The sequence below is a fragment of the Gallinula chloropus genome (genome assembly GCF_964237585.1).
Source record: "Gallinula chloropus genome assembly, chromosome: 1".
Classification (NCBI taxonomy): Eukaryota; Metazoa; Chordata; class Aves; order Gruiformes; family Rallidae; genus Gallinula; species Gallinula chloropus.
The window spans coordinates 125488996-125633174 of NC_140085.1; the positions used below are offsets into that span (position 1 = coordinate 125488996).

The 144179-nt window shown below is 41.1% G+C and overlaps 3 protein-coding genes across 6 annotated transcripts; 2 read left to right on the plus strand and 1 right to left on the minus strand.

Annotated features, from left to right (window-relative positions):
- The first annotated feature begins 3255 nt into the window (after positions 1-3255).
- Positions 3256-20478, plus strand: TAB3 (TGF-beta activated kinase 1 (MAP3K7) binding protein 3). Of its 2 annotated transcripts, XM_084276703.1 has the most exons (6): positions 3256-4689; positions 7964-8124; positions 12868-12961; positions 13491-13574; positions 15841-15957; positions 19779-20478. In XM_084276703.1, the coding sequence occupies exons 1-6, from the start codon at positions 3300-3302 to the stop codon at positions 19796-19798; spliced, it is 1866 nt and encodes a 621-aa protein (XP_084132829.1). In that variant the 5' UTR covers positions 3256-3299; the 3' UTR covers positions 19799-20478. The 2 variants fall into 2 exon arrangements, with proteins under 2 accessions (XP_084132829.1, XP_084132828.1); XM_084276702.1 differs by lacking the exon at positions 19779-20478 and having other exon boundaries at positions 15841-17357.
- Positions 20479-36038: 15560 nt separating this feature from the next.
- On the minus strand, positions 36039-69933 carry GK (glycerol kinase; the record flags this gene model as incomplete). Of its 3 annotated transcripts, XM_084269941.1 has the most annotated exons (20): positions 36039-36968; positions 37739-37809; positions 41296-41376; positions 42347-42490; positions 44212-44332; positions 47609-47693; positions 49245-49341; positions 51150-51228; positions 53146-53226; positions 53878-53920; positions 55424-55491; positions 56112-56147; positions 58234-58300; positions 58874-58983; positions 59527-59664; positions 60332-60411; positions 61253-61330; positions 61872-61978; positions 62633-62706; positions 69856-69933. In XM_084269941.1, the coding sequence occupies 19 exons, from the start codon at positions 69931-69933 to the stop codon at positions 37766-37768; spliced, it is 1611 nt and encodes a 536-aa protein (XP_084126067.1). The 3 variants fall into 3 exon arrangements, with proteins under 3 accessions (XP_084126067.1, XP_084126065.1, XP_084126066.1); XM_084269939.1 differs by lacking the exons at positions 36039-36968; positions 37739-37809 and adding an exon at positions 39726-39817; XM_084269940.1 differs by lacking the exons at positions 36039-36968; positions 37739-37809 and adding an exon at positions 39726-39817 and having other exon boundaries at positions 58222-58300.
- Positions 69934-100471: 30538 nt separating this feature from the next.
- Positions 100472-101350, plus strand: TASL (TLR adaptor interacting with endolysosomal SLC15A4; the record flags this gene model as incomplete). Its single annotated transcript, XM_084279638.1, has 1 exon — positions 100472-101350. One exon carries the CDS (start codon positions 100472-100474, stop codon positions 101348-101350), a length of 879 nt encoding a protein of 292 aa, XP_084135764.1.
- Between the last annotated feature and the right edge of the window lie 42829 nt (positions 101351-144179).

Below are 144179 nucleotides of genomic sequence, written 5' to 3' on the forward strand. Positions count from 1 at the left end.
GTGTATTGATGGTGGATCTCTAGTCTGCTCAGCCGTATTACATTTGATTTAAGGAGTGATGCAAAGGCTTTTACTCATACAAATTCTTAAAATTATTATCTTCTGTTTCAGATTTTCAGGGACTATTGTTATTCAGCAGGATTTTAATGGCGATTTATTCTGGTAGGGTACTGCTCCATTACTGCACTTCACCCCCTGCCTCCTGGGAAAAGGAGAGCTGTCTAGAAACAGGGCTTAGATTGCTGTCGGGTTTTCTTTGACACTTCTGCTGGTGGTCTGCCTTTCAGAATGTGATATTTGTCATTTATGAAAAACAAGTTTTATGAAAGATTCCCTGCTGTATAGGAAGCTTCAGCTGGCTCTTGTAGGCAGTGGTAACTTGTTTTCCCTTTAAAAGAAAAGGGATCTGCATCATTACTGCAGTGGACAGAACTGCATTGTGATTATACAGTGTAAATTACTGTAGCGTTTCTTAAATCACAACAGGATAATTTGCATATCTTACTGTTCTTTAAACTTGTTTCGTTTATCTTGAGAGACTGTAATGTGACAGATACTGGATACGAGAATGTATTAGATATGACAGAGAGCAACCCTTCCTGTAAGCATGTGTGCTATTTAATGAATGCTAATGTCAGTTGACAGCTGTCCACATACAAAGTGCCCAGATAGTGCAATCAACTTCTGATTTTGTTGCTGTGGTGGTTGTTAGGTGTCTTTAAGAAAGAAAGGAAGGAGTATTTAGAAAGAGGTGAACGAAAGAAAGGCATGCTTATTAAATATTCTAAATAACAAAAAAAAACCCAAACACCACCCACCAAAGCTTTTATTTTCCCAAATGCTGACATTTTTTATTTCTTTGAAGATGTATGTGCTGTTTTCTTTCCTATGAAAGTTAAGAGTCTGAAGAAAGGTACAGGAAGCTGTTGGAGTTCATTAGTGTGTTGAGCTTTGCATCTGTTTGTGCCGATCTGTTGTACTGCTCTAGGCTGCTGCTAGAAGCTGATCTAACAAGTGAAAGCTGACTGGAATAACTGTGCTGTCTGCCACCCACAAGGGCAGAGGTTGAGATAAGCATGATTTAAACTTAGAGCTTTGAATATCTAATATGTTACTTGAATGCCAACTCTGCTGGTATCTGACTTTCATTTCCGTTTTTGAGCGCAGCGCTACATTCTCTGCAGTTAAGTGTTCAACTGAGTCGTAATGCTGGAAAGGCTTTTGAAGCTTAGCAGTAACAGACGTGTTACAGGGGCTGTGTCATGCTCCACCTTCACACGGAGCCTTTGTGAATCTTTGCTTAGATTTCAGCTACATTTTGATTACTGCTGTGATCATGAGCCACAAGTGAGAAAGGCATTTGTTGACTCAGACTGTATTTGCCTTCTCGTAGTCCTTGGGTATTGAAGTTCAGATTGAATCTTTTGCTTGCTGTTGAAAGCAAGAATCCTGAAGTGGATGGAATTTTAGGGGCTTTTGTCACTAATCATGTTAGTGTGAATGTAATAGGTAAAAAAAAAAAAAAAAATCTTAAATGGGTGCTTATCATAATCCTAAAAAAGGACTCTTTAAATTCAGGTTCAGACTAAACATTAGAAAAAAATTTTTTACTGAAAGACTCGTCAGGGCCTGGAACAGGCTGCCCAGAGATGGGGTTGAGTCACCATCCCTGCATGTGTTTTAAAAAAGGGTAGATGAGGTACTTAGGTTTAGCCTAGCATGGGAATGGTTGGAATTGATCTTAAAGGTCTTTTCCAACCCTGTGATTCTGTGAATTCTCTTTAACTCTTGTTGTGTTTCACAAAGATGGGTTTTCACCATAGTGGATTTTTAGTGATGTAAAGAGGAAAGAGTTTAAGCTCTATTACTAGAGGAGTATTTTTGGATAATCCTGCTACTTAGTTTTCTGGCAGATGTGGATTCTTTGCAATAGCTTCAGACATTTCTACAAACTTTTCAGAATTTCACTGGAGTAAATATGTAGCAGTTAATTTTATGCAGACCTGATAAAGTTATGCCTACATGGTCCTGCACAGGAACTGTGCACAGACCTGAACTAGCACATTCCAGTGAAATGGCAGATAGACGTATCTGTGATATGCTGTTCAATATCAGAATGTGAGACTTGAGGATTCCCACTCCTGTGTTTAACCCATCATCTCTCTTGATGTCTAGAAATATAATACAGTCATTGTTTTACACATGCAGCCGGGGAAGGAGGAAAAGTTGTTGTTTAGGGCCACGAAGATGATCAGAGGGCTGGAGCACCTCCCCTACGAAGATAGGCTGAAGGAGCTGGGTTTGTTCAGCCTGGAGAAGAGAAGGCTGTGAGGGGACCTCATTGCAGCCTTCCAGTACCTGAAGGGAGCTTATAAATGGAAGGGGAATCAACTTTTTAAAGGGGTAGACAATGGCAGGACAAGGGGGAATGGGCTAAAGCTAAAGGTTTAGAAGGTTTAGATTAGATATTAGGGGGAAGTTCTTTACAGAGAGAGTGGTGAGGTGCTGGAACAGGCTGCCCAGAGAGGTGGTGGATGCCCCGTCCCTGGGGGTGTTCAAGGCCAGGTTGGATGGGGCCCTGGGCAGCCTTGTGTAGATCCAGGCCTGGAGATTGGTAGCCCTGCCTGTGTCAGGGAGGTTGGAGCTCTATGATCCTTGGGGTCCCTTCCAACCCATGCCATTCTATGATTCTATTATTATGATTTAAAAGATGGATTATTGTGTTTTCTTACAGAAAATGCCAGAAGCCTCAGAAGACCATAATCATTGGAAGGCTTGTTGACTTCCATTGTTTGGTAATCTGCAACATCATCAATCTGGCATGGCGCAGGGCAGCCAACAACTCGACATGCAGGTACTCCACGATCTCCGACAACGTTTCCCTGAGATACCTGAAGGGGTGGTATCTCAGTGCATGCTTCAGGTATGGTAACCAGTTTTTAAGAGTCTGTGTATTTTATTTTTGTAGTGTGAAAAGTCTTTTTAGTAGTATCTGTGAGACATAGTTTTTTCATACTTATGTGTTATTTTGAAATGGTATAAGACTCCACTACTTGCCTACTATGACCTAGTAGGTACCACCTTTATTTCACAATTCACGTCTGTGAAATGTTATCCCTAGTTGAGTTCAAGCTAAGCTTGATTGCAGCCTCAGTTGAATGCTTGCTGAACACTGAGCAGTGAGTGGCTTCTTCTTTTGCTGTTTGACAATAATAGCTGTCCATTCTTACTCCTAGAACAACAACAACCTGGATGCCTGTTGTCGAGCCCTCGCACAGGAGAGCAACAAATACTTATATATGGAGTACCATAGCCCTGATGACACCAGAATGAATAGAAATAGCCTTTTGCACATTAATCTGGGTATTCATCCTCATACCAGCTATCATGCAGGGGATGGAGCTCAACTTAATGGTGGTCGTACACTGGTACACAGTTCAAGCGATGGACATATTGATCCACAACGCACAGCAGGTAAACAGCTGATATGCTTAGTCCAAGAACCACATTCTGCTCCCGCTGTTGTGGCAGCTTCTCCTAGTTACAATCCGTTTTTCATGAATGACCAGAATAGAAATGCAGCTACTCCTCCTCCACAGCCACCTCCACAGCCATCTTCCATACAACCAGGAATGAACACGTCTGCTATGCAAGGCCCTCCTCCCACGTATATGCACATACCTCGGTACAGTACAAATCCCATTACTGTTACAGTATCACAAAACCTCCCCTCTGGACAGAGTGTACCCAGAGCTCTACAAATTCTTCCACAGATTCCAAGCAATCTTTATGGGACTCCTGGCTCTATTTATATAAGACAAACATCTCAAAGTTCTTCAGGACGACAGACTCCTCAGAATACACAGTGGCATTCATCGCCACAGGGCCCAGTTCCACATTACACTCCCCGTCCTCTACCTGTCTATCCTCATCAACAGAACTACCAACCTTCTCAGTATTCTCCTAAACAACCCCAGATCCCTCAGACAGCTTTTCGATCACCACCCGCATCCCAGTGTCCCTCCCCCTTTGGCTCTCCTCAGCACCAGGTTCAGCCTCCTCAGTTGGGTCATCAGAGTTCACACGTTTTCATGCCTCCGAGTCCTTCAACTGTTCCACCCCATCCATATCAACAAGCATCCCAGACTTTCCAAAAACAAGGCGGTCACTCTGTATCGTATCTTCCTCCTTTTGCTGGACCTAGTTTATCCAAAGGTTCCATGAATAAAATAGAAATTACAGTTGAGCCACCGCAAAGGCCTGGGACTGCAATGAACAGAAGTCCGTCACCAATAAGTAATCAACCATCTCAACGAAACCAGCACCAGCTGTATGCAGCCACTACTCCTCCTTCAAGCTCTCCATCAAGAGGTATGTCGGGTCAGCCCAAACCTCCATTTAGTGTTAATCCAGTATATATTACCTACACTCAACCAACTGGACCTACAGGTGCACCAACACAGTCTCCTCGGGTAATGGTATCTCAGCCAAACCCAACCATTTTTAAAATCACAGTAGGTCGAGCACCGACTGAGAATCTTTTAAATTTAGTGGACCAAGAAGAGCGTTCTGCAGCACCGGAACCTATTCAGCCTATTTCTGTAATCCCAGGATCTGGAGGAGAAAAAGGAAGCCATAAGTTTCAGAGAAGTTCTAGTTCTGGATCAGATGACTATGCTTACACTCAAGGTAAATGTTTCACCCTGCAAACTGTCATATTGTGAAATGCATTTTCAGCTTGATTTTGCTTCTTAGTATTGTGGGAGTTCTTGAACCTGTGCAGAGAAGAATAGAAATTGCACTAAAAATCACTAATGAGAGAGTTTGTTCTCATGTTCAAAAAAAATTTGCCAAATTCCAGTCTAACACATAAAGAATTTCTGAGGTTCTTAAAGTTGCTATGCTTTTGATGTTAAGAGAATTTCCTAAAAGAAAACACTGCAGCTAACGAGAGTCGGTGGTTTGTTCATACACTGTGCGTCCCGATTGCAAATTCTGCATTGGAGAACTGTGCCATAAAGTTACATGTGAACCTCACTGGGGTTTATATTTGTTCTGTACTCAGGTGCTTTATAAAACCTGCAGCACTAACTTCTGCAGCGAGTTTTAATCCAACTTAATAGGTTTAGATTGAGGAGTATTAAGTGAAAGAGGGGAGAGGGGGATTGCAGCTGAAATCACTTTGGGTGTCAATGCAAGTCATATTTTTGTGTTGAATGGTATTAAAAGTAACTGTTTTGAAGAACTGGTTCAGAAGTTTACTACTTCCACTGAGAATTTTCATAGAGGAGGAAGAGTTTGGCAGACAGTTTTAGGAAGTGTGTTCTGTTGCATAGGGATAGAACGTAATTAATTCTTCATTTATACATGTAAGACTAAATTACTTAGTATACATTTATAAATGTAAGACTAAATTACTTAGTCTTACATGTATAACTGTAAACTAAATGAATAATGAAATCTAACCTTTAGCTGAATAAATAAATAAATTTATGAAAAATAAATGAATGATGAAATGTAACCTTTAGCTGAAAACTGCTTTCCTCAGAGTAACCTGCTTTGTGGATTTGAACCATTGAAATTTGAGCCAATAATCGGTCTGTAAACATTCAAACCAATCATTTGGGCTGATGACAGAATGATAATCAGCAGTGATTATTTAAAGAATCTGCTTTGTTTCGGGGTTGTGTTTGGAAAAGAGTCTGTTCCTCCACTGCTTCTTCTGGCCTTCCTTTTGCTTTAGAGAGCTGTGCTGTAGCTCTTGATTTCTTATTTCACTTTAGGTCTTGTGAGTCATTCAAACTCACCAACAGGAGAGCGGTTTGGTGCCTGGTAGCCCCAGCTAGAAATGCTGTTTAAGGGGAACAAACATTAGTAGGTCTGTAACTCTCTGGCCATACACTTTGGTAGTGTTCCAATTGTGGTTTCATTAAAGATTAGTAGTTATATGAGAAAACTTTTAAGTGGCTTTGCATAACAAAAAAACCACCATTCTGAAATGTAGAAATCTGGTTTTGCCTTTTTATCTTTGACTACATTTGTTCATCTGGAGAACAAACCCAGTAAAACAAGTTAGTATATGCTCTTGGGTTTACTGGCAATAACCTGCCACAGCTGGGACATCATTATAGCCTCTGGTATTTCTGCACTCTGAACTCTTGATAGAACTAAATTGTAGAAGAATAAACATAATATTGCTTAATACCACAAAGGAGTCCTAGAGAATAGTATGTTTAACAGCTTAATATAGGGAACCAAGCTTATTTAATTTTCTTTTTTAATAGGAACCAATGTGAATAGTGTTACCAAAACTGAATTCCAGTCGCTCTGCTTCCACTGTTTCTTTGTGGTGTCAGTCATGGTTGATGAGTTGTATGAGAGTATAATGTGGAGCTGGGTAATACAGCCATGTCAGGTGTTAAATTGGAGGAGTCACACAGAGTTTGACATTAATAGTGGAAAATCACACAGCCTGGTATTTGTACTTTTTAAATTTAGTGATCTCTTAAACTCTACTTGGATGACATGCTACCTCAAATGTAGAGAACAGCTCTGTTCAGTAATACCGATGCCTATACTATGAAAACATATGATTTTATTCTTGGATAAGATTTTCAGTGTTTATTCTTTGGCTTTGAACTGGTGGATCCATGCAAAATCCGAAGTATAGTGATGCTTTTTTTCACAGACTACTGACGTCTGATAAAAAAGACTCTCATTTTTATGTTCCTGACTGTTGGGGTTTTTTATCCTCCCCCAGTAAGCTGTGTCATATTGTTGCTTATTCTTCTAACTTTTTTTTTTTTTTTAGCTAGTATGCAAATACTCTCAAGAGATTACGTGGCTTTTCTTTGCCAGTGTTGGATGGGGGTGAAGAAAAGGGCAGGTGCTGGCTGGTGCTTTGTATGAAACAGCATTTGGCAGATTCTGTGTCATCATACATTTGAACAGTTTGCTGGAACGTTGCTGTATGAGCAGCACGAGGGACTGAATGCCCACAGCAAATCTCTCATGTTTTTCTCCAGCCTAGTCGACTCTGATCAGGTAAAAAGACCCAGATCAGGAAGTGCCTGGCATCACACTAGTGAACTTGGCTAGTTTCGCATCACGATGGAATACTGAGAAGTGCTCTTCCTGCAGAAACTGGGTATTATTTTCCAGCTTGTCAAAATTCATTCGCAGGCTGCTCTGGGAGTCCAACATCAGCTTGTGAGGGAGAGTCACAAATTTCAGTACCATGGCAAAATATAAGGGAATGATTAACAGCAGAGAGAGGTTAGAGGACAACAGATCAGCTCTGTTGCAGAATTAAAGATGCTGAAGCACATGAGCTACTCCTGCTTCTTATTTTTTGGATTCTCTAGTCTGTTAATATTAAGTTCTGTAGTTTTGCCTTTGGGCACTGGGGAACTTACTGAGAATTACAGCACACTATGACAGGCTAAGACTACTTGTCTTTTTCACAGCATAATCCATGGGTGAAAAAACCAATTCAGGACTGACATGTGGCTAATGTTTTAAGGCTAGTTTATCAGCTGCTATTGAGCAGCAGATAGGAAGTGTGTGTTACCTTCTGACCTCACCTCTGGTGTTTATCTCTTTTGTCGGTACAGTATTATATAATATACCCAGGGTGCGGTTTCATCCTGAGAAGCTGTCTCCTTGTACAGGTGCCTTGGGATTTGGTCTTTCTCGTCTCAAAAACACAAAAAACGAAGCTTTGACCAAAATGGTAATACCAACTTCAAGTTACTGTCTAAAATGTGTTTTTTATTCTGGAAGAACTTTGTTCTGAATTGTGGTTCATTTGGCATGAAAGCATCTTCACACTGGTACTCGGCTGCATGTTTACGATCACCTCTGTTTTCCAGCGAGGTCACTCATGACTCTTACGCGTAAGTTAAGAATTGAGTTTCCCAGGTTCTTCTCTGTCAGTAACTGTTTCTTCCATGTAAAACATTAGCCTTGCTGTTACATCAGCGAGCAAGGATGGAGAGATTAGCAAAGGAGCTCAAGCTTGAGAAAGAAGAACTCGAACGCCTGAAAGCCGAAGTCAATGGTATGGAGCATGACTTGATGCAGAGGCGGCTTCGGAGAGTTAGCTGTACAACTGCAACTCCAACAGTAAGCAATTTGTTAGTATTTTAATTCAAGATACAATATTTTTGGTTTGTTCTATGTTTTCATGTACTAAAATAAAATAATAATTTGGGAGTTTAAAATTTTCAGCCTTTGGAGATGGTTTTTTGTAAGTTTTTGGCTTGTAAGACAGTTCTTATAAATTAAGAAACAGGTATGTGTCCAGATTTCTAAGTGTTCACAACGAAATTTCTGAAACTTGTACACTTGTGCTTCTCGGGACCATGAAACTGAACAGATAGTTACTTTCCTAACCTATAAAAGTGTGTGTCCAAGTCTGACTAAAGACCCTGAGCCAGATACAGCTTGGTGTTCATGCAACAAGGTTTTACATACTGAAGTGTTTTGTTGATTGAGTAGCTGCATCTCCTGGATAATCTGTTTCCCATTTGATATGCGCAGGGTGTGCCAAATAACTTTTCAGTGGTGGTGTTGGTTCAAATAGCTGGCACCTCCCTCTCCTCTCTTCCTTGTTGATTCTTCCTATCTGTGTGACTTCCACCTGCAAGTGACTCTAGCCCAAATATCTGTATGGCTCTTAGAGAGAGAATTCACACTTCCTTTAGTTGTTAGCCAAGTCAGTTCAGACTTACTGTACTGCCGTAAGTGATGCACAGAGGTGTGGTCTGGAAGCATAGCAGGGGCTGTTAGCTGCTTAACTACTGTGGCCTCTGTATGTCTTGCCTGTCTCAGGGCAGCATTTGGCAGGTATGTTCCTGGGAGGAATACAGAGGCACTGTGTGAGTGTGCAGGGATGAGGTTAGGAAAGCCAAACCCCAACTGGAGTGGAACCTGACATGTGAAGTCAAAGACAGAAAGAAGGGCTTCTATTAGTACATAGGTGACAAAGAGAGGGATAGTGAAAATGTGGGCCCATTGCTGGGTTGAGACTGGGTTACATGGGACATTGAAAAGGGTGAGATACTGAATGCTGCCTTTGCCTCAGTCTGTACAGGCCTGCAGGAATCTCGAGCAAGCAAGGCTGGTGAAAGAGGATCAACTCAGGGAATACTTAAGTAAAGTGGACATACATGAGCTCATGGTATGCTGAGGGAGCTGGCAGGTATCATTGCAAGGCAACTCTACGTAATCTTTAATCGATGATGGTGTTTAGGAGAATTGTCCAAAGACTAGAAGAGAGCAAGTGTCAATCCTTCCTTCAAGGAGGAGGACCCTGGGAACTACAGGCTGCTCAGCCTCACCTTGATCCCAGAAAAGTAATGGAGTAGCTAATTCTGGAGACCATTTTGGGACACATGAAGGACAAGAAAAGTGATCAGCAGTAGTCAGCATGGATTCATTAAGGGGAAGTCAGGTTCAACCAATTTGATAATTTTTTAGAATTACAAGATTAGCCTGATAGATGAAGGAACAGAAGTGGTTATTGTCTACAGTGGTGGCTTGACCCTGGCTGGAGGCCAGATGCCCACCGAAGCCACTCTATCACTCCCCTTTTTAGCCGGACCAGGGGAGAAAATACCTATTGAGAGGCTCAGGAGTCAAGATAAGGACAGGGAGAGATCATCCCACAATCAACGTCACGGGCAAAACAGACTCAGCACAGAATAAAGGAAACAAAAGTCTCTAATTGATGATACTACCCTGCACACCCAGTGACATCAGAGTTGGGTAATGAGAAGTGTGGCCAGATCTTAAAGCACCTCCCCCTACCCCTCCCTTCTTAGCAGACTGCACTTTAGTCATGATTTTGCTCCCTTCTTACCCTGCATTGTGGCACAGGGAGGGGCAGGGAATGGGGGAATGGGGCTTTTGGTCAGTTCCTCATAAGTTTTTTTCCTTCTCAGCTTGGGGGGCATTCCTCACCCTCTTCCCCTGCTCCAGCATGGGGTCCCACCCACTGGAGACAGTCCCCCAGCAAACCTGCTCTGGTTTGGGTTGGTCTCTCCACGTGCAGCAGGTTTCACTGCCAGGAACTTGCTCCAACATGGGCTTCCCACAGGGTCACAGCGTCCTTCAGGTGTCTCCACCCTGCTCTGCATGGGGTCCTCCACTGACTGCAGATGGGATCTCTGCTCGTCATTATCACCTGTGGGCTGCAGGGGGACAGCCTGCTTCACCATGATCTTCTCCATGGGCTGCAGGGGAATCTCTCTGGCACCTGGAGCACCTCATCTCCCCCACTCCCCTCTTTCTTCACTGACCTTGGTGCCTGCAGAGTTTCTTAGATCTTCTCCCTTCTCTGGTGGTAGATAGCAGCTGCTTCCTTTTTTTTTCCCTCTTAAATGTGATTCCCAGAGGCACTGTGACCATTGCTGATGGGCTCAGCCTTGGTCAGCAGTAGGTCTGGCCTTGAGCTGGTTGGTGTTTGCTCTGTTGGGCCCAGGGGAAGCTTCTAGCAGCTTCTTGCAGAAGCCACCCCTGCATTCCCGCCCCATCCACCGGAACCCAGACATGCAAAAACTACATCTACCTAGACTTCAGTAAGGCTTTGAACATTATGTCCTGTAACTGTAAGATCTTCACAGAGAAGCTGATGACATGTGGGCTGGATGAGCAGCTAGTGAGGTAGATTGAGAACTGGCTGAACAACCAAGCCAAGAGAATGGTAATTAGTGGCACAAGGTCTGTTTGGAGGCCATTAAATAGTGGTGTACCACAGGGGTCAATGCTGGATCTGAAACCATTTAACATCTTCCTTAACGTTCTGGGTGACCTGGCAGAGTGTACCCTCAGCAAGTTTGCTGATGGCAGAAAACTGGGAGAGTTGGGCTGTCATTCAGAGGGATCTCAACAAGCTGGAAAAGTGGTCTGGCAGGAACCTTGTGCCATTCAGCAAGGGGATGTGCTAAGTACTTGCACTGAGGAACAGCCCCAGGCACCAGTATAAGCTGGAGATCAAACAGCTGGGAAGCGATTTTGCAGAAAAGGCCTTGTGGTTCTGGTGGAGACCAAGCTGAGTATGAGCCAGTAATGTGGCATGGAATGCTAACGGGTTGCAGTCAGAGTGTTGCCAGCAAGGACTGAGTTGTTACCCTTGATTCAGCACTGGTGAAGCCACACTTGGAGTATGGTCTCCAAGAGTGGGCTCCCCAGTTATGAAAAACAGAGTTGAACTGGAGAATCCAGTGAAGGGCACTTAACTGGACTACCACAAAGGTAATTAGGGGATTGGAGCATCTCTCTTATCAGGACAGGGAGAGAGAGCTGGGAACTTGAGCCTGGAGAAAGCTCAAGGGGGAATCTTAATGTATGTGAATACCTGAAGGGGAGGGTGCAATGAGGTGGAACAAGGCTCTTTCCACTGGTGCCCCATAACATGACTGAGCACTGGCACAGGTAGTGGAGTTTTCATCTTTGGAAATAATCACAGAATCACAAGGTTGGAAAAGACCTTTGAGATCGGGTCCAACCATACCTGTCCTCTACTAAACCATATCCCAGAGCACCTCATCTACCCGTCTTTTAAACACGTCCAGGGTTGGTGGCTCAACCCCCTCCCTGGGCAGCCTGTTCCAGTGCCCCACAACCCTTTTGGTGAAGAACTTTCTCCTAATGTCTAATCTGAACCTTCCCTGGTGCAGCTTGAGGCCATTCCCCCTGTGCCTATTGCCTGTCGCTTGGGCAAAGAGACCATCGCCCACCTCTCTACAACCTCCTTTCAGGTAGTTGTAGGTGGTGATAAGGTCTCCCCTCAGCCTCCTCTTCTCCAGGCTAAACATCCCCAGCTCCCTCAGCTGTTCCTCATAGGATTTGATCTCCAGCCCCTTCACCAGCCTGGTCGCCCTTCTCTGGACACGGTCCAGGACCTCAATGCCCTTCTTGTAGTGAGGGGCCCAAACCTGAGCACAGGCCTCAAGGTGTGGCCTCACCAATGCCTAGTACAGGGGCACAATCACTTCCCTGGACCTGATGGCCACACTGTTTCTGATACAAGCCAAGATGCTGCTAGCCTTCTTGGCCACCTGGGCACACTGCTGGCTCATACTCATAATCAAAAGCCATCTGTCTGGCCAGAGGGGTTGAACCAGATGACCTCCAGAGATCCTTTCCAAACTCAGCCATTCTGTGATGCTTTTGACTCTAATGCTAGAATGTGTCCTAGGATAGGGTAGTTATTCCTACATACATGTTAATAATCACTGCTGTTAGCATTGAGTACACTTTGTATTCCTGGGGCTACTTAATGCAAGGCAAATATATGGACTTAACTAACTGGTTATTCTGTTAAGAATAATTACTGTCTTGCAGCATTGAGCAGTTTAAATATACTGGTCTGGAAGGCTTGGCATGTTGGAGCTCCGTGAGGTGGTGCAAGAAAATAAACTTCTGACCGTGTTCAGTTATAATCAAGTAATAATTAATGTGAACTGCAGCTCATATTCTGATTCCCAATCCTCTTGATGTAAACTCATGTAGCAAGTCATCAATTTATACAGAATTTTGTAAGGTGTGTGTTTTTTATAAACCTGAGCTCAGCTATCTTTTCTTACTAATGCATTTTAATATTAAGCAACTTCTTTTTTGTTGGTGTGATTTGTTTTCCTCCTCAAAATGCCAATACAGGAATGTTCTTTATGGAATAAATTAGGTAAGGGGGAAAGGACAGACAATGAAATATTGTCCGTTTTTTTCAGTACCTTTTAGTAAAGGCACTGAAAACATAAAACTCAGCTTTTAATGAAGTTGTTAATGAATAGGAATGCTTTTTCTGTGCCAGAGAAGATACTGACTTTCCCACAAATACTGTTTTGGGTTGTTTCTTTCTAGCCTGAGGAAATGACCAGATTGAGAAGTCTCAACAGACAACTCCAGATAAATGTTGACTGTACACTGAAAGAAGTTGATCTCCTTCAATCTAGAGGTAAAGAATTGATAGTTTTTTTAAAAATTTAATATAAATGTTGATGGGAGTGTTGCAGAGGGCACCAATTTGGGCCAGGGGTGTTGAGGACTCTGTAGAGGGGTCTAGACAGGCTGGACTGATGGGATGTGGCCAACTGTATGAGCTTCAGGTCCAAGTGCCTCATCCTGCACTTGGTTCACAACAAAGCTGCGTGGCAGAAAAAGATCAAGGGGTGTTGGTCAATAGCTGCCTGAATATGAACCAGCATCAAATATTGTGTTCAGTTTTGGGCCCCTCACTAGAAGAAAGACATTGAGGTGCTGAGGTGTATCCGGAGAAGAGCAACAAAGCTGGTGAAGGGCCGAGAGCACAAGTCTTATCAGGAGCGGCTGGGGGAACTGTTGGTGTTTGGCCTGGAGAAGAGGAGGCCAAGGAGAAACTTCTATCACTCCTTACAAGTCTCTAGGTTGGGATGTGAAGTTCACATCACTGGCATAGGCATGTAAATAACCTTGGAGTTTTCTTTCTTTCTTTTCTCTTCTGACAGGGAACTTTGATCCGAAAGCCACGTGTAACTTCTATGATAACATAGAGCCTGGTCCAGTTGTGCCACCAAAGCCATATAAAAAGGGTAGGTCAACAAACAAGCGTCAAGTTGTCTATAATATGCATTGAGAAAAGCTTGGGGTTTGTTTTTTGTTTTGTGGATTTTTTTTTTCTTATTTAAAACCCCCTGTGATAGCAAGAAGCAATTCTAATTATTACAGCTTTTCACTATATACAAACTAAACCAGAACATTTTTATTTAGGTGTGGTAATCCTGGCTACAGCTTGTTGTAATCCAGCAGGTTGTTGCAAACGGATGTTGCATTAATATGTTGGTTCAAATGCTGTTGTTCACTATTGGAAAAAGAGTTGACAGTATCCAGATTGTGGCATGTTGACTCGAGCTTCCGACTGTGTGGGGTTTGTTTGGCTTTTATAGTTCTAGGTTAAAAGCTCTATGTCAGGTTTGTTCAGCTGTCATCTAATATGTTAATTAGGATTTTATAGTTTAGTTGGGATCTTTCATGCAAGTTGAACTGGTCTCAGCAGCTTTTTAAAATTTGCATTTATATTTTTAATTATGTTTTAACTTGATGGGTCAGACTTCACCTATACATGTAGTGTCAATTCCACAGTAGCCCCGAAGTTTTAGCACAGCAAAGAGCTTCTGACACTTTAAGGACCAGGACAGAACATGTTTCTTCACATCAGTCTAAAGAGATAACAGCGTTGCACTTGTAAAAATTCATTACTGATTTCTGAGGTGCTAATGGTACCCCATCTGGGACTGATACCCCGCTGAGCGACGCGGTGACTCTCGGTTCTTGCCCCGTGGAGATTGAGTCAGTAGATCCCGGGGCGACTCTGCTCACCCTCGGTAGACACCCAGTGGCCGCGTAGCTCAGTTGCTCTCTGAACTCCACTGTGGATAGTGGTGATTTGGGAGCATAATCCTACCTTTTGTCTCGGGTGCTTTTTCCTTTTCTTCCTGAAATCTGTTAAAAGAACGGCTTCAAGTGTTAGTGGGAGTTTTTAAGCTGTTTGTACCTTTCTGCTGCAATAGCCAGACTAGGATCCTGTGTGCTCTGAGACAGAGAGAACAGTGATCTTTTCTCTGGAAATGCTGTGTGTGTTTCCTCTTACTGTAACTAGCAGGCACTAAAGCTCTTAGTGGAAAAGTCACTCTTCTGAATTAGTAATTGTCTAGTCTGCTTGAAAATCTGAATTTTGAAAATAAGTTCTAGTTTGCTGGTAAGCACTTAAAGCTTTTTGCAGTTGAATTTTACATTCATAACCCAAGAAATTTCCCCTCCCTCTTTTAAAAAAAAGCGCTTTACCTTTCCATAAAATAAAATATTTAGTGTGTGGCAACTTAAAAGGAAGTTGAAGTCCCATAGCTGCTGTTAGTGATTCAAACAAAACTCCAAACCACCCAATACTGGGATATGTTCCCTGTGTGCTGTTTGCAGTGACTTTGTCAGCAGCCATCTGATAGATTTCTTACAGATGACAGCAGCGGGTGCGCTTTGAATTGCAAATTGCAGTCATTTATTTTTTTACAACTGAAATTCTCTTTAATTAAAATTATTCTACAGATGTTTGTTTAGCAGATGGTTACCTTAATCTTACCTTCTAGGTATGTGTTGTAATGTTCTTTCAAGTGCTAACGGCATTTGTCATGTTTAGTAGATAACCTGAGGTCTTGAAGTGGTGGTAGGAGACATCAGAAAACCGAGCCTTTCTGTGGGTTAATACTTAATGTATGATTTGCACACATACTGATTTTATGAATGAAAACAGACTGAAGTGCTGCTTTGCACACACACATCTCTGCTGCAAAGCCGTAACAGTCATCTTGTTTCGAAACAGGTCTACCACTTATACTCTTATTTTCTTCAGCCTGGGTAAATGTTAGAAAAAGATGCAGAATATATGTGACCTGCCAGACTGTTAGGAGGAACTAAGTTGGAAGTAGTCTTTCCCTTCAGGTAAAGGAGGGTTATGGGAATTTAGAACTCAGTGAGACTGCTGCGTATGAGCAGCACATTTTAAGCTGTTAAACCTTTAGCAGTAGCGGTGACCTAACAGCGGTGACCGCTCCTTTTCTTTCAATGCAGTGTGGTTATGTGACTCTTCATAGCAAGGAAATGCTTCAAATACTCAGCTTTCACAAGATGAATTAGAAGGGCTTTAGCAAAGGACCTCTGATGTTACCGAAGTGGAAAGGTTTCCGTGTTCATTTTAAGAATGCTTAATGAGGTGACAAACCAGTAGCATGGTCTTGTCTATGATCCTTCTCTTCTGAAATGAGAAAAACTGTTTCCCTTTGGCTTTTTTTTTTTTTTTTTTAGAGCATCAAACCAGCTCCAAACAGACTCCACGGACTCAGCCACGAGATGAAGACTTTGAGGGGGCTCCATGGAATTGCGATAGCTGCACCTTCCTAAACCACCCAGCACTAAACCGCTGTGAGCAGTGTGAGATGCCGCGATACACCTGAAAATCAGGAGAGGGCTGCACCGGGTTGAAAACAGGCTCTCAAGCCAACAGCTGTGGGAGGAGGAAACATGGGGAACCTTTCAGTCCATCTGCCCGGCCTTTGCCAATCAACAATCTTCATATTGCAAGGGGTGGGAGTAATGTGTTAAGATGTTTCTGCTTGTGCTACACTAAAAATAAAGAAAGGGTGAAGCTCTTTCTCATCCCATTGCAGTGAGCAAAGCAGAAAAAGAAACCTGAAAATGTAAAAGGATTAATTTTGGGAAGAATGTATACCGGAAAGCAAATAACTACTGGTGTTTAGTCCTGTGGTTATAGATACTGCTTAGTGGCTCTAAAAAAAAACCAACCTTTTTTTTTTAAAAAAAAAAAAAAAAAGAAAAATTCAAATCATAGGACTCTTAGTAATGGTGTGAAATGTTACACTTAACCAGAAAATCTGAAGAGCCAGAGCTGACTTAACCTGGCCACAGCTAGCTGGAAAACAAAGGCTCCCTGTGCTTCTAGATTGTAAGCTACTGAAAAAGAAGACAGGTAAATGCAACGATAAATTTTGCAATGTATAAAAAAAAAAATCCAAGGAGAAGGGTATTTGTTATTGCTGCTTTTTTTCAGGGTAACTTATGTCTACAAAAAATTGCTGTTTGAAATAGTAGCCTAAGGTGACTAAATGAGATACCGTATGAGTGTTACAGAGAGTTTAATCAGAGGAATTTTTTACAATCCCTTTTGCTTGTACAGTGCTCACCTGGCTGTGTCAACACCGGTAATAAACTGAGAATGAATTCTACCATACTACAGATGAAAATACTGCTGCATGCTGTCATTAGGCCGTCGTGTTTCAAAGCTGAAAGTATGCTTTTATATACAACAGTCTTCTAAGCCTGTGCTCCGCAGCAGCACAGTGACATATGCCAAACGCAGACTACTCCAGATTCCGTTTGGCAAGCCTTGAGCTCAGCCATGGTTGTGTACGGGAAGAGTTTGTACCCAGTTCCTTAGGCCTTTTCAGCTTCCAATTTGTGAAGAATTCATGATGTTTACAGCACAGAAGGTACTTTGTGCCCCAGTTCAAAGTTAGCTGAAAAACAATAAATCGATTAGCTCTTCAGTAAAGGTTTATTTGCACATTGTTGATAAACCAGCCTGCATAAAAGAGCAGATGCCAGATCCAGAGAAATGACACACTGCATTCTTTTTGTTTTGGTCATGAAATATTTGCTGTAGGGTGAAGAACACAAGACTCGCAACTGAAAAATCATCCTGGTACTTTTATGCATAAATGATATACTGTATTATAAAGGTGATGTTCAATTTGTTTGGATGCTTCAGGTTGCTGTAATAAAGCACTCGATACTTGTGAAATCGACCTTGGGTTTGGGCAGCTGAATGATTGTTACACAACCGGGCGACTGAACCGGACGTTGTTGCGTGCTGGTCAGAAGCCGGCACGGTGTGCGCTGGGGTTCTGGCGGCGTAACTCGGTCAGGCAGCCCAGCACACCAGCAGAGTTACAGTAGCCAACTCCCCAGCTGTGAGGCAGAACGTGCTAGCTAAACCTGACCAGGAGAGGTTTAAGCTGCCTCGTGTTCAGTTGTTGCTGGCTCATGGCAGCCACGTCCGCAGGGTCGGTTACCGCAGTTCCCTTGCCGTGTGCCAGCGTGTCGGGCTGTGGCAGAACAATCGTGTGTGCGAATCCCAATTGAAAATCAAGCAGCCTTTGTTAAGGGGTGGGAGGAGGAAAGCTCATCTCGCCTGCGTTTCTCAATCTGGTGTCTTCTCTCTCTGCAGTTTATTAAGAGAACAGTAAAAAGCAAGCTGTGATCTCAGACGAGGAACCAATATTTTTATCTGGCATTTTTTTTCAATATGTTCTTGCACTAATTAAATCTTCAGCATAATTTGAAATAAGCTAAGTGATCTCCAGCAATCAGTGTGCACCGCTGATGAGCAAGACAAAGTCAAAGGCATCAGAACTTGACCCTTCCCATATGGAAAGGGGTCAAAAAACTGCTGTCACGTGAAGTTAGAAGGCACATATTAATTTTTTTTTCATGCAAGTGGACAGCCTGACAAAATGGAGATAACTAGAAAGCAGATAAGCAGCAGCACTATACCTGGGGTCAGCAGTGCCATTGCTGTTATCAGCTGTATAATGAATTCCTCAAAACAACACCGGTAACTTCATGGCTTTTCTATCGTGATGCCTTTGCCTTTGTACTATTTCAATTTTCTGGTCATTTGGACTTCTGCTGAGGTTCTAGAAGCATTTGTTTTTGCTGGAATTGCAAAATGATAGCAACTGAAGTGACAGCAAATGAGAGTAGGTGTGTCGCACATCAGTACAGTTGTGCCGTTCCCAGGCAGAATACACACCGCTTTGGAAGGGGCGGGGGGGGAAATGCATGCAGTCCAGTGGATCCCTGAACTGTCATAAACATAATTGGAGCCTTGCTATAATCCTAGTCGTAGCTTCACCAGAGGAAGAGAAGGAAGGCTGCACTGTGACAGCAAGATACTTTTAGGAAAACTGAATGTGTGCCATTAAATTGCAAACGGATTCCTTCGTACCGCTAATTTTGCTCCAGTTTTTCAATTGCTCTCATTTGTTGCTTGTACAAAAAAAAAACCCACCCCACCCAACAAACCCACCCTCCTGTCGTATTCTTTTACTTGTAAATGCCCGTACTCAAACATTAATAGTAAAGACTTTACATGGTGCTTGAATATTTTTAGTTTGTTAGAATGTAAACTGTATTTCGAATATTGGAAGATCCATTTTCTCCTTCCGAAAGCAGGTGACGCTGTTCACACCCCAACTGAATTGTAGATTATGCCAAAAAGATTGGTTTATGTAATATTTATTGAATGCACATAAAACCCTTATGTCAGCTTGGCATACAAAATGCACTGTATTGTATAAAACTTCTGTGTCTGTCTGTGTGCGTGTGCGAGTGGTGGGATGCTGACGCCATCGTGTTGAGTTTAATGCACTACTTGTGTTCTCTTTTTTTTTCCTTAATGACTGAGCTTTCCCTCAGCCACGCTACTGGAGTGGTAGAGTTCGTGGCTGACTTGGACATTCAGATATTCAGAAGTTATTTCACTGTTCACTGAAATTTTATAAAGCTTATTTTGTATTTACTGTGCTATTAAGATGAATTCCCTTTAATTATAGGATACTGCTGTAGTTCTTAAAGAAATTATTTAGAGCGGGGCTTGTGGAAACCGAATCAGAACATAGTAAACCTAAAGCAATCCTGAACTTTGGATCTAATTTTAATTTGTTGTAATTATTGGTCTTGTTTGGGTGAAGAGGAAAGGGGTGGGGAGCCAAGCAAAAGGAAGTACTTTGTAAAATGTAGTCTTAGATCAGATTGAATTGTGTATCTGTGCGTCTGTGGTGTGTGTGTGTGTTTCCCTTGAAAAATGGGAGGTGTGGTGCAAAGGTGTAATAATTCTTAAAAGAGCTGGTCTCAGTACTTTCTGATTATGATATGCTACTAAATCACATTTAAAAAAAAAAAACCACAAAAAACCCAACCTTTTCCTTCAGTTACTTTATCTATCCTAGCTATACATCTCTCATTTCAATTTCTAAATACTTTTAATATTGATTGTAAAAAAAAAAAAAAAAACCCAACCCTTGAAACTGAAATAAAAATACTTGAGTTCAAACAGGGACAAAACAAAACCAATAGAGAATGTTTTTAAGAAGAATGTGAGAACATTAAATGCGTTAAAAACAAGCTTGTCATCAGGATGATGATTCTTTTGGTTTAAAATTCAGTGGTGTACCCTAGAATGTGAAAATGATGATCCTGAGGAGAAGGGGACAGCTGGACAGAAACAATTCGTCAGCTTGTTTGGTACCACAGAATTTACGCGCTCTGCACCGCGGCGACTCAGTCCCGTAGAGAAAGACGACGCGTGCAGGTATCACATCTCATAGTCAGTACTGTCTCTGTGTGCTGCTGCGTTTGTTTCCTTTCAGAATGTCAACATTACCTATTGCTGAATTTCCCCAGGTCTCTCCAGTTTGGGGCTGTCATTGCTGTCTGTGTCCAGAAATATTAACGCGGATATTTTTTCTTGGTTTCGGATAATCAGAAGCCAATGGAGTTAATGCAATATTATAATCCTGGATTTTCAGTACCTTTGAAACCCATCTAAAAAGAAAAGAAACAGAAACAACTGTGCTCTTGAAACTTATTTATTTATGGTGGCACCAGTGTATCTAATTCATATTTCCTGCTGTGTGAAACCCTGTTAAATTTTTTCATTAAAGAAAAAGAAGACCCGATCTTGTTTAATCCTGTATATATGGTGTCTACATTCTAGATTTGTGTATGCTGTGAATGAACTTACTACTAAGAGATGAAATTGTATAAAAGCATTCAGAGGCTATGCATGCATGGTACCTCCAGAAAGTGCATACTCCGAGTTGCAGATTCCTGCAAAAATAAATTAATAAAACTAAGCAAACGTCACACCCTGCATTTGTCCTTCTATGTGGTAGGGAACACTTGAAAAACAGCCTTGTGCTCTCGTGATCTGGTTGCCACTGGTATTCCCTTGAGCCCGTAGCTGTAGCAAGCTTGTTCCAGGGATGTTGGGGTCCTGTTCTCAGTGGTGAACGCGATTCTCTTGGGCGGTTGTGAACCTTGAGCTGGGCTCTGAGCCCTGTTCCTGCAGGTGTGGGCAGCTTCTGGGGGCAGGAGTCCCATTCAGGTGATGGATGATCCATGCAGCTCCAGGTGTAGAAATGGGCTGCTGGGTGTTCTGAGTGCGACGCTGAGCTCGTCACTGTTACCTGCGAGCGGGAAGGCGTTGGGAGTGGGGTGGTTTTATCTACTGTAGTGGATGGTGGCTTGTTTGTAGCCTCGGTTGTGGGGGCACCTGCTTCTCCTCCGTAGTGGCGGGTGGATTGCAGAAGTCCATCTTCTGCTCTAACCCCTTGCAGAGGGGCACGGCTCTGGGAGAGGGTGGAGAGCATTAGGTACATACGTCAGTATGCACGCAATTTCTTAACCTGGCCTCTCCGTTATATCAGCTCCCGGTACCTAAGGCTTGACAGCTCTACAGCTGCGCTACAGCTACATTCTGTTCACGTGGAGCTTCAGTGGTTACACACGTTCTGGTGTGACAAGCCTGCTGCAACCCTGGGTTTGGGCTGTCAGCAGAGGTATAAGTGTTCAGCTTTGCCTTCTGTTTGGTAAATGGCATTTACACAGATTTCCGGGTAGGCTGGTGTTTCAATCGACCACTCGATTCTAAACATCCCCACTCGATGGCTAAACATCCCCAGCTCCCTCAGCTGCTCCTCATACGATTTGCCCTCCAGCCCCTTCACCAGCCTGGTTGCCCTTCTCTGGACACGCTCCAGGACCTCAATGTCCTTCTTATGGTGAGGAGCCCAGAACTGGACACAGCACTCAAGATGTGGCCTCGCCAATGCCGAGTACCAGGGCACAATCAAATAGTTCAATACAGGTTAACCCCCTCCCCACAAGATTAAAGGAGCGCCCTTAGTTACAACAAAATAGGAAAAAGACCCAAACCATGTTGCACCAAGATAAAAGAAAATAAAGCACTCCCCACAGGCAGGTACAAAGCATTAGCTGGTCCTTAACAGCTCTTGTGAAATTGAAGTAGGTAAACACAAAGTGTTAAGAATGCAGAAGAACAATGTAAAATATGTTTGCCTTCAGTCCATTCAAACCCAATTATCCTTCAGGTTGGATACACATCAAGTCAGACAAAAATGATGGTGAGATTGCTTGGACTGAGGCCCTATGACTCAGGCTTGACACAAGTGCTATTTTATTACAGTTGGGTGCATGAGTTTCTGTTCACAAAAAATAAATTAATTGAAACCATTAGTTTACATATCAAAGCTGGAATGCCATTTTTCATACTGAAAAATAGCCTCTTGCACAAACCCAATTTGACTGAAGACTCAGTCTGAGTGAGGTACAAAGAGAATGTCTCAAACCTCAGATACAAAAGAGCTCCCTTCCTCTGAGACTTCTGCCAAAATCCAGTTTGTCACAGGCATGCCCTCTTATGTTACTGCCTCGAACTGGAGCAACTGGGAAAATAAACAGCAATCTCTTTTCATCTGTTTATGAAGCTATGAGGTCTAGATTGTGACCTCATAATGAAAATGGGCCTTAAATATTAGAGCCAATGTTTTCCCTACAGCCATGTAAAGAGAATACAGTTACAGAATCACAGACTGGTTTGGGTTGGGAGGGACCTCAAAAGCCATCTAGTCCCAACCCCCTGCCATGGGCAGGGACACCCTCAACTACCCCAGGTTGCCCAAAGCTCCATCCAGCCTGGCTTCGGACACTGCCAGGGAGGGGGCAGCCACAGCTTCTCTGGGCAGCCAGTGCCAGGGCCTCACCACCCTCACAGGGAAGAATCTCTTTCTTACATCCAATCTAAACCTGCCCTCCTTCAGCTTAAGCCCTCTGCCCCTTGTCCTGTCTCTGCGCTCCCTGACAAAGTCCCTCTCCAGCTTTCCTGCAGGGCACTGCAAGGGAATCACAGAACCACAAGGTTGGGAAAGATCTTTGAGATCACCAAGTCCAACCTGGACTTGGACTCTGTGATTCTGTGACTGTGTGAGCCCTCACACGGTATTCACAGCCTCAGGTGTGCCGCCTGGCAGCTGGAACTCTTCTTCCTTACACACTGCTAGTAGTTTTCCAAAATAAATAAACAGTCGCTGCGACCTATACAAAGCTTGTGAGGGTGGCAAATGTCCTTAACTTTCCAAGGTTCTACTACCTAATTCAGCAATGACCTGCCTTTCAGAGGGTAAATGTAACACAAAACAAGTACTGAGTTACAGAAAGGTCGGTGCCTTTCCTCTTACTGATCAAACTATTTTCTGAATGTAAGGCAAGGAAACATTTCTTGCTTTTTCAAACTCTCTTTTTCCCTGAAAAGCTCTTACTCCAGTTTTGCTTCCCTGTCCTCACACTTGGTGATTTCCCTTCGCTTTTCAGGCCCCCTGGAATTCAAAGGTGTGAGCTGTGAGGGACGCACCAAGATTTCCCTACTTTGTCTTGTTCTCTGTATTTCCCTGGGTCTCCTGAAAGGATGATTGTTTAAAGGGATATTGGGCTGGGTCTGCACGCCTGTCATTCTCGCTCATCAAGGAACCCAGACCTCCTGCTCCTGTGCACATCGTTCCAAATGTGTTTCTTGTTCTGGAAACACACACAGCTACCTCTTTTTCCTTTAAGATTGAAATATGGTTAAACACCTTTTCTGAGTGGAGACATTTCTCGGGATGAGAACTATGACATCCAGCACTTTGTCCTGGGGATTTTTTTTTACTAATTTTAATTAAAAAAAAATATTAATTTTTATATTTCCTACTGTTTTTATTTGGGTTTTTTTTACTTTTTATTTTAAGATATATTTTTTTTAACATTTCTTGGTGGGAACTGAAATCCCTGCCTATCTGTTGTAGTTTTGTGTGGCTGGGTTTTCTTTCCTTTATTCTGTGCTGAGTCTGTTTTGCCCATGACACTGATTATGAGATGATCTCTCCCTGTCCTTGTCTCAACTCCTAAACCTCTCAATATATATTTTCTCCCCTGTCCAGCTGAAAAGGGGAGTGATAGAGCAGCTTTGGTGGGCATCTGGCCTCCAGCTAGGGCTAAACCACCACACCATCCTTCAAGTTAGAGCTAAGAGATGGGAAAAGCACAAGAAGAAATAGAGGAAAAGATCTCCCCATGCAGGTTAACGTAAGGACAAGTCTCCCTTGATGTGAGCAGTGTGCAGCACTTGTCTGAAGCTTGTGCTCGGGGAGGGCAGCGTGGACCACCCACTCACCACTCCCTTGAGAGATCTGCATTAGGCAGAAAGGGTGACCAGAGCAAGTGACTGACTGCTGCTGCTTCTTCATTTCATAGTCATCACCCTACAACCAGCAGCCCTCCAACACTCATAAAGGAAACAGTGAAAGAGGACGTGCAGATGCTGGTGACAACCCCACAACCCGCTCTCCTCAGCCTAGCAAAGGCCCTGAGATGACTCTGCAAAGGTTGCCGTGGTGGGAAGAGCTGCCAGAGTCAGGGGAAGCCAGAGGCTCCCCAGGAATGCCCTGCACTGGGCAAGGCAGGCAGCAACTCTTATGCCAGCAGCCACAGCACAGTGATTTCTGGCAACAGCTTCCCTTGAGCTCCTAAAAACCCCATTGGACACTCAAGTCATTTTATTCCCAGTAATTGCACTTAATTGCCCATTGCTTAATTACGGGAAGGATAAAAAACAGGTCCTTGGGCACTGCCAAACTGCTCCTTCTACTGGAGAAAACAAAGTGCAAGCATCCTGCCTTCTCTCCATCCCAGTTCAGTCTTGGTAAGTGCTGAGGTATAAACCACCTCCTCAGTCACAGTCACTGTCCAGCCACTGTGCCCACACCCACAAAACTTCTTCGCTCGCTCTGAAGAAGTTTAAGTGTTTGAAAACGTCATTAATGTGCAAACAGGACCTGATCAGTCCCCACAGACTTTTAGGGACCCAATCAACAGCTCTCAATACGGTATTTATCCCAGATGAACTCCCTAAAAATCACTTGGCTGGTTTTAAAAGGCTAATCATGGCTCGGAATAGAAACGCTCTCATCAAAAACTGTTTCTAAGCAGTACTTAGGTTCTGGGTTTTCAACTGCTTGTGGTGTATTTTACACAAGCATCGCTCATTGGCCTCACTGGGAACAACAGAAACAGAATGAAGGGTATTTTGAAATGAAAATGATCACGCAAGGAGACAAAGACTGACTCAAAACTTAAGCTGGAGCTGTTGAGTCACCACAGCTGATATGTAATGGATCTGCGATACAGTATAAATAATACAGGTCCCACCCTGCAGTCTGGAAAGCACAATAATTACGAGGATTTCACATATTCATCCACCCACTCAAATTTTCATTTTAGAGGAGTGTGTGAACTTCTTACATTCTAATAATAAACCCCTGTATTCACACACTCCCCCCCCCACCAGAAAACAATATCAGGCTATAATTAAGAGAATAATGCATTAAAAAGAAGAAAATACCATTTAAATTTAAAATAGGGAGTCTAGAAAATTAAAATCAGCTATTTGACATCCTGCGACTGTACGAAGCGCTGCAGTCTAAGTTCCTCTCTTAAGAAAGGGAGGTAATGGAAAAATGATAAACATTAAGTAAAATATTCCTGATGTGCCCCTACTACTCTGCACAGAGAAAAAAAAATAATAAAAGGTACACAGAAATAAAGGGAAGAGAAGAGAATGTTCTAGCAGACCCAACAGCCCTTCTGTCTAAGAGCTGCCTTCCAAAGCCCAGGTAGAGGGCAGAAACATGCTGCCAAGTCCAATGATTCAAACACTGCATGATGTGAAAAATATCATTACTTTTGTCTTCTTCTTCAGCCTGAGAGAGAAAAGATTGAAAAGGTGAATGTTAGAAGTTTTAATATATGTGTGTGGATATATATATCCACACATACATTATGTATATCCACACACATATTTTACATATGTACACACACACACACATACACACACACCCCTATATATATATATACACATAAAACCATTCATGCAAGTAATAATTTTAATCCAGAACTCTTGTGAAAAATGATCCTTAGGGAGGGAGAAAGTGGAAAAGCGAAGAGCTGGTGGCCAGAATACCATCTGCAGTCCCCAGGAGGAAGGCAATAGGTTGCCCAGGCCCCTCGGGGGGGTATATGCCTGCCTCTGTTTGGTACACACAGAGTCCCTGGGGCAGCAACAGGACACCATGAGTTTCCTCCCCAGTTAAAAGCCCAGCAGCAACAGAGAGGCAGGTGGCAATGAAAAGCATCCTCATCCTCACACCCCTGCTGGGGTGAGTAATTCCCTGATGAAGAGCTTTCTTTACCTTCTGGCCCAGAGTCATGGGTGGGCCATCAAATCCCGTTTTGGATATAGCTGTAAATAACTCAATGCTGGATCTCATTTCTCAGCCACCTGGGAGTGTGACCATGGGTCTTCCTAACGCACGGATAGAGAGCAGCGGAATGCCCTGCTGGTGCGTGGATGTGCACTGGGAAGGCCTCTGCGTGGGGTGAAGGGGCAGAACAGCAAAGCTCGTTGTTGCTGCAGGGCTGGATGTGGTACCCAGATTACGCCAGGTCCTGATTGCTCAAGGGAATGAATGCAGCAGGCTGGGAATCCTTCCCTTGGGGTTCTGTGACCTCAGCAATGGTGCTCAGACTTCAGCTGGAGCTATTCCTGGAAACTCTGCTCTCCACAGACTGGACTACCTCAAAGAAACCCCTTTTGGGCCTGACAGTGTCTCTTTCCTGGGGAGAGCAGCAAACAGCAGCTATTGGAAAAGGCAGAGACCCTCTCCCCCCCTCTCCAGTTTCTCAGAAACCAGTGGGGTTTCTTCATGTGCGAAAGCCAACACAGAAACAGTGAGAAGAAAGGTGACAGCATCTGCAAAACATTTCTCTCTGGCCTCACCAGGGCAGAGTAGAGGGGGAGGAGTACTGCTGCCAGGAGACTTCCAGACACACCCACAAGCCTGACAAGATGAACTCCAGAAGGCTTACTGGTTTTGATGGGGTAAGAGCTGGGCTTAAAGTTATGTACAACTGTGGACATGCCAAACAGGATAATTACATCCGTAATTAACTAAGGCTAAGAGACCCTGCCCTTTTTCATCTCTGCTGGGATATATGATGTGGTATTTTTAAAGGAATAGTGAGTCACTGAGTGTTTACCACACTGCAGTGGCCTGGCACAGGTATTAAGAAATGACTAGTTGGATTTAAGGCTTATTTTTAGTCACTAAACACACTGGGGGGACCCACAAAAAACCCACTCCAACCAGCTGAGTTAAGAAAAGAAAAATAAAGATGATGGCTGAATGGGGTCCAGACTGACAGAAAACCAGTGACCTTGGTCAATGTTTGCATACTTACTGACAAAGAGGGTTCAAAACTTCGTTGCCCAGTTAGAAAGAGGCCTTGAGCATCCAAATTTATTGAGAGGTGTCCCTGCCCATGGCAGGGGAGTTGGAATTTTATGATCTTGAAGGTCCCTTCCAACCCTAACCATTCTATGATTCTGTAAAACTCCTTTGGTATCTACAAGACAAGTGGCTACAGAAGGACAAAGGGTAAACTCAGGGGAGATTGTAATGCCTGAAGAGATGGCCCAGGTTTAACTAGTGACAAGAATCCACCTGTGTATGAGGTGCACCAAGGGTCAGCATTTCCCTGCTGCTCATGCATGGCTTGGTTGGTGAATAAACAAAGGGCTTCTGTAGTGAATACCTTCAGTTATAAGTGAATGCAGCTTTCCTGAGAAATGAATGTGGTCTACATGTGTGGTTTTAAAAAATTATAAACAGATGGTGCTTTTCAGCAAAGGCAAAATGCAATTAAGAAAGCTCCTTTGTTCAGAAAATAGAATTTATGCTTTAAACTTCTAATCAATCAAAAGCTTCAGATTCACAGCAGAACTCAGCATGATCACACAGAAGGGGTTTTTCATATTTCAGTTGCTTATAAACGGCCTAATGATTTATAATTTTGTCTCAAGTCTCTTGTGGCATTAACTTAATGCTAACTTAGGTGGCACTAGCAGATGATGGAAAGGTCAAAGCAGCAAAACAAATGTGTGTTTGTTGAAAGCGAAGATCATAAATTACCTAATAAAGATCTGTACGAATGGCTTTTGAGTACAAGAGCTGCCTTGATTAAACACGAAGAGTCCCATGCATTGGGCCAGCTGCTGAAATAGGAATTTAATTTTTCACAGTTAGGACAATATTTCCTCAACATCTGCTCTGGTAGAAAAATTAAAGTGGTGACAAATGTGATTTTATGTTCTTTGGAGAATTTCCACCCTATGGGATGCTCGCAAAGATCAGTCTAAGGAATAAAAGGGACCGGAGGAAATCAATTGATCTTACCTATGCACTTACCCAAACGAAGTGATGCTGTCACTTGAAGGCTTTTTATAAACTCTTACTGTTAATTCCTTTCTATATCTTTTAAAAGTTTGTCTTGACTGAAGAAAGATTACTTTGGAATAGATTGTATTTACTCTGCTTTGTTTAAATGAGAAACATTACGTGACTCGGCCTGGAAAACGAGCTATTAAAATCGCTCTGATAACAGCCTGGGCTAGCTGAAGACCAAGGTGCCCAGGCTGTGTCTGCAAAAGCATTTCTTAATGCAGAGAAATAAGCTGGCACTAAAGCAGCTTTGTTGCAGTAATGCAGAGATTTCAGACCAGCCCCCACCTCCGGCACCAACCAAGGCAGTAAAGGCACAGCGTTGCCACTGTGCCCGATGTACGTGGGTGCTAAGACGTCAACCAAAGTGTCCTGATAGGCATGGGTCACACAGCTCTGCTGGCAAAGGCTCACAGGGTGGGCCTGACTTCAGCACTGAAGCTGGGATGGAGAGGGGGAAATGGAATTTATACAAAGATACATTCTCTGCTCTTATGAGACCTCCTCACCTGGAGTACTGCATCCAGCTCTGAGGCCCCCAACATAAGCAGGACATGGAGCTACTGGAGCTAGTCCAGAGGAGGTCATGAAGAGGATCAGAGGCCTGGAGCAACTCTCCTGTGAAGACAGGGTGGGAGAGTTGGGCATGTTCAGCCTGCAGAAGAGAAGGCTCCAGGGAGACCTTATAGCAGCCTTCCAATGCCTGAAGGGGGGCTACAGGAAAGCTGGGGAGGGACTGTTTATCAGGTGGTGTGCTGATAGGGCAACAGGTAATGCGTTTAAACTAGAAGAGGGCAGATTTAGATTGTATAGTAGGAAGAAATTCTTCCCCGTGAAGGCAGTGGGACCCTGGCACTGGCTGCCCAGAGAAGCTGTGGCTGCCCCTTCCCCGGGGCTGTCCAAGGCCAGGTTGGATGTGGCTTTAGGTCTGGTGGCAGGTGTCTCTGCCTATGACTGGGGGTGGGACTAGATGGACTTTGAGGTCTCTCCCATACCAGACCAGTCTGGAGTTCTATACAGGGCATCAAATACTTTTTTAACTTTTTTCTCTCGAATGCTGTTTCCCAGCAGCAGTGCTCTGTTCTTGTCATGCTGTAAACCAGCTCCATAAAACCCCTTAGAGGTACTGCTCTGAATCTCAGAAACACTCAGTGTGTGGACTTAAGTGTAACTTAACTCATTTAGCTCATTCTTCTGCATAGTGTTTCTTTTGGACTGTCTACATGGCCACCATCCAGATGGCCCTCTATAAGGGTGGGGAAGGAGTATATGTTCTGAAGAACGTATCTTTAAAGTATGATGCTGTCTGGCATCTATATGTATGATCACATGTGCCCTGAGACGGTCAGACACTACCTTACTACTCAAGCAGATGGAGAAACCCAGCTTACCGTTCCTGTTTGGAAACGGGCATGCTTTTACTGACAAGGAGTCCAGACTCAAAAGTGATGCTGCAGATAACCAAACCCAAAATAATAAACCAACAACTGCTAGCAGAGGTACCTTGGAGATGCCTGTGCAGAGGTTGTAGTTCAGAGTAATTTCAAGTGCCGGAATAAGAAGAACCCCTGCCCTGTGCACTGCAAAACCTCTAACTTAGAAAGAACTTAGAAAGAAACGAAACCCAGACTTATGCCACTTATATCCATTTTCTTCACTATGGAACATTGGTTCCTTTCTCAGTCTGGGCAGTGTCTGAGATTAAATATCCACAGAGAGAAAGAAATTGCCTAATTACACCTTAATGGCTACTTTGTGCATATGGATTATTAGGTCCCCATGTAACCTCCATTCTGCAACCTCATGGCTTTTGGGTGAAAATCCATGACATTAACAGTCTTAAGTGAATTTCTGTAACCAGGCATCGCCACATCTCTGGTTTGGTTTGGTTTTCTTACATTCTGTGATGAAAGAGCTCGCCATCTTTCCTCACGCGTGTTCAGCGCTACGCACCTACTGCAAGCGGGTTTGGCAATGCTGATCTGCGGCGTGTAAACGAACCGCTCGTGTGCTGATGTTATCTCTGTTTCTATTGTAAGGCAGCACAGCTGTGACTCATGTTTTTGCATAAATATTTAAATTACCATTTCAACATTTTCATTTTGAGAATACTGTGCCAAGTGCTGCTGTGGCAGTTTCAACAGATGCTACTTTGAACAGCAAGTGGGAATAACTGATTTTTTAATTTTTTTCTTTTTTTAAATGAAGCTACAACAAAATCTTCCAACAATTTCAGATCTTCAAGGATATTCTGTAAACCTGTATCATCCTACTGTTACTACCTTCAGCCATCCCGTTGCTTGCTATACCGATCTATGCATTAGACTGGCTTCTGATCCGCTAAAATCCTGGTATGTTTTTCCTATCTTTGCTTACCTCACCCACCAAATAATAAAGCCAAACCTGAGTTTTCCCACATACAACATGCCTCATTTGCACATCAAGTGGGATTTGGTATTTCACATACTCATGCATAAAGATGTAACCTATTTCAAGTTCAGCAAATAAAATCTTTCAGCACTATTACAACATGTGCAATTTAATTAATTAATTACATGAACGTGCATTTCACTTAACCTTACCTAACGTTTGGTAGTCTGACAAACCTTGCAATGTTGTTGCTTGTTGGTGTAACAGCGGCAGTCAAAAAGGCCGGTAACAGTTGGAGAAATGATCGCATGATCTGAAATCTGCTGCTGGGTACGACAGCCCTTGGCAACTCTTCACTTGCAGGTTCATCAGTGAGCTCAAATTTAAACCCAGGTAAGGAAAAATCTATTTACTTTAAGGCTTTTGCATTAGAGGGTCACAAAGTAGAGGCATCATGTTGCACACGAAGTGGTTTGCGTCTTGTTGTAAACTAACAATGGTTCAAGTAAGAATAGCTGGTGTTGGGAATACAGACCTATTTCCTGTGGGGCAGTGTGTTCAAGAGACTTAACAATACCTGTCTTGAAGTTTAACTGAGACACAAGAATCATTATGTAGAGAACAATATTAAAGTTGCCATTTCATATTTTTCTTCATCATGAAGACAGTGTTCTTCCATGGTCCAAATAGGTCACCACCCCCCCCCCCCCTTCTCCCCTTCTTCCTTAGTAAAAATTGAACAAAAAAGTTGGAGAATACCAGATGTCTCCAGTATGTGTAGCTCTAGAAGCTCTTCTTGTAAAAGCAGTTTCTTTTGCCAAAGAGTCAGCTATTTGGAACTGAACAACTGAAGAATCAATTCTCCCTGAAAAGTCAAGGTTGAGAAGCAGCAGTGGCACATTCATTTCCAGACAGTGCTGTCCATAGAAGACTTGGAGTTAGATTCTAGTTATAAACAGAGATGGAAAGCATTTACAGAGCTTTTTCAAGTAGCCTTCCTTCAAATGGGGCCGTACTCAGCTTTGTTACTTGTGGAAGAAAGTGGTGTTGACGCCGAAACTTCATGTGAGGGGGGGGCACTGTTTGTGTTACACAACATCCTGTTGTTTGACATGGAGCAGTAATACAGAAGGGATTTCTGTGCTCATAAAAGCCAGTGGGAACAGGTAATTCATCTTGAGTTTCTCTGTCAAACAGTAAGCTCTAAGGCAGGTATTCAGTAATCTGTTCACCTGCGAGACAACAGGGAGATACCCAAATCTCCTGAAGCTGTTTATGAAGTAGGATAGGAAATGTGGGTGCCATTGAGCACACTGACTAAGCCACCCTGTTGTCAAAACAAACAGAAGGCAACTGCAACTTCTTTAGAGCTGGGAGGGAAAATGCTCGCTCTAGACAGCGACAGCTGATCTCCAAAGCCATCCCATCTGCAAGCTCTTTTTCTAGTTGTGCAAGACCCAAGAAGTGCATGGGGCAATCAGGAAGCTGGAGCTGCTGAAGTCTATGAGGCGATCAGGAAGCTGGAGCTGCTGGATCTTCGCTTCTCGGAGAGTGCCAGCCCCACGGAACTGAGAAGTGATGATCCATCCAACTGAAGCAGATATGCGTTCAAGGACTGTCAGAGAAGGAGCCCTCAGATCAGCAGCCCACAGGTTAAATGAAAAAACACCACAAGCAAAAAGAAAAGGCTCCCAAACGGATTTCTTCCCATTGCAAACATTTAAGGAACCCACATTTTTAGGCTTTGCTAACTACAACTTAACTGTGTTCTCTATGGAAGCATGTTATCCCCTGCTCGCCTTTTGGGCTGCTTTGAAGTACCTGGTGGCACAATCCCCTACACAAGTTGGAGTATTGGACTGGGGCAATTAGGAATCTGAGAAACAGTCATTCTGCTTAAACTCTGACTAGGAACTGCTTAAAAGACTTTCCCTCAGAACGAAACCGAGCAAGATAGCAAGCCCACACATTAGGGCTGACTCTTCCAAAACAAATCTGTACCTAGGTAGCACTGTAATCATGCCAGTTTAATAATGCTGAAACACAACAGTGTGAGAAAGCTGATTCATACCTAGTGAGCTGGTTTTGCCCAAATAAACCAGCATTTCCGTGTCCCTGGCCATTATTAGCTGGCTCAAGCCTTCTGCCTGTGCTGGAGACAAGCTGTGGCTGACCTCATCACAGACTCGCCGACTGGCTGAGGCAGGACTGCACCTCTGGAGATCATCAGGGCCAACCTCCTGCTCAGAGCAGGGTCAGCAAGAGCAGGACCACATCCTGTCTGGAGTATCTCAAAGGATGGAAACTCCACAACCTCTCTGAGCAACGTGCTCCCTCAGGATACTTTTTTTTTTTTTTCTTTTGCTTGAATGGGATTTCCTGTGTTGCAGTTTGTGCCCATCACCTCTCATCCTGTCACTGGGCTCCACTGAGCAGGGTCTGGCTCCAGTGCCTTTACTGCCTGCATCAGGTGTTGATACCTGAGCTTCCTCCAAGCTGCGCACTCCCAGATGCCTCAGCTTCTCCCATATGACAGGTGCTCCAATGCTCTAACCACCTTTGTGGCCAACCACAGGAGTCACTCTGGCATGTCTGTGTCTCATACTGGCCCTCACAGAGCTGGACCCAGCACCCCAGGTGTGCCACCAGCCTGCTGGTGATGTTCTGCCTGATGCAGCCCAGGGTGCTGGTGGCCTTTTCTTGCAATTGCTGCCTCATGTTCAACTTGGTGTCCACCAGGATCCCCAGGACCTTTTCTGCAAAGCTGCTTCCCGGGGAGTTGGCTGCCTGCATGCCCCAGTGCCCAGGATTGTTCCTCCCAAGGGCAGGACGTGGCACTTCTCCTTACTGAACTTCACGGGATTCCTGCCAGCCCATCTCTCCAGCCTGCGGAGGGCCCCCTGGATGGCACAGGATTCCTGAGCTTTAAAGGGCAGCTGCTACTCACGTGCCTGCCCTTCTCTCTAGGACTGATGAGTACTACTTCCATAAATGCTAGTCAAATATAATAATTAAAAAACCCCTCGAAACATAGTGGGCTTGTGTAACAGCTCGTAATGTAGCATTCCAGTAGCTCCAAATCTAGGGTTTTTCAGAAGGAAAGAAAGATTTTTGGCTTGGATGCTGATACAGATGTTAAGAAGCTTGTTGGTATTGAGCTCCAATGAAAAACTAGATACTGTATTACCTTTCTTTATGCATATACATGTTTGGTACTAATTACATTAATAAAGTTCTCATCTAATAATATTCCAGCTGGATGAAACATGAAATTTGAGTATGCTCCTGTGAAGCACGAAGACGGGCAGGCTGTTAATTTTGCTGTGTGACTCTGGAGTCTCACACACGAGCGGAGGGAGAAGTCTGGTGTGATGTGTTGCCTAAGGTTTCTGCACGGCATAGTTAAATGCCTTCTCTGTGGTTTGTTTCAGGGGGGTGGGTGTGTGTGTGGTATGTGTGTGTGTGTGTGTGGTGGGGGGGTGGTGGGTGTGTGTGTGTGTTGTGTTCCTGACTCACATGACTGATTTTGCTATAGGGCACTACAGACTTTCTGAAGACTGTGGATGAAGAAGGCTCTGTCTCTGTAAAATTAGGCAGTGCTAGAGGTGCAGAATAGAACTGACACCAAGACAGAGTAAACAGGAGTCTGGCAGGCGTGCTGCACACATGCACCCTCCCCCAGGCTTCCTTCTCAAAACAAGACAAGCACCTTACACTCCTGGCTATGTTTTCTGTTTCATGAACAGAAAACCTTCCCTCACCTCAGAATGACTTTGTAATCTGTAGCAGTTACCAGCCCCTGGTGTAAGATCAAATGTTGGGCCTGTTGGCCCCACCAGGCAGAGCCGTTCGGGATCTCTGGATCAAGCCTGTTTTACGACCGAGTCCCTCTTTGTCCTTCTACTTGTGTTCTGCTTTTTCCTCGCCACGGAGGGGCTTGAGGACATGCAATTTCCCAGTATGTCACTGAAGAGCAGAATGCAGCGCTCCAAGTGTTTGGTCTGTACACCTGAGGAAGTTGAAGTGTAGACCTGTGATACTCAAAGAGGGTGCTCTGTTGTTACCTAAAGAGGGTGGATCCATGCATGCTAATGCCTCCTGTAAAGCACGCTACTGCAAACGGGTTGGAAAGGTAACGTGTGAGAACAAACTGACAGCTTACATCCATTTATTTACAGCATTTTAATACCAAGTTAATGCATTTCTCAAGTAAGAATTTATAAATCTGGCAATTTATAGAAAAAAATAAATCACAGCTTCACAAAAAAGCTAACTTTCAACAGTTTGCCCCCTCCCCCCCCAACACGCAGTTTACAATATTTCAGCTATGTTGGTAGAAAGTTAACAGTGCTGTGAAATTCTTAAAAAATACTTGCACCAACAATTGAAAATAAAATAATGATTTTTACTCTGTGAAAAAGTAATAGGGCTTGTGTTTCCCAATAAAAGACAAATCAGAAAAGCAGCAAAAAAAACGCCCCCTCCTACCTATTAACATGTTACCCTTCTGCCCCGCCACACGCAGCACTGGCAAAGGCAACACTCCCACATTAATCGTTCCCGGGTTCGGTGCTTCAGTGGCTTTGGCAAGAAGTGATACTCAGAAGTGCAGAGTCTGAGGTGCATGCTGCCCTTGCCCTGTGTGCTCCAAAGGCTGCTGGTACTCCCGTTTCTCGGGGTGAGGTGGGATCAGCGATGGTTCCCAGTAAAGGTAAGGGGTATAGAGACTTTCCTGTGGGTTCACTGTTTCTTCACCACTCTGATATGAAGTGGAAAGCCCAGCAATTTTAGTTGTGAAACCTCACATCTGAGTATCTCTAAGAGATTGGGGATTTGAAGGATGTTGTGTTGTCCCCTGCGCACAAGAATCTCCACTGTTGAATTTTTACATGCAACCACAGGACAAAAAATATTCCTCCTCTAACCTCTAACTTACAAGTCACATTTTCAAAGGTCATTGCACTTGAAAACAAAAAGGCAATTAATATGCATTGGATATTAAATATATTGTACAGACCTGAACTTCTGTGCAATCCGCTGCTTCAGACGCACGCACATTTAACATCTTTTTAGAAACTAAGCCTCTACTCCTAGTTTAACAGAGACAAACCAACTTTGTTAAAGACTATTTAAAGACAAAAATCTTTAAGAAGCAGCACACACAAAACCACTCCCTTTAACTCCTAGTGCATTTAAACACATCCTTGAAATTCTCCGTGTTGCTCCCACATTTAACCTGTTCTCTGCCAATGAAAGGACACTAGGTGAGAACACGTGTTCTCTGGCCTAACCAGCAAGGCCGGCGCTCCTCACGCTGTGGGTACCGAGGGGGAAGCTGAAGGTAAGGGTATTGCATCGCCCCTTTACCTGTGGAGGACAAAAAGTCTCAAAGTGGACGCAACTCAGTCGTCATGCATGTTGCCTGTGAATGCCAATGGCCCGTTTCAGGGGCCAAGTGCTTACCCTTCCATGCCAGGGTTTTGGATTGTCCCAGCACACTTTGCGACAACTTCCTGTTCAAACTACGGACATGGAAACCGAAAGGCAGGTTTTTTGGTCCCTGAGATACACTAAATGAGATAAAAACCTAAAACACTAATATTTAATTTGGAGTGGACCCTCTTGAAGGAAGACTAAGTTAAGCTTCAACTTTCAAAGATTTAACAAGTAATCGCTAAAATATCCTTAAGCAGGATGACAGAATATGTGCAGTATTGGTCAAGAAAAGTGCATTGTACAGAGCAGTTTAAGTTACTGCCTGCTGAGGGCCAAGAAGCTGTCCTGTCAAGAGCACACTGTATCAAATTTGCCTTTCCAAGCTAACACAAAAGCACAGGAACATGAAACATGGCCCTAACCAAAACCTCTACTCGCTCCTATCTCCTTAAAGGTACCGCCGCGGGACTTAGTGTCGTACATACTTGTGACAGGCAAACTGACTGCGTACACCAGGAGCCAAACTGAACTGTTTAACTCTGTGACTGACCGTTTCAGTACTACTCTGTTGATGACATCAGCAACCTCTTCGTTGCCAAACCGGTGGCGATGTGTGCTACTGAGAATACATTAAAGGGTTTGTACCATTGAAGGTGTTTCAGACCAGTGGCCACTGCAACAGAACATCTTTGGCAACCACAGACATACCATAGGTAATTCACAGCAGCTGGAAGAATCCTTAAGATGCTTGCAAACTTCTACAGCGCATCATTAACTCTCTGCAGTGTGTTGTGTAAAGTACCTCAGCCCCGAAAAGGAAGGCTAACCATCTGGCAGCACCTCAGAAGTTGCAGGGGTTTGTTTTACAAAGCTAGGGCTTGTGAAATTTTAAAGGATGGTGTGAGACAGCTCATGAAAAGGCCTCCAGTGCAGTTGGGGTTGATAGGGAAGGGAGGAAGTGTAATGAAGGGCCAAAGACTTAGGTTTCAGTGTACCACTGGGAGGTTACTCAGGGACAGGCAACAGTTGCATTCATGAATGGATTTAGTCACACGAGCAGTATAATCACATTGGTGGTGGAATATCTTCAGACAACGAAAAAAATGAAACAGGAAAAATCAGCTTCATCCAGAGAGTCCACTAAGTAGTCTCATTTCCCTTAAAAGACAAAGAAGGTGTATTAGTAACATAGAATTTACTCTAAAACATTAATAACACTCTATAACACAGCTGAGCTGTAAAAGGAGTTTGGTATAACTATTTTTTGTTTTCAATAAATGCAATTCTAAATTAGATGTATCTTGTGACACCAGATAAGCCAGCACGTAAGTGTGTGGGGTGTGCATACAGCAGTGGACAAGAGATGGGTAAATTTTTAACAAGTAGAAGGAAGGTACTCAAAGCTTTTTTATTTTTTTTCCTGAATACAAGCTCAGCTTTTGAAAGTTTAGGAAATAGTGTTGCAACTAACTTGCAGAACTGCAAGACACCTTATTCTGAGAGAATAAAGTCAAAGAACTTTATACCCCAGATGTCATGTATGCTGCATATAGTGAGTCCTCACTTATACCCCCCTTGAGAGGTGCCAATTTAAGAATGCAAAGGCATTTATTTAAATTTGGGTCTAATAAATGATGGTATCACTTTCAGTTAATTCTCACCCCACAAAAAAGATCATAAAATAAGGTACAAATAATTGACCTGATTTTGATGTGGTATGACATACTGTATTGTTCTTTATACCCAGTCATCAGGTGCCACATGAAAAGGCGGTTAGTTTAGCAGCTCGGTAAATGGGGTTTTGCCACGTTAGTGGTTCCCTGTTCTGCCACAGCAGATTTTCCCTTCGCATTTCAGGAGCTGTAAAATCACAGCCCTGCCCTACAGAGACCCGTTCAACAACAGCACTGTTGCCATGCAAGACTTACTGCTGTTTCAGCACATGAAGGATGAACTCAATCCTCGGTAGATTCAATCCTCAAACCTACTCTACTGATGACTGCGTTGGAGTTCCAGGGTTTCATTAAAAGATAAAATGTAAGAAATTAATTGATGGACTTCCTGTACTGAATTTAGAGGAAAGTCTGGTCAGCTAGTTCTGGCTTTTAAAAGCAAAAGGTTATTTGCCTGAGTAAATGTTTAAGGGGGAAGCAGCTCTGCTCCATTCAGCAGCACAAGTTCTATACATACCGTGTTCTACCTACCCTTACACGCAGGTGAACAAAACTACAACCTGTACATAATTTTTAAAAAGAGTTAAGAGCTAGAAGTAACTTCTCCTGTCCCAAAGCTTACCAGTATGTATATCAAATATACTGGTATATAAAGTAACTACATTGGCATATACAGTAACTGTATCTACAGTAAGAGTATCTCTACCAATAGTTATTGTTATCAGAAAACAAGGGCAAAAATAGGTTCTGAAGGGCAGAGTGAGTTGAGATGAACGTTTGCCACTTGCAGGTCAGAAAGGCACTGACAGCTTTGGGAAGGGAGAAAAAAACCCCATGTTTTAATGATTTCCAGCAGTACAAGTTTAGATATGTATATGCAGGTTACTGATTAGTTGATTTTAAAAGGCAATTAACCCAGAATTTAAGTTGCTTGTTATTTATCTTCATATTATTTCAGGTATCCTCCATGTGGTGAAGAACCTGACCTGGAATTAATATTCAAGTTGCTTAGTTCAGCTTGTTAAAAATTTACCCATTTATTCACAGCTGGTTTTATTTTATTCTTCATAATCAAGACTGTTCTCATTCACAGATACATTCCAGAGTTAGTGAATCAATGTAAATCCATTTGTTCAATTAGATTTTTGCCTAGCATTTGTTTGCTTGATTTTAGTTCTCCTACAGACTCAGACAGTCTCTTCCATGCAAGGAAAATTACAATTGAATGGTTAATTCAGGTTGAATGAGTAGAAACAAAATACAAACACATCATCACAGAAGCATGCAGGAGTCCTCAACTGTCTGTTCAGTTAACACCCCCTGCCCATCCCACCAAAAGCAAAACAAAGGAGACTAAACCACCACCCCAAAAAAGCTTACTAAGCAGCAACAATGGCTATACTGTAAATGTGGGGGGTTCTGAATGAAATTATGAAACACAACAACAAAACCCAAGTGGCATCAGCAAATGAACTTATTTTTCTAACGGTAACAGTATCTTAATGAAATGCCTTACTTCAGGCGTAAGTAACTAACACCATCATCCATACTAAGAACTTTCTTTTTAAGTAAAACATACATTAATAGGTTGAAGATGCATCTTCATTGCATATGCACACAGTCCCTTTCCCCAGTATTGCAGTTAGGCCTTTTAGGGTCTCTTCTCTTACACAAAGGGAATTCACTTATCCATCAAGAGCAAAGAACAAAAAGAATATTCTATAGATTTAGTAGATGAAGATTTCTAACCACACAATAGTTTCAAGGGGACCAGAAAAAATGACAGGGGTGCATGAAGCCTTTCAGGGACAGAAGAAAAGTTTTCACTTTGTTTAAACAAGATCCTCAACATAATTTTAAATGTTATGAGAAGAAATACAGGATAAAGGATGGAACCTTATTCTAACTGCGATGCACACTGCAGTGAAGGCAATGCCAAACTCTGCCAGGCTGCTCCAACCTATTTCCCTTTTATGAACAGAGTACAGTCTCCATAGCAGGTCAAAGGGAGGGGAGAGTTCAAGGTTTCATGTGCACCTAGTAACTATGAATTTCATGGCACATGAGGATGGGTTCGAGATGGCGTCCACCTGGTTCCCTTAGGCACCACATATCTAACACTTGTGTGCATGAACAACAAAAAGCATCAGTCATTTTTGCTAAAAATAAACAGATGGAATAAAGAAACCCAACACTTAAACTGGTGCAGACAGCTTTTAAAGTGATCTAGTTCAAATAATAACTAACCTGAGACGTACTTTGCTCCGATTAACATTATCATGCTACTCATAATAAAAAACCCCAAAGGCAGACTACAGAAGATACTAGTGTCACCTGATGTCATCCAGGGGAGGGTGTTTCCAGTCAAGCAAATCAAAAGAGAAATATATATAAATTGCAATATATGTGTTAAAAATCATATGAACAGCAAAAAGTAACAAATGTAGTGACATTTGCAGAAAAACTCAAAAAGATTATGCATAACCCCCACAATAATTCCAAACAGACTCTCAATCTAAGAGTTCAAATCCAAATTCCACTGTTAGCACTACTACCTAGGTTCAGCCCATTTCTAGTATTCTTCAATCTTAAATACTCCCAGCAGCAGAAGACAAAGTTTCAAAGCAAGAACAAAGGAAAACAACATTTCCACTCCCAGGGTTAAACCAGATAATCTCCCTTTTTACATGCGCTGAAGAACAAGATGTGGTTTTATTTCTGCAAGGCAGAATTTTCCATCCTTCAACAGGAAGATATATCATACAGATCAAGCACTTGGAATTTTAGGATACATAATAGGGAGCTTAGATGTAAGGCAACTAAGTCATAATGGGCAATACTGAAGTGATTCTTGTTAATCGTGGTAAGTTACCTATTTCCCTTCCAAATGTTCTTGACAGATGTGTGTGTATAACCATGGTGTTAAATAAAATGCTGAAGACAACATACTGGATGGTAAAAGGAAAATTTTTTGCTTTAGTTTTCAAGAAACTAAATTGAAGTAAGAGATTTCTTGTAGCTTGAGGGCTGCAACTGTGGCTTGTGGGGGCAGTTTACATTTTAATACTTTTCATTCTAATAGTTTTTCCAATAAAAGGGAAATGAAATTAAGATAAGGCCCATAAATGATGTGTTGTAGGATGATTTGGGACTAAAAACCTATCCTGAAATAGTGCTGAAATATAAATTCAAATTATAGAGCATAGAAGACTGCAGGTTTTATTTAACTCAAACCTGACAGATGAAAACGCCCGCTCCTTTGAAAGAAATATTTTGTTCAGTCCCTCAAAAGTGAATGTATATTCTCTGTGAACAACAGGCCTATGAAATTCTTCACTTTATGGCAGCTTCACAGATTTTGATGTGGCTATCACTCTCACCTTCCTATACAGCAAATAATAAAGCCAAGATATAACAAGAAAAATCCCAGGATGAAACTTTCCTCCTTTGCAACATGAGGTTATAGTATAAGAAGGTTTATGAAGTCCCTGCATTGCCTTACACTTATGCTGTATCTCTTCTTCCAGGTAAGATTTTTTTTCTTTGTAAGCCATTCTGCAAAAACTGCAGTTAGGTTTGATTTAATGTCCCTTGTTTTTAGAGCCCTAAAAGATATTGCTCATGAATTCCTTTCAAGAGGAAGGCCTATCATGTTTTCCTGCTTTGTTTCCACAGTGATTTTAAGTAATAATTTTAAAATCATCAGCATAATCTGGATATGGTATGAAGAGAAATAGTCACTGAACTCAAGATTAACTACCTAGGCTAACTGGCTACCAAATAAACTCGACCTGCATTAATTTCTGGTTTACCATTTGAAGGAGCTTCAGCTGTCTCCCAGCCCATAGATTTCATTACAGCTTTCTTCCATCTGGCATAGCGATATTCACTTTCTGAAAGGGAGAAATGGGGGAACAGAAAAGCCTCTCAATGCATATGAATACAACCACCAGCACTTAAGCAGCAAAGACTACAATATTAGCTTTCCACTCTTTTGCACAGTGTAGTTTATCTACACAAAGCAAGGGTTATCAAATGCTGTTTTGAATTTTAAAAAAAGAAAAACAACCCCTAATCCCAGTGTTATACACAGGAAGGAGAAAGAAACCTTACAACCAATTTTCTGCATGTTCACCAAGAAGATTTACAAGTAGGAAAGAAAGGAAGCAACTGTTACTCATGCAGAAGCTCTTCAGTGTTGGAAATACTGTCTTGAAGGAGGGGTTACAGCCGTAATCATAATCAAAACAGTAGGATAAAATTCTGTACCAGAAATTAATAATTGAACCCTCCCCCCAATTTGGATTTGTATTACACATGGGTTAATTACGTCATGTACATGCTTTCCAACTCTAGAAGCACTTAAGAACTTATGAAAAACATAGCTAAATCCCAATGATTAATTTAGGCTTTTTAAAGCAAAAAAAAAGTTCTCCAAGAAAGTCAGTCCATTCTACATCTGTGAAAACTCACCAGTGCACAGCAGCTTTGGGAAACATCTTTGTCAGTAAAACTCTTTCAAGATTTCTTTGATTTTATTTGCTATAAATCAAAAGCTACTTTCTGCAGTGCCCAGTGCCAAGCTTCTTTCAAAAAGAATAAAGAAAAAAAACCCTAAACTCCACCACATTTCCCTGTGGAGTTACTGCCATTTTAACCATTTTCCAATCTTACTCTAAGTCAATAAATGGACAAAACAGCAAGTGAAACCAAATACTACGATGATGATCTCCAACATTTGTGAGGGTACTCACATATAACTGGTTTCATATCAGTACGTTAGAGTGCAAGAAAGAATAAACCCATCCGTTGGACATAAGATATTAGGTTGGCAATGTCATAGATAATATGAAAGGGCTTTACCCTCTGGGTTGATCTGTGGTTCAAATCGTTCACATGTCACTGCTGTCAAATCTCCAGGATTCAGACTCCAAATTCCAACACCTTCTGCAGCTCCTGCTGCCATAGCAGCCCCTAGAGCTGTTGTTTCAGGCATTGATGGCTTTACTGAAATAAATGAGAGGCCATGTTGATTTCTAACGAAAGTCACCTTGATGACATCAGAACTAAAGGTTTACATATATATCTGGAATGATAAATATTTTCTACAACTGCTGTATGTTTCCTTTAAGTTTACTGACTGCAAATCCCACTTTATTGCCATTCACATGGTTATGAGGCTAACCACCTATGAGTCATCCAAGCCTTTGAAATATCTCAGATCACTACTTCCTTCAAGCCTGAGTCATGCAATTACCCATTTTCATAACACTTACAAGGCTACTGACCTCAACCATCAGTTTCCTTAGAATACTTCTGTTAATAATATACTATTTCTTTTTGTCTTCTCCCTCCCCAAAGCTGTGATCACTTGCTAAGTTATCAGTCTTGTTTGCATGCTCTGGACATTGTGCTATTAAAAGCATTTTTATTTAGGAAAGGCATCTTGGAAGAGGCCATACACCTGTCCTTACTACCTTGTTTGCCTTCCACAGAGCCTATAGAAGACCATCTCACCGCCAAGATGTCAATGGTAAAGCTGTTCCCTCTAGAGCTGCCTGCCTCAGTGCTTCAGGCAAAGGATCCTTTAAAATCTGATTTTATTGATCATATCTTTTCATCTGCTAACTATGCATCTGCGCTGATAGGATGCGCTTTGTGTATTATGTGTTATTAATTATGTATATATTATGCATTCTGTAATATCTCTGGAGTTAAAACCTTTCCACTGAAGTGTCTCACTTTGATGCATAACAGACAACACAATGTTTTTCTCAATGATTTACTAGAAGCTGCATATTAGGCAAAATTATTACATTTATGCAGCAAATTATCAGTCTTCACTATAGATGAAGATGTATAATATCCTGATGTTACTCAGTGAGATAGTGCATCCTTAAGAATGCTAATGTATAGCTCACTATAGTCAGCAACTTTGGATCTGCTACAGGTGTTAAAACATGTCTTCCAAAAGAAGAACCCTTTTCACTGATGCTGAAATGCTCCTGATTTCAAGTGAGGTCCTTAAAGAGCTTTACTTTATTGAAACACATCCTTCAAAAGCTAAAAACCCTTTTTATCATTCTAGGAGGCTTCTGTGAAAGAAGCATTACATGATCATTTCTAAAATGGCTGCACTGCTGTTGGATCAGGAAAACAGTAATGTAAACTTCCATTTGCCTCAGAGAGGAGCAACCTCATTTGGGTTTGTATTTCCTAGCTGCACACAAAGAAAACTTGCTGCAAGATACCCCCTTTGTTGGTAACATCTATTCCCTTCCCCGTTGCTACTGTGGGGGAAACAGAACGGGCAGTTGTGCTTCGTGGGTTGTCTCTTACATGGCAAATGAAATCAAAGGTTTGTGCAGGCAAAGCAAACAGAAAAAGGGGTATTTGCTGAAACACAAATCTCAGTACCAAAAAGTTGCAAGAAAGCATTAATTTCACTGATTTAAAAATTGATAGATGCTTAGAAATTGATATGATGAATATCAGTGTTGCACCATCATGGTGCTGTAATATTTCAACACAAAAAGTCAGTGATTCTCTGAAAGTAAATCTCAAAACTGGATGCAAGACTTAAAAACTTTCTCTAACAAAACCCCAACATTCTCAAGGAGTAGCAAAAGATCAGCAACAACAACACAAGCCATCCAATTTGCCCTCAGCCATTACAAACCAACGTTGTTTTCACCTTTAAAAACAGGAGTTGTAATTTCATCTCTTACCTACTGGAATACAGAGAATGTCTGCTTGGAGTTGCATGAGGACTTTGTTATTGGTCATTCCTCCGTCTACTTGTAACTGATTTAGTGGTATCCCACAGTCCTTGTTTATGGCATCTAAAATCTTAAGTCAGAGTAATATATGTTAATTGCAGAGAAATCACGGTACCCTCTGAGGTATTTCAGCATTTGCTGAATTCCCCTCCCTTACCTATCAAGAGAGCAAAACAGGGGCAATGACAATACAGTTTTGTTTAATATACAGTAAATGCATTCAATTTATTACAGAAATCCCATCATCCCAGGTGATGTTTCTCCTTTGAAGCTCTATATATAGCCTATCTGTTGCCTATACAGTCTGAGAGGAAGAATCTTGAGAGAAGCTGATGACATTTATCAAAGCTAACAAAAGAATAAGTAGAGTCCTTCAGCTGATTACAGTTTCTCTAGATGCTTTCTCTAAAAGGTTTGAACTGGCAATCTGGAAGACACTTCAGTAGGAACTGATGAATGTTGAACCACTTTGAAAGAGCAGACACTTGATGTATTTTCATGTAGTTGTTGAAAATTGAGAATTTTACAGAAGACAGATTGCAAAAATAACATAATAGTGTAATTTTTTTGTAAAATTGTATTGCTTCTTTTGGGCACAGTGGATAGCTGAAAATAAATGAAAAGTGTTTAAATGTTTGTAAGGGATAATTAACTGCTACCTATCAACATGTTTTTTAGAAGGTTTCCTAAAAATACAAGATTTAGCTCAAACCTGAGCTACTGGTAACACCATGGCATTACCCTACAAGCACCTAGTAAAAGCAGAATAGTGGGGTTTCTCAGATTTTGTAAAAGCACTCAATTAAATGTCTCATTTCCAGTTTTTAAGATTAGTGCATAAATTTTGTTGACAAAACTAGCCATTAGGTAGTGCAAAATGATTTTCTGTTTGTAATTTTCCAGTTTATTTGAATAAAAAAGAGGTGTGCTTTTCTCAGCTTTAAATGACCAAGACTGCCAAAAAAGACCAAAGCTACAACACATTCTGTGTGGTCTGTAGTTCACCAAGTACCCAGTTATGCAATCCTTACTGGAAAAAGCCAACACACTTTTAAAAAAGAAGAAAAAAATTGTAGGTTTGTAAGGTAGTAAAAACTATATGGACATGAATTGTCCAGAAAATTCTACTTACTCCCAGAAAGTAAGTCAGCAAGGTTTATCACCAGAGAAATCTTTAAAGGAACTAAAAGAACAGACACAGGGTAGATAATGGTTAAAAATTAGGAAGTTAAGGGCCAGATTTCATGCTGACAGCATCTGTCCATGGGCCTGGACTGTTCAATATATTACAAATAACCTGGAAGAGGGTTCACCAGCACAGCAGCAAATTTTGCTGGCAGCAGCACGAAGCTATAACTGCTCTCCACTGTTTGTTTCCTTCACATGTATTATTTTACGTTTGTCTGTGGTGATTTCACCTGTCTTTTGTACTGTTCAGAACTTCAGTAGCGCCTCTTCTTCTCAGCCTTACATACACATACTATTTCCTCCAACAGTGGCTTTCTTTACCACTGTGCAAGACCATGTTGGATCATACTGTGCACTCAGCAGAGATTAAAAAAACAAAAAGAATGCTAGAAATCAAGAAAGGATGAAAGAATAAAGCAAATCATGGTCATGCTGCTGTTATCTCCATTGTACTGAGGCAGGATGGAGAGCAAGGTATCCAAGTACTTAAGTGTTGCCTAATGACAGCATTGTACAGCACTTCGACCTGAAGAAATGCTTATTTTTCCATAATGCCTGCTGGAAGTAAAAATGTAACAGGGGTCACCTTTCTGCACAAGGAAGGATCTGTTTGGATACCAAGGAACAGAGACTAGAAGGATTGGATAGCAAAATAAAACAAGGAAAAAACTCCAATGAACATATAATTTGAGGATTTTTCTGAAGGATATGAAAGACTTACATTTCAACTAGAACTAAAGCAAAAGAACTTTCTTTCTGACAGGACAGAACTAACGATGTATCACTGAAAAATGTAGATATATTTTATCTGTGTCACTAGGACTTAATCTGTTAATTTAAGAGTGCACAGAGACCTGATCAGGCACTCCTGCCATAGTGATAAAAGCACACTGACTAAAGCATGAAGAACTATTAGATCCTTCAAAGCAAGAGCCCTACTCCCCTTCCTCCTACTCCCAGCCATATGCCCTGTCCCTTTTTCTGACATTTACTACACTCCTTTGTGAGGCAGCTGAGGTCATTAATCCAGCAGAAAAAAAAAAAAAAAAAAAAAAAAAAAAAAAAAAAAAAAAAAAAGCCCAGCAAAAAGAGGGATAATTTTCTGCTGGAAAGTTCATTGAGCTGTCACGTGAAAGGGAATGGGTGGGAGGAGGGACAAGGAAAGAGAAGAGCAGACAACAAACTGGACTATCATATCAGTTCGGTTTCCTCTAACTTTATCCTGACGTGTACTACCAGAATTACAGATACATGCTACTTTCAAGCTCCCTCATGACTTTCTGGGAACTTATGAGGCTGTTAGCACAGCTTCAAAAGCAGATGTCTGGGTGAAATTTCAGTCTGTCTTTTCCAAATGAGTACTTTTTTCCTCTATGTCATTACAGCTGCTTTCCTCCTCTCACACAGTTTTAGCTGGGTGTTCTATTAAAACTCAGTACATTAAAATAACAGCATTTTAAATACATGCAATCAAATAAAAATTTGACTGTCACCCTTTGGGGTCTGGGGATTTAACCTTCTACTGTATTTGTATGGAACATGGGGAGTGTAAATTGATTCTAGATGGTGACATAAAGATTCTAACACTGAGAACATACTGATATCATATTTGATTTTATTGGAGGATTCATTTCTTCTGTGAGAATTCATGTTTGCTGTCGCAGAATGACAGCTAAGGCAATACAAACTGTAATGGGCAGGAAGTGAACCCAGACTTCCCTTGATATGTCTGCTGCTGTCTTGCTTTACCTTGTTTTTATTTGGAAGCAACATAAGCTGTCTCTGTCAGAGCAGACAATATAAAATAGGGTCCGCTACACTAATGCAACTTTTTAGTGATGGCATTGTCATTGTCATTTTACTGTTTCTATGTTCTGCCTCTCAAAATACTTGCAGAATGCATTTGCCTTATTTTAAGTGCTGATAAGAAGGAGCTTTGCCACCCCAAAAGAATGTACCGCCCAACCACATCATTGTAACTGAGCACACAGGAGCAATTTTTCAACATTAGCACCACGTAAATAGAGGAATAGCATCCAAGTACAATACAAAGTGTATGATTAATCTTCATTAAATCATTTCAGCCCTCCTCCTGAAGAGCTAAGGTCCCTGTTACCACAGCAATTTACAATGACTTCAGAACCCGATTTGCCTTTACCTCTCGTGTTTGGAAGCAGACCGCTTCTAGTGCAGCAAAGGCGATGTGGTTTTTATTTGTAAACTGAGTAAGGCCACAGATAATGCTGTTGAAGAGCACACAAAAAAACAGAGTTAAAACATACTTCTTTACCAGATATGCACTGTTAATTCACATTTAGGTCTTCTAATTCAAAGCTCCACTGTATGCGGACTGCTTTTTAATATTAGAAAGCTTGTTTCTCTCTAAACTCTCCCATCCTTGTTTTCCTGACAAACATGCTTTCAGTGTCCCATCAATACCATTACCAGAAATTAGAATTTTATTGGCAATCTGCATGCAAATGCATATTCACCTATACATACACAAACACATACATGAATTCTAGTCTTCCTTTAAGGAAAGGAAATTACAATCAAGGCTACATTTTCTTTAAAAAAATAATATCATCTATGAATAAAATCTTAATAAATACTCTAGGGCTTTCAGTTATTAAGGAAAAGCACTTCTGCACCTTCAAAGAGATTTTTGGATATGGAAATCATGCTACATCTAACTGAACTGAATTCTGTCAATGTACTCTGAACTGCAGAGCAAACAATCATTTTATTCTATGAGGAACAGCAGCATACTACAGAGAAATGCTGCTGTATTTGGTTATGGATGCATGCAAATTCAAAGATATTAAAGGACATTCATTTAGTTCATTCCAAAGAACAGCTTTTAACAGTTAAAAAGTTAAGCACTATGATCTATAAAATATAAGCACCTAACTAAGATTATTTTTTTCTTCTTTTTACATACAAAAATATCTAAATTCTAAACATGTAACTTCTCAAAGCCTTGGGAATTAGGCATTAAGATTCTTTTTCTCACTCTAGGAAAGCTATTTTATATTTAAATTTTATATGCTTCTGTGACTCCCAAGGCATGTTGTGATTCCAGCAACTACAGGCAAGCACACAATAGCAGAAAAGCCAAATAGGCTTTTATTGTTTGAACTAGTAGTTCTGACTAGTACCAGTAGTTAAGTCATAACAAGTAGGAAAGGGACTGGAAGGAGAGGAAAAAAAAGTGTTCGGAAAGCAAGCTGGACTTAAGGGGAAAAAGAATGAGGACAAGTGAGGAGGAATTAAGTAGCTGGTATCATATGAGAAATGCAGCAAACATGGGAAACTGTGCTCAAAAAAAAACGCCTAATCAGCACTAAATTCTTCACTTTCTACCTTTATTGCTTGACAGCTTGCAGATAGGCAGATCTCCTTCTCAGTGAAATGAAAATCCTTTCTGAACCAGCAATGTGTGAAGAAAAAAAGCTGGCCCTATTATTGGCAAGAATGATGGAACTATCTTGTACTTAGCCTCTGGCACAACCCAGACCAAATGCTTTCCCTGTCTCCTGCACCCCTTTGTTTTGAAGTAGGTAGAGAGAGGAAAGTGGGCAGCTGAGCTAGCTAATCCTGCCTTTTCTCCCGTTAGTAATCGCTGTTTTGAACAGATTAAATACAAAAAAGAAACAGTCATTCTTGAAGATACCATGGGGAATGATATACCCAGACACATCAAAGGAACGAAAAGAACAATTTCACATACCTGGAAGAACAAGGGATAATATTTATAAAATCATTAAATCTCTATTTATTAGTCAGATCCTTACCCCCTTGCACTGGGCTCCCAGTATGGTGCATACAGTCCTGAAAATGCTGGCACAAAGTAGCAGCCATAAGAAGTCCCCACTTCCGCAGCCAGTTTTTCTAATGCACAAACACAAACAGTCTCCTCTTAGCTTTTCACAACTCTACCAGCACTTGAACATGACAATTAAATGCATTATTATTCGAATAGGGAAAAATAGTCAGAATATGTTAGGCAGCTACAAAAATAATCAAGCCACTCAGGATTAGAAAACGCAACAAACTGATGCTCTGCTCCTCATTAACTAGTTGTCCATTTGCAACAATATGAATGGGAGATGGGCACAAGGAGCTGGAGGAAAGGGAAAATGGAAAATAAAACTGAAAACCAAAATCATGCACGCAATATTCTGACCTAAATTCTGTGAGGTTTTCAAAAGGCAAATAATACAACCCTCAAAGCAGTCCAAAAGGTCATGATTTACTTGAATTTGAGTCAAGGCAAGTGAGTGAAACTGGATCAAGACCAAAGGGAGTTAAGAACTACATTCCCATTAATTTCAAATGGATTTAGAGTTCTAAATTCTCAGCTTACGTATATAATCACAAGGCCAGCTGCAAGGAATTAAGTTTCTTAATATCTGAGTAATACCTTTGGATATCTGAATTCCCCAATATTAAAATATTTGCAATTTTATTAAAGCATCTAGAACTGCAAAGGAAGTAATGCTAATGTGCAGCTCCTTCCTATAGCAAGAAAGAAATTTTTTCTGATTTTGTAAATTTCTTGTGTTTGCATTCTTTAGAGAAGTACAGCAGTAAAGAAGTAGGAAAACTTACTCAAAAAGCCTTTTTTAAGTGGCTCTTTCATATAGACTCTACTTAAAAAAGGAGTGAAGGACATGTTCAGACAAACAGATGATGGAAGTCCCACATGACCTTAACAACACTGGCGAGATTAAAGCTCCTGAAACTCAAACCTTACAAATGTGTAGTCAGACTTGTGAAGCCAGGAGTTACTGCAGTGTTGTGAGAGCTGGCTAATTCACGTGATCAGTGAAGCTTTCTTACAGAAAAACAGGCTGACACTTTAAGTTTTTTACTTATTTTTTCAACTTTTACATAAAATTTTAATTCTAAGTTTTTCCACCGTTGAATAAAATACCAAATTATTAACAAATTCCTTTTAAATCCTAAATCTCATTAAACCAGTCACTTTCAAACTATTGCACTTGCATGCTTCTGACATTCTCTTCTGTTTTGAAGTTAGATATAGTCCCAGTTTCTATAACGTCCCACACCAGCTTTAGTTCAGCTCAAGCAGAAAACATCAGCTACCCCAATGTTAAGGGATTACTTCTTGTCTGTCTCTATTGTTCTTAGCCAAAAGAGATTACCATTCCCCACAATTCCTTTATGAGGTGGCTTTGCAAACTGAGGTCCCAAACTCAATGGATATGAAGCCTTCTACATAAATTGTTGCATTTATAGGGCCTCAGGGTCTGATGTTGATGATGAGAATGAATATGGAATTTTAGGATCAAATATGTTCTGGCTTCTGTAATAGAAACTTAAAATATTCTTGGCTCAGGAAAATTCAATATTGTACAAAAGCAGGAAATAGACTGTAAGTATAACATATTCTGGAATAGCAGCTTGCTATGGAAACTACTAAAAAGTACAGATTGCAATAGAATAAAGCTGACAAAGGGTTTAAAAGCCTCTACTGATATGCTGTATTAAATACATATATCAATAAAAAGGGATTGTATGGATGCAAATTGAATTGTTCAAACACTGCAAAATGCATGCATCTTCCAGGTTTTCTTTACTTGAATATTCTGAGCTTTCATTCAACATTAAAGGCATCAAGACTTTGGAAAAAGTGACTTAACAAACCTGAACAGCTACAAACTGTGAATACTCACCAACTTCCTGTGAAGTCTTAACAATACCTAGATTGTCCCTCAACCAACGAACAACAGCACCGGCGATTGCAACAGATCCCTGAAGGAAACAAAATCACTACAGCATTAGGAGACAACAACTCATAGCTTTGTCTTCCCTTTTAGAAGGCTGAAGAGCAGGGGTAGCTGCAACCTCCCATTGCAGGTTTACAATCTTAATGTACTCCCAAGAATGCTCACAACCAAAGCACAAGTTTCTGTGCAGCTGGATACTGCTGTGTCAAAATGGTAGCCAGTTACACAGGCTGTAGGTAGAAAAGGGGCATATTGCACAATTTTTTTTTTTTGCATGGGTGGGGGGTTTCCATGACATTTTGTAAGCAGTCTTCTTGTCTGTCTAATTTAGATCTTCTCCTGCATATAAAGGGATGTGTTCCAGTAGCCTCATCCTTCTTTTGCTGATAACTTAAGCATTTTATGCTTTGACTTAATAAAACAAGATTGACTAGGTCTAGTTAATCTACATACAGACAGACAGAAAATTCACGTGTTTGCATTTGCCAGCAAAATTGCTCTGCTACCTCAGCAAATGGCCCTGAATGGCTCCATCATATCATAGATAAATGACACAGCTCCCTTCTCACTCCAAAGTCCAAAGGGACTTGTCTACAAGCCGGTCTTAAGTCTATTAGACTAATCTTCAAGTAAAATGGGAGCAGCATTGTATTTTCATTCAAAGCCACTGCTAGAAGGAGCAGGGGTGTTCTCTAACCAGCTAGCTATTACAGTAACAAGATACAAGTCTGATTAAAAGAAAAGGATGAATTCATGTTTTTTGCCTCTCTGGAAAGTGTCTTAACCAGTAGACTGTAGATGATTCTAGCATGGGCATAGGAGAAAGGACAATGTATCTTCCGTTGAAGACACTTCTTCAGACAATATCATTAAAAGACTTGGAGATAAGGAAAAAGCAAAGTACACATGCACAAGTTTCAGCATGCAGAAATACAAATCACTCTCAGGAAAGTTCCAGTTATTGCTTTAAGAACATGGGTAAAAAATAAAAGACACCTCTTACACACCTGCACAACATGAACACCCCAAAGTTTGCCAGAACATGGCAAATGCTAGATCCACTTTTCTTAGAGAAGGAAAAGGCAATGAACACAACCTCCCACATCCCAGTATAGTAGTGTAAGCCACAAGCTATTCCCCCAGTGAAGAAAATCCTATGTGTTGTCTTTGCCTGTTCACATGGAAAACACAGGCTCTCTACAAAAGCTCAACAGCAGCAGAGAATTCAGTATGCCTGTTTTGAGAGTAACTAGTAGATCGAGCCCACTAAGCAACATAGATGGAAGAATCATCATTCTGTTTTTTCCTGATGAAGCTTTGGTGCCAAATAGGTGTTCAGCTGATCTGTGCTTCACAGAAGCACAGCTTTAGAACAATGAATCCTGAAGTTAAATTAAAAATCCAACTTTCTATGGAATTTGGATGCCCTCAGAATTCTGTGGAACATGGAGGTAGTAAATTCTGGAAGTAGGCACCTTAGTAGGCAAAAAAAAAAAAAAGCTCAATTGTTAGAGGATTCTTGTCCCAGAAGTTTGATTGAAGTTAGAGGTAAAATCCATTAGAATTAAATGAAAACCAAACACATAAATTTATGACTTTTATTATGAGATGATAACTGAAATGCAAGTTCTTTTTTCACCTCTTTTTTTTGAACCAAATTTTAGAATTTTTTTTCTTATTTATTTATAACATTCATGAAATATTTGAAAGACTGTGGAACAGAAAAAATGTTTTATCCATCATGCCCTGAAAATATAACTGATGCAATGTAGAAGTAGTTTTATTAGATTATGTGATTTAGATTGGAGATAATAATAACCAAAACCACACATAAGCCTTGAGGCACACAAGCTATAACACAATTTTGATTTCCATGCAACTGAAGATAACGTAAGGATACTACAAAACAAGAACTGTAAAAGGAAGAAATCACTGGACTTACCTCTAGTGCGTAACAAACAGGTTTGTCTCTGCCCAGTTTATAAGCTATTGTGGTTAGAAGACCATGCTCAGAAAACACAGACTAAATGGGGAAAGGGAAAAGAAAAGGTAAAGCATGAACAGAGGCAGAAAATATTTAAATACAAATATTCAATTTGTAAGAAACAAGAGACAAAAACTTCACTGGAAAATAAAATATGGAAAGTTGAAACAAAGTAAATTATCAGTCACCCTAAATAAACACCCTCAGATTGCTGGTGTTAATTCTCATTTCCACAATCTGCCTCAGATTTTTCCAGTCTCCTTAGAGCAAAAAATTGAGGTCTTTGAATGAGAAGGAAGCCAAAGCAATTATAGTTATTATTAATTTAATAATAACTATAAAGAAACAATGGGAGAAAATGAGGGGCAGAAATAAAATAGACAAGGAAAAAGCATGTGGTTAGGTAACACAACATGCAGTACTTATGGGTGAGGTCAAGAAACATAAACAAGGAAAGAGAAAGAAACTTGCTATGAAATGTTCTTTTTGGAAACCTAAGGAGCTACAGAATGAAGACTTAGTGAAAGACCTTGAACAAATTATTACTTTCTATTCTTTCAGATTTCAGTATGCACTTTCCTTACCTCTGGCAATATAGTTGTTATTAGTAAGTTTAAGAAAGGTTGTACTCAAGAACTTAAAAAAAGATTGTTAAAGAAAAAAAAAGAACAACTGAAAAATGCAACTGACCTTCTGACCTGTATTGCACAGCAAAAAACATCCTGTTCCATACCTAGCAAGAAAGCAAAGTTAAAACCAAGATGTTTAAAGGATAACCTGTTACTGCAGCTCATGAGTCCATGACCACTTTTTGCCCCTTGAAGGCTGCCATTAACTAATGATAAAACCATGCTCAAAAGTTAATTTAAATGCAGCCTGCAATTGAAAACAACCTTAGTCCTACATCTCTCTCTGGCTATTGCTTGCAAAATACTTGATCAAGGACTGAAAACCAAGTGAATTCCATTTTGGTGGCAGTGTTTACCTACTTCAATTTAAGCTGATTATGAAAGCTACTTTATAAAATCAATATTTCACAATATTAAATTCAAGCTTTTTAAGGGGAAAATTTAGGAACCTTTGTTCCTATCACAAAGAGGGTTTTCTATAAACGTATTAGGTTCAAAAATTTCTAAAAATGGCATGTTTCTCATTTGAAGACCACATCACAAGTATGTGTGCATATGCACACATAAAAGGACAAAGTTTAATAAAAGGAGCACAAAATCCACTCTATTTAAGAAACTATGAGTTCCCTACCTTTTTAATATCCTGAAAATCAATATCTTAAAACAGCATTGACATAGTCTTTGGTTATATTTAGAGAGAAAAAGGGTAAAGCAGTAACATAAATAGATTAAAAAATCGCACTTCTGGTTTAGCTGTTTGGTTTTTTTCAAAATCTCTTTGGGTTATAAAAGTATTCCTTATAAGCACACTTTGTGACAATATTACTTAGAACAATGTTGGTTTTGCTAAAATAGAAGGCCACTATCCATTCAATTTGTGTACAAGCATAAAAGATAAAGTGAAGGTTAATTACCAACAAGAATAGATTTATATGTAATTAAATCCATGAAAGAGCCATACTGTGTATATACCTACATGCTCAGTTAAGCACATGGCTGTAAATGGAACGGCAAGTCGTTTAAGCAGAGAGCTTTTCCTCATATGAATGTTTGATTACAGCAGTTGCCCGATTTAACTGATCAGCTATTTTAAACAAGGGACGCTGAGACTAAGAAATAGAAAAAAACACCCCACAAATGTAAAATTCTACACACTGACCTGGACACAGGAGCAAAACAAAGCAGTGCGACTGAGAAGAACCCTTCCCATGTAGCAGTGTTGTGGGAGGTTTTGTCATTCAAGTCAATGCGGTCTAACTCACACAGCCTGTATTTGTTTGACTTTAGGTCACAATTTTAATGATACTGAAACTGTTTTAACCTGTGTTTTCCAGAGTTTAAAAATAAAAACCCTCCTGTCACACAGAGATATTTCCTCACAGTGACTCTGTTTCAAAACATACCTCACAAACCATGTATTTTTAATATCTTTGCTATTTTATATAAAAGTCAGGACATTGTTTACTTTGTAGGTCAACACAGTTAAAAGGTAGAGCTGTAGTTATGCGGTAACTAGAAAAGCACTTGGCAATCAGCTTGAAAGAGAACGTAAGAGTAAATTCAAAACAGAACACTGTGTTTATCTTAAAACTTTCACAATAACTTACGTATTTTTTGCCTGCCCATCTTGAAAACACATTTGCCCAACAAGAGCAGCAGACTGGTCACCCAAGCACTGAAAAGAGATATTTTTATTATAACCTTTTAGCAAATGTCTGCCCATGAATCATATACATTAAAAAAGGAATGTGAGCTGTAACATTTAACTATAATTCAAATCTCTTAGGAGCCTGCAGGTTACCAAAAGTGAGAAAAAAATCTAGAGATACAACCTGTGCTTTTTACCATTTTTCTTTTACAAAAACTGCAAATGAAAGATGTTCTACTTAGGGTGAACAATTCAAAGAAACCAAAATTAAAATTTACTATCTTTATCTGCATGTTTTATTGGGAAAAGCTGAGAATCTGCTCAGCATTTCTGGAGTATGTATATACTGAACTCTTTCTACATATAAAGCAGATTGCTTCCATATTGTAATGTTACTCCTAAGTTTGAAACAGCACTACATACATGCATTAAAGCTGTGAGCTGTATTTGCACAGCTAGATCATAACTTAATAATGAAGAATCCAGTCAAATAATAATTCAACTTCAAAAGTTTACTCTGGGTTTAACATGAAGTAAATATCCATCAATGTAATTTGTATCAGGATTCACCCATCTTAAAGCCAGTAAAGATAGGTTCATGCAGTACCAGGTTCTCATGCCAGAATCTGCGTTGAAGTAGGACTTACCCCGGAAATTGGTACACCTGTCAAAGCGCCAGATTTCTGATATGCAAAAAGAGGGAGAGAAAAAGTTCCAGATTAGTTTTCCATGGCAACAATTTAAGGCAATGAAAAAGAAGCTAAACTTGTATGCTGAAAGAAGACAAAACAGAGTCACAGAAGCAACATGCTTCAGTTCAGGTGTACATTAAACTAGAAGTTAGCTCATGACTAATACACTATTAAAGAGAGAGCAGGAAATGTACAGGTATACTTTACGTCACCTCAACAGTTCTTAACATAAATTTTGTTGAAATTGTAGTGTACAGAAAGTCAGGTTCCATGTAACCCTGTGCAGTCAGTGTCCAGTGTAAACCATGAAAGTGCAAAAGTGGTAAAGTGACTGGAACCAAACGTGACTGTGATGACACACAAAGCGTATACAGAGGCCTCATGTTAAGATACAGCATTTTATGTCTCATAGAGAATTTCTTTCAAACACCACCACACGGTTGTTCAGTTGCACCCTTCCAACACGTATCATAAGAAATTCGCACCCTGACAATGTTTACTTATTTCTTTAAATTTCTTTATGCAATTGTGAAAATGCATTTTCAGTGAAGCCATGCAAGTGCATTTCCAATCTGAATTTTTTTCTGTCATTTTCATTTGAATTAACTGGATTTAAGGTGAATGAGTTTATAAATTCACTAAAAAAATCTCAGCATGATTCTGAGGTTTCACTTTAATAGAATGAAAATTTGTAAACAGAATGTCTCACTTTCCTCATGATTTCATAAGATGAGACAGCCAACATTTATTAGCACTACAAAAAGAAATATTCAACAGCTTGCAAATTAAGGCACATACATGAAGGTTACATTTTACAAACAACTTTGGCACAAACTCTAATTGTAATATCTCAAATTTGAAAATACCTGCCAAATTTATTGGCCTAGAAGGTATGTTTTTACTAATCCTGAAACCAATGGAAATGCACGGCATCTGAAGAGAATGGATAAGCCTAATGGAAGCCTCTACTCACCAGGCTAGGACAGATTTTCTACAGTCAGCAAAGGGAAGAAAAAGAAACAAAATGGAAGGAAAGAGGAAGAGAAACAAAAGTTCAAATTTCAAGTGACCAGCTATTCTGTTTCAGTTGCCAAGTAGCATCTTTTTCCCTTCATCTCACTCACTTAATACAACTCACTATCATCTGGCCAGTGAACAATGGCTTCTAATGGAATCACCATTAGCAGAGTTGCATAAATACTTACGGTTCAGGCAAGCTAGAGTTATATTTTAAATAAAAGTCTCAGAACTTGTCTTAGTAACAAAATATCCATATGTTCTTAGCATAGGGCAAACTGGGAGTAAAAGGAATGCAAAATCACAACATCCAGTTTATCCAATTCTGAGGCTTTTATGAATAAGTTAGATGCCACTGTATCAGAAGAGTTGGTGCTATATCAAAGTAAACTGGAAACCTCAGCCCTATGATAACAACTAATGATGTATTTCTACGTAATATTCACAGATGTGTTGGAAGCAGTGTGATTAAAAAGACATCACAATGTTCCAAAATATTTTCTTTTACTGAGTGCTACATAAGTATACAGAGCAAGGGGAGTTTATTTTTCAAAAAGAAGGCAATCTAAGGTGTCAGTTGTGATTTTTCACTGCACAGAAATTGATTGATCAGTTATGTGGAAATAAGACATTACACATCTTGTCCAGTCTTCTTAGATCATGCAGACTTCCATAGCCACTTTCATCTATTCAACTGTACATGAACAAAAATATTGTGCTCCACCAATAGCATTCTCATTCTTTTACTCATTATACATTTCATTTTGATGGGTAGTTTCTAAATGAATACGTAATTGTAATAAAAAAAAAAAAATCAAGTTTTTAACCTTATCAAAAACCTTTCCCGTCTTGTTTTGTCTCTTTGACACTTTAAAGAGAAAACAGATATTCAATCTCATGTAATATTACACAACAGTAGCTAATGACGTATTAATCATAAATCAAACAATATTGACATAGAAAAAGCCATTAGTCCTTATCTATAAAAATTCTGTCAGATCGTTATTGATACAGTTATATTTTTACAAAATTAACTTCACATATACACAAGAAAACATACCATCAGGCCGTAAATCTCAGAGGAGCTTCGTACTTTTGGAAGTATTTCCATAGGAATATCAAAGAACCTGAACATAATACAGAATATTTTTTATATATGGTCAGTTTTAAATCAGGACATATTTTGCAAATGCAAATACTTAAATACTTTTTAAATATATGTAAAACAGTATATGTTCAGGTATTTTGAAGACATATCCAACTCTGTCATATAGGAAGCCATTCCTTTTCCAACAATATCTTTGTAAGATTGTTGTTAATAATTTATATTTAAAATACAGACACAATCACTGTAACTGCCTTACAAATTTGATTAAGGAATAGAGAAACTATTAAATGTAACTGTTTCCAGGAACCAGCCTTCCATCTACAGTAAAAAAATCAAGGCTGTGCTACTTTTAATTAATCCACAGAGTTGTAATTTGGACATCCAGAGAACAATGAATCCTAATTATTAATGTTAACAGTAAATCATAAAATCACAGAATCATAGAATATCCTGAGTTGGAAGGGGCCCATAAGGATCAACAGTAATTGCTAATCTTAGTCTAGACAAGAAATTCTTACTATTAAATGAGTTTCTTTAACCACTACATATAGAATCTATTGAAATAACATTATACAAAAAAACCCCAGCCTACTGGCAGAGCTCAGGATCCCATTCCAAGGAATGAATGTTGAACAACATTGTTCTACTGGCATTGGTTACATCCGTACAGTGAACACCTCCATTCTTTCCACCTGTCAAGCACTGAACAACAACAACAAAAAAAAATCAATAGTATTTGCAAAAAAAGCCACCCCAAAAACCAAAAACACCACCAAAAAAGGGGTTTACTTCATCAAATCCCCCCAGATTATTTTTACATTCACAAAGCTTTCAGCTGAGGACTGGGAACTCTGATACTTCTGCAACAACTAATGAAGCAGACCTGATATAGTGGAACAAAGGCATGAGAGAGTGTACAGTGGTACCTCATGGATTCTCATATTGTAGAAGTAGCTAATTAACCTTTCCAAAGTCCATAATTTTTTCAAAAGCATAAGCAAAATTCTATAGCAACCTAAACACGGTAAACCACACATAAGTGTCTAAAAAAAATATTATAATAATAGTGATATAAGATCAGTAAAAGTTCATCTTGTAAGGAACTTTAATGAAATTTCTTTAGTGGCTTGTATTGACATCACTGTGGAAGCAGTGTGCACTGGGTATCACAGTACTTTGCACAGAAATTTGCATGATATGGAAATGAATTTGAAAAACAGCAATAATAAACACACAAATACCTACCCATATAAGCCAGGAATCAATAGTCCCAAACATAGCTCTTCCATCATCAACTGCCTGCTTAATCTCTTCCACATTATCCAAAAGCCATCGAAGTTTCACTGCACTAAAATAGGTGCTAAGTGGAAGACCAGTCCTAAACTGTAAAATAAAATCAATTGAAAAAAATAATTTAAAGATCATGCAAGTATTTTTTCCATGAATAGTGTAGTAATGTATAATAAATGGTGATAGTAAGTGAAAAATACAAAGACATATAACTCAAGAGAAATTACACAAGCTCGTTATTTAAGTGAATACCAAGCATCAAGACACAAGTCTGAAACTATCAAACCCAAATGACCAGTGCATTAATGGATAAAGATCAAAGCTGATCTAAATGTAGTTCAAAGACCATTTACGTGGAAATAGTTGTTTGCACAAGTCCTGTCTTATCTCCAGATGACTAAACAATATTTTGTTATTTTTGTAATGGCAACAAAAATGAGCAGCATGACACCAGAAAGATTGAATTTGTATTCCACCAGAACTTAAAAATCGTGGGTTTTCTACTTGCTCTTAATTTTTTTGGTGTGGTGTTTACTGATCGTTGGATAGGTGGCACATGATTAAGTCTCACTAATGATTACTCATTTAACTTCTCTAGTGAGATATATAAGGAGTGTAAATCAGTTACTTTGAAAAACATTTTTGAAGCTGTAACTGACGTACTTTATTTTGGGGAATTTTAAATGCACATCTCCAGGACATTATATACTGTAGCAGTATCAGTTCAGCCACTATTTAAAAACTCTGAAATATCTCTTACCTTAAAAAATGCTTTGTTTTTTCCTGGAATTCTTTTAAGAAGCCGCTCAACTGTTGATTGGGTTCTCAGGTCAAGCCACACTAAAATCACAAAATTAACTGATCAACTAGTCTAATACATGAAAAGTGACATGTACAAGCTTATTCTACAAAACTAGGGCTTTTCACAATAAATTCTTGTCTTTACTTTTAGCTTTTCATGCAGTTGAAACAATATGGTATTGCTGTTGTATTTTTAAAGCACTGTTAATTAAAAATGGTTAGATAAACTCATTTGATTTAGAAGAACAAATAATTTGAGATTTTCCACACAATAGCATATATATATATTTTCCTCTATGACTAATACTACTTTGTTTACAGCAGACAACTGTCATTAAACTAGGAAGTTAAAACAAATAATAGGTTGATTATTTACTAACACTATGAAAACTTTGAACTGAAGTGCTGTCTCAGTTATCAGGGTACAGCTGGGCTTGGGATAAAGCTATAAACAACATGTATCTGAATACAGAAGGGTCCTGGGTTTTTTTCAGTGATACTATTGGAAACTAAATCTGGCATTTGACATGGCCTAAGAGATCAAATTAGACAATTACCATTTCTCAGCTGACATAATCTGAAAAGCCAAGATAAATTAAAAATAAAGCTGAAAAATCAGTAAGTATTCATTAAACCTACATTTTTCTTTTAAAAATAAATCAAAAATATCTTGAAAATATAGTAAGATCAGTTATAGAGAAGCTTCATTATATGTAAGGGATGTACAAAACCCCTGAGGACCACTGTTTTTGTTAAAAGCCCATAACACAATCTATTAACATTTTAGTATTAAATGAGATTTGCACAGAAAACTGGGAAAGCATTTTTCTACAACACACTCATTTTAGGATATTACATATTCAGAAACCATAGTGATTACCAATAGCGTTATAAAGAGGTTCTCCAGTTGTCTTGTCCCAAACCACTGTTGTTTCTCTCTGATTGCTGACTCCAATGGCTTCAGGACAAAATAGAAAGAAGTATCCTTTTCAGAAGGTTTGTTTTCCCCTTTTGGGGGGTAAGGGAGGGAAGTGAGAGGTGAAGAGGAGGGAGGAACAGGTAAGGAGAAGAGGAAAGTAAATGGGAAATAAAAAGCTTCCAATTTTTTCATGTCACAATCTAGAAATACTATTTCTTAAACTCATTATTCAACTTCTGCTGCTTAACCTATGTGCACTTTTGTTTGTTTGTTTTTTGGCCACACACTGAGGCAACAACACTGACAGGGAAACTAGCTATTCCCAATAAGTCCTAATTTAAATGTCTCTCTGATTTTGCAAGATTAGGTTAAGTCTACTTTGTGGATTCTGAATTGCTAATATACTCAAAGGACCTATTTTCTCATTATTCTTCCCAGAATGCTTTCAATTCCATTTTAAAATTTTCTTTGAGGTCCAGAAATGCTGAGACCTTTCTACTGACTTAAAAACTAGACAATCTGACTTGCTCAACCATGAGGTATATTAAAGCCCTCAGTTACCCGTAAGTACCAGGAATACCTTTTATGTTAGTGATGTCTATGTTCAGTTGTTGCAGTTTCTCACAGGTCCTTTCCACACATTCATGGACAGACTTTAGTATTTCCTTTGGATCTTGTTCCACCCATCTTTAACAAATAGTAAACATCAGTTAATAAAAAGACAAAAAAAAAAAAATCATTTAAGGAAAAGAAGAAATTCTAGTCTGAAAAACCAGCTGAGCATTTTGACACAATCATAAATACAAAGTATGTTTTACATATCTAGAAAAAACATAATGATTTTCAAACCCTTTTTAAACAGTAAGATGTATTTTCACAACAAAACCGAAAAATTTTTGTTTTGCTTTATTCTATACAGAAGGCTTTGGCAGCAAATGATAGGTCAGTTGAGAACAAACAAACCAGAAAAACATCTCATACAATAAACTAAGCAATTTCTATGGACTAAACTGGAGTCAATGATTAAATTGCAAAAATTTACTAGCTTTACCACTGTAAATCTCATTTAAACTTCAGTTTTAAGCTTTAAAGTTTAAACTTGTAATATGTTAATGAATGGTCAGAGTAAAGCAGTATTTTTAGTTTATGTAACTCCAGAACACATACCAGACACCAGCTATAACGGGTTTCTTGACATTTTTCCTACCACACAGTGTTTTATAGTGGTTTTATACTATGTTCTTAATAACTATTAATCAACCTCAGTTTTGATCATTCATAGACAAGAATACATAAGCTTTACCAAAATGTACACAAAAAGGGCCCACAGAAAATTCATACCCTTCTTTAGGGAATTTCTGCTGTATCTCAACTTGATGGTGACTCAAGAGCTCTGCTGTTTTTGCATTAAAAACCTGCAAATAAATTACACAACAGAATTTTCTATCAACACAGACGTTTAAACAACAGTAAGTTAACATTTATTCTTTTGAACAAATACAGTGCTGGGATAATTGATATTCATTTTCTATCATCAACCCAAATATCTATATAACTTTGATTCAGATATATGAATTTTTATAATAAATTAACTGCTTTTTAATGTTGATGGACTGGGAAAGAACCGCATTTTTTGTTGTGGAAGTTGCAGAAATTAAACTAATGATGCATTTTAGAACATACCTCCCAGTAAAATACCCACTGTTAATCACAATAACTTTTCTTTAGTTCCTGCTCTAATACTCTAATGCCTGTCTTATGCCTTTTCTTTGGTTAGCTCACCTTTAGGAATAGTGATTTTAAGAGACAATCGACCAAACCATGAAGAAAGAAAAAGCACCTAAGCAGAACCCAGTTTGTTTGAAAACAAACCACTAATACAGAGCTCATAAACAGTCTGACAAGAAAAGAACATCACTGCAGTAACATAACACATTCAAAAATAGAAGAATGCAGAAAAGTGACTTAGATTTGTATATACTGCTATAGAAACCAACAGAGTAGAGAATCCTGAGGACTGTACTAATGGCTATTCACAAGTTAGAGGCTCTGCCTTGCAGCTAGAATACACAACGATCTTCATTAACCATCAGTGGCCGGTTTCCAAAAGTAATCTGCTGTGGCCAAGCTAAGAGAACACCCAGTAAAACACCCAACTTAATTGGACAATAAGTAAACCAGCGTAACTGACTGGGCAGTGATGAAGTTGCTGTTAAAATCGCTCTTTCTCACTAGCACCATGCAGAATCTTCAGGGACTGGGAAAAAAAGTAGAACCTAACAGCACTCTGGTGACTGCAGAATGTGCCCGTAGGTCACCATTCTATCTTTTTATGGCAAGCAGAGGAGTGTCAGATTTAGGAACCACTCTTGTGCTAATGGTAAAAAGTTTAGTTGTATCCGTCCACCCTAGGATATAACTAAATCTTTTATAGAATTCCTTGGTAATACTCTCTTCTCATTCCACAAATGTTAAGAATTTCTCTTAAAGCTTTTAATCCATAAACTCTTGATTTCTGTACAGTTTACTCTGAAACTATTAGAATAGTTTCATCTGACAAAGAGCAGATGAAGTTCTGATTCCCCCAGTTTCTTTGAAACCTGAAAGTGTATCTTTTGGGTGAAACTTTGAAGTTTAGAAACATTCTAGTCACATATCACAGAGTAATTCATGCTGAAAGGGACCTTGAAAGATCTCTAGTAAGACCTCCTGTTCAAAGCAGGATCAGCTATGAGATTAGACCAGGTTGCTCAAGGACTTTTTCTAGGAAAGTCTTGAAAACCTCCAAGTATGGGAACAGCCCAACCTCTCAGGAAAATACTAAAAGCTAATTTTCCCCCTCCACTGCCCAGAAAAGAAACCTTAAAAGGGTACATGTTCATCCCTTTTCTGTTATCAGTTGGAAAGATTACATTAAAAAAGCACTGATGTATTTTTTTACCATATTTATTTATCTGTGTTTCATATACCAGCTTAGTCTCTTAACATGTAGCTATCCTAACAAAAGGGAGAAGATTGTCAATACCACATGTTTGGAAGGAACTAATATAACGGGATGTGGCTCTTAAAATGCTATACAACATAATTAATTGGAGAGATTAAGTTTTGCATGTCTACAGAAATGGTTTTTTGCTTAACACAGCATAAAAAGCATAGTAACATTCCTAAGTTTTTATGATAAAGATAGATGACTTTTTATGGAACCTGTCTGTATCTGACCTACTAACAACGTTAAATACCATTTAGTAATCATTCAGCATTCAGTATTCCTTGAAACAGCAGGCAGTGCATCAAGATTCTTACTGTTAGTAGGAAATAAATACAGATTAAATGAGACAAGGTCATTCATTGAACCTGGAGTGTGTGACCTGCAGATAATAAAGGGTGAAGCTTGAACACAGCAAGGCTTTTTGCCTCCTTCTAAGCAAGCTGTGCTAATGGTAATAAATTCCCAACAGAAGCAAGAACACTACAAACGCACAGATTTTTTTTCATGCCCACAGAGAAGAACCAGGCAAACACACTCTCCTAATCAACCACAAACAAAACCACAAGCTTATAACATCCTCAACAAAAGCAGCAGACACTCCCTGTACCTCAGGGCAAGGGATTAAAAAGTTTCACTGAGAACAATACCATGTTCTACAGTGATAAATGGAATTCTGAACACAAAAGGATGCCAAACATAAATGAGTCATTAAATTTAAACTACAAAATGATAAACAAAGCAGAGAATAAATGGAACAAATGGGACATTCCCTCTTTACACCATCCCCCCCCAAAAAAAATTGCAAAAAGATACCCCCAAAATGGTCCTTGCTTCTCTCTGACAGTGGTGTAACAGAGGTTACAATAAGTATGAGTAATTCAGATAAAGTCAATACATTCCTGTTGAAACAGGTTTGAAGTGCACTTCTGTCACTGCTTTCCTTCCTTTCATATTCATTAAGAACTGGTTCCAAATTATGATACTGATCTCTTACTTTTTGTAGGGGAGGCGAGGGTGGAGGTGGGGGGTGGGAGGGAATCAAAGTCAGTGCAAGGGCTGATCACCTAATTCAAGTGCTTTATAGGGTCTCTAATATAATACAAGACATCACACGAAAGGATGCAGTCGCATGGAATTGCATTGAGCCTTTATCAACTGAGTGAAAAAGAGTTCAGATCCATCGGCTGTAACAATTTTCAAAGAATGAAAAGAAATATGAGGCTAACAGAAACATGAGGCTCATGGAGGTGATGCAAGAAGATTTTTACAGGTAACACTGCCTGCTGTTAAAACTACCCTGCATCTTTGTGAGTTTCTGTTAAGCCCGAAGGAACATCTACGGATTTACAGACAGAGCTCAGAGCTGGGCTCAGAAGCTGCACTGAAATCAACCCCACGGGGGAAGAAGGGCAGACTAGTATTTCCACCTGTAGCATTTAACTATGATTGACAGGCAGGCAGACTTTGTGAAGAAGCATGGTTTAACAAAGCTGCTAGGAATGATGTCTGATGGTAAGATTGTGACCAGATGACCAGACCTCCTTCCCTGCAACGAGGAGGTGCTTATGACTGTGGGAAGAAAAAAACTACCGTGTATTTTAAGTGACAAAAGCTAAAATTCAAGGAAAAATCAAAGTATTTGCAATATTTTAACCCTTCTTGTTAACTATACAATCAAGTTTTGCTTTTTCCCAAAATGTCATGTTACTTCAGTAGAAGGGTGAAATGGATTCCCCACTGAAGGGTATACTCAATGGCTACTAAGTTTTTCTTTATCTAAAGCCAGCTTTTGTTTTTGTTTACTGAAGGAATGGTTACAATGTGATATAGCTTTATTGGGATATTTATTATGAAAGTGAAGGAAGAAAGAAATATCCCACTGAGATGGAAAACAAAATTGCGGCTGACTGACAAACCTAGAACCTCAAGTAATGTGTATGTGCTTCATTGTACATGTACTTCACCAAATATTTTGATTCTTGCTGTTCCTGGATTAAATGGCAGAAAGACTTCACCCAGCAATAACCTTTCAAGAGATGTGGCAGTGGTTCAGCTGGCCATCAGCTCCTGATCCCAAGACTTTTAGCAAAAGAAGGTACAATGGATTTTTATGCTGATTCTTGAATAACATAAAATGAAACACAAGAGATGTGAGTATTTGATGAAACCATTTGTCAAAACATCTCAACCAGAATTTAGTCATCTGGGTACACTTGTTTAGTCTACTCAATTTATTTTCCTGCTTAGTATCTTTCAAGAACATGAGTCTGAAGCAATTGCAGTGGTACTCGAAGCACTGTGCTCTCCTTGGTAACTCTGAATCTGTCATCCAGGTCCAACCCAACTTAACAGATCTCAAAAATAAAGTCAGCTTACTTTGCAAAAGCAAGTAGCTTAGCAAAGACCCAAATCAAGGTCCCCAGAGGGTAAACCTACAGCATAAGGTAAAACTGTATGTGTATTGAGTGTGAGAGACAAGAATAAATAAGGAGTCACAGTAACAGAAATGCACTGAAGTTCTGATGCTCCTTTATCATCTGTGCTTATACAACCTCATTCTCATAAGCAGGAGAATCTCTCAAAACCTGTGCCTGTACACAAAGTAATTAATTCTGTAAGGAATCTCTGAAAGTTGTCCAGTCCAGCCTGCTGCAATGTAAGATTAAATTTAAAGTTAAACCAGGTTGATTAGGGCCTTTTCTTGCCAGCTGTTAAACATCTGCAAGGATGTACATTCCACAGGCTTTCTGGGCCCCTGATCCATAGCCCCTCATAATGAAACATTTCTTCCTTACATCTATTTGACTTTTCCCTTGTCACAATTTGTGCTCATTGCCTGTTACTTCTTCTGTGCACACCTGAGCAAAGGCTGGTTCTGTCTTTCCTACCGACTGGTTAGGTAGCTGAGGGCACTTCCCTGTGATGAACGAATCCCTGATCTCCCAACCTCTCCTTGCACACCTCCTGCTGCAGCACAGCGATCATGTTAGTGACCTTCTGCTGAACAAAATACAGTGCTTCAAACTCTCTCCTCCTCTGAGGGGACCAAAACCAGACACAGTGTTTTCTGCTGCTTCCTGAGTGCCACAAATGGCAATAATTGCTTCCTTTGATCCACAGACTGCACTTTTCTTAATGTGATTAATCTTCACCATCACAAGGACACACTGCTCACTTACATTCAATTTTCTGTTCAGCAGGAATCTGGGTCATTTTTCCCTGAGCTGTTTCGTAGCCTTCTGTCCTAAGTGCTAAACATTACTGAACTTCATGAACTTCTGCTAGGCTCCTTCTCCAACTGGAATTCCAGTCAGCCCCTCCCCCTAGTCTGTGGTCATTTGCAAAATTGAGAGGGCATTCCAACCCACCCTCCAGGCTGTTGATGACAAATAGTATGAGATATCAGCCCTCCCTACTGACTGCTGTGGAACACCACTTGTAAATTGGCCACCTGTAATTGTAAATTTAGACTCTGAACTGTTGGCACTACCCTTTGACCAGCCAGTTTTTCACCCAGATATCTTTGACCTGCTCAAAATTGCATGTCTTCTTAAAACACTAGGCAACGGCTGCACTGTACTACTGAATAGACATGTACAAAGTAGCCATGAATTTGATTTTGACTGGTGACTTGGTGGAGGTGGAAACTTTGGCTTAAAATATTTCAAAGCAAAGTCTCCCTTCTAACTGTGGCAATCTCTTTCCAGCACAGAATTATCCAGATACATATGCTGTTATCTGAATGACTGTTGTGACTTGGACACTTTGCACACTTTGACCTCTTCTTCTCCCATATCCTGCATTATGATTTAATTCAGTGATGATATATCTTTTTTACTGAAATTCACATAACTTTATTATTATAATAGCTTGATGACACTGCCAAGTTTAAGTCAATGCTGTATTTTGAAGCAAATTAACAGAAACTGAGATGGATAGAATAAGAATTTAAAATTGACTAACACAATACACTTTTTTTAAAAAAATGAAGGTAAAAATTATGGCCTCTTATTTATTTGTGTGAGCACCTGAATCCTCAAACACAGGAAACATAACTCATGTAGACAGAAAAAAACCCTCACTGATGAATGCATCTAGTGTAAAAAATTCCTTGTTAGAAGAACTTGCAAAAATACTTGTAAAATAGAGCTTACAGTATCTCTTTTAGTTCTACTAGGGTTATCCTTTCGGGCTAAAAAAAATTAACATGGCATATAAGTACACCAGATATTTATCTTCAGATGTTACAGGGAACTTTTCCAAATTCTTTTTCAAAAAGGACTCCTGACTGACACTCAAGATAGCCTGCTGGTGTCATTTGTCAGTTTGGAGTTTCTCTCCACCCCCAGATCTGTGTTTTGTCATTTGACAATCCCATGAAGGTCATGATATTGAGTAATAATGGTAACACAGGTCAAGAAGATATTCTAGTGTCCTGCTTCATGAAAGAAAATTCCACATGAGAGAAGCCCCAACAAGGACAAGCCAAAACATTCATCATCCCAGTTCAAAAATGTGCATATCTGACAACATTTTGTATCTAGTCATTATCTCTATTCTACTTCCACAGCAGAAATTATCACTGGGATTAGAGGCAAATTACTGACTAGGTGACAGGACATTTGTAGAGATTTTGAAACTGGAAGTTTATATAGTAAATTTAATATTTAACAACATTAATTACTGCCTATTGCATAATATGAAAATAACTAGATCCTTAAAGGTGCATATACATATATATATATAAAATAATCCTCCCAACCTTAAACAAACTATTTTCCTCCAGAGTTTCAACTGGCTCATCTTTCACAAGGTGTACCAGCTCAGTCACCTGAATACCTACAGTGCCCAGGATGCACTGACACGAGGGTGGCAGCATCTGGAATTGCAGCCGTCACTCCAACAGGCCCAAGCAGATTTCAGAGGGGGACACAGCAGTCACTGCATCGTCTGAACAGCACCGAGTCACAGACACTGAGCTCATTCAATCTATCCCTCCAGCGACCGAGCACCTTGTCCATTTAATTTCATTCAGGACAAGATACCCGACAGCTTTACAACACACGCAACTCGACGCTGCGGGATTTCGCGGCCCCTCTCAGGCAGCAGCCAGACTCCCCGGCCTCCGGGTCTCTTTGGGCCCGGGCGGGCGCTGCCGGTATCAGATCCCGGCCCGTTTCCCCTCATTCTCCGCGGGACGGCGAACGCTTGCCCGCTCCCCAGCGCGACGGGAAGGCGACGGCAGACTGACCCCCGCGGTTCGCCGCCGGTCAGCGGCTCCGTCACGCCCGTGTCCACCGGCGCCCGCTTCTCCCCGCGGCGCGGCAGCCCCGGCTTGCCATGGGGCTGAAAGGATGCCGGCCCAGGGCAGGACACGGGAGCCGAGGCAGCGCCGAGCCGGCCCGGCGCGGCCCGCTCCCCCTGCCCTTCCCCAAGGGCACAGGAGGGGCCGGAGGCACCTCGCGAGGATGCGGGAGGGGGAAGGAGCGGGAAGCAGCGGCTCCCTCAGGCCGTGGGGGCTGCCGCCCGCCCTCCTCCGCGCCCGGGGCCGCCCCGAGCCCCGCGATGTGCTCACCAGGAAGCGAGTGGAGCTGGTACCCTGATCGATGGAGCCCACCAGTGGCCCCAGCACCATCCGGTCGGACGCGGCCATGAGCCCCACTCAGCCGCCCGCTGGGTCCCCTCAGCCTACCCTCCACCGGCGGGTAACTCCCGTAACGACGCTGCCGCGGCGGCTCGCGGCCAGCGGCGCGTGGCGGCCGGGGTGAAACCGGCGGGAGGGCGGGGCGGGGGGCGCTGCCGCGCGTATTGTCAGGCGGCAGCCAACCAGCGCTCGGGGCGCGGCGGGGGCGGAGTGGCGGGGGCGGGGCCGGGAGGCGGGGGCCGCGTCACGTGACGGGCGGCGCGCGGCCGTATCAGTCGTGTGTCCCCGTCCCCCGTCGCCCTCGCTCCCCCCCTCTCCCCCCCGCCTCCTTCCCCGCCAACCGTCCCCTGAGAGCCGTTGGCGTGAGGGGAGGCGCGGGAAATCTGAGGCGTTTCCTGAGGGAAGTCCGTTTCGTCTGGCGGGGGTCTTCGGAGGGCAGAGCCTGCTGAACGGGGTCCCGGCAGCCCCAGTCGGGGGTCATTTGTGCCTCGCGGCGGCGTCCCCCCCCCGGGCGCAGCCTGCTCCGCTTGCGAGCTCGGAGCGCGGAAAGAAGCTCCTCCCGGGCCCGGAGGCGGGAGCCAGCCGCGGAGGTTGAGCGCTCGGGAGGTGCCAAGCCGGGATGTCCGCTGGAAACGTTCCTGTTCGGAGCCAGAATTGCCGAGGAAGTGTTGAAAACTGAGCCACCCTAGCCACGGCATCGGCTGGAAAACCGTTTGCAGCCCCAAAGGGGCGTGTTCCAGTCTTTCAAAGCTTTACCCTGCGCCTAGCAAAAATGGTCATTAACTTAAAGAAACCCCGCACAAACATCTTGATCCTCCTTTGTTGTTGTATGTTGGTAACTAGTGCTTCAAGAAAAACTGCTGGTGTTGCAAGACCCGTGGCAGAATTGCAAAAGCGAGCAGTGCTGACTAAAGCACATGAGATGTTACCTTGTGCCACACGGTGCCAGCAAGTCAGCCCCCACAGACACCATTAAATTCGTCTTTGTTGTAACTCCCCGTTAGTGGTAGCTGTCTGAACTCATGGCGTTTTGCCGGCACCGCTGCCTGATAAGCAAAATCTGATTGCCTCCTCTCGGTAGTCTCTTGCGTGACATCTTACCCAACGCTTCTGACATGCCATTTTTTTATTTGCTAGCACTTCAGCTAGCTTCTGGGGGCCTTGGACGGGATGTGACAAGCGCTATCTGCTAATGTGTAATGGATAGCAAGGGATTCAGTTGCAGCCCATAATTACAAAATCTGAAATGAGACAAGTACAGTTTAGTAATAAGATCCATTTTTTCAAGAGTGAGAGCAATGAAACACTGGAACTGCTTACCAAGTGTTACGAAGGATTCTCTATTATTCTAAAACTTTGTAGCAAAGACTGGTATTTTTTCTTAGAACTTAAGCTGTAGTTCGGAGATCAGTTTGCTCAGGGATGTGCTGCAACCTATAGAGAATGATCCATGGCTGGTCATGCTAGAATGCCTGTAATGATTCCTCCCAATTTTGCAGGAGACCCCCATCCTCTACTTCAGTTGTCACAGTATACGGTGCAGGCAGCTTCTACTCTAAAGACACAGGGAACAACCGCAGCTGACTTTAAAATCTTATGCAAGACTACAGCATCTCCATGTAGATTAGCGAGTCAAGGACTTAATCTCATGGGATCTTAGTTAGGTCAGAATTCATTAGTATAATTGCTAGGAAAAGTGTGGGGTTTGTGTTATCTTTTTTTCTTTCTAAAACTACCGTATGGTGTTTTGAACGTATTTTAACTCAAGGTAAGGCATGACTATTTTCAGCGAAGGCTGAGCTATCTCAGGATCCACAAAGGGAGGAAGCAGTATCATGACCGATATTTATGAAGAACATGAAATAGTACTGCACTTACGTAAAATTTATTGAGATCACCAAGTTACAGAAATTTTCCAGGAGGTGCAGATCTACCATTTTCTTGGATATTCTTTGGCAGTGCCTGCTCTTTAGACCAGGAAAGAGGAGGGCTGGCAGAGACAACCTATGCCATTTCTTTAGACTGCAACAGACACGCAAGCAAGAGAGACAGAAGGAGGAAGAATTTTGTCAGAAACTAGAAAATAGTCTCAGGGAAAATAGCTTGTTCTTCCTAGCTTGTTCAACAGTGTGCTCTTTGTTCTTTTCCATTTCTATTCAGACCTTGAAGACAACATTTTTTTTTCCCTGTGGCATTTATTATATAATACCTGAGTGTTACTGTTTGCAGAGTTATTAGTACAGGTAGTGGGTGCCATCCCAAGGAGTCTGCCTGCAGGGGAAGGAAGGGTGTCCATACCTTTACAGTAAGATGGCGTGAGGCTGTGCTCTGCCAAGAGAGAGCTTTAAATGACTTCTATCTTCCTTTGAAGGAAGGAACATGGATACCTGTGTGAACTAATTTCTTCTGCTTCTGGCTCAGATCTCACTGAGGCAAGTCTAAATGGTGCAGCTTAAGTTGTTAGCTATTCTGTACCCCTACTGAAGAATGTATAAAATGGGGGGGGGGGGGGAAGGAGAAAAGGGGGGACGGAGGGAGTCAAGCTCATATCTAGCAAGTGCTAGTTGAGAGCCTAGTATATATATTATTTGTGACACAGGGAGAGATTTTAGAAGTTACTATATACTTCCTATAACAATTTCAAGCCTGGCAGAAGTCATGGAAGCTCCCATTGATTTTGGAGAACTTTAATTTGGTTCCCCAAAATAATACGTTAGGAAGATGGCAATGTTTTCATTGCGGATTCCTGCCAACGGTGCTCTTTATCCACATGAAAGTTATTGACCTCTTGTTCTGCAGACTGAACTGGAATGGAAGTTTTCTCAACCTCTGAATATAGCCCCCTGGCTTTTGGGATATTTTAAGGTAGTGAACACATTTGAAACACATTCATTAAGCACATGAATATTTACAACACATTTTTCAGAGACAACATTATGGTTCCTAAAGAACCATTTTCAGTATTAAACTAACCCAGTTGTTTGCTTTTGGTTTGTGGTTTCTGGTTTTGGTTTTGTTCCCCCATCTCAGCAAAATGGAGGGATGTTGGTGATTAAATTCTGCTCTTTCTGGCTGATTCTTTTTTATTGACCTCAAGTTAAGGACAAAATGTGACTGTGTCAGGCTACTCCAAGCATGTGATACTGTGTGAGTTAAAGAGTGGATGCCAGTGGCCCACATGTCTTTCCCTTCTGTCTCTTAGTGACAGAGGGGGCTTGGCTATTGGATCCTGCTTTTCCTTACTGACATTTGGCCTTTGTGCTCGCCCAGGAAGAGTCAAAGGCAAATATTTTGACCTAGCCTGGAACAGGTGTAAGCACAAAGTGTGCGGTGTGCCAGGATAGGGAGTCACGCTGTCACATACACCCTTTTGCCTACTGGGAAGATGAGTGGTATGTGTGAGAGCGCGTATGGGGGCACATGTGGATAAATTCAGACTCCCTCGCTGGCTCAGGGGGCAGACACAAACAGATCATGACCTTGGCTGGCAATGCCCGTTCATTTGTCTAGATTGTCTGCAGCACCTGTACGCAGGGAACCTCTTCACAGATCCCAAGGAAGGAGATTAGAACCCACAATTCTGTGTTCTCTCTTCTTGGTTTGTTTTGGAAGGTGTCCACGTGCAGTACTCTGTCACCATTTGGCAAGAACAGTTTTATTGTGAAGCCACGACTGCTGTGATGCAATGAATGTCTTGCAGGATGTGCTTTACTTCTGACCTGATATTAGACAATAGTTTTCCCTGAATGACATTTTATATTTAGAATCACTCTCACACTGTTCAAGCCCTGAGCAACCGTTGCAGTCTTTCTGGTGGACAAAATTAGAACAGATTAAAGAAATTCATATTGTAAAGGCAACTAATACCAAGTATTTTGAAAAGCAGCCATTCTGCCAGTAAATGTTTGCATGCATAGTATTACTCAAACAAAAATGAGGAAATCGGAAAAAATAATCCCCATTAATTTCACATAGATTAAAGTAAGCATTCCTGGGAATTAAAATAAGTAATTCTGAGAAATACAAATATTTGTTAGTGGTATAGTGGATGTTCCATGCTTCAGAAACCTTAACTCTGAGATACTTGGGCCTCTAGCTTCCACACAAAAATATGGCACCTTACTGCAAAATTTACTCCAGGAGGAAAATGTACACGGCACTGAAGGGACGCATTAAAACAGAGACACTCCTCTACTGGTTTTGTAGCAGCTGCAGTTTGTTAGCTTTTTGTTCTCTTTTTTTTTAAAAAAACGTATGTTTATCAAGTTATTTAATCTAGTTTATGCTCCACAAACAGATGATGGGACCAATTCTCACAGGCTCATTCTGTCACGTACTTTTGACATCACGTTAGCAGCGGAAAGGCATCTGCTCCTCATACAGGGCATCTTTTCACATGTACCTTTCTTTGCATGGGATATTTCCAAAATTAAGTGAAAATTGCTATGTGTGATAGTAGGGTTAGAAAAAAGGCGAATTGCTCTAAATACTGATGTCTGACACTTTTGTCTCTAGTCCTGGCTCAGGATTGAAAATTGGGTGATACACGCTCCAGGCTCTGGTTTCCGTATGTGGTGAAGATACTAAACCAGAGAAAAAGCTGTGGAACTGTATGGGAGTCCTGAGGTTATCACTAGACTGGATAAATAGATGCTCTTAATCCTGCATGAAACTGAGCTCTTACATCACACTGAAGAGCTAAAGCAAAGCAGAAGAAAAATGTTTCAAGTGAGAGGTGCCATATATCCAGAGAGTGTACAGAGGGATAGTGTTTATTAGACCATACTATCAAATTCATTTTATAGAAATATATTTAATTATATTAAGGAAAATCCATATTTAGTATCCTTAAGAAAATATCTCCCAATGTTTAATTTTTCTATTTCAGTGTGGTTATTACATGCTGTGTGAGTTGCTGTGTGACATCCTCAGAAAGGGCACCAAGAATTTAGTGCCAATTATTATGTAGTGGTCTAGTCATTTTCCCCAGGTAATTAGATGTCCCGAGGATCTGTACATTCCTTTGTCTGTGAACTTCAAAAGCTTTTGAAGTGTTATCTCTACCGAACCTCTTGTGGAAGTCTAATGCTCCCAGCCATTTTTTTACAGATATGGAGAAAGGCTCGGGGCTGCAGTATTATTACTGGCCAGTGGTCATGGAGCAGGCCCTTAGCAGAGCAGAGGTAAAGGACAGCTTTCCCTCAGGTCCAAAGGCACTGCATTCCTCAGCCACTGCATTTCTCAGGAATCACTAACCGCATTCTTGTCGACCTCAAATAGAACAGGACCGAATTATCTAATAATAACCAGCAGAGGCAGGATTCTACCCAGTAAGCAGAGCTAGACACACATAGGTCTTAATGGACCATGTTTTTACTACTACCAACCAGACCCCGGCTGTGCACAGTTTCTTCTTGTTGTGCAATGGGTCTGGTTTTTGTTGGATCCCTTCTTGAGTTGTCTGAGCTCATTAATATGGCAGAAAACATACCCAGACAAAATAAAATCGGGTTGTTTTCTGCCAAGAAGCTGAATTGACTCACTCACTGTAATGAGTGCCAGAGTTGGTGCAAAGCAGAACTTTCCACAGCTAGGAGCATGGGAAAGGTTAAGAATAAGTAGGAGATGATGAGGAGGAGACTAAGAGCAGCATGAAATACTCAGCAACTGCAACCTCTTAAGATTGCCTCAGCTGCTCATAGACCTTCAGCCTCCATATCATCAAAGCAAATGTTAGCTATCAGTTGGGAAAGTCTGGAGATATTAATGGCTAGGCTATTGTCATGAAGACTGAACTACAGTATCTGTTTCTGAGAATAATGCAGCGCTGTTTCCAATTTTATGTCACAAAATCAGGGTATCCCATAAAACTTGATGGGAGAGCTCAGCCATACAGAGGTCTTCCAGAGATTCTTCGTGCTCTGGTTATATCCTAAGGCAAAATTAAGTTAGTTACCAGTAGCTGGAATTCCTGGGGACTGGTAGGTAATGTACTAAGAGCATCTGAGAGAGCTGTGTTTGCTCAGCCATAAGAAGAGAAGGCCTAGATGGTATCCTACTCCTGCTTATGGCTTCCTAGGGAGAGGCTATAGAGGGGGTGGATCCAGTCTCTTCTCAGGGGTGCATGGTGACAGGATGAGAGGGAAGAGACACCAGTTGGAACACATGCAATTCTGTTTGGATGTAAAGAATACCTAGAAATGCACAATATTTTTTTAAAACTTCCCCCCTTCCACGACCAGAATTGTGGAACAGTGGCCCAGATGCCCAGAGAGGCTGTAAAATCTCCATCCTTCAGGATACTCAAAATTCCACTGGATGACGCCGGACCCCAACCTGCTCTAACTGTGCCTGCTTTGAACAGGAGGTAGGACCAGTTGGCCTCCAGCAGTTCCTTGCAGCACACGTTTCTGTGGTTCTGTGACTTTTCTTTTGAGAGTAAGTGCAACAAGCGCTCAGTACTGAGTACCTGGAGTCGTGCTCCAGCTCTATTCCTGTTAAGTCCACAAGAAGTCTGTCTGTAGACACCAGCGACATGCTATCAGTTCTTCTCCCTTTGTAACCTAAACAGAGACAAGTTAGAATATGAAATACAGGCAGAAGAGAGCACGATGCTAGTGTACTTGTGGGTTACAGTTCTCAAGAAACTTAAAGTTGCAGCTAAACAACCTCTTTCCTTTTCTTTGGAAGTATTGCATGCCAGTTTCCATTTGACACATCTCCAAGCAGAATCTGAAACAATAAAACCCCTTCAAGCAAACAATGGTCTTAGGACTTCTGCCACTACCATCATTCCAAATGATCTAGCTGTTGTGTGGTGCTTCACAGTCCATTGTGGTTTAATAAAGAACCTTTAGGGGGCCATCCTATAGCTTTCGAAGATGGAGACAGTCCCAAGATGATTCATGGATGCCACCTTTGCCTTGAACACCCAAATGAAAAATCATAGAATCATAGAATCACAGAATATCCTGACCCACGGGGATCATCAAGTCCCACCTCTGGCTCCACACAAGACTCCTGGCTCTGTGGGGCTGTGTGTTAGCATGAATGCAATGGGAGATAATCTGCAAGTTTTGAGATACAAAAAGGCAGAGCCCTGTGGAAATACAAGGAGTACGGTGGTTCTTCTATTTTAGAGACTGTGCAACTAGGAAAACATACAATTTCAGTTAATCTGACAGTAAATTTGGCAGCATCTTACTCAGGAGAATGGTACATGTGCAAAGGGATCCCCCATCAGAAAAATGGGCTTGTTAAGATGATCTTCTGTATGTACTAAAATGTCACCTACATTGCAAGTAGAACTGCTTATAACTGCAGTGGTTCTGCCATACCCAGGTCATCAGGGACTCAGAAGTAATGAAAATCCCAACCTCAGATTTCACAGGGTCGCAGATTTTCTTCAGAAGAGCTGTGTGGGATGGACCTTTGCTCCAGATTTTAACTGTTGCATCTGTTTTTTGACACCTAAGGAATGGGTAGAAATTGCTACTAGATTAATAGTTAAACATGTATGTAGCATACACAAAGTAAAATTAAGACCTAGGAGCAAAACTTCATACGATAAGTAGATAACCGAGACTTAAGAGCTTAAGAACTTTCTCCTGTTTTTATGTCTCTAATCTCTTTATGTATTTTTGAGTTTTCTAGCAATTTCCCTGAAAGAAATCAGAGGGTAGGTGTTTAAACTACTGTAATGCCAGCAAGGACTTGATATTTATAGTCCACTACTTCTGCAGAAGACCATTAATTAGGTAAGAAGAGTCCAGCAGAACCTGATTTATAGGTAAAGACATCCTGGAGAGACCGGGTGTTGGATGTTGTCCTGTAAACCTTGTTCAGTGTTTCTGACTCCTGCAACACTACCACAACATTTGGGAATACCTTCCACAAGAGATTATGAAAATACCCTGAATTTATGTTGTGAATCCAAGGATTCTGTATGTAGGGTAAGAAATCCTTTCTGACTGGTATTGGGGATAAATGGGCCATTTTCCTCAAAAAGAAAAGTATGGAAGTGCAGGAAAAGATTGTTTTTTGCAGAATCCAGGTCTGATCAGCAGCACTATCAGGGCAGAAGAGGCAAAACATCTGGACTAATGGAGCTTGGTCTGAGATGTAAAATTTCAAGTGTGTCAAGAGTAGTGTGGCCAGGAGGAGTAGGGAAGAGATGGTCCCCCTGAACTTAGCACTGGTGAGGCCACACCTCAAGTACTGTGTTCAGTTTTGTGCCCCTCCCTGCAGGAAGGACATCGAGGTGCTGGAGGGTGTCCAGAGAAGAGCAACAAAGCTGGTAAAGGGTCTGGAGCACAAGTTTTATGAGGAGCAGCTGAGGGAACCAGGGTTGCTCAGCCTAGAGAAAAGGAGGCCAAGGGGAGACCTTAAGGATCTCTACAACTGCCTGAAAGGAGGTTGTAGCCAGGTGGATATTGGTCTCTTCTCGCCAGTAACAAGCGACAGGACATGAGGAAATGGCCTCAAGTTGTGCCAGGGATTATATTGGATGTTAGGAAACACTTCTTCAGAGAAAGGGCTGTCATTGGACCAAGCTGTCCAGGGAAGTGGTTGAGTCACCATGCCTAGAAGTGTTTAAAAGACATGTAGACATTTTGCTTAGGGACTGGGTTTAGTGCTGGACTTGGCAGTGTTAGATTTGTGGTTGCACTCAGTGATCATAAAGGTCTTTTCTAACCTACACAATTCTATGGTTCTAAGTGTGATTCTAAAAGATTCCTGGAGACTAAGTCCTGCAGAAAACCTAGAAAGTTTTCTTCTTAGTAAACATTTCTTTTTCTTTCTTTTTCTTTCAGCAATACTGCCTGATGTGGCATGAGATGTAAACAGCTCTGGGGACTGAATGAAGCCAAGAACTGGGATCTTCTTTCTCTTTTTATGTCTCCTTATTGACAAAGGGCTTTGAGGACTAGCCTAGGGCTCCAAAATTGGCAACTTGATATTGGAAACCAAAGTTCCTTCAAATTCTTTAGTCAACATTCAAGAGTTGGGAGAAGTTGTGGGAGATGTCAAGTGAGGAGGTCTCAGTTCAGCTGATGCTTCCAGGGACCAGAGTATAAAAGGACTGCTCCGGAGTAATGGACACTATTTCATGCCAAGTTCTGACATTGATGTGATGTCATGCATCAGCAGGAGATATTCCTGAAGCTTGTGCTCTCTATTTTAGAGTGTTATAGATTCAAAGAAATAGAAACAGACACACATAAGGCAGAAGTTTCTTCCTGAGTCAGAAAACCCATTTGCTGTGCGAGCTGGCAAATAGATCTCACTGTGGCCACCAAAATGAACACCAACTTTTTCAAACTTCATAAAAGATGCCTTGCTGCATTTGAATTGGGAATTGGTTGGATTTGAAATAAATTTGGAAGATACTGCATATATTTCTTTACAGGACTGCCAAAGCTGAACCCTTCTAGGGGAAAGAAACAACAACCCAGCTCTAGAAAGAAGAGGAACTCTCAGATGGAAACAACTAAAATAAAGTACAAGAAAAAAGACAGGGGGAAAGCCAATTAAGCTATCAATGAAGCCATCAGTGAACCTGCCCAAGAGAAAAATGCTCTTCAGCAGTGCAGAATAACTGAGGTTGTGAGGTAAAAAACCATGAGAATGTTGAAACATACCTAGTAGATATCATTAGGGCAAACAAGCCCAGTCGCCCAAAGAGAAAGTGGGCATGTGGACTGATCTTCAAAGACTGAATCTTACAAGTTGAGGATGCTTTCTGAGCATCTGCTGGGAGTACGTATCCTAACTGTTACTCAGGGCAGCTAATCTAAAGAGCGGGCTTTCCTGGTGCAATGATGGAAGAGCACCACACACAAAGAGAAGAAAAGCAGTGACTGGTTCAGATACTCTTGCTCCTCTCCTGGAACGTGAGGATGAACAGAACTGCTTGTGGCACAGTCCTGGCTCAGCACAGGAACCAGCCTGCTGCAGCCCAAGAAGCCTGAGGTAGTGCTAGTGTTAATGCTCGCTTCTGTCAGAGCCAGCTGGGTTTCAACCAAGCCTGAAGGGCAGGATGCTAGACCAGGGGAAAACATGAGGAGTGTCTTCCCATGGAGTGACCATAAAGTGACACTTAGGTGGTGTTGCAGGCAACCAGGGCGGTCAGATTTGTGTACTGAATTCTGAAGCACGGGTGCTTGTGCAACAGAAGGTGCTTGTTAAAGTCTCACATATGCAATGTAAAGATAACTCCACATATGGCATCAGTTATGGCTCCATCAGTAGGTTTGTGTGCAGTTCTGTACGTGGCCAAATTATGTGAATCTTATACACTGGCTGGATGGTTTTCCAACAGCAGGTTCCTCTTTGTCTTTAATATATCTCAAACCATACTTTCCTGCTCGTGTTCCCTAAGGTAAATTCCTGATAAGAGCAGCTCACTGCAGTCATATTATTCCCTTATATTCCAGGGCCTTTGACATTGAAGTCTACCCAGCAGAGGTCTGTTAACAGAATGTATTTATACATTCATATTGCAGCTACTTGTTATTAAGATCTGTCTAATTCCAGTAAGGCTCCTGGTCAGAACAGCTCACTCACAGGCATTTGGTTCTCTCCAAGCTTACAACACTCTTCTTTCTGCAGAAGCAGAAGCTCCTTAGGGGCAGAGTTGAGAGCTAGGGTGGAAACTGTTCCAGCTGCCTTCGTCGTGAGTCATCCCCGTGATGAGTACATTAACTTCCAGAGGCTGAGTTGATTCTTCTGTGCGATTTAATAACATTCCAATGACTACAAAAGACTGAGTTGCCTGTGTACACTTCTTGTTCAGACTATGCGGACAAAAGATAATAGGCACATAGATAAAACTGTAATGCTAGACATTCAGATGATGAGTATCAGTGCAGCAGTGGTAAAAAGCATCTACTTATTGCAGAAGTAGAAAAATTACCTTTCTAATGACATTATAAGGTTCCTATTATTCTGAGATAAATTCATAGCTATCTGTTCATTCTGTATGAGATTATATTTTTGGTATGATAGTACAAAGAAATGTAATTGCTAACTTTAGCCTCTTTTATACATTAATTTCTACCATATCGTTTGAGGCAGGGAGTCAGCCTGAGGCAAAGCACTGCTCAGTTTGATTTCACATGCTGTAGATGTGGTTTATTCTTTCTGTTCTATGCAGAAATAGTTATCTGGCTAATGACCAAGAGAGTGCACAGGGAGTGCACCGCAGCTTAATGTTTCAAAATTACTTTAAGAAAATTCTTGCTCCCCCTGCAGTCGAAAGAAGCTTTTGCAGTGAATTTAAGAAGGAAAGGTGACGTGCGTTTCTCCTGTGGATGCCCTAAAATATGCTTGATGATTGTGTGTGTGTTTGCTTTGCTTTGCTTTGGCACTGCTTACTTAAGAAAGAAACTAGACTAACATTTTAACATCAAAATACACTTCTCTTTGATAACTTTACTTACTATCTTTGTTTGCTGTACTTTTGTAAACAAGATAAAACTGAGTAAACAGAAAAAACTACTTCCATCACGTATTTCGTACAAAGTTCTCATGATGAATGGTGGAGCATATGAGTCTGCTAAAAAAAAAGAGGACAGAGAGTATTACAAATCTCAGGGGCATTTGAAATGTAGGAGAGTAGGGTTCTAATTAATTCACAACAGCATTTTAAAGCATAAGGTGAACTTTGAAAATAAATGTAATTAATACTGAATTATAATTATTACATATGTATATAACATATGATTTCGCAAAAGTTGTCTTACATTTATGTAATATAAACAGATATAGAGTTTTGTATAATAACTAAATATTTCCAGATATTATATTAAAATAATGCCACAATATAAATCTGATAGCATAAAGTAGTAAGTGCTTTTATAAGATTTTAAAGCTGCTCATTTTCATAGATTAGTTGCAGTTGGGAGGGATCTCAGGTCACCTCATTACCTTCTTCTAAGATTAAACTACCTTTTTTTTTCCTTTTTTTGTTCCTAGAGAATCGGGTTCCCAGAGGACCAAATAAAAGGATTGTTTTTTTAATACCTTCTGGAAGGACTGATTCTTATTTTCTTTTTCCCTTTTCCTCTTTAGAATTTTGTAATAATTTGAAGCCTGATAGCTCTTCTGTGGCTGAAGTGCTGTGTTTTCCTTATACACATCAGCAGAAGGTTTTACTTGTTATCATTTTGATATCTGCATGCACGTGAAACAGGTGATCCCAGCTAACAAACCATATTTCTCATGGCAGCTTGCTGGGCAGGAAAGGAAGGATTTAAGAATTGCGTGACAGAATTAAGCACTGAACATTTCAGATGCTCTAAAGTCTCATTTCAGAGCTATATTTATTGGCAAATAAAGCAAATGGTAATTTTTTTCATTGAAATGTATTAACTCCAGGAAGTTATTTTTAGCTCAGGACACTGGCTTTTCTCCAGGCCAGTCCCATAAAGTGTGAAGATCACCCATTATACAGAAAATATCTCCTGAAAGAAGCACCCTGCATACTCTTTTGGCTATGCAAATAGCTTTCATCAGGGAAACTTTAAACAGCCAGCCTCCCAGAGAAAGCTGATAGGCAGCCAGTCACTCACTGAAGAGGAGGTTGCTGCTGAAGAAAGGTGAGATGCTGTTTTCCCTGGATGCTCTGTGTCCTTCTGCACGTAGAGCAGCTGGTGTGTGCCTACTGCTATTTGTAACACAGTTGTTCCACCTTTCTCTTGTTGACTCGGTTTCAGAGTCTGTTTTGTTTATAACTAATTTCACTGGTCATGGGAAAGTTTATTCTATAATTTTATGAGCAGCACTCAGTTCATTTACCTCAGGAAGCAAAGAATGAGGAAACTGGAACGTGTTCTGACAGAGAAGTGCTTCAAGGGGAGTGTCCGTTTCTTAGCAAATCTTGTAAATCTTATCTCAGGAGTGCACATCTCAAGAGGCCAAACTCTTCCTCTCGCCCTTGTGCCAGTAAATATGAGCTATGCCACCTGCAGCAGAAGAGTCCAATAATCTTCAGTGGCTGTGGGTGTCAAGACTAGAGAAATGGAGGGGAAAAAAAAAGTAAAATAACGATTTCTTCCACTCTGCAGGTAAAGAATTTCTCAATTCCCAAACGGCTTCATAGCAATAATGTTTTTAGAGGACAAAGTTCCTTTCACCCTGTGCTACAAAGAGGGTGTGTTTGTTCCTCCTTTCAGTTCATTGCACTAACAAACATTTCATGATTTAGAAAATTACCTTCAACCTCCTCATCTTAAGGAATTGGATTTACCACTTAGAACAGCAAAGGGGATAGTTTAGGTGCCTTGAGGCAGATCCTCTCCTTTGGTGTGGTCGGAAGCTTACCAGCACAGATTGGATCAATTTGTAGCTGCAGGGGCTGTGAATCAGGGTGCTGATAGTTTTTCCTCCTTCCTGGGCTGCTCTGGAAGCTGTCTATTGGGTGGGAATTGCCCTTCAATTGCTGTGCAGAGCTGGTCAGACCTGCTCCATTCCTCCCAGACAGTGCTTGGCAGGAAAGGTAGCAACAGAATGGCTGAACATCTCTCTTCTGCCCTCCTTGTCCTCTCCTTGGCCAGAGCTGAAAGGCAGCAAGGAGCTTCTGCTGTTCTGGGGAGCAGGAGGGGATATACAGCTGGGTCTTTGGAGAAGTGGTGGGATGCAACTGGGGAGGTATGGAAATATGGCCCTCGCCCAGTCCTTTCTTTAGAGTGACCTGGCTGCTTCAGTTTAAAAAAAAAAAAAAAAAAGAAAATTTTAACCCTTCAGGGTTGTCATCAGAGACCAGGTCTTCTGTTCATAGAGTTGCCCTTGGCAGTCATACTCTTGAGCTTCTCAGGGCTGCCAGAGAACATTATAATAGGGCATTTTCCTCTTTGTGTAAAATCTGTGAGTTAGAAGCGAACAACTTGCTTTCAGGCACCAGCAGCCTTAATCCTGAATTTTGCCTGGGCGTAGTAGTAGCGGGTTCAAAGTGCTGTGTTGTGGTAGGAGGCTAGATGCAAATTTCTGTGGCCACTGATTGCATCATGAATCACAGAAGGGTGAGTCAGGGATGTTGTGAAATGCTTCCTAGTTACTTATAACAGTAAATCCATAGCAGAATGTGAATTATGCACTGGGGCTAAGCCTCATCTTATCGTGGCATCTGGGTGTGTATAATTTTTTTTACAAACCTCTACTATTTTTGTATTTCACCTTGGCTGACTCAGCATGAATGGCTTCTCGGCTTCATGACGATACAGATGTCTGTAGGGTCACTGTCATTTTTAAGTTACAATTTCCGCCTTGTAAGTAACGATGTTGGTGCAGCTTGTTTTGATATGTGATAAAAAAGAAGTAGACATGGTGCAGAATACTAAACATCTCTATTTTCTGATAGGTTATTTAGTTCTTTCCTAGTAAAAATCTTTACCAAGTCATTAAAGATGCCAACTACTACAAAACAAAAGCCAAACAATTTAAAGATTTAAAAAACAAAAAAAAGGAAGTAACCAACTTTGCCTGACATCATGGCCCGCATTGTTCAGCTTTTCTAGAATGCCCAGAAAGAGACACACATTCCTTAATGCTGACTTAGGAGTTAAACTTTTCCGTTTACTAGGTGCTATTCCTACTTTTCTTGCTTTCATAATTGCTTTTTAAAAACAATCAAACAAAACCCCGTGTCTTCCACACCGTCCTGAACTCTCGAAGTTCCCTACCTCATGTTGATTTTCAGAAATCTCTCTGCCCTTTTGGGATTCTTGATGCCAGCATCTGAAATTGTTCCAGTAATATCTTTTACTGTAATTACTTGGCCCGTGGCCTCCTCCTTTGATTGGCTCTCTCACATACTATCTAGTTTTGCTTAGTGGTTACTGAAATCACTTGAATTTATATCCCTTTTGTGTAAACAAATCCAGGAGATTGCCTTGTTTTCCGTTGTTACCTCTTTGTATCCTATTCTGTTACCTCTTTGTCTAGTTCCATATCCAGCTTTTAGCTATTGTGCTGTGCTTACAACATCGATATATTTTGTAGAGGTGCTTTCACTAATCACTGCTTCTGTATGTTGCAGCAGCAACAAATATTTGAAGAGAAGTACTTGTCGTCTGCCTTACAAAATACTGCACTTTTCACCTCCTTCCTATTTAGAATCACAGACCAGCTGAGGCTGGAAGGGACTTGTGAAGATCAGCTGGTCCAAACATCTGCTCAGAGCAGAGCCAGTGAGAACAGGTTGCTCAGAGGTGTGTCCACTTGGATTTTGGTATTTTAAAAGATGAAGACTCCACAGCCTCTCTGATCAACGTGTCCCTGTGTTGGTCTACCTTCACAGCAAAAAGGTGTCTTGTGTTTATATAAAATTTCTTATATTTCCATTTGTTTCTGTTGCCTCTTGTCCTGTCACAGGAAGGAGTCTGGCTCTGTTGTCTTTAGTCCCCGCATCAGGTATTTATGTGCCTGGATAAATCTCCCTGAACCTTCTCTTCTCCAGGCTGGGCGGTCCCAGCTCTCTCTGCCTTTCCTCATAGGTCAAGTACTCCAGTCCCTTAATCACCTTAGTACCTCTGCACTGGACTCGGAACAGTATGTCCATGTCTCAAAGTGGGGAGCCCAGCATTGAACCCAGCACTCTGGATGTCTCTCACCAGGGCTGAGCAGAGGAGAAAGATCAGTTCCCATGTTGGCAATGCTCTGCCTAATGTCGCACAAGATGATATTGGCTTTCTTTCTACAAGGACACATTGGTGGCTCATGATTTTAATGTTGGTTTTTTTTTTTTTTTAATTTAAAATGTTCTACCTCATTCCTAAATCTTTGTATTCCTTCTGTCCCAGTCTTGCTGAATATGTATGTGTATCTTCAGTAATCCTCCACGTACCACATCAAACATACACTTTGCATTAACCCACCTTAAAGCAAATATATTTACTGTTTTCAGAAACCACATTGGACCCATTTTCCTTAAATTGTTTTCCTCTATTTCCTCTAAATAACCTTTTTCTATCATTTTGCTTGCAAAATCTGTTTGAACCTCCATCTGAAAAATCATCCTTGGTTCTCCATGCCTGTATCATTGCTTGATGTAATGTTCTTCTGCCCCTTACCAGCAGCCATCTCTTTTGAATAATCAACACAGCAATGCTTAGCTTTCAAACTGCTTCTCAGAAACTTGTCCTTGGCACCACTGCTCCCTCTCACCCCCTCTGCCAGGTCTCATGCCCCTGGATTTTGCTTCAGCAGCAAACTGCGATGACATTTTCATTGTTAGCAGATGGAACTGATGATTTGTCCATGGTTGTTCCAGCCTGTAACATTTCCTGTTTTGCTGCTTTTTTTTTTTTAATTGTTCATGGCATTGGTGCCCAGGAACACCTAACTCAAACAAAGCCACAGGCAGTGGTTTGCTGGCATCTGGTTTGTATAGACAAAAGTGCAGAAGGGTTTTCTATTTTTATCTTGTTACAAGTACTCAGCAAGTCCTCTGCTTTTTCTTTTGCCGCTTCCAGATTTTCCAGGATCTTCTCTGGTGTGTAACCCCTAAAGACAGTGTTTTAATTCAGACATGATTTTCCACTTAACATTACTGGCAGAGAATTTGGAATACCTGAAAAAAAGTTGGTTGCTGGAAAGATGAAAGTATAAGAAGTGAGGAATGTGGAAATCGGAGCCAAAGAGCCAGTACTTGAGAAAAAGATATGTGAAATTCAGCCAATTACCACTGGATGGCTCTACTTGGAAATTACAGACGAGCCAGTACCCCCACTGTAACCAGACCTCTATAAAACCTCTTGGGTTTCTGCAATTTGTTTCTGCAATTTGCAGCCGTGGCATCTTGACACACTATCAAAAAATTCCCTTCTTACTAGCCCTCCTTAAAGCCTGACTGCTTTTGATTTTACTTCGTTAGGCCGAGATGTAGTACAACGCGGAAAAAGAAGAACAGCCCTATCCATTGTTCAATCCTGTTTTCAGCTTAGAGCCTCTCTGCCTGATCTTAAAGCTTCGCTGCTAGTGCCTGAGCTGTCACTGAACCAAGAAGTACATTAGCAGCGTGACGCATGATTTATTTTTAACAAAGACTCAATGCAAGCATTGGAATTAGAGTGTGTATCGTACGGCAGGGTTTTATACAGGTAGGCAGCGTTCCAGCCAATCTCTCGTGCCTTTGGAAACAGCATTTGAAACTTTTATAATACAAATAACTAGTTCCTCCTTTGGAATTACAGAGAGAACCCTGTCTTATCCCAGAGAGTCTGTCTAGCCACAGTGGGAATCTATCAGAAAGCCAGGAAGAAAACTGCCAATATTTTACTGAGTTAGTCCTACAGAGATGAATAGCTTTCCTTGTCCTTAAGATACAGACAGGTGAAACCAGCTCCTCCTCTTTTCAGCTGGGATTTGCTGAGGCTTAGAGCTTGCTAAATCTGCAGACCTGCTGAGAAGGGAATCCAGAGCTCACCCAGAGGCAAAAAAGCAGAAAAAGGTTCTTGGGGGATGAAAGCCAAAGGGAGGAGAGAAAGATAACGCTGCACCCTGCTCTGGCAACATGGGTAGAACAGCTTCAGGCTCTGCTGCCCTCTTCCTAGGACTGTGGTGTGGGCTGCTGGAGTCAGCTCTAGATACTGCATCTATAAAAAGACCCCTTTGGTAAAAGGTGCAACCATGTTCCAAGCAGCAAAAATATTTCCTCCCAGACGTACTGGTTAGTTTTATCACTAATCAGACAGTGAGCCTTTCTTTCTGGTAGGACATCATTAGCTGCTGCTTAATCAAGTGAGCTACCACTTTGGACCTGTGAAGCAAAGAATGCATCATAACATCCCTGGGGGATTCCATGTCAGCCCCTTACTGACATAGGAAGGGGCTCAAGTACTTTTTTTGTTCTGCAGGAGATACTTTGAAATGCAGGGATCAGGGATGGCTGCTTTATTTGTTTGCCACTGGAAACAGGAATTTTGACCACTCCTGTTTAGTATGCACACTGAGGTTTGCAAATACATAATAATAAAGAGTTTTTCTTTATATTGTTTGCTGAAATTATTTATATATATTTCAAGTGCTTAAATAAGTTTTCAACATATAAAACACATTAAATAAAGCCAAACCAGGGAGAAACCACCAGCCCTTCAGAATATATATACAAATTTTGAAAGTTTAGATGCTTACAAAGTAATGCATCTTGGGGAAGAATCCAGAAAGAAGTCACTGCTAAATTTCCTGTTTGAAAATGGACTTTTGAAGAAATGGACAAAGCCTACCACCACACTACGGGAAAGCTTAAAAAATTACCCCAGAAGACTCCCTAAAAAGATCTGGAAAGTGCAAACATAACTGGGGTTATAGCTGCCGAGAAACCCTTGACCCGAACTGGATTGGTGAGAGGGAGTAGAATACGCTTCGTCGCTTGAAGAGTACCTGCAGCTTGCACCCTGCCCAGAGCACTGCTGCATCAAGCTCCCCGCTGCTGCTGCCTGAAACGCACCATAGCCTGTGGTATTTCAGTCAGCAGCAGGGCGCGAGCTGGACGTGGTACTTACGGTGTGCAGCAGTGCTTCAGTAAAGATCTATCTATCTATCTATCTATCTATCTATCTATCTATCTATCTATGCATTGTGGACCGTCTTCAGTTCCTCATTGTTATTTGGGGCTGGAGGGGGTTTAAAAAGTAGGTGGCATTCAGATTGTTGTTGTTCGTGGTGGTGGTGTTTAAAACCAGCCATTTCTAGGTTACCGCAGTAGCTTTTGGCCGGGCCCTGGCAGGGGAGAGAGGGCAGCCTGCCCCCTCACACTGCCCGCTGAGGCTTTGCAGGCCGCTTGTGATTCACACACTGCAGACCAAGTAGCAGCGCTTGTGTGCTTCCCTGCCCCTGCCTGGGTCCGCACAGCAACCACAACGTGCTCTCAGCTGTCAGTGGGCTCACTTTGCACCCTGGGGGACTTTATTCCCGGTACATTGTTGCAGCATTATTTCTGACCCTCGTTGAAAAAATACAGGCAGAACGTTTTGACCGCTAAAGATAAATAAAGGATTATGAATGAAGAGAGGTTGAGACTGAAGTGAAAGATTCCTGAACTGTGACAAGACCAGTCTCCTAGTTCATGTAAATTAGCGAGAGGAGAAAAGAACATGAGCTGAAAAGACTTCATCAACTGGCTATTCATTACTAGAAGACTGATGCTGGGAGTGTAATGTAGAGCAGCTTCAGTCTGCTACAGCAAATACTGCCCTTTTTTCTCATAGAAAACTCCTTTTGACCACAGAGATTTTATCAGAGGATGCAGTGGTCTTTCTTATAATTTCCTCATCTCAAATGCCTTGCCTTTTCTTCTTTATTTTCACAGAGATCAAAGCCATAGAGATGCCTGGATATACCTAGAATATTTATGTGATCCACAAAAGAGAAACATTTAACACGAGACTAAATTGTATGTTTTATTGACGAGATGGAGCATGTAATGCAGCAAATGATCCCTACTACACTGTCACCTGAAGTATGAAAAGCATATCATAATGCATCAAGAAATCAGGAAATTCATGGCCCTTGCCTCTGTAGATAACTAAAAGATTTAGTCGTTATTTGTATGATGAAATATTTCATTTGGAAGTATTGAACTCTGGGTTCAAATCTTGATCAATTTATCCACGTGGAAGATGCTGTGCTCTTTGACTTGGGTTCCTGGAGGTAAGGCTCTGGGCTCCAGGCATAGCCAGACTCCTTGATGCTGTGTGGGCAGTCTCTGGCTGTGGGCAGCTGGACACAGTAAACACAGGTGGGCACCAAAACTCCCCTGCTTTTTCCAGAGTGGTAAGGCTCTCTGTTTGTCCATGCCCATTTTTTTCCACCTTTTGTCTGTGTAACAGGTAGTGGGCTGGAATAATTAATCCAGGAAACTCCCTTCAGCCTGAGATATCTCGAAACCAGATTTGTCTGGCACTCATTTGTAAGGTGGGAATCCTCATGTTTTACCTAGAAAATTGTAAACTACTAGCAGCAATAAAGAAAGCAGAAAGAAAACTCTGTATGATAGAGGGTTACCTGTTTAAAGATTGATGTTTTACTCAAATAATTGATTATACTGGTGTAATTAACACATTGGAAACTGAGTTTCAGGCTCTAATCAAGTGTGACGTACTGGGAAGCTTGAAATATAACTGATTTTGCTGCTGTAAGAGACAGAAATAATTCATTATTGTTCTTTATGGTGAAGTACCGGGTACTGTGCTTATCTCCTTCCCGTAACCTCTTCCCTTCCAAAGAGCAAAAGGGTTCAAAATATCCCCTTTGTCATATTGCACACAGTAATTATAAACTAGGTGATAATCTTAAGGATTTACCTTTAACCTTTTGAATTTCAAAGTTCTTCAGTAATGGTATAGACAAGCTGGATGGGGATAGAGCTGAAACAGAACTGTTTAATAACCTGATGGAACTCACTGTATATACACACCTGCTGGAATATACGTACAGGAAAATTGATTTTTTTTCTGCACTTCTTCCTACTGTTAATTTTAAGAAAAAGCAATGGGCTATAGGTCCTGAGAGGCTGCCAATTTATAATTTCTAGAATACAAACATGTTGCCTACTAGTGTCGGGCAGTTGCTTCTGCACTGTTAGACAAAACAGGCCCAGGCTGTGCCAGGATCTATCGATACGGAACCTCTGTGGTAGAGCCTGTAGCCCTGCAGAAGGAACATCAGCTTTCCCCTGTGTTTATGGCAGCACAGCCTTATCAGCGTTATTGGGACACACTAGCTGAAAGGTATCAGCGGGCAAGGGTTACTTGGTGAAGGAGTGATAAACTGCCTAGTATCTGTCCTGTAGATGAGTCCCTTAACAGCATTTGTCTGTTCTGCTTACAACAGACAGTGGTACATCATATTCGGAGCAGATGCGGATAGTGGAACAGCTGGTGCTGAAACCCTGCCTCCATGGTGTGCGTGTGCTGGGGAGGATGCTTTGGACTAGCGCCACTGAGATCCCCTGAAAGCCCATGAAAAATTTCAAGTATGGTCCTGGTTGAGCTTTATCCAAAAGGAATCTGCTTCACATGCTTCAAGAGGCAAACCAAAGCACAGGGAGATCTTACAACAGGAAGGTTTGTTATGAAAATAAACTCTTTGGACTGAACTGAAGAGCTAAAGATAGATGCTTAGGGTCAAAATGGAGGAAACTCCATGGGTCAAGAAGGAAACAGGGAACTGTGCAATTTACTTGAAATGTTTTTCTTTTCTGTTTGAGGGTGGGGTTAGCAAGGTCTTGGTGCATTGGCCTTTCCATAGCGAAGTACACTGAGGTGTGGCCTCAGACAGCCTGAGCTACCTTACAGATGAAGAGACTGACTGAATGACTCCCTGAGGTGCTGAAGCTTTCCCTCTCCTCTCCCTCCTGTTCCACCAGGAGTGTGAGGCACAGCACGTGAGGGGATCTTTCTGAAAGGGGTCAGTACCACGGTGTTCTGTTGTCTCCCAACTCATTCTGCTCTGAATTCGGCCCTCAGAACGTTGAGAGCAGTCGATAAGCCACAGCGAAGAAATTCGTACAGGACAATGCTGCTTAGCTGAGGGTAACACTTCCAAGGTCACGAGTGAATGTGGAGGAGGACACTAGAATAAACAAGTTTCCCTAGACCATAAGGATGTTAACATGCAGCTTACATACAAGAAATGACAATTCCACATCTTGCCTCCATAGGCACATATAGCTACTGTGCTGAAATACAGACAGTGTTTGGTTTCCTTTAGAGCACTAAAAATATTACATGTGTGTGACTGGGGAAAAAAAAGCTCACAGCTCACTTATTTTTTTAGACATCTAGATGCCTGAAGGTTGAGTCTTAAATCCATATTTAGGTATCTCTGTGAACATAGATTGATTTTTTTCAGTGTTTCTGGATAGCTGTGCTTTTCCAGCCGTGGAAGCACTTTTTATTTTCAAAGACCATCCATTTGTATCTTGCTGGTTTTACATGGATTTAGATGATTTAAAATGTATTCTGAAAACTCTCTGAGGACCCTTACAAAAATGCTTTTTGTACTACCAAAGTTATTTCCCAACAGTCTAACTAGAAATATTGAGCTGTGGTCTATACAGAGCTCTCTGGATGTACAGCAGAGACAAAACCTCCTCGTCATTTATTTCTTGCTCTCCTCAATACTATTTCAATCAGATATAGAAACAAGAAAATGAAAGTGTTGGACCAGCATAAATTTGAAAAGGCCCAAGACTGGCCCATACAACTGATGAAAGATCGGAAAAAAAAAATAAATATAATAATTTGAACTTTAATGTAAAGCATTAAAAAATGTGTTACTACAGTAGTTTTGTTTCTAAAGGGAGCACTTTTACAGCAAAGATACCTGTTGAGATTTGCATCGAACTGCTATTTTTTTCCAGTTTTTCTGCTTTCTATATGCTGTTGATCCTAGCATAGCATATGATATGGTACAGTATTATTTGATTAATGGGCTGTATGAATTAGCTAAGGGTGTGTAGGTATTGCCAGATTGACATATGCATTTGTTCCATGTCTATGGCTAAGAAGACTTCGGATATTAGTCCTCAGCATATATCATACTGCAGCAATTATTTAGCAAAATAATGCTAAAAGAAGCATTGTACTGCAACATATATTCTGGCATGCAGGGTTGGAAGCTTCTGAGAAAAAAAAATAAATTAACAAATAGTTCCTCAATAGGGGAGCTAAACACACTGAAAATGAAAATAGATTTCTCTTATTGCAATGTCTGGATGTCTAATGAGGCCTTGTTAAACAACAGTACTTGTCCTCTGTCCTTAAGGAACACTCCAACGCCAATCTCATACCATATCCACTGCCATGCACCTCAAGTTTGGAAGGTCAACTCCCACTTGCCCAAAGACTCCCCCTGCTAAGACAAGCTGCCTGTCTGCGTATGGCAGGCACTGTGGTGCAGAGTGCACCTCACGTCTGACTTTCCTCGTGAATGGTTTTGCAGATAATGAGCAAAACCTGACAAGCCACCTGAGCTCTGCTGTTTGCTGGGAGCTGATACGTATGAAGGTCTGCAGATGACAAAGTAGGCCTGCTGTGAAATGCATTTCTGCTTTGGCATCTCACCCTTCCTACCTATTTGGCACAGCAGCCTTGACTTCTCTAGGTGCCCTGCTCTGTCAGTGAAAAGGAGAACAACAGTGGTTGAAGTGCAGAACACTATAAGTTGTCAACAAACGAGCTGTTGTACCAGCTGTTCAATTGACCTCTTTTTGTCTTCTTTTTTTCTTTTTTAATATATATATATATATACATATATATATAAACAGTTAATACAAAGAAGTCTGTCTGTCTTCCTGGACTGAGTGTGTTGCAATCAGCTATTTTAGCAGCACATGGTTTCACAACAAAGTTTCATTTAGGCTTAAAAGAGGAAGCGAGTTCAACATGCTGCAGTTCAGCTAGTTATAAAACCCCCTCGTCTCCTAAGGGACTTTCTTTCTATACTTCTGTGCGATAGAGGATTAGAAATAAAGCACATGCCATCTTAGAAGTGTATTCAAAACGGAAATAAAAACAGAACGTTGCATTTTGGGGTAGGTCAGACTCACGGGAAGCTTTAAACTGGTTAGAAGACAAGCCGTTTCCTGTACCTGGTCAGCTGCTCTGTCTTTGGAGGTAAGAACTAAAATATATTATGGATTATATAAATGTATGAAAAAGTTGCTCTTGCTTATCGAAGTGGCTCATTGCTGTTTGTGTGGGATCCCAGCCGGCAGCTGGTAAAGCAGAGATGTGTCTTTTCTCTTCTGAGGGCGTGTGCGTGCTTGGAGAGTCTCAGCCACTGTCCACATGCAGCCCCAGCTGCCTGAAGTGATGAGACCGTTTCTGAAGCGCCCTCTCCACAGCTGCGACCGGCTGTGGCTGCAGGGCCACTTCCAAATGCAAACCAGAAAATTGTTCCCCTGGTATTTATAAAGTTTGTCATAAAATCGCACCTAAAATGTTTCCCAGCGTAATTTTAAAGGGAGCCTTACCAGGTGTGTCGCTTTTATCATAATTATGGTGGGTTTATTCATCTTTCTGTGCATTTTAGCTTACTGCCTAAATTAATGTCTTCACAGTGCTCTGTTTGTAGCTGTGGAATAGAATCAGGCATCATAATGGATAAATGTCGGCATCATATTAAAAAAAAGTTAATGGGAAAAGAGTTGAGACCTCACTTAAAGCGAGGCATTGTTAAAAAGGACGATCAAAGAAGCTTTATCATTGCATCCTCACAGTTTGCAGTGAACCCCCTGGTTTGCTGCAAACTGAGGGCTTGACATGGGTGTGCACACATGATATGCACCCTCCCCCCTCTTTTATGCCACACAGCACCTGTGGCTAACATTTGGGTGCTTGGTAGCACACCATTTCCCTCAGTCCTCCTGGGAAACCCCTTCAGGCTTTTCCATCTTTCTTGCTTTACCATTTATCCCTTTCACTTCTAGAAAAGTGTATTCTCTCCTATAAGGGTGCACATTACTTTATCTCCTCTTTACTTGAACCGGTTAGGTACAAAATAGTGCACTCCATAGAGTTCAGCCATGACAGCAACTAACAACTCATCAAAATAACCGCAGGCATCCAGAAGCATGAGGTGATTTCCACCCCAGGCAGACATAAAATCTCAGTGTAGAAATATCACATAGTCAAATCATCCTTATGAATGTGGAGCCCAGTCTTCTCCTGCATTACATTTCATGTTGTTGCTTACAGCTGTGGATACGAGATGTAAAATATTATCTAACCGGATTGGTCTCCTAAAACACCTCTATATGGATATAGATGATGAAGAAAAGTGTGGAAAATGAAGAACCAGGCTTGCTCTGTATGAAGTTTCAAGAAACTCGAACTGATAAAATGGATGGGAAATTATTTGAGAGCTCAAGAAGCTATATTTACTCACATACAGTTTTCATTGTATTTTTATGGATTTAGTTGTTCCCCTAAGCTCCATTTAAAGATACCACAACTCTCAAACATACATTAAGAGTGTATTAATTTTTTTTTCTAAATGAAAGGAACAGCTGCTCCTGAAGCTCACTGCCATCCATTTAGCATGATTAAAACTGGGCAGACACTTGTGTAATGAGAACATTCAACAGTACAATAGGCTTATAAAGTATAATGTGTTCTTGGGGAAGATGTCTCTCCTCCCTTGCTTCCTTCAGCCTGCCCTTCAACTAGATTCCCTCAAAGTCTTGAAATACAGGATTATTACCCTCTCGAACCCACTCTAGTTGTTTCCCTCAAGACAGCTGACAGTTCCCCATGGGAGAGGTACTACTAGCTTTCCTGCATCTCTTGGACTGTTGACATGTAAATAAAGAGGATAAGCAGAGCTCATCCTTTCATCCATGGGAAGGCCAAAAGCTCAGAGCAGAGAGCTGTGGGGAGTGGACAAGAGGCGTTTGACTCATGACCAGTGCTGAAGGAGCCTCAACACAGAGTCACACAGCTCCCAGATCTCCCAGAGCCGCAGCAGGAAGTTACACATGCAGCAGGTAATGTCTGGATGCTTGTGCAAAAGTATTTCTTGGATGCTCCTATTCTCTTCTGCAATGGGCAAAGTGGGTCAACTCCTATCTCAAATATCAGCCATTGTTATCATAGAATTATAGAGTCATAGAACAGCCCAGGTTGGACTGGACTACAGAAGATCATCTAGTCTAGCCTTGCATTGAGATTATCTAGCACCCTGTCCAATTGCATCTTGAAAAACTCCAGTGATGGGGACTCCACCACATTCCTGAGGGGATTGTTCCAGTCATCAATTGTTCTCTCTGTAAAAAATGTCTTTCTTATACTGATGTGACACCTATCCCAATGCAGTTTGTACCCATTGCCTTTTTCATGTGGCTCCTTGTGAAGAAAGACCTCCTGCCCTCTTTGTAGCTGCCCTTAAAGTATGGGAATACTGTAATGAGCACCCGTCCTTCACCCCCCTCCCTCTGCTTTCTTTTCTCCAGGGAGAAGAGTCCTAACTCCTTCAGTCTTTCCTCATAGGGCAGGTTGTCCATCCCTTTGATCATCTTCATGGCCCTCCTTTGGACCCTCTCCAGTCTGTCCACATCTTTCCTGAATTGTGAGGACCAGAACTGGACACTTCCAGTGCAGCCTGACTAGTGATATGTAGAGTGGGATGATCATGTCTCTGTCTCTGCTTGTAGTGCCCCTGTGGATAAAGACCAAGGCCAAATTTGCCTTCGCTGGTGCAGTGGTGCACTACTGAGTCCCACTCAGTTTGTTGTCTACTAGGACCCCCAGGTCCCTTTCAGCAAGGCTCCTCCCCAGACACACAGGCCCTTGCCTGTACTGGGCTCTTTGGCTCTTTGGGCTCTTTGGCTCATTTGGCAGGGCCTTGCACTTGGCTTTGCTGAACCTCACACAGTCACTGCTGGCCTGGCCAGCTTTCTGTAAGATGTCTTTCCCTTCTCTCACCACACAGTTTAGTGTCATCAGTATTGCCTTTACCCAAGCAAGCCATGGCCACTGGACATAGCCATCCTTGAACAGGGTTCAGATACCAAAGATCTGTGGGTTTCAGGCTTTAAGGAGAGGCTATACTCATGCATATGCACAACTCATTTTATTACCTTCTTCACTCTCCAAATTTCCCTATGCTGGCTGTACTAAGGCTTTCGGGCACTGTTTCACACCAGCCTCTCTGGAAGGTGAGATATGGGTCCTACAACATTTGCAAGCTCATTCTTCAGCTTACCCTGCTTGATAGGTGAAGTCTTGCATGCATGTGCTGCAATCTGAGGTAGATCCAAACCTTACTGAAGGGATCTATCTGTGTCTCCACAGCCTGGAGGAGTGTCTCTTAAATGGGGAAAATATACTACAAATGGATCCACAGGATTTGAGTTTCCTTGAGACAGGGAGACTTTGTCATCTGGGGTCCCATCTATTAAGTCAGCTAGAACTTAAGGTATATCCCATGATAAACTTGAACTCCAACTACCAGCAACACAACTTTAGTGCCATTCAGAGCTTTGCTGAGGGATCTGAAAGCCAGACATATTCAAAACAAGCTTGTCTCTTCTATGAGTTTCCATCCTCTCCTTTTGCAATGCAAAAGAATGTCCCTTTCCCCAGGATCCCAGCTGGCACCACTTTCTTTCCATTCTCCCTAGCAACTTTTCGTCTTGCTCAGGCTTTTATATAGGGCACGATTTATCATATCTCTGTGTACAATTCTCAGGCTTTCCTTAAGCCTTTTGCTTACCCTGAGCCAAGAACTCCCGTTCTGTTTGCCTGCTTCCCAGCCTGGTATCTGAGATCTTTATGCAAACATTGGCACCATCCTCAAGCATTATAACCCAGGAAATTTGCTGCCACTCCAAAAATACTGGCAACACTGCTAAATTCTCCATGTGGCTTTAAACTTTGCTGCTGCCTTTAAGCTTTGCTGCTGCTGCTGAACTGAACAAAAAACCCCAGGCAAGACATATGAGGTTTTAAGATCATCTGACAGTGGCAACGACTATGCCAGATAGAAAAGAGAGTGTAAACCAGGCAGTCTTCTCCCTCTGTCTCCACTAGACTCAGGTAGAACTCAGTCAGGCCCTGTCACCAGGACAGTAGACACATAAGGAAAAATCTGAGGTTTCATCTCACATGAAAAAGCCATCAGATCAGAACTGTAAAAGGGACTGGTTTTCCTTGTGCAGCAATAATTGTGCAGTTATTTTCAGGAAGAGGGAAGTGAAATCTGAATTTAAGGAGCATGAAAACCAAAATATTCAGACATTAGATATTACCCCTGTGCACTTGGAATCCTGCTGTATGTGTGTGACTGTGGCACGGAAAGGAAACTATGAGAAGGACCAGGAGAAAGAAGAATTGAGGCAAACTCATCCTTATGAGACATCAAATGCAAGAAGTAAAGGTGACCTAATTGCATGGCTACCCCTTGGTTGTGATGGAATAACAACATCACAGGGGTATATATTCCATTAAATATGAGGATCAGAGATAGACGCACTTCTCTTTCACATTCAGGCTCTCGGCACTGCCTACCAAAACTACAGTTGGATTTCCTGGTGGAGCTGGGAATAGTCAGATTAGTGCAACAGCCTTTGCCAACTTTGGAGGATAAAGCTTGTAACTCATTCATCAAAATACACAACTCCCAAGCATGGCGGGAGCTTAATCTTTTCAAATCTGCCAGTTCTTTTGCTTCCACTCCTGCCTCAGACAGCGTGCTCTGAAACACCTAAAATAAGCATTGCAGAATGCAGCGCAAAGAAATGAAACCAGTGGTTTCATTTCCTTAATGCTTCACCTTATGACAGAAACAACGTACATCTGGGTAGCAGGAAAGACATGGGTGTCACATGCTACCTGAACACAACAGCCTCTGTGTGCGTTCGTTGAGCAGTGACCAGACCATATGTTATATTTCCACCCATTTCTCAGAATCCCCATTTAAAAAAATCAGCATAGGAATAAATGTGAAGCGATTACGAGTGTGTGTCAGCCAAAGGTAGTGGCGACTTTGCAGTAAAAGCCATCTGGGCCTGTGCTCGGCAGAAATAGGGAACAGAAGCAGAAGAGAGGGGGATGAGTCGGTAAGCTTAACATTTGGCTAAGATTTCTGCAGCAGCACAACTAAAACCTGTGACAACAGCAGCCTGCTGCAAGGAGTGCCAGGCCCTGAAGGCTATTTTTCCCCCCTCTTGTGTGAACAGATCACTTTTCGTTGAATGCTACCTGCCTGTGGGAAATCGCGACTGGCAGCTGCAGAAAGGATCCAGGGTCAGCAGAGCAAGTGCTTAGACATATTTAATTTCCATGAATATTAATTTCTGAAGGAAGTTTATTTTCCCTCCAACCTTCTTCTTCACAGCATGGAAGTGATTTCCCCCTCCCCTCACGGAAAGCATTTTCTCATTCTGCCTCCTTCCTAACATCTTCTTAAAGATGCATCATAACCATGCTTAGACAGGATTTAGCCAACGTTTACTCCCAGTGTGGCATTTTGCACTAGCAGCTGTGATACATACAATACTTACTAAGAAATGAGAGCTCTTTCACTCTTGAAAAGATAAGTTGAGCATTCGACAGCAGCATGGGGTAATACAGCGTGTGCCAGAGAGATGCCACCTCCCCATTCACGGTCTGTGGAAAGACCACAGAATCCCAGAACGTACTGAATTGTAAGGGACCCATAGGGATCATGGAGCCCAAGTCCCAAAGATGTTCCCATTCTGGGGCTCTGTCAGAGTGAGTGTTTTGAAATAGACAGGCAAACTGTTGGATAAGTAGAACATATGCTTATATCTGCAGAGATGGTATCTGCTGGGGATTAAAATGATATAAGTGGATTAGATAGTAAATGAAGAAAAGTACAGAAGTTGTATCGTACTATAGGAAGAAGAAACGGATTTTTATTTTAAGTTATTTTTACTTAAGATTTACTTTATCTTTGCTGGACCACACAATTTCTTTAGGATGTTTTTCCCATTGATCATCTCCTTGGCTTCTACAAAAAAATGACACAAGTAAGTGGTAAAGGAGCTACTAAAGCTTGGGCAGAAACCTTTACTGATGTGCTGATGTGTGTCCTTGCTAGTGAGTCCTGCCCTTCATTACTTGCACATCTACTCAGCCTTTGAGACTGAGCTGCCTGCTCAGAGGGTGCAGGGGCCTGTCTGTGCCTTTGTAGCAATGCAGTGGGAACTGATTTCAGAGCTGGTGGCATTCACGACTAATCCAACAGTGAAGGAGCCGGAGCACTTCCAAAATGTGACATTTCCTATGCATTACTCTGAACTACATCTTGTCAAAAGTACACTGCAGATTTCTACATCTAGGGTAGCAGTTTAAGATCCTATTATAGTAACTGGGGAGTGATAAGCTAATCTAGGGCACAATTCATCTCATTTTGATTTAGGTGCCTAAAACAGGCCAGATGAATCATGCCCCCAGAAAGCCTTGTGCTTGCCACAGTCATTTTAATGTCTAAAAGTTAGAGACAATTTTATCCTGCTTGGCACACAGAAGTACAAAGTGCTAATTTAATGATCTGAGATTTTTTAATGAGAAAGGAACCACACCTACAGTCATTGATCAGTCTGGACCAGAAGACATTATATCCTTAATATGAAGCTCAAATATAGTTCAGAAGCAGCTGACAAACCACAAAAACTGCTTTAAAGCATATGAGGAAAAGGGGGAAACCCCTTAGCTTCTAACTGAAGTCAAGGGCAAAAATACACGGATTTACGTGCAAGATATTACAGCAACTATTACCACAACAAACCACTTGTTCCTCTCTTCAGTGGATGTATATGAAATGGCCTATGTTATGTTACACAGAATATGTTTTGGTGTGATTGAGTTAACAGTACAACAGGGAGCCTAGCCAGTCACACATTGACTCAAATCCTCCAGAAAGACAGAGATGCTCTTGTTCGTGCCCAAATCAGAAACATCTTTCCGCAGCTAGAAACAGGCTTGTGAGTGCCGTCGCCACTCAGTGAGTTTCTAATGAACTAACTGCTTCTTCTTGTCTTTTGTTCTGTCTGCTGGTGGTTCCCTTCTCTTGGTCAAGGATGCTGTCAGAGGGTTACCTTTACAGAATTGCCCACCTTTGTGAAGACCTGAATCCTGAGCTCTACAGCAAGAGTCCGTCTGAGGAAGTGGTGTATGAAATGCGGTCCATTAATTATTCCTCCACGGATGAAGCACAGGGGAAAAGCCTCCTTCAGAGGTGCAGATCTGCTGGCAAGTGCATTTCCTCAGTCTGCTCTAGAGGCAGCAAGCACAGCAGAAGGCAGAAGGATAATCTCCTACAGCCTACAGAGCACCCTGGGCTCGCTGGGCAGGTGTCTCCAGCTATGCATGTCTGCGAGGGGATGACAAGAAAAGACACCTACCTGGTTCCATCTTCCTGCAAAAGCATCTGCAAGAACTACAATGATTTGCACATAGCCGGGGACTACGTGGTGCCGATTAGCTCAGTCACGACAGATTTTACCTGCGACAGCGGCATAGGCCCCTTCTTGGAGTCCTCAGAGATTCCTCCCGCCATGGAGTCTGTGAGGGTCCCCCCCTCCAGTGATACTATCCGCAAACCAGTCCAAGGCTACTCCTCGTGCTGGCGGCTGGCGAGCCTCGTGCCCCACCAGCAGCCCCTCTCTGACTCAGCCCTGAACGACTACCTCGAACAGAAGCTGGTGGAACTGTACAAGCAGTACATCATGGATAGCACAGCAAACAGGGCATCCCCCACTCAGATCCTGGCCTCAGAGCTTATCATGACTAACGTAGATCAAATCAGCATGCAGATATCACGGGAGAGGAATATGGAGACAACCAAGGCCAAAGACATTGTCATTAGCCGCTTCTTACAAATAGCCAGTGAAAAAATATCTTCAGAAATTAGTACACCTAGTCTGCATATTTCCCAATATAGCCACACTAATGCATAGTATTTGAATGTCTGCTATAAGAAAGCTTTTATGTTCTGCAAAGTGAAGTTTTAGTTTCTCAAGACATTTTTCTGCTTCATAAAAATGTATCTACCACTTCAATTTAACCTTCCAGTACATATTAAATATGTAAAAATATCTGTACTGTGCAGCAGTATTGTGGACCAGATGATTTATTGGCTTTTTTTTTAAAAAAAAACAACCCAGAAGCTTCTTCTCTAAAGTCTTATTTTAATGAGCCTTGGACACTCAAAAAGTTTTTTAGAAAAATTACTAAGAACATATGACACTCTTCCAGGTGCTCCATGGTGTTTGCTTTCTCCCTCACATGCTTGACATGGCATTTCAACTTTTTTCTTCCTGGAGTCTGCCATCCTACCCCTGGGTCTGTATGAAGTGATGGCTTACACGCACTTAAGCACAAGGATGGTGACTGCAGAGCCACAGAAATGCAGAATTTAGGATGCCACCTAGTTCATCTCCCTACCTCAAACAGCTATACTTATGCCATCCCTCAGAGAAGCTTTTCTAATTTGTTCTTAAAGATATTAGGGGATAGACACTCCACAGTTTCTTCTGTATTAACCCTAATTATTTAGTTTGCACCTTTCAGTTCAAAAGTTACCATTCCTTTTTTTGAAGCACAAGTTTTGTTTCCAAACAGACTTCCTCAGTGGGAATTCTGCTGCATATACCGGTGTGTTTTGCACTGGACCAGACTATTACAGTGGATGCTGGTGACCTCCGATCACAGGCAGACAGCACCTTTGTAAGCTACTTGCAGACCCGCAGCTCTGGAGTGGTCGTGTAGGGACGGCAACGATGATGATGATAAAGGGGAAAGAGAAAGAGGAGTTCACCTCCATTACACTGGAAAATAAGGGCCAACCCAAAGCCCATTTCATTAGTGGGAACAGTTCCTTTGAATGCAGAAGGAAAGCCAAAAGGGACTGTTCAGCAGCGTGGCTAACCCCTTCTTGTGTAAGGTTCACTGCTGTGCTGTGTGTCATAGGTCAAGGTCATTTGAACCTGATGGATTTCCAATAGGAAAGTTCTTTTCTGTAAAATTTCACTAGGCCTTGAAAAAGAAGAAGAAAAAAAAAATAGGTGCCTTGTGAGCAAGGATGGCTACCTACTTTGAGGTAATATATATGTATATAATGTATAACACATTGTCAATGCCAGTCCATCACTGGTTGGGTTTCTATGTATCAGGATAATAAAAATACTAATTTATAATAAATATTCATAAAATATTTTCACGTTATTGATTCTACAGTGTTGTTTTGGCCTTCGTAGCTTCTTATCTTTTTCCATTTTTTTTTTTCTTTTTATATAAGTCATACCTTTGAGTATATTTCAAAATCAAATGTAAAGTAGTAAACATATCAATTTGTTCTACTGCTGTTGTTTTTCCAGAGATTTTGCTGCTTGTACAATGAAGGGGTATCCAAAAAACAGTTGCCATAAGAACCTTTGATGTGTGAATCCAGAGGCTGTACATCTGTTGCCATAGCAGCCTACTCAAATGCTATTATTCAGCAATTCCAGATAGGTAATTTCTGGTGTGTACTATTTCTAGACTGTGATCAAATGCAATTTACAAATAGAAAAAACATGCTATTTTTCAGAGAAAATAACATTCATGGTAATACATAGGCACACACATGTGTTCTGCATGCAAAATCCATTACCAATAGATCTCTCAAGTCTCTTGAAACTCTTCCAGAATAAAAGGATACACTAGAATCTATGAAAATGAGTTGCAGAGGAGAGAAAAATCAAGCAAAGATAGTAATTTTTACATCCTACAAATACAGATTCAGGCTTTTCAAGTCATGGAGATTTTGTTCATGCCTATTGACATTCATATTCCTGAATTTTAGTAGCAAAAGGTGTAGCAGAAAGCAACTCACAGAGATGCATGCATAAATCAATACCCTTGCTCAAAGACCTGGCAACTTCACCAGAGACCACAACTGATTCATACACTCAACTCTACCAACTCCACAGACCATGTCTTGGCAAACAAAACAGCATTTTACTGTCTGTTTCTCAGAAATCCCCATCTTGACGTTCCCCACAGGCAGCTCCTGCTCGCCTCAGCCTCCCTTCTCAGTGGAGATAGTGCAGGGACCAGTGAGGGCATCTGGAGGACGGGGGCTGAGAGGTCTGCCCAGACCTAGGTCCACATGAAAACCTCCTTTCCTGGCCTGGCCCCGTAGCTGCTGTGCCAGAGGGCTGCAAGGGAGCTCGGGGGACAGTGCTGTTACAGCAATGCTCAAATTTTAAATATACAAAAGCATGGCTGGTGCCTACAGAGGGCATGCTTGGTACTTAATTTGATTAATCATTCCATTCTCATGCAGCTTTCTTCCAAGCAGATTATATAATCATACCTACTTCAAGTAAAGGTCTTATTTTGTATTGCCAGGCTGACCTTTGTAAATTTTATTCATGGAAGGGTCCTACAAATTGCAGAACCTGGCTTATTCTGGAAAGACAGCATCAGCCACTTCCTCCCTGCATATGGTTATTTTCTTTTCCCTGCCTAAATATAAATCTCCATTTCATTTCAAGCTCTGTAGTGTACCTTCTTCTCACAAATATCACATACCAGTCACATCCTGTTATCTGAAGCAGTACCAACTATCTCATGGATTTAAGGCAGCTGCTACATAAACAAACAACTATTTCTTACTTTTCACTGTGCTCAGCTGAAATTTCAGTTATATCTCTCTCCTTCCTCCATTTAAAACTAATCTTCCTCTGCACAGGTATTTCTCTAGGTGTGGCTGTTTCATGCAAATGCTCTTGGATAGCAATTAGGCTGCCACTAGCATGACTCAGGTTATCTAAAGCGATTACCATCTTCTTTCTCCTTCTCCCTCCTCTCCTGTTCCACCTCAGGGTCAAACGTTTAAAGAGAGAGATCCCATTTTTTATAGTAGCTCCTTAAAGAACACATTTTTAGCCTGGGGCGAGTCGTTTCTTAACACAAGTTTAGCAAAATGCTGGTGGAGGCCCCATGGCTGGGGAGTGCATGCTGGAGAGTTTGAATTCTGCCCTCACAATGCTTCTTGTGGCTAATGTGGCTGCTTTAACATGACTAAGGTCACTTAAGAAGGCAAAGAAGATTATAATGATGATTTCAGTAACTGGTTGATATTTTCACCAACTGTCAAGAAACTAATCCGAGAAGGATAGTTTATAACCACCTTCAGCATACTCTAGAAGCTTCCTTAGGCATTTTTATACTCACTGCTGATAACCCGATTGTAGCATCTAGGAGTTTTATTGTTTATATGTAGTGTGACTGTGCCCCCAAGAGTCCAAGCCCATCACTGTGGCAGATGAACAGTACCTGCATGTCTCCAGAAAGGCTGAGTGTACCTTGTGATGGAAAAAATCCCTGGCAGGGGGAGAAAAGAGAGCAGGAAAGGAGGCTCTCAGATTTGTTGCAACCTGTAGCTCCTGCATTTGGGTTTAAACCCGTTGCTGGTTCTGAATTCTTGTCTGTACCGAGAAGTGGTGAGGGGGTTTAAAAGGGATATGAAGTGCAGGCTGGGCTTTGTGCTGAATGCTGAAGTGAGCATTTCAAGCTCTGATTGCTGGGTTCAGATGAAGGCAAAAAGCTAAGCACCTGAAACTGAAATAAATTAAATTCTCCAGCACTTACTTGAGCCAGGCACACTGCTGGGGTTTCACCTCAGGGAAGCTGCTAAAGGGCAGGATCAGGCTGGACCCTCCTGGCACCAGTGGGTTCAATGAGGCAACCTGAGGTACAGATCTTTCCCCTTCTACTGTCCTTTCAAGGGCTGAAGCAACAGGGAGTTATTTAGGACTATCCCTTTACTGAGCTCCTTTCAGTTAAGGAGCTGTCTCCTGGAGATAGGACCTGCGGAGGATGTACCCAGCTGCCCGTATAAATGGCTTGGGCAGGAGCAGGGCAAAGGGACTAGGAGGTTTTATTCCCATGTTTATCAATCAGAATCACTGTAAAATACATTTATTGCTAATGTAGACAGGGGAGGCACCCCTTGTTCTCACAGAGGCAGGAGGGACGATACTGATTTAGGGAAATGGCTGCATTGCAGTGAGGATTTACTACAGGTTTCAAACCAGCCCTGAGATACAAAAGGCCTGCTGCACTTTCACTAATTGATGAAGTCAGTAACTTGCCACACACCTAGGTAAAGGCAGCCTGCTGCTCTCAGACAGGCAGCTGCGGGTCTGTGACAGTTGGTGGGTGTCCACTTGGCATCTCTGCATCCACAGAGGCAAACATCCACTGACAGACTGATAGGATGCTTACGGACAGCGCTCAGAAGGGGCAGGGGTTTCTCCAGCACCATTAATTACACCCAGCATGGAAATAACAGGCAGATTAAATGGGTGTTTTGACATCCGCTGGTGCAAGTTGTCAGAGCTGGCCTCTGGTCAGTGGAGCCACGGCAGTTAATGCTGAAGGAAACTTGGCTCCCCAGCTGTGCTAAGCTGGGTAAAACCATCACCATCTTAGAAGACCTTTTACAATTTAGAAATGTATAGCAAAAAATGAGTAACGTGTAAAGGAACAGAATTTTAGGTCAAAACAGAATTATTCTGTGCACTGCAGCATTGCGTCTGCTTCTGCTGTACTGGAAAGAGCTGGCTTGCTGTCACCTCGGCATTAATGCTGACAGGATTAGGGTCACTTTTTGGAATATTAAGCAGGCTTTCTAAGGGTTGAAGGGAACAACCTTGCTGAGGCTTGTTCTAAGACCTTCTTATATCTTTGTCAAAGCAAATGTTGGACAGCCTACCTTTTCTGAAGTGGAAATCCCCTTAAGGAATATTAGCAGTGCCTCATTTTGAATTAACATCTGATTAATTCATTCCATCTGAGTGTGGAACTCCATGTGTTGCCATTCACCCCAACATTGTCCCCCTGCTTTATCTTTCCACAAGGCTGGTCACTGTGTGCTCCTGCACTTCTGCCCTGCCAAAAACTGTGACAGAGGCAAGGGACCACTGTGGAGGCAGAGGAAGCCCTTACAGTGGGCAGGAGGTTGTGAAATGTGCTGGGAGACAGCAGGGAGCTGAGGAAAGAGGTTTCACGGTTTTCCTAGTGAAGACAAGTCTGAGGTGTGGCAAGCGTTTTCACACCCTCCCTGGCTGGAAGGAGCACCTCCATATTTAAAGGACAATAGTTTTGGTAGCTCCACCTGTGGCATTTTTCAAGCTTGCAGAGTTGTAGCATCCAACATGGGGTTTCATTCACTCTCTCTGCAGCCACAGCTGAGGGACCTGTGTCCAGAGCAGCGTCCTCCCAGATGCGCCCAACAGCCACTTGCCCACACAGACTTCTACTCCTGGGAGCTGGCAGCAGGACCAGGGGCCAGGGGACCTGCCACTGCTGCAGCTGGAGCAGCAGCCACCCTGTCGCTCTGCAGCCCTCCCCAGACACCCCCCACACTGTCTGGCTCAGCACTGACCACCAAGGATTTCACTCCTTTGGTGGACTTTGCTTGGAATAGGAGAGCTCTCTTAAGAGCAGGCAGTGGGATTGGCAAAAGTGAGGCACAGAGACAGGCCCTGCAGTGGCTTTTTTCCAGGTTAATTTTTGTGTAACCAGAGCTAGATCTATGAGACTAAAATCATAGATGGCAGGGCTGCCTTTGGTGTTTTCATTGATGCAGCTCTCCTGTTTGCATCTCTGCACTCAAGCCACTTGGACTAAAAGCAGATCCTGCTTGAAGGGGTTGAACAGAAAAAAACCCCATAATCATTTGAATACCACCACACAGGTGACACATTCCAATACATTTCTAAATGAAAAACTATCAAAAGAAAGAAACATATTAAACATGTTAGGAGTAGGCTTAGTGACAGTAAGATAACCAGTTTTAAGAAAAAGAGGTTAAAGGTTGTCAGTTCTGTCACTTTAAACCAATTAATTTCAAGGTGTTATTGATCTATTTAGCTGCCTGAAGTGTCACTTCAGAAGTACAATGCTTGACTAAAGAGGTACAGCTTAGAAGTTAAAAAAGAAAAGTAAACCTGCTGAGCAGTCAGTTTTTTCATTCATAAGGTCATATTAAAAATGCACAGCCACGTTTTTGAAGTCACAATAATTCAAGCAGAAATTTGATTATTTGATTATATGCACCAAGAATATATTATTTTAAGAAAGCATAATCTAACAGGTGGGGTAAGGTTAGTCTATCAAAAGACATTTTTCAACAATCAGCACAGAAAGGACCAACAACTGATCCTGAGAGGGTCTAAGCAATCACAAATCAGTGTGAATTACGAGTTGAGCATCAGAAAGTATACAGTATAGTTTTGAAAGTGACCCTTATTTTTGCATCCATCTTTGTGAGAGAAAAATGGATCAGGAGTTGGTGGAAGTGGGACAGTTCTTTCTGTGCTTCAAAGATTAATTTTTGCTGCTTCATGGATGAGAAACATCAAAACTGTACAACTAGAAGGATCCATCCCAAACTTCTCACTGCTTTAAGAAATGAACCAAAGATTCTTGACTTTGACAGCGTGTGGCAGCTCATATTCCCTAGGTGTTCACAAACCACTGCCAGTTTGTGGTGCTCAGCCCCCATGCTACTGGCACAAGTACTTTGGCAGCAGTCTTGTGGCTTTTTTGGTTTTTTGTTTGTTTGTTTTCTTTTGTTTTTAAATCAGTTGGAAGCAGCAGCACTGAGGTACTGATAGGCTGACTCCTTTTCTTACCTCTGCTGTCAGAGTGGTTCTAAAGAATGTTTGTCAATGTGGTGATGGGCGCTTTATATATATAAGTATAAATATATATAATTATAATTATATTTATATCTAATTTGCTGAGCTCCCGTGCTGCTGGCTACTGGCTCAAGCACATCTCAAGCAGGGATGTGGATAGGCATCCCTGGGTGCTGCGTCCTTCCTTGTCTGTGTTCATCACTGGAAGTCTGTGTGGAGACCCACCTGCTCAATGCATGCTCCCCTCATGCAGCATCCTTCATCCTGGATACCCTTCGACATTGTTTCCTCTAGTCTTGCCATTTTCCTCTACTTTTACTTCGCCTTTCAGATATACCCCTTTCACCCTGGCAACTTTTAGTGTGCTCTTCTTGGAAACAAGGATATCACAAGGATGTTAGACAAGTGGCTTAATGATATACTAAGCCGCCCTAAGATAACTTTGTTTTTCTTCTTTCTTCTTTTAGTTCAGGCCTTGACCAGCTAAACCGAGAAAAAAAGCTAGAGATTTGGTCATTGGAAAACCACTTAAAATGAATCAATTAGAAGAACATGCAGTTCTTAAAATATAAAAGGTAAAGTTTCTTTATTTCTGTTAGGCTATGGTCTGTTGCAAGAAAATTTTCCAGACTGGACACATAGTCCCGAGAACCCCTATGGACAACAGAAAGTCTGATTATAAGCATCCTTCTGAAGAGTGAAGAACAAGAGAATGGTACCTGCTAGAATCACATTCATTAAAGAAACTCGAAATGATAAGAATAATTGATTCTTCCTTGTGTAAAATAATACATTACCTTTCATTATTTCCTAATGAATTCATCACATCAGGTACTCATGTAAAAGTCGATTAATCTGATGTGAGTTGTCATTGCACACACTGTAAGGGTTATTGAACCATTTCTGTATATACAAAATACTCAATTGTGTTTAAAGATCAAAGGCAGTTGTAAGAAGATAAACCAGTTTGAGATTGCATTCGCTTTTCATGCTGCTTCTCATATACTGTGAAATGAAGTTCATTAGTGACCTGTTTCTTTATTCTGCTCACAACATGATCAGCAGCGTATTGGAAAAATATGTGCTACATATTCTTTTATCTAATGAAGTCACACAGCCTCCGATCCGCGTCTATCAGGCGTGACCAACATATTTTAAACTGCAGTAAAACAAAAGAAGAGAAAAAAAGGATGTGATTTTTTAAAACGCAAATTAAAAACCAAAAGTATTTACAAGACTTACAGGCAATTTGTACCATCTTTGCTCCAATTAAACAGCACTTTCATTTCCAAGTCCTTAGTTCAATGCACTGAGTCGCAAAATAAATTATTATTAGCAAGGGCATCAGATACAAGCCTTTAATAAACAAACAAAGAAAGAAAATGTGTCTAAAATTGAGGAAGATTAGTTTGAGTGATGTGATTGCAACTTGGAGAGAAGCTGTGTGTTCAGGTGCTACTGATTAGGTTGAAGTTCTCAACATGAGACATCCAAATCTGGTAATTTTTGAGGTAGCTGGTTTCTATGCGTGTCTATTCTTGTTTTTATTATTATTAGATTTTTTTTTTCTTTTCATAGATGGGATAGGATTATACTTTGAGATGGTGTAACTCTGGTTTTATTCATGTTTGATGACATGGAGATGGGATAACAATGGAGGAAAGAAGAGAAGAATGATGTGGTCAAAACAATAAATTAGTAAAATAATCATAGAAGGGCTGGGAAGGCAGGACTGAATTTGTCAAGGATGTTGTAGTTCTTGAGAATGCAGAAGCTGAGAACTTGGGTAAGAGCCATCATTATCTGTTGATGGGCATCAATTGTAAATGGCATGCAGAATAAACTTAAGGTAAAAGGAGAAACAAAAGATGTAGTTGATGGAAAACCGAACAGGATTGAAGGGTTTTTTTATGAGTGTTTAGACAGAAGAGAATAAAACATCTTTGTGCTGTGAAGGTGAAGATGCAGAGGAGTTCAGGAGAAATGCCAAAGAAATGATACTGGGGACACAGAGCCATGAGGGCAAATGGAGGAGATCAAATTAAAAAAGGAGGAAATATTTTAGGAGAACAATGAAAGTGAGAGAAGGTATTTTGTCCTGGAACGAAAAGGTTGAAATGTAATTTTAATTTGGGGTGCTCAATGGTCCTTTCATGAAGAAAAGAATGGAGGGGTAAATAGGAAAAAGTCTGGTGGCAAGTAAAAGTTGTGAATTACCTGGAGCTGTGGTCAGCTGAGTTGCAGAAATAGAGTCATTTAGCTAGGAAGACTGAATAGTCATAACTGAAGCAAAGGGAAAAACCCCAAGAATTACACTTATAGCAGGAAGGAAAGAGAGGAACACACAAAAATATGTCATTGAACTGGAAGAACTGTGTGGCCACCAAAAAGGTCGTTGTGCTGTTGGCTAGGCACAAGTGGGAAAGAAGCCCAGGCAATGACTTGGTTGGAAAAGCATAAACAGTGAGAGATCAGAGAGCCAACATCTGGTGAAAACAGCCCCTCAGGGCTGCCCGGAGCTGCTGAACGGTGTGGTGAGACATACAGCACCGGGGCTGCATGAATAATTACTGTGGGGGCTGTGGGCAGGGATGTGGAGAGAAAAAAGTGAAACGGGAATGAAAAAGACTGACAGGTTCAGATCAGAGGAGTCAGGAGGTATGAAGCTTAAAAAATTGCATTCAGTTGAGGAGAAAGAGTGCAAAGAGAGAAACTGGAAGGTCTGAATAAGAGAGATACCCAGGAAGCCCAGGAAGTGCTTTGGTGCAGACTGCACAGCATAAATCTGCAAGGAAAGGCAGCTACATGAGTAGTGCCAATTTTAAAGATGCAATTCCTTAGTGATACGTCTTCTGGGATGAGTATTTTCTGCAATTTTTAGTTTAATTTCTAGATCCCAGCAATGGTTTGACAATGGAAGTGTGCCTAGCCCTCATAGCTGACTCTCTTAGCACACAGGTGGACAGGGACAGCTGGCAACATTCCTGCCAGCCTCCTTTTCCTGGGTATCTCCTCCCCTTCCTCTTAAAAATGAAGGTGGAGGAGAGAACCAAAATAGCTAGTCATTTCTCATTCCTTAAGAGAGAACAGTTAGGCTGATGGGAAAGCTTTTTCCTAAGCAGAATGCCCTGGAGACTGTGTCTAAGGACTTGGAATTAGTTATATGTCTTTAAAGTGGGCTGTGCACTGTGCCTGACTCCTCTGCTGCTGAATTATCTCACCCTGGCCTGGGTGACCCGACTTGTCCCACAGGTATGCATCTGTAGCATCTCTTGCATCCACTGTAGGGCAAGCCAGAAAGATGAAGACTTTTGTATATCAGGCCCCTACATTTCAGCTGGCTGTGGGAGCAGGACACAGACAAACCAACCAACATGCTCGTCCTGAGTAAAGGAAAGGCACCACAGAGGCCTTGGTATCCATTTTCATGGGCCCTAATCCAGTACAGCACAGGCCCTCACAGCCTACTGAGACTGCATGCTGCTCTACAGCCTTTGAAGGAACAGACTTATTTCAAGTGTGTAGTTTGTATTTTTCTTCATTTCCACATTATAGACAGCTGTAGCAATGCAGTCTGGGGGCCAACAAAATGAAAGGCACCGTGTCCAGATCCTGCTGCAAAAGGAAGGATCGAATTTGCTTGTGGAGAGGAGTGAAGACTTTTTGACACTATATTCTTTGATTGTTCAGACTGAGTGATGAGTTAACCTAATTTTGAGATTTCACAGCACTTGATAAATAAAGATCAGTATCTTTGATAGAAAGAAAGGTCATAGTTTCGGTGTTCTTTGTATGGCAAGCCTGATGGAAACAGACACTCAGCTGAGTAATTCTGAATTTCAATAAAACTAGAAGCCATGGCTGCTCTCTACCTTGGCAACTATCTCCTATAGATACTGAAGAAAGAAAACACGCTAATTCATTGCCTTTGAGCTGTGAGCTCTAGGGAAAAAGAACAGATATGAAGCACTGTAGGCAGAAAGCATGCAGAAGTCATTGAATCTTGTCTTGTCCTTTTTTTCTCCCTGATCTGAATTTGCAGCTGGATGTATTTTTATATAAGCTCCAGAGAAGCTGTGTAATGTTAACAATATTTTGAAGTCATATTTCATACTGTTCCTTCTCCAAGTCTTGACCTAAGGCTTAGTTTTGATGTCCCCCTATAATGCACATCCTTAGAACCAATTTGAATAACTTTTTATCTCCTTTTTCAGTTTGCCTGTAAATTAACAGAAGAAAAGCGTGCTACATCTAGCATGACGTATTTTGATGAATGTAAAATGCCAGCTGGAAAGCTTCTCATTTCTTCAAAGTGGAGTGAAATGTTCAAAAATATTCTCTAGAAACAGAAGACCTATTAGAGCCTCTATAGGAACAAGTAGGAATTCAGACTGATCCATAGCACCTTGGGGAATAAAAAGACTTTGGATCATTGAACATACACAATCTCTTAGCTGTATATTCCTTTTCCTGATCTCCAGAGGAGAAAAGAATAGATGGCTCCTCATTAAAAGCAGATTATTTTAGAAGCATCAATTAATTTCTTCATGCAAGTGAAATACAAGATGGTATGGGAATGGAAGAGTGCCTTGACAGTCTTCCATTCTGTTAAGCAGTTCTTCGAAGGGGCACTGCAGTGTTGAAAAGCAGATAGTTTAAACTGACTGACCTCCATTATTTTCCCTGAATTTCATTAAATTAAATTGTGAGTGCAGTTTTGTTTTACAAGACGTAATGAGGGGCAACAAGCTAAAAAATTATTATAAGGTGAAGGCTGTGGGAGGGCAGTAACCACTAAACATTTTTTGTGTCTAATCACAGGAATGAAAACAGACTCAAATCCTCAACTGAATCTAAAAGTTTAAGTAATGCAAAGGAAACACAGTTGGAAAGAAAACTTACTAACTTGCCATCAGAACCTTTCCAAATTCAAATTAAGCAAAAAAATTATCTTCCTGAACTTTTTAATCTTAAATGTTATGTCCCATTCTCAATAGGGGAAATATAGTTTCTACAGTGGCTTGTGAACAGCTGGACAAATTGTTTTGCTTATGTGTCAGGGATACTTGAAAGCTTAAGCACTATTTTATTTGTGATGAGTACCTATTCACAGATGAGTCTCTGTATAAACCTTACATAACTTATGATTTAGACCCAAATGAAATTTGAAACACATTGCAAATTAAATGAGAGACTCAGAAGCTGAATTTTATATCTACTGTAAGCATACAAGCAAGGAGTAAAATAACCTGTCTGTGAGGATTAGACCTTTAAACATGATCACTTGAATAAAATTTTTAAAGGAGGACACATTTTTTTACAGTATTCAGCAGCTGAACATATAAATATGTAGGCCATAATCACCATAAATAATTAGCTTGACAATTCCTGTTCCTGTTTACGCTTGCAGAAAATCCAGAGAGGATAACATTATTTTCTTGCATTTATTCCTTTGAAAATACATCTTAATGAATACCTATTGGCTTTTTATTCCTTTGTGAATTGAGTCTGAACAGCTCCAAGTGAGAACTCCGCTGAAATTGAAGCTGTGCATACTGATTGGCCACATAAATAGAGTCAGATAGCATTGATTTCTTGCCCTGATTGGAGGCCTTCCATAAGCTACCAGGACATTGAATCTCTTGGAAAGAGGTAGCAGCCAGATTGAATTAGGCAAGTTTAGAAAATTTTAAACCTCTCCTGGCCATACAAGCCTTGTGTGAAACATCTTTCCCAGAAAAAAAAAAACAAATCAGAGTCAAGATCTACTAGCTGGATGAGGAATTTAATTTTCCCTTGCCCCTCCCACCCAAAGTAATTGCCATAGAGGTGGCCGGGCTGCTCCTCAGCAGCTGCTTCCCCTCTGGGCTCTCCAGCTTCAACAATGCCTTAAACTCAGTGAACCTACTCAAAGTCTTCAGTGATGCTGGCACAGGGGAGTGACCTAAATGGAGCATGATTTAGTTATCTAGGGCTTGGGGGCAGGGGCGGGGAGGGCTGAAACTGCCTTAAGCAGTGTCCCATAACATGGTTGAACATACAGCTTGCTTCCCACAAATATTTACATGGAAAAACATTGCTGTCTGCAGAAAACTAAAATAAAAAGGGAACAAGCATAAACCTTGTAAGAGAATTTGAAAGCTGATCAAATAGGATGGTTTGGTGTTAGCTTTTCCTTTTCTAGTAGCTAGATATTAACCCTGACATAAACAGGTTCTCTATAAAAGCTTTATTTTCATGAAAATTTTTGTTACAACCATATGCTAATAAATCTAGAATGAAAAATATGGTACTAATTCCAATGGACACATCTCGTATGTTCCACTTCTGCTTCCTTTTCATTGCATCTGCTGTCTTTAGTAAGCTCTAGGACAAGTTTTCACTTGCTGTACACTTTCTTCACCTGCAACTGAAAAAAAGCCAAAATTTGCATCAATAAAAGTAGTTTTGGGCCAAGTTTTAATTCAATATACACACCATTGCAATGGCAAAGATACCATTGTAGACAGGAGACTGAGTTCTGTGTAAAAATCCAGATAGCAATCATTAAAGAAAATACAAAGGAAAACCAGCAAAGTTATTTATCTTCTCTTACCCTTCTTGAAAGACTCAATAGTGACTGGATAACTAGTGAGCATTCAGTCTGTGAAAGTTTGAAGTTTGAGCAAAGTAAAATGAAAAACCTTCTCATCACAACATTGGTTTTCTTCAGCTTTGACGGATTTCTTGATTTGATCTTTTAACATTTGTGTCTAGTGAACACATTCAACAAAGGACAAAAATACTAATAAGAAACAGAGGTATTTGGGTACTTTTTAGAAATGCAAAAATATATATTTAAGGGATTTTATCATTAATATATGCAACAGCCATGAGAGAATTTGAATGCCAAATGGCTAATTTTGAGGAACTATGTAAACACTCTTCTTCACATTAACAGTATGATTTGATTTTGTGGTTATGCTTAGGGCAGTGAAAATATATCTGAATGGATATCTAAAAATATATTAGTTTTCATGGTTCAGCCAATTTGGGTTTATATATATATATATATTTTTATAAGGTTTAAGCTATAATACATTTAGGAACATGCTAGCTAAATTGACCTGTGCAGTGATAACCTTAGTCCTCATCTCCTGTAATTGCAACACATTGCATAACAAGGTTTTAAAGAGGGAAAATTTCTTGGCTGAGACGTGTCCTGATTGTAAGATGTGATTCAAAACCATTTCCTTCGGAAGCTTTAGTCTCAGATGGATCCCAGTTTTTAAACAAAACCCCCATCCTCCCAAAGAGCTGCATGAGTTTCACATGTCTTTTCATTTTGCACAAATTCGAAAAGTACAGAGATGGGCATGCTGCTACGATTTATTTATTGATTAATGTGCAGGTTTGGCTGAGGGTAAGAGAAATGTTTGAAAACCAGCAGAGAATGGTTGAAGTCCACGAACATAGAGCTGTGTGATTGGATAGGTCTGACGTGGTCATGCAAGAACTGCAGCTAGTTAAATGAAAAAGTAATTCTTTTTGTATGAAATGGTTGTGAAGGAAAGATTGAAACTTGGTATTTTCTTATCTGTCTAAGTCTGCAAAGAGTCCGAAACAATGGCTCTGAACAGAGGCCAGTGTGACACTTGCCAAGTGTAAGCCATTTTCAAAATTTGTGATATGGAGAACAGAAAAAGAGGACAAAAGAGAGCAGCACAATGAGATCCCTTCTGTTGCTGCTTCAAACCCAGGGAAGCCTGTCCACATGCAGTGCTGCAGGTACTATGTGGGGTTCAGGCAGTACCTCCACCGGCTGCCCTAGTCCACTTTTCCAATCTCTCCAGTGTTGGACCTCTCTTTGTTTCTTATCCCTTTCACCTCGACAAGGGCCAAGTGATGCACAACATTGCTTATTTCACCACCAACAGAAGGGTCTTCGCCTGTTCTCTGGTTGCACGTGCTCTGTGGTTGTCTTGGTGTGGCCTGCAAGGTGAGTGTGCAGAGAGGGATGACAGGTTGAATGTAAGGGTGTGAAAATGAAGGAGGAAAAAATAGTGCTCCATACATTTTGAACAATTTCTCTGTCCCACTTCAAGAGGGAAATCTGAGCCCGTGCCATCTTTTTACCTGCTAATTTCACCCAGGATAATTTTCTGGAGCTTTTCCTGTGGCAGTATTTTGATGTGAAGGTCTCTGATCTCTAGCAGCCCTTAATTCTAGTTCAAATATTAGAGCCAGCCAGCCTACGGAGAGGGAAGATCTCATTATTTTTCTTTAGGATTCTACATTTGTCAGGAGTTGTAGCAAATGAATTGCAAAAGGCTGGTAAAAGGGCGCATCACCATCCTGACATGCTGTTCACACATTGTTTATGTTAAAATGTCAATAATTCCCAAAGGGGTTTTACTAGGCAGACAGATTTTGGAGGCTTTTTGAATGGATGACACAGTCTCACTGGCGCCCAAAGCTTACAGCTTCTAGATAGTTCCAAAACCAGACTTTCATGAACCTCTGGTTTGTGTGACGGAGCTCTATCCTTAGGATTGAACTGTCTACAAATAGAAATATAGGGACCCAAGAAGGTAAAAGATTAGGAGAGAGAGAGAGAGAGGTATTTGTGTACTTCTTAGAAATGGGGAAAAAAGCCGCAGATGTAGTTCACAGCAGGGCCAAAAGGAGGTTAAATTAATCTCCAAACTCACAACAAGGACAGATAATTCTCATTTGTGAGCTGTGAAAGTGCTGTTTTTTATTAATTCCTAGGACTTTACAAACAGATGGTGAGAACAAAGGAAAAAGGAAGACTTATTTGTTTGAGTTTTGTTCACTTTTTTTTTAAATGTAGAAATTAATGTTCATCAACTCACTTTCTCTAATGACTCACTGAGACAGCAAGAAAGTAAAAGGATCTCGTTTGCTCTGCAGAGCAGGACATACATATTCTATCCCAAGAGACTGTAAGAAAGAGGTATTGCGCATCTCTTCTTTGGACTTGCCTGACTGTTTTACAGTTCATAAGCATAATAACTATTACTTTCTGCAATTTCCCAGGTTTTTTGTGTTCTCTTAAGCACAGGCACACAGGCAGTTGGTTCTACTGCAAGTGCAAACCCAGAAATCGCCACTGAAGCCGGTGAACTGCTGTAAACCAAGATGAATGCAGAGCACACACAGCTTGAAGACCCACGATACAGGATGCTACAAAATGGCCAGAGAGCACGTGTGTGATGGTTGTGGGAAAACTCTCCTGCCTCTCAGCTTTGTAGCACTGCTAGGAGCCAGAAAGGTTCCAGCACCCAGGCGAGGTGGGATGCAGGTGGGTGGAGAGTGGGCATACATAAGGAGGTGAGAAGATGCTTGGCTATGACGAACTTGTCCTTGGCTCTTCTGCACCTACACAGGAGCTAGAGAAGCAGGGATATAGCTGACGGGTTAAGTCTTTATCTGGGGAAAAGGTTTACCTGGAAACAGGAGGTGTAAATTATCACATCTTTGCCTCACTGACCAATGGTACCACTGCTGTCAGATGAGAAACCTCCCAGCAAGGCTTTACCTGCTGTCCCTTTGTTGATGATTAGGTATGGAATATGGTATGGAATATGATGATGAATAGGTACAGCCCTATGGCAGGCTATGAAGTTTGAAAGGCGGGAGATGTGGCTGAGGGCGTGCCGAGGCCTGTACTGTTGTCCTGAGCCCTGCGTCAGGGTAGTGTTTTTGGTTTAACGTGTGTTAGGTAAGCTCTTGGATTTTTTTGGCTGTTCGCTGTCCATAGCACCAATCAGTTAATGCAACATTAGACTTTGCAATAATTGGATAGTAGGGGCTCCTCTACGAGCAAAGAAGTGATTTTCCTCACATCACATTTTATACAAGTGTGCTATTAGTCATATGCCATTGCCGGTATATTTGACTTGTTTGTTGTATAATGTCTGAGGTGAATACTATTTAAGATTTATTTTGTAATTTTCACTATGCCAATGTAAAACATACAGTTTGTTGCCATCAGGTTGGGAAAAAAATTACCTCTTGATGCAAAAGGGGTGTCAAGACTCAAAACTTCCTAGTGATAAATGACAGAGGCACCAAATATACCTTGTTCCTGCGTATCAGTTCTTAGACTATGATGTGCTTTTTATATAACATTGTGGGTTTCATTCTTGTCCCCAGAATACCCTTGGAACTGAGGAGTGCTGTCCCAATGATGTTATTATGCTGACAAAAAGACTTTAATTTTTAGACAGTTATAAAATATATGAATGCAGGCATACTGTTTTAGTTGCATAATGTAATGCCAGGAATAGCTCACCAGTCATGTTAATCAGATCATCGTTCACTCAAAATCCCAGTAATTTGCAGTATACCTTGTCTAAATGGATGTCAGGGAAGACATGGGTAAGGTCAGCAATTAGTGCTGGTGCTGAAAGCTGGCACTCAGGAGATGGGACAGTAATTATGAACTGTATAAAACTTGAAATATTTTACATGAGAGGCTGAGGCAGTCTTGGAGTCTTTTTCGGTTCCTATGAATTCTCATCCACTTGCACTCGTTAATGTTTTCTGATCTGAACAGATCCACACATTAAAGGAAGAGCTGTCTTCAACTCATTAGCTCTCCAGTCCTTTTGAGTTAATACAGTTGATATAAAGTCACTGCGTTGAAACTTTCCAAAAATCTGATCAGAGCTCTGAAATGACATCGCACCACATCTGTTCCATCCAGTTATGCCCATTTAAAATAATTACAATGGAAATTTCTCCTTGCTGAGAAAACTCCGGACAGCTGGAGTCTTCCCTTTAACCTGCACAAAACTAACAGGCATCACATCTTTCTTGTTAGCAATGCTACAGAGAGTTTCTCCTGCCACTGCAATATACAGGGAAGACTGAAATGTGAACAATTAGTCTGTGGGCTTTTTAATAATACAAATGTATTAGACAAGTGAAAATGTCTACTTTTTTGATTGGAAGAACAGTTACAGATCTAACTTGGAGATCTGCTGTATTCCTGAATTACAGGTGTCTAAATTATTCCTGGACTTAGAAAGATACTTACAGACGTTGTAAACATCAAGAACAACATCTTTAGGGTAAAGATGTAAGAAAACAACGGTGGCTGAAAACTTAGTGCATCAATAATTCGAAATAGTTCCTGGGAATGTAATCTTTTTATTGGTGATGCTTTAGCTAAAACGGTGTGGCTGTATGGGTTTGATTGCTCTTCTGTGCCACGAGGTGTCATTGTTTTACCAGTATCAGCTTTTAAAGGCCACACGGGAGGAAAATATGCCAAAAATTCCTTTGCCTGGCGTTTTAAGAACTTGGGAACATGCACAGATAATTATCTAGTTTTTAGCTGCTTGAGGAATGTGGAAAATGGCAACCTGTCAAAGACTAAATCAGAAAGATCTCCTTGACACCTATTAACGTACCAGCAAGCTTTTCAAGGTCTTCAGCCCGGTTTCTTTTTTCCTTCCCTGTGTAAAAGCATGCCGTGGGGCCATCTGAGCACCTTGCCTTGCCATGTGGCAAGCAATCTTATTTTAGCTCTATTTTGATGGCCCGGAGGGTGGCACGTGGTGTTTTGATAAGCCCAGGATTCTGTGCCGTTCCCCCCCAGCCCCAACTCCCCCAGTCGGTCCACACCCCACCTGGTGCAGCCCCCCACCTGGCTGGTGCCCTGGGAGGGCTGCCCCGCTGCTTGCTTGATGCCAGCGCCTGCGTGGCTGTACCGGTATCATTAACGCAGCGGGTCGTGCGACGCTGAGCCCGTTGCACAGACCTCTGGTGGGATGCTCCAAAGAGGAAATGCTGCTATTAAGCACATGGAGGAAGCAAAGGGGCTCACACATTAGTACTACAACGGTTTTTATTGCAACTGCAGCAGCCAAATAAAATCCCTAGAATATTTACTGGGGGGTTGGACCCAATGATCTCTCGAGGTCCCTTCCAACCCCTACGATTCTATGATTCTATGATTTTATGATTCTATGATTATCTATTCAGGAGATTTTTCTGGGTAGGTTCCTGGTTTGCAAAACATGGATAAATTCCTGAGAGAAAGAAGGGGCGGTGGGTGGGAGGGTGAGGATGGTGCGGAACCTTCACTTCTGCAGTGTTTTCCCAGTGCAGTGCTGGGAGTTGGCTGCTCAGCTGGGATTTCCCCTCTGTTCTGGATGAGAATCACGAAGGAAGCTGCTCAGCCCCTGCGTTATTTGCTCCGTTCTCAGGGCAGCCAGAAACACAATTTAAAATTGGGTTCATTAGGTAAAAACCTTCAGAAAATCTAGGGGATGAGAGAGAGGGGAAAAAGGAGGGAGCTAGATGAGTTGGCTCACAGATGCATCAGGAGAGAACTGGCATTTACTTGCAAGGCTGGAGGAAATGGTGGGAAAAGGGATGTAGCAAGGGACTTGTAAGGAAATGTGCAGTGGATGAAGAGGTATTGCTTCGGATTTTCTGCCTGGGTACTTAGGACCTTGGAGAGGAAAGCTGAGGTGCAAAATCTGAGATGGCTGGGTAGGAAACTTTGATGTGTTAATAGGAACCTGTTGGTATATTGCACAGGTATTTGCTGTTGAGACCAAAGATGATGAGTTGTGATTTAAGAAGGTAATAGTTAGTCCTACGTGTATCCATAGATTATAAAACTAGCAACCTATTGCTGAAATAAAAGAAAATAGCATAAAGCATGTGTCCTAGACATTTGATCAGCACTGTCAGCTGAAAATGAATGTTAAAGGCAGTGAGTAGAACCTTCATTTTGTAATCTGTCTTGGAAATCTTGGTGGATCTTCCAAAACTTCAAAACTGTTGGAAATGTTTCTTCATCGTGGGATGACGAGTACTGACAGAATGGCATGTGAAGAGCTTGCTGGAAATTGCTGTCTAAATCATTACCTTTTCTGTGCATAAATAGGGACACTCTCTGAAGAGTGTTCAAGTATAGAAAGAGGGAAATTATCCACAGGAGTTTGCTGGATTATAGAAAGATATTAAGCTATGTACTCATTATCAGTCAGATTGATGGAGGGAGAGGAAAATGTAGCTCTGATCCCTCAACATTACTTGTGAATTTTAGCGCTGGTTAGTTGGAGGCATCTTTTTTGAGCAGTCAAAGAGTTAAGCTCTTGCTGAGGATCCTTTCTGTAATTCAGTATTGATATTCAAAAAGTCAGCAGTATAAAAGCAAACAGATTATTCTGTCCGGGACTCACCACTTGCTTTTCCTAGCAGTGAATGTACCAAGCATATTTTTTTTCTCTTTGATTTCATACACACAACAAACCACACTTCTTTACACAATGCATCTTACTAGGAGCTTCTGCAGGTGTCATCACACAGCTCTTGCTGGCAGCAGAGGCGAGAAGTGTTGCATCCCTTGCACAAGGTCCTGGTGTCTCACCTGGCCCTGCTTTCACCTCTCACAGCTGCACATCTTCTCAGGCATGTGTCCGGGTGTTTAGAGATTTCACCTGCCTTTTATTTCCTCTTTCCTTAGGTTTGTCTAACCAACATATGTATACTTTTGAGGATTTAAATGGCAAATCAGTCCTCACAAAACCAGTGTTTACAGTAGTGATGGTTACACCTCCCACTGACAGACAGCATGACTCATGTCTCTGAGATGGGAGGAACTGTAGGAACTTTCTGAACTGCATAAAGTCTTTTCCCCTGGCTGTCAAAGCTGCTCTCACCTTTGCTAATGATTCCCCAAATGTCACTGTGTTAATGATCTCTTTTCAGCTCAAACTGTGCACTGTTTCCCATGAGATAGATAGCTTGCTTTGTGTATAAACAGCACCTCAAAACAAATGTAAAGCAATAAATAGCAATAACATTTCTGATGGAAACTGCCTTCCTTGAAAGGATTCCAAATGTCATGTAACAGTTACAAAGATAATGTCTCATCCCTTATAAATAAAACACCAAACCAGGAGCTTTTAGCATGCACTTTGTTCAGCCTAGGAAAGAGGTCGAACTTAGGCCTTCTCTTTTGTCTCTTCATACACCCATGCAGTGGTGGCTCTGGCCACCATGTGCAGCTGGGGCTGAGGAGGTATGGTGGGGATTTCTGGAGAGGGACCTTGGGGTGCCGCAGCATCGCACCCTTCCCAGTGGCACTGTCTGCTGCTGGGCAAAGATCACAGAGCAGCCTCTCTTTGTCCACAACATGTGTCTGAGCATTGCTTCAGCCTCACTGGAAACACCTCTCTGGCATTCAGAGCACCAAGGCAAAGAAAGGCTCATGTTCATTTTAGGGTTTGACAAACCTCATTTCCTAAAGGCTTTTTGCAATTGCCAGATTAACGGTAGCTGGTCAGGAGCCGTTTATGCAGGCGCAGCTTGGTCCCTGAATACATTCCAGGCAGTGTGTTACCATGTTCTCAAGTTGTTTAGCCAGCTTTTTACACAGTGGGTATTCAGTAGACTCACCTAGTACAGTCAAGCTATCATGCATCAAAGAAAGAGACAAAAATCAAACTATTATTTGTCTTTCCAGAGTCCTTCCAGGCTAAACAGGCTGCCCCCCCAGTAGCACACAACGACTACACTCAATGCTCAGTCAGATCTTGCTCCTGAAATATGTATCCCTGTACTGAAATATGTATCCCTGTACCGTTACCACTGGCCATGGCGAGGGCCGGTGTGAGTCACAGTGACACAATGACAGCCTGCCCAGATTTGACACTCCATCACGCCCTGCTAAATATTAGAAGACAGCTGCATGTACTCTGAGTGCAGAAACAGGCAGGATAGAAGTTAATTTCAACACGGGGAAGAGAAAGTCATCGAGATTAAAGGGGACTTCTGTAACAGTCAGGCCTTGCACTCACTATGTTTAACCTGCTTTTTCAGCTCCAACCAGACTGTATTGCTTAACTGGACAGGTGAGTCAAGGGGATGATTATAATCTGTGGAAAAGAAAAAACGAGGTGACCCCTTAAAATAACTCCTCTCAGCATAAAGAGGCTGTTACCAAAGACCACTTTAAAACCAGGTACCTAGAGACCAAATTATATTTTGTTCTTTTCCACTGTCGTTACATTAGCCAAGAGATACAGATACTCATCTACCAACTTCTCATTAATGTTCAAAGGCACTTAATTCCTATTTTTGGCTTTGAAAATCTCCGTCCATGACAGCTAATATGTTTCCAGAAGTCCTTCATGTTCAGCATTTATCCCATACCTAGTAAACCCTATCTTCTCTGGTTTCTGTGCTCTTATTTCAAAAAAATTAATAACTGCAGAGACACATTTCAACTTAACAAAGCCCAGGATTGTCTTTGTTTCCCACAGCAACCATAAGGAATCCTGGAAGAAAATGGGTCAAATGATAACATTACATGGCAAAATAGTAGGCAGAAGTGTCATAGTCTTATTTCTGGAAGACAGGTGCACAGTTGCTTAGATGGGATGTGTTTTACATATAAATTCCTCTAAATTATTCTAATTTTAAAAAAATATCATACTGTAGGAGCACTTGACCCATATTGAATAGAGAGGAAAATTAAAGGGTCAAAGGAAAGCAACACCTACTTTCACATCTGCATGGTATTTTGGCAATGCATTTTCTAGAAATTAATGCAAAAAATTAATTCTGTTATTCCTGATTGGACCATTGTAAAAAATTTTATCAATTTGACAGTTAAACTGATTTACAGTGCATATAACAGCAAAATATGGATTTAGGAACAAAAGGAATTTAATTTTAGGACAGCTTGCTTTATCACTTTTCTTGATTGGCAACATGTGAATACCTTACAGATTTCTATTCCTTTTCTTGCTGCTATCTTTTATTTCATCACAGAAGCATTTGGGACAATCTCTAGAGAACTACTGTATAGAACAGAGAGGGCAGAGAAGATTTTTTTGAGATGCCTATGGGCCTTCCCCAAATACAATGTGTTCTTTGCAAAGAATAAGGTAAATACATGGGCAAATGATGCTAACTTTTGTGAAAGTGTGAAACAAAACAAACAGGATTTGAATAGATCAGGTACTTGCACAGAAAATAAAGTAGGATTACATCTAGAAATACCTTCATTATAAATCAAGAAAATCCCAAATTTTCAGTCAAGTGTATCAAGTTTAACATTGCTGCCTTATTTTGAGAATAAAGTGATTGCAATCTACTGAATTCAATGAGGAGAGTAAATGTTTCTCCTGATAAGCTAAGAAATTGAGTTTCAGAACATTGGTGCTGTCTTTCTAAGCTCAAGAGAGCGAAGCTATGCTTTCCATAGTGTACATTGCTTTGGTTTTCCTCAGAACAATTCCCATGGGAGAACACAACCAAATGCCCTCTGCAGAGTTTCCCATTTCTGATACGTTATCTGCTACTGCATTCACTGGACTGAATAGCATGAAGCATTATTAAAGAATGGTTTTGGTTTGGTTGGGGTTTTTTTGTTTTTGTTTTGGGGTTTTTTTTGGGGTGTGGGGCTGGAAAGCATCATAATAGTCAAGTCTTTTGTTTCCAGATACATGCATTATGAAACAAAGCCAAAGATGACCTTTTTCTGCTGCTGCTTCTGCTCAAAGCTGTTGCAGGAGAAATGTAGCATTGAAATATTTTATTTCTATATTTTGGATTTGCTAAATGCTTTCACCATCTTTTTTACATTCTCCTGTCCTCTGATGCTAATTACTGTCTACAGAGTTCTTCTTCATTCCCTTTGGCTAGGTCCTGGCTTACAACCTATTTCCTGCCAGGGAGAAGTCTGGACTGAGTGGTCTTCTCTAATGGCATCAAGTAAAATGTGCCACAAGGCTTGTCTCACTCCAACATGTGGACCTACTTGGCCACCTTCCCAGCTCCCCAGAAACCCTCCCATAGGTCTGAGTGGAGGTGGGTGAAACCTCCTGCTTCTCACAGACTCTCGTCTGTCCTCCCTGCATATCCTGTGTCGTATCATTTCTTATGACCCATATCTTACAGACATAGGAAGTTGAGGTTATTTTCTATCCATAATTTAGGGCAGAGTGTGGTATTCTGCTTTTACAAATCCAGAGGAAAGAAATTGAGCATTAGGTACCAATTATTGAACTTACTGTCAGCTATTTTTGAACAAACTGTGACTAAAGCTAAGTAACAAGGGGATTTGCGTAATAGAATTTACTTTATTCTGCATTAGAGTCTAAATCTCTATGTCCTATGACTCCAGCCACAGTATTTTATATCAAAATAGCTGATGAAGCAAACCGGATTTCACTACTGTTGAGACCTTGCCCTCCGATCTTTCTTCCATTCATTTGGAAAAACAAAAATACAATTTCCTTCCAAATGTCTCCCCCAAAAGCTTTTAAGAGATAAACATTTCCGCCCCCTTCCTTTATTCTAATGTAAACTTGAACCCATAAAGTTTCGTTAAAAGAGTGTAAATCTTTCCCCTCCAGAAGTTATCTGCCATGTTTCTTCTTATCCTTTGGATGACTGCAGTAATTTTTACGCTGTGCTGTCGGGAGTGTAATGTTAAGTGCTTCATTAATGATGATTTGTGCCATTGAAAAGTTTAAAATGGGCAGATCCTGGCAAGGGCCTGACATTATTTATTTTCGTTCTTTGTATTAAACTCTGCAAAGAGCATTTTAAGAGCAGTTTGCTTCTACTTGGGGGTGCTATAAGCAATATTTCACATGCCATTGCTTCAGAGACAGCATTAATCAGGAGAATAATAATAACGGCTACACACATTGCTAATAAATATTTGCATTTATTTGTAATAAAACGGATACGTTTCACTGTGTGAAAGGAAGAAGATAAGTAGAGAGATGCTTGTCTGCATTTGGAAACGATGATGATTCCAAAGATTTGCTGCTTGAAGGGTTAAGAAATAATAATTGGACCTCAAGGACACGGGCCCTGCAGAGCGTGGTGCAGCAGAAAGAACACAGACTGCAAGCTGGGATTGCCGAGGGGACAGGGCAGGGCTCCTGGGGTACCCTGCTTCAAAAGAAAACCAGGGGATCATTCACTTTGGAGGGGGGGAAATGTAGGGAGGAGAAGGATGGGTGTGTGGGGGGGTTGCCTCAATGCTCTTTTGTGTGGATGGATTAAGCTCCTGACCTGGGTATTGGCTTGGGACCTGCTCTTGGGTTTGGGGGTGTCCAGCTTGTTACTTGCTGGGAGAATGAACCAGGCGCAGAACTCAGGTTAAAATATAAATGGGATAAAAAGGTCACAGCACAACTTAATTTATGAAAGCTCAAAGACTTTTTTAAACATTTCGTTGTCTTTTTGAATACTAACTTCTTCTCTCCCCCTCCATCCTCACAGTATATTATAAGAGGAGACAGAGGCCCATTCTTTTAAGCAAATTTTTTTGTACTAAACCCACCACAGGGTGGTATATAATGCATACAATTTTGTTGTTTAACTGCAATTTTTTTGCAAGATGTTGTAAAAACATGAGATTTATGGGAGACAAATCTGGGTTAAAAGGATTTTTTTTGTCTATTCGATATATAAACAGACATTTCACTACAGCTTAAATTTCACATGACTGCATTTAAACACCCAGCGTAGGGAATGTCAAATGGTAGGTAATTTCATTTGTGGGTTTTAGTTCACTCTGTATATAATTCTTTAGGCCAACTGGAGCTTAAGTATGTACATTAGTGAAACAGAGAGAATGCCGAAGATTTAAGGGTCTTGTCTGTGAGATCCAAGATGGCTCCTGGAAACAAAGAATGAGGAAAAGCTGCCTTTCACAGTCAGGAAAGAAAGGTTAAAAGTGCAGTGTCTCAAGAATCAGTTTTAGGAGCAGTATTAAAATAACTTTTCTGGAAAGAAAAGAGAAGGTCAAACACAGTATTAAAAGGCTCCGAATTAAATACCCTAGAGACATTACATTGTTAATAAAGACTCTTACAGCCCCTTTATGATTAGTGTTTCTTGGAACTTCGAAGAGACCAGATTGCCTGCGCAATGTAAAATGTCACCGGAAAAATATTTATTTAATCAGCATGGATTAAAATATATGAATCTTTGCCTGGCTCTAGTCAGCTGCAATAATTTTCCAGCACACATCTGCAGCAGTCAGATACCAGCTTAGCTGGGTCTCTAGTTCATAGTTCAGTCATTCATTGGTTCCCCTGTGCCAGAAAAACCCAGCGATCTGTTTTAGAGAGTGAAATTCTATATAAATTACAGTTTCTACAGCTATAGAAATAATAGCACAAGCGTAGTCGTTAGGGGCCCTCACCAATTTCAGTGGCCAGAATGCTCTTTGTGTAGGACTGGGGAAAAAAAAAACCAAACAAAACAAAAGCAGGTTAACGACAAAGTACTTACTACAGGTTGAGTTTAATTTTACGCTTAATCAGCAAGCATAATTTAATTCAGTGGGAGGGAAACAGAGTGGACAGGGAGGCACTTGTTGCAGGGGGGCGAGGTGACCCCAGAAGGAAAGGAATCTTCTGGGGGGGGAAGAGGAAGGAGGGAAGTCCAGCTGGAAGAACATACCAGCGCCAGTGCCCACAAAGGCGATGAAAGCTGGAATCCCTCACAGCTACCACACTCCTCCTGGCAAGAAATAGATTAAATTCACACTCTCTTTGCAAGAAACAGCAACCTTGACATGCTGCTAGTCTGTGGGTTGATATGAAAGACAATAAAATCTAAGAATGCATTCACTCTAATTGTCAAGGGGAAAAAAAAACAGAAAAGAAGCAGCAAGGAAATTTTTTGCCAACTAAAGCTTTCCAGGGGACGGGGCCATCTTAAGAGTAGTCCAGGCGGTGATATTCCCAACAAATCCAATTAATCTGAAGTATTGATGTTTATATCCAGGATTATGATGATGTTACGTCAGCAGCAATTTGCCTGCAGGGTTAAGAGCGGCAGAACCGATACTCGGAAACTCTGAGAGCATTTAAAGCAACACAGATGCCATATGTCTCCTCCCAGTTAGCAGTACAAGACATTAACAAGCTCAACGAGCAGTTTAAAAAAAAAAGCTTTATAAAGCTTATATACATCCATTTGCCTTTTGACTAATGAAACTGCCTTGCGGGTTCATTTTCCCCTCCCATTTTCTCCACCTAAAAAGGAGCAGTTTAGGAGTCTCATTTCCATTACAGATACAGTTGGTGCATAAAAGGAGAGTGCCTGTGGTGAAAGCTCCAGATTAGATGTGCTCCCTGTGGAGCGCTCAAAACCCATTTCTGATAAAAACATGCTATTTGATTTATTTTTTTCCTTTGTAAAGAGTCTTATGCAAACCCATGCTGTGGTTCGGTCACGGAGCCCAGCTCTTGGTGTACTCTGGGAAGCTGTGGCGGTGATGGGTAAAGGCCTGAATGCGGGGTCCTCTCAGAAAACTGCACCATCACAAATTGAGCTACAGGGAAACTTTCAAATTAATAAATTACTCTCTTGAAATGTATCTATAGATAAATCAAAATAATTTGTCAAAGTGTACTGAATATCAGTAGTTTAGCCCTCTGCACTTCCCCTCTTCCCTAGCTAGCATGCGAAACCGCAATTTTTTTAAACCTGGTTCTTCTCCCACCATAATCCTAGATCTGTTTGCTTATTTCAGGTTGACCATGCTGTGGAAATCTCAGTTGTTCTATCTTAACATGCTGTGGAGCTGGGTAAAAACCTGAGTAGGCCCACTCCGAAGTAATATTAGGTTTGTGGAAAGTGAGGCTTCGTACACAGACAAAACAGGTTGCGTGTCCCAAAGGAACAAAATATTTCAGGGGAGTTAATACCTCATCACATTAGACTTCAAAGGCTCAACTATAAGAAATTAATCCTTTAGAAACAAAATTTCATTAGTGTCAGTCTTCATGGGACAAGAATCTAAATAAAACTTCCTGATTTTTATGTGTCATATGATGTTTTGAGATTAAATGGATCTCTCCCTCTGTCCCACTCCCTCCACTTTGAAAATACCTTGAAAATTAAAGAAAATGTTTCATCTCAAATGCATTCTTTCTTACTTTAGGAAGAAGATTGAAAAATACTTATTTAGGATCACTCAAATCTATTTTTTTCCATTCTTTATTTCTTTACCAATATTTGAACTATTTTATTTTCTGAGTTTCAAGCAGAACCTGGAGTCCCGTCTGCTTTGCCATAGTCAGTGCAGAGCACCATGAGTAGAAAACCTGTTCCTTTCTGTGTAGCATCTGTAAAGAAATGCACATTTCTGTCCATGACACCAGACCTAATCTTCTTTCCTAATCCCACAATCCAGAAGATGTGGGAAGCACAGCATTAGTTCACGTAATTCAGTCTCCAAATTTGGGCAGAACCAGGACTGATTATCACTGTTCTGCTACATCTGTCTCCTGTCATTTGGCATAGAAAGTGATGCACTTCGAAACTGCTATCTGACCAGACAAAAAAGAGGCTGAAGGAAAACAGAAAAAGCTTGTTTTAACTCTCATATGAAAAGAAGAAATGAAAGAACAAATAGTATTGGTGATGTGATGTCTTAAACCCTTTTGAAGGCTAATAATAGAGATAATGAGGCCTGTTGATTCTTGCATTTTTTGCAGGTAACTCATCACGGCCTTCTACATAAAGGTGGTTTAAAATGGTCCCTGTAGTCTGGGAACTGTGTGACTACGGTTGATCACCAGTGTCCTTGAACTACCAAGCCTGCCTGCTGGAAGGGTCACTGCCACAGACGGTTATGTGTGGGTGACAGATGATACAGCTTTTGGCTCGTGACAAAAAGGGGCAAAGTAACATCATGCCTGTCTGCGAAAACCGTGTTCTTTGTCACCTGCATGCAGGCATCATATATCAGTCTTAAAAATAACGAGTGATTTTTGTCCTTATCAACAATGAGAACATTACTCCAGGGTCTCACAGCTCTGGAAAAGTGGGAGGAAAGCAAGCAGCAAATAGGAAGACAAACCTGGGAAGTAATCACAAAAACAAAGAGCAGGGGAGAAATGTCCTCCTCATCTGAGAAGAACTTGGAGAAACTTGAGACCAGGTATTAAACCATGACACAGCACAAATGGTGGGTGTAGATGTAGGTGTTTATCCTATAGAAGGAGAATCTTTGGGAGAGGACTGTTTTCTCACAAAGTTGTGTAGAGGAGATAAGGCAACAGGGGAATGAAAAGCAGTGTGCTGTCATGTGGCCTACACTAGGTGTCTTTTTTTTTTATTGAAGAAAATGTAATTCTGGATTTTTGTCTACTAATCGGGTAATGTCATGGTTCCCTGGTAAAACCATGAAATATGAGTTTGCCAAGATCAGCGATGATTTTGATAGATGGGCTGAGAGCTTTTCAGTCATACATTAAAGAAAGGAAGTTTAATAAAGAAATTTTTCTTCCAACTTCTCCACTTAGTCAATATGAATTCAATGTTTTGTGGCAGTGTAAATAAAAAAATCCATAGACTGTATGAATCACACTCATGTTCTCTTTTCAAACGCGGTGTTTTTCTTATGAGAAGTATCGATATCTGTGCAGCCTGAACACTTTTCCATACTTTGACTCCAGAAAATGCAGAAAGCTGTACAGACCTGGTATAGCAACATACTACACTCATGAAATGCCTGTGTGTTTACTTGAGTATTTTAGTTTCAACCAGGACTGCTTTTTGGTCTCTGCTTACTGCTCCTCACATGAGACAGTTGTCTTGGGAGGACACAAACTAGATTCCTTGATGGAAGTGAACTCGCAGATATTCTCCTGGCACCAGGTAAGGCACTTCAGCTGCTAATGGGTGACTAATCCATAAAGCCAGAATAAAGCTGGTATGGCATAACCCCCTCTGAAATGCTCACAGTACGTATTACAGGTGTTTGGCATCAGCTACTTCAGTGCAATTATGGCTGCAATGCCCACCTTGCTCCTATTTGGCACCATGGTGAGACTGCAGTGTGTGGTGCCATGCGGAGAGCTGGACCAGGGGCTGAAGCGTGGTGCACCACAGCTGCCTGGGTTGGAAAGCTCAGGAGTCTAGATGGTTTGGTATAGTATGCAAATGGAGACCACCTACCCAGAAGTGTAGCCACAGTTGATGAGAAATAACGGCTCCTCTGCTGAGTTGAGGACACAGGATGAGTTATTTGGGGCCAGAAGGTTTGTCTTTATGTGAAAACATTTCTCCTGAGAGCCCCACATGTCATTCTGCCTGGTTTCTGTCTGAGAAATGTAAAGCTCCATGCCAGCTGCTTTTCACAAGTCACAGTGGCCTTAGATGAAAAGGGTACCGGCTCTGAACATAGATGAACCTCTCCTATAAACTCTGCTTTGAATTCAAATTAAACAGGTAACGTATGGGAAGCCATAATTTACTGGTAATGTGTACAAGAATGTTGTACCTTCTTCAAGGCAATTGCAAAATTAAGGAAAAAACACTACAGGGAGTGCAGGGAAGGCCCCACTTTACTAAAATAATATTTTCTTTATTTCACTCAGAAAAAAAAAGTCTGCCTTCTCAGGTGTAAGGCCTTGTTCCAAGGGCTTTCTTTTTAATGAAAAGAAACCACCTCAAGGTTAGCCTTGAGAAAACACATAGTAGTATATAATCATACTAGACAGACAGCTTTGTTAAATGATTTTTCCCTTCATAGATTTCTCAGGCTTCTTAGACTGTATGTGTGAGCAATATAGCATATACAGAACATAGTTTCATTCCAGACGCAGAAGAAAGGGGTCTGAGCACATATCACCTTATAGACATTTGTACTGATTCATAAACATACATGTATACTCACATTCACTGCCAAATAATCTTCAGCATCTTGTCTTTTGCTCTTCTGGTGCGCATACAGCTACAGAAGTATCTATCTATATCATTTTTCCCATCTATATTTCTTTCTATGAATGATAAATAATTAGTGGTGTAGCTATAAAGCTTATGTATTTCTAGCCAATGACACCTTCAAGGTCCCTCTGCTGCCTACTGCTTGACCTTGGTTTAAAAGCACACAGAATGGAAACCTTGAAACCGAGATCAGCAGGATTCATTCTGACAGAAAACAGATGCAGCACAATAGAGAAAAATACACATTTAATGTTAATCTTTTTCTTCTCTCTCTCTCTTTTTTTTTTTTTTTTTAAACAGCCTGACTATTACCAGTTCTTAAAAAAATGCTAAGGTACAGGCCATCCTTCACACAAGTAGCATAGCATTTAATACTCCAGTTACGTGTGGACTGGATAACATTGTAACTGCAATAACTATAGCAATGTCTGCATTATTCACCCCTTCAGACGTGGCAGCGGGAGAACGCGTACGTACCCGTGGAAGCAACTTAACAAAAGGACTATGGCCTTAAGATGAGCCTTCTTAATGAACAGCTCCTGACTTTGTAAAAGTACAATAACAAGCATTTTATTTCATAATATTTGGACAGGGAGGTTACGAGGCTGCAATATGGACAGATGATGCACAGCGGTGTGACCTTAAAGATACTGCTTTTGTCTTACTTTGCTTTTCAGTTTTATGTTCTGTCTCGAGCCAGCTAATCTTAGGTAGGGCTTAACAGGCTTCTTGTTTCCTGAAAGGGAATCATAACAGTATCTTTACAAAGCAGAGAGCAGAATTTGAGAGCGTGTCACATAACACTGGTGCGGGTCCATGCAAAAAGGACACAACTGTGCCTGGCTCTCCGGCTGCCCTTGTCCGTCGGAAATGATCACGGAATAGAAGTCTGCCCCAAGTCTGCCCACCAGGATGACTGCTTGCCCCTGCACTATTTGGTGCTTTTATGTGGAAGAAAGTACAAACCTTTGCTGCTATTTGCTTCCAGTGTCACAAAGATGAAGGTGGTGCTTTGTACATAGATCTCTCGTACACAGCTGCCTGGATTGCTTGAGCTGCTCGTGACCAGGGAAGGAAAGTCTTCATACTGCTATGGCATAGGAACAAAGAATATAGGACACTGTTTATGGGGGTATCCTGGAAAGCCAGCAATGCTTAAAGGAATTAACTTAGAATAATAGTAAAAGGATGGAAAAAGAGGAACATCTGAAAAGAGTAGAAAAAGAAACTTACAATGGCATCTGTAGGAACAATATTGGAAGGCAGTGTATGTATCCAAAGTCTATTCATAAGAATATGTGAACATGCTTTGTAAAGACAGGAAGGTCCTGAAGGACCTCTCTAATGATTTGGGTAATTTAAAAGAATCATAATGTGAGCATTTGATTTTTGGAATCACATGAAAACTAAATACATTCCACAAACGGCTGAAGACTTAATAGAAGAGGAATCATTGATCATACTTTGAGAAAAAAAGATGACTAACGTTAAAAAGAATGGGTGGGATGGATTGCTATGACAATTGAATCTTCCTTTCTGCCACATCACAAGGAATTTCTGCAACAGAAGGATTATTCTTTCCTTTTACATGGGTAAGCATTGTAGAATCTGGTAATCTGAGACATGACCTTTCTCAGCCTGTGGATGTGTAACAGTTTTTCTGCCTACACTCACCTTTTTGGAAATGTCACATATGCAGGTAGTTAAAGAATTTCTCATGTTATTTCCTTCTGTCCATTACACAGAAGCAGCACACAGGCTTCCAAAGGTTTCATCATCACACATCACACAGAGACCTTTACAGACCCTAAATCACTGATGCAGTCTCTTTCCAAACCCTTTCTCAATTTTTCTTTTTATCCAAGTCAGTGTCAGGCTGGTGACAATCTTAGCCTTACAGTTCAGCCCAGCACTTACCAATGCTTGATGTTTTGTGCTTCCTCCTGATGTTTTCAGGTATCATGATGTCATAGCTATTTTCCTGGTTCAGCACAAAAGAAACTTCTCCTTTTGCCTTTCAATAGGAAAAAATAAACTTTAATTCTCCTTTTCCTTAGGTATTCATTGTCTTCAGATATCTCCAGAGAGTCTTTGTCACACCCATTTTGGCAAGCTGGTTTCATCACTGTTTCCATCCCTGTGTACACATGTATGTGACATTCATTCCCACCTATACCTGGGTATTTCTGAAGCTCAAAAAAGTATGATTGCAAGGCTAAGTGTAATTTAGGGAAGAAAGTGCTTAATTTATTCTAGGTATGTAGTTGAATAGGAGGCTTGCCTGCTAGGTTACTATACACGGCCTTTTTTCTCTTCCTGTTTTCTTCTTTATGAATTGAACATTTTTGTGGAAATAATAATAAAAAAAGCAGATAATAATGAGAGCTTTAAGCTCAAACTGTTTGATAAGGACAAGAACAATGAGAAGAGAACTAAGACAGTTAAGAGAATAAAGACACTGGAAGAAAGGCAGACGAAATCCTGGAAATCTGCACACAGGCCTGGGAGCATGTTACTGAATCTGAACCATAAACTGTATTTAATGTAATTTTATCCCTTGCACCTAACTGCAAGAGTGAGTGCAGGCTGGGGAAGGAAGTATTTCTATGACTTGTTAAGCTTGCTACTTATCTCTTCTATTTCTTTTTATTGTTAACCACTTTAAATTAGTGGTTAAAAAAGTGGTTAAATTAGCTTTAAAAAAGTCTTTGTTGTCTATAAAACTACAAATGCCCCATATCATGTTTCTGGAGGCAAAATAAGCAGCTAACCTGAGAGATGAGCAAGAGGAGCCTGAGGTCTTTTCATCAAAGCAGCGTAAGAAATGGTGCATTGCAGACCTCAGCTAAGATAATGTCGTTAAAGAGAAAGTCAATCGATCACAGGAAGAGAAGAACAAAGATCAACAGGTTTTATGAATTATATTCCTAAATTATTATGTGGGATTCACAGTTCAGAGTTTTGCGAAAAGGTTAAAACAAGGGATTTTGTTACGCAAGAACAAATACCTCTTGGGAAAATCACTGCTGTTCAAAAGATCCTCTGGCCTGTTTTCCATCATTAGGTTGCCTGAACAAAGCCTGGAGACCAGTCTCCTCACCAGTGGTTGCTGTCATGCTGGTTAGGATATGTTGTTACTTCTGTTTGTACTGAAGCACCATAAATGAGCGAGCACATGATGTGTTTCACCCTTTAAAACAATGACATTGGGAAAAGATGATTTTTCTTTTTCTTTTATTTTTTGGTTTGTTTTTTTTTTTTTTTTTTTTTTTACATGAACTGGTCTTCACAGGCTTATGCAGTTGGCAAAACCTTTGTTTTATGTTTGAGTTTCAGAGTGCTTCTTTAAGCTGCTTAATCGTAAGTAGAAATTTCCCCTTGGAAGCTGCTTATGCTGCTTCTGAAGAACTATTCATGAATGGGGCAGGTGTCAGCTTCTTATCTTTTGAAGTGGTGTGTCTCGGGGAGTCTGTTTCAGCTTTGAATTAACCTGCAGCTCTCGCAGGCAAGCACAAAGCACTGACAACTCTATAAATAAAAACAACTCTATAAATAAGGAGAGACCATCTATTCATGCGCCTCAAAATGTATACCATTGACTGGGAAATAAGAAATGGACTTCAGAATATTGAAATACATAGGAGACGCTGTCTTAATCATGCTCCCGTATCAATGTAGAGCTTAGAAGAACCTCCTCAAAAGGCTCCATTCAAAAGAAGAAAACCCAAACCAGTACCTCTCCTATTCTAAGTAACAGCTCACAGTTTCATTTTACTGGTATCTTCTAGATTGTAATTTGGTAACTGATTGTTTTCTTTTCTAAGTGAAGGTCTGTAATAAGTGCTACATCACAGTGAAATAAAATAAGACTTTAGCTTTGGATTTGTTCTAGATCTTAAGCCAGAAATTGAGTTTTTTCATGATTCATCTTGAAATTAATATCTTCAAACTACTCTTTAAACATTAATTAATATGAACTTTACTTCCAAAATAATATGATTTATGCAATACCTGACAATATGGAGCAGAACATGAGGCTCTTGCTTATCAGATGAGTTAAGTTGTTCAGTTAGTCAGACTTCAAGAGGTTGAAACTTTTAAGAAATAAACAACTCTGATCTATACTTCGCAGTCAATGTGCAGGTATGGGCTTCTCCATATGTCTTCACTGATAGTGCAACTGCATTGAAACTGTAATGGCAGCTGAGTTAGAAGCTGGATGAAAGCTGCCAAGAGGGTTTGCTGCAGAGAATGAGGTCCCCTTCCCACCTTCTCTCTCCCTGGCTGGGGGTGACATCACTGCTGGTCCTTGCCAGGCAGCTCTTGGGACTCCAGCATGTGAGTCTTACCGTGGATCCCTTACACTGCCTGGGACGTCTCTGTTAAGCTTTACCAGGATGTAAGGCATGGGCTCTGCACATCCCTATCCCATGAAACACTACCAATGCCAGCTACAAAGCTGTTGTGTGCAGCAATAGCCTGATACAGACCCAGCATTACAGTGCTTCAGAGACCTCAGGCAGCTGTCTCCCTTGTCGGCGCCTACCTCCAGCCAGGTAGTAATGTGACTTGAGATCTGACAGTCCATAGTTATCTGCAGCTTTACATTTTGTTCTATATTTACACAGTAATCGTAAGTCACTTTGGGCAGTCCATTTTCAGGAGGTGACTGCTTTGCTCCCCGGACTGAAATCTCTATTCCCTCAGCCTTGTGACTCATAATGTACCTTTGGCCATATTTTAACCTTCTGCGCTGTACTCTTTGTCACGTCTTATTGCTTAACACACGTGGCTGAGCACAACAGCATTGCACCACCAGATAAACCTCAGTGACTGCTGTATGAAAAGCAAGTTCACTTGCTTGATTTTTATGGAGAGTTCCCCTTTAATATGAATTTTCTCCTTTAATATGAATGTTACATGCATGCCCTTGACATACTTGCTGGATAATAACAGCAATAATGTCTGTATATACAAGGGTAAAACAGGGTGGTTTTTTGTCATAGTATAAAACTATGCTGGTTTACTGGTTTTCTTCTCATTAGATTTAATAATGTGCATAGCTTTTATTGCTATTAAGTCTGCAGTTTTATTGATCATAGCAATCATATAATTGTAATTATTGTACTGATAAGCTAGTGTAGAGCAATAACATGATAGTATATAGCAATAACAATATTAGTTATTTTATCCATTTAAGCAAAAGATTTGATATTCCAAATATGGTAACATTTACTTTTCTACCACAGAAGAACGGATTGTTTTAATTATAGGCCACAATTACTGTGCTGCAGACCTCTCTTGTTGAATGCCTCAATCCATTTTTAGGAAGCTAATTACAGTGTCTTGCTACCCTTAACTTTTCACAATGGGTTCGCTTGTGTGCTTACAAGGAGAAAACTTTTCTAGATCTTGATTTTCATTTTTAATTATGGCATAGTCACCTCAGATTCATCATAAACAAATGTCTCTAATTAAATGTGATGGAAAGCAACTACAGTAAAATGTATGGTTAAATAAATACCAAACAGCACTATAGAGGGGAAAACCAGCAGCACAATCCAATGGTTAATTTCAGGGATGCTGCTTTTGTTTATAGATAAGAGTTTCTTATGCTTCATATTGTTAATTTCTGTGCAGAGTATAACGCAAAATTTCTGTGTAGAGTATAACTCAGGGGTTTAGAAGCTCTTTCAACCTGCCTTAATCTCCTTTCACTGCACAAGGAAACTGTCTATTGTATTCAAAACTGCAGCACAAGTTGCTATTGGCCAAAGACCCATTCAGAACTTCAGATTATTAGTCAAGGAGAAATGTAGATTCAGTAACAAGTTCAAAGTCAATAAAGTCTGCCTTGCCCCTTTTAAAGTACTTATTTTTAGGCATTCCTAGTGGAGAGGAAAAATATCTATTATATTTGTTTTATCTGTGCATGCTGGAGAGGCTGTGGCTAGACTGGTAATTTGGGAGGAATAGTCAGTGAGAAAAACAGTCCTATCAAGCCAGTGCAGTCCAATTTTCAGCCTTTTGGAGGGCCAAATTGTCTCCACTTCCCCATATTCTTTCATAGATGATAATGCTCTGTGCAGTGTTCACCTGAAGTGTAATTCCACCCACATTTTAGAAATCTGAATTTTAATTGGAAAACCTCCTGGAGAGTTTATGACAGTGAAGACCTCCCTGAGGTGACGAAGTTCACTCATATCCTACTGAGAGACGATGAGACACTGAGCGAGATTCTACCAAGCAGGGACTTATCTCTGCAGCTGCAGCCAAGGAAAAGCATCATTAAATTCTCTAGCCTTTGCTTCGTTAGCAGGTAGTGCTTGCTATGGCCTTATTTTCTCACCACAATAACCTGGAGCTGGATCAAACCTCTGGAGAAGTGGGCTGCGGTGTGGGAGGCAAGGCTCACACTGCTGCACCAGGCAGGTGCTGCTTCCCTCAGCTGCGTTTTGTGTTAATAGGTCTCCTGCAATCCTGGCCAAGGGAATCCCGAGGAAAGTGGTGATGGAGAAAAAGAATTGATTTCCTGCTCAGACAATTTGTATTTTGGCCTGAACCAGAGTTTCCAGCCATTAAAGAGAAACCCAAGTAGCTGGCAGACATTGCCTCTTCCCTTTTAGTATGGGCTACAGCACAATTACATACATCTAAACTGAGTTGCTACAACCTTCTTAGTAGCCCTTCAATTAATCAGAACATTTGCAAATGTCTTTCTTAGCTTTAATCTGCTTGCTTTTATCCTTTTCCTGCTGCTTTGATGGATCGCCCAGACAGAATAAGCAAGTAACAAGACAAACACTTTCAGAGGTGGGAAAGTTGCAAGTTTGCAGTACAGAAAACACAGGTTCTCTAGTGCTCCAGTCTAATTTGATTTGGAAACTTTTCTGTCTGAGAAAGAATAAAAGGATGTCACCTTTCATCTGGCCTACTGGATTTGGAGTAAACATTTGAAGAGACTCTCTCAAGCCTTCTTGCTTGTGGTTTTTTGGTGTGCACCGTGGGACAGTGTCATAGCATGGGGACTGGATTCCTTTCAGCTGAAGCCAAACCCAAAGGAATGATCCAGGAGCACGCCCACTGTGCTCCAACCACTAATGAGCATTAGTGGGCTAGACTACAGTTTGTCTAAAAAAACATGCTCTGTGCTCAGAGGGTGAACGCCAAGTCTCCACCTGTGATGGCTTCACCCTATGGATCGATTCCCATTGTCTGAAACCTGCACATAGGCACCAAGAAAAGGATCACATTGCTATTATGTGGAATCTGCAGTGGCAGGTAAGATCAGTTTCTGGCAAATAGAAAGAGTGAAGGTCTAGACCTCAGAACCATATGGTGTGTGGAGGAACTGAGGATGTGATTGAAAATGGCAGCTCAACGGCCCAGGAGAGTGAGGCATCTAGGTGGTAAAACAGAAGAGACTGAGGCATGCAGGAGCTACCAGGCCCTGAGAAGCCATCAGGGAGGCACTGATGGATATTGACAGATGAAGAGGTGATCAGGGTTACTGCAAGTGTCTTAAGCAGAAGTGCCTGTGACATTGTCCAGATTAGGAGAAGGAATAGTGTCAAAAGCTGACACTTGTTTCTCTGACTGGTAATGAGAAAAGTAACATCTACCTGCTTGGGAGACCCCTCTGTAAAATATGAGCAAATTCTTGGCTGCCTGATTTTTATCTTGGGCCAAAATAATGGAAAGAAATATAGAGGAGACACTGCAAAATAATCTGCTTCCTCCAAGTATGGTTAATGGGGCAAATGGCTACTGTCTGCACAAACGTTGTTCCCGCACTTCCTGAGAAGGTGGCACCAAGGGCAGCCTGCTTGTCTTGAGCCATCAAAGAAGAGATTGTGCAAAGTATGCCCAGCTCCTCTTCAGACCTGCAGACATGTGAGTGCTTGGCATCTTGCTGAAGTCCAGAGGAGATGACACAACCTGCAGAGGTGAGTAGGTACAAATTTGTACAGTAACTAAAATGCTTTTTAAAAAATTCTACTCTTACAGCCTTAGTAATTCTGTCGAAGGCTGAAAATAACTTTTCTGCTTTCATCTGAAATTCATTAAGTTGTTAATTACAAAATGAAACATAACTCATTAAAAAGGGACATAGTAAATGATTTTCTATTCAAAGTTTCACCCTGGAAAAAAAGCCCCAACAATCTCCTCCAATCACACAGGACCTGCAAATACTGAAGAATACAGTAAGCAAGAATTTGTGAAAATCAGGCAGGTATACTGTTTCACCATATCTTCCCTAACTAGGGGAAAAAAAAAAGAGGGTAGGAATGAAGAGTCCTGTTTACTCTTAAACAAAGGCTGATGATAAATACTGTTGAACTGGATAATAAATAATGCTCTCTCTCTAGTCTTAAAAAAATATCTACCTTAGTATCATAGAACATTGTAGGTCTATTAAAGAATTATTCGAAAAAAAGAGCTCATTTTCTTTTAATTCTATGGGATTTGTCTAAAAGGTGAGACTGTTGTGATGCTATTTAATACACTTCATTGAAAAATTATTCTTTCTCGATAGAAGTTTCAGGGGATTAAAAGCTATCCAAACATTAATCTTTCATATCATGCATCATTAGCAGAACTAAAAACTCACATATTCTACAAGGTTTCAGAGCACAGCTGCAGAATACCCAGAGCACACCTTCCAGCAGCACAAATTAAGTAAGCAGTTGCATGGTTCCAGGCAGATCTCAGCTCTATTATTCAAAATGTTTCTTAATAGAACAGGAATTTCATGCTTTCTGTTCCAGACATCAGCAAATCCTGTACTCATATGTACGTTGTTTGCTGGATCAGAGCCATAGGTGGGGTTCTTGATCTTCATCAGAGGGTTATGGCTCAGAGGTGCATGGGGAATCAGACTGGTGCTATGACAGCTTGTCCCAGTAAGAAGAGGAAATGGCTTGGGAAACCAAATCAAACTCTCCAGTTCAAGAATTGATGGAAGACTGCACGCTGTCTCCAATTCAGCCTATTGTTGTTTGCTAATGGGAAAGAGGAAAGCTGTGCCATGCTTGCAAGCCCAGATGGACTGTCAGCTGAGGAAAAGCAAGCAGCAATGGACACAACACACAAACACTCTTCACTGAGTTAAAAAATTTAACAAAATCCCACAAATGTTTAAATAAAGGGCCTACTTTTCTGATTGCTTAGCAGAAGAGAATATTATCCTCCCTTAATGAAGAGTTACTTCTAAAGTTGCCTCAGCTGGAAAGAATATAATGTTCCTGAATATTAAAAAAAAATTATAAACGATACAGTTCCTGGAATCAAGACATGAAAATAACAACTACCAATTTTACATGGTAGTTTGATAAAGTACAATAAGATACAGCTCTCTATTTTAAAGACTGAAGGTCTGTTTTCAGCACAACGTGGGGTTTTTATTGATAAAAATCACCTTTCTTGTGAGTAATACTTATTCTGTAGGTATTGTGCACTTCTTCCATTGGTAAGGAGAACAGAGCACCTAAAGCTTTACAGGCTCAGCATGGCAATGCCAGAACAAGGCTGTAGCTACAAAGATAGCTTGAAACAAGATGATGCTATGTATTTTAAATGCAAAGCGGCAAAGCTTTTCTTTAGCTGTTTTCTGTAACTGTTTACTACATTCAAGGGGCTGTGAGGGGTTCAGCCTTCGGGAAAGGTGTTGTTCCAAGATGCCTACGGCGGAACACTGTGGGAGCAGTATGACTCCCTACAATCCTATTAAACTACAGTGTATCACTTGCACAGTAAGTCACGCTTCCACATTACTGGGGAAAACCACAGTAAGCAGGAATTAGTGCCAATTCCTATTTACTCTGTGCTACCCTTAATATCTCACCCACTGCAGAACAACTGGATGCCTCTCAAGGCCACAGCCACACTGTTACACAGAAGAAAAGTAATGTAAATCAAAAAAGAAAACCTTTTTATGTCATGCATAACAACAAGCTACCTGCAGAGACAAGACATGGTGGATGCCAGTGAAGTACCATCAGATTTACAGCAGCTGAAGAGAAAAGACAGGAAACTCCTCTCAAGAGCCTTTTCCCGGGTAGCCCCAAGTGCTGTGATTTGAAATATGGCTTTGGTAATGGGCTCAGCAGAGAAAAATCCAAGTGTTTCACTGGAAATAAATAAAAGGACTAAAAGGTTCCTGTTAAACAGTCAGATTTTTAAAGATATGAAGAGTGTTTGAGCCTCGTTTGTGAGGCCAAGGAAGAAATATGTGAAGGAAATGTCTTACTGTGTGACTGTTTTTTCACAGGGCAGAACAAACTCCCGAGCCTTAAATAATTGCTTGCACACTGGTTGGGCCTGCTTAGGATGAAGGTGAGGGGGAGAAGAAGGAACTGGCTTCTTCCTTCCTTTCTTTCTCTAGAACTGTCTCACTACACAGTCCTAAAATAGACTAAGCCGCAAGGGAAAAGGAGGACACCTGGTTTAAACTCCTCCCTAAAGCAGACTAATTTTGGGGTTACATCAGGTTGCTCAAGCCTCTCCAAGTCTATTTGTGAGTACCCATTTCACCTCACCTCTGGGCATCTGCCTACCTCCAGCACTAGCCATTAACCACAGGCCTGGGCCCTCTGAGAGAGTCTCTCAGGAAATGTATATCCTCTTTCCTTAGAGGAACAGAGTCCAGTTCTCCCTCCTTCTGTCAAGGATATTTCCCCTGTCTCTGCTGAATACGTGACGCAGGTTGGAGCTCCTCATCTTTTCGATACAGCGAGGGACCCTGTCCTGCCACTCACACGCTGATGCTTTCTTGCCAGCACAGGTAGTGCAGTTTGAAAGGGGTAAAAAATGCCACCTTCAACGCAGCTGTGCCAGCAGGATGTCCTCGTGCCTTATGCACGCAATGCCAAATCTGCACTTTAAAAATACAGCTCCTTTTACTCAAAATTCATGGCTTTACTGTGCTGGCTGTCCTAATAGAAACAATCCACAGACCTGTCAGTATAACCACAGCTGTTTTCTGCCAGGGAAAGCAGTTCCTAAGATAAATAAGACAATTTTTTTTTTTTTTTTTCTAGGAAAAGAGTGCCCACACTGAAAATTACACAGATGTAACTCTACAGATGGAGCAGTAAGTTTTTTTCCTCAAGATTTGTTCTTCACTGTACTTTTAAGCCTGGTTGCCTGAAGTTAGATCCCTAAATCTATTTTCTAGCACATACGTGGGTGACCTGATTTTCATAAGTGCTCAGCTCTCGGCAGATTCCCCAGGAAATACTTTACCTTTTAGTCACTACTGCCACTTTCAGAAATACTGCAAGACAGACAAATCTGAGTTGCAGGGTTTCCACCAACTATTTATATATATGGTAATTATTTTCTTTCTGCTCATCTTGCCTAGAAGTAGAACAAATTCTACCAATTTCATTAATTTTCATTCCCTTAATTAAAAAAACCACCCCATGATTAAATGGCAACTCACATTATTACTCTTCTCTTAGCATCCAGGAAATGGTGCAATCAAAATGACATTCCTATCCCATGTGATATACGATTCCTCCAGGCAAAGAAAGTCAAGACCACAGATAATATATTCTCCCTTTATAGCTGTTATAGACATTATTTAGTGCCGCATACAACTTTTTTGTTCAAGTGTTTATAAATGTCTTCAACGAACTTTAACCCAGACCACTTTAAAATGAAACATACAATCATTATGGTTAGGTAACTGAGAGAAAATTAATAGTCACAGATGAAGAAAAATGTGATTTATGATTTGTGGGTTGTTAACTAAGCAATATATGTGCACGCACTCGCACACACACACACACACTCTCTGTCCCTTGGGAAGTGTGGCCCAGGAGTTGGAGCAGTGTGGGCAGTGCTGCCTTCTGGCTTCTTTCCTGCACCCATTGGACCACAGAAATGTGGGAAGGGAAGTATTTGAGAAGTTCAGATTGTTTCCCCAGCTGAGCTGTGATTGATGCCACAGGTGCTCTGACATGGTTGGGGGTCACCAATTTGCTCTTCAGTTGCCAGTGCGACAGAGCTAATACACGCTACTCTTCATTTAGGGTATCTGGCAATGTCACTGCCCAGTCCCAAAAAATATGAAACAATGCACTGCAGATTGTTACTGCACAGAGATTTTTGGAATGGTACATTCATATCTTTTTATGTAGTTTTACTTGCTGCTATTTGAACACAATGAAGAAGTCTGCCTGCCTGCTCTAGTTATTATTTGTTGTGGGGTTTTTTTTAAAGTCATGTCTGACCTTGCTCATGTTTTTTGTTTTGTGTCCTTGAGCTTAGCTTTAATCTTAAATAAAAGCACAAGAAATGCTACATTTTCAAAGGCAGAGCTGAAAAGCCATTGACAACAAATATTGTAATA

Excerpts from the sequence above, each read along its gene's own strand:
- TAB3 (XM_084276702.1), top strand. The coding sequence starts at position 3,300 with ATGGAGTACCATAGCCCTGATGACACCAGAATGAATAGAAATAGCCTT. Across the intron at positions 4,690-7,963 it reads TGACTATGCTTACACTCAAG|CCTTGCTGTTACATCAGCGA; the intron begins GTAAATGTTTCA and ends GTAAAACATTAG. Across the intron at positions 12,962-13,490 it reads TGATCTCCTTCAATCTAGAG|GGAACTTTGATCCGAAAGCC; the intron begins GTAAAGAATTGA and ends CTCTTCTGACAG.